Genomic DNA, 115472 nt, shown 5'->3' with positions numbered 1-115472 from the left:
TTTTGAACCATTTTAAAAAGAAGCCATATCTTGATAAAAAGAGCTTTATCGAAAAAATAGAAAGAGGTAAAAAAGTTTTAAAAACACAGTGTTTAACTAATGGTACCGCAGAAATAATTTAATTGGAACGTACCCAAAAGTTTGGGGGGGTTAAAGGGAACAAAACCCCCATAAAATTTTTATGGGGTGCACAAATTTCACTATAATTTTTCTTTAAGATGTTACTGCAATAATATTGCTTCATGTCCATTTTCAATAAAAAATCTTTAATAGTTTTCGATATATTCGAAAAAATCGAATTTTCATTTTGTATCTTCAAAGGGCTGTAACTTTTTTTGTGTGCATATTTGTACTAAGGTAAGTTAGGTTCATTCAAATTATTTTTGGTCCCAGAATATGTGATTTAATTTACGACCAATCTTTTCGGGACACCCTGTATAATAAATGGGATTAGCTGGCTTAAAAATTCATAATCTACGTTCTGTAGAAAATATACAGTTTTTGGTTTCTTTTTAACTAGATCTTAATATCTAACCAAGCATTTTAAGACCTTTTTATTATTTTTTCGATGATATATTCATGTTTTTAGTTTGTTCAAAATATTCTAGATGATTGTACACTATAATAGATAGCCAACTAAATAAACACAAAAATTTTATTTTTGTTACAGCCTGTATATAAGTTTACCTATATATACAGTGCATTACGCACCACCTTAAAAATTGGGCATTTTTGATGTCTCGAATTTCCTAAACCTGTTGTCCCATCTAAGTGATTTTTTTATAATAATATAGCCTGAGGCTATAGGTTACTGCCTTATGCTTGTCATGCACGGGGAGCTATACTGTAATATATATTATATCACGTCGCTCTCTATAGTAATGAGTGAGCCTGCACATACGGAACCATTAGTTCCCTGTCTGGAGGCTCACTCATTAATATAGAGAGCGATATGATATAATATACATATATTACAGTATAGCTACCAGTGCATGACAAGCTTAAGGATGTAACCTATAGCCTAGGCTATATTATAAAAAAATCACTCAGATGAGACAACAGGTTTAGAAAATTCGAGACATCAAAAATGCCCTATTTTTAAGGTGGTGCGTTAATTTCTTGGAGAAGTGTATTGTAATTTAATGTAAATAATGTAATATCCAATAATTGTAATTTAATATAAGATGTAATATAAGTTCCTTAAAAATATATTTTTTATTTCCCACCATACATTCTCCACAGGTCTAAATATCGATGCTAGACGTCCACCGGAGGTCCTCTCAGGACGTTAGATGGACGTTCGGCAGCAAGACATTGGACCAAACTGGGACATCCTATGAAGGTCCAATTGACATTCACTGAACGTCCCCTCGGACGTTAGGTGGACGTCCATTGGACGTTTGGCAACGTGGCATTTGGACCAAAATAGGACGTCCTGTTAAGGTCCAATTTACGTCCCCTAGGACGTCCGATTAAGGTCCAATGTACGTCCCTTCGGACCTTAAGTGGATGTCCAACAGACATTCGGTAGCGCGACATTTGGACCAAAATAGGACGTTCCTTGGACGAAAACGGACCTCCCTAAAGTCTGTGAAGGACATCCTTGTGCTATTAGGGATGTAGGTATATAGTATCTTTATTCTATTATATTCTACTCTATTTCAAACCTATTCTATATAAGTATCTACACATTACACCTATTATCATCATCATCATTCTCTTTGCCTTATCCCTATGCAGTGTCGGCTTCCCTAATTGCATTTCTCCACACAATTCTATCTTGAGTCATATCAATGTTAATCCCCTTTACCAACATGTCCTGCCTTATCGTCTTCTTTGGTCTTCCTCTCCTACTCCTTCCAGGAATCTGCACTTCAGCTATTCTTCGTATTGGGTGATTAACGTCTGGATGTTGAACATGACCAAACCATCTTAACCTATGCTCTCTCATTTTGGCATCAATTGGTGCCACACCTAGACTTCCCCTAATATACTCATATCTAATTTTATCCTTCTTTGTCACTCCACTCATCCATCTAAGCATTCTCATTTCCACCACATGCATTCGTTGTTCCGCTTTCTTTTTCACTGCCCAACATTCAGTTCCGCGCATCATAGCCGGTCTTGTGGCTGTTTTATAGAATTTTCCCTTCAGCTTCATTGGAATTTTTCTGTCACAACACACCACTCGCTTCTTTCCACTTCATCCATCCAGCCCTAATTCTACTGCATGCATCTCCATCTATTTCTCCATTACTCTGTAATACCGATCCTAGGTACTTAAAACTATTGCTTTTCACAATCATTTCACCTATTATATTATATTTTACTTTATTCTATACTATATATCTATTCTAATCTATCTATATATTTCATTTAATCTGTTACATTCTACTCTATTCTGTTTTAAATCAAATACTTTATTAGTAAGTATCTACATATATATTACATCTATTCTATTATATTCTACTCTATTCTATTTCAGTTTATTTTATACTATATATCTATTCTAATCTATCTCTCTATTTTATTTATTTTATTAATCTGTTCTATTCTATTCTGTTTCAAATCAAACACTTTACTCAAACAAAGAAACAAACGACATTCAAAAGCTTCTAATAAAAAAATCATTGCATTGGTACTACTGAAAATATTGACATTTTTACAACATTTATTCCAAGTTCCTTCAATTTTTTTGAGGACAAGAAAATTTTGCTTTCAAGAAATTCACGAATTTATTGGCGTCAAGTTAATAACGAACAAACTTGGATGTCAAATTGTGCTTTGAGAACACGGCCCCTGATTCTAAATCAAATTTCGACCAAAAACAAGTCGCTTTCAATATGGCGACTGTCGAAATTATTTGACACGGAGATGAATGAATGGCCAAAAGCGAGGTTAGGTTTAGTTTAGATGTGTTTTGTTTATTTCTTGCAAGGAAAACTAAATCAAAAGGTATTATAATATAGCTGGGTTTAATTGAAATTTGCTTGTTTTGAGGAATTAGATAGAATAGTATTAAATTAGAAATATAATAATTGAGAATGTCCACAACATGAATCATCAACTCAATGAAAGATGTGAGGTAATAATCTGGGAAAATTAGTAAAAAACAAGGAAAATTAATTACCAGCTATTTTATTGCTGGACATGCTTAAATCAAATCTTAAGATTTCCTATATTAGTAATATAGCTGTGCAAAGTCCACAGAAAGTGTGCTATTTTGTTTATAAACAAATTAGCGCTCCGAAATATTTTTTTTTATTATTGCTCTATAACTCCGAAAATTTTAACTTTAAACCAAAACACTCACATAAAAATTGACAGTAATTTAATTCTGCACATTGATAATTTATTCCAATTTCCTTCGACGGAAATTTTCTTCGGAAAATTCGGGTTTTCCAAACAAAATCTTTAATTTTCAACTAAAATTTGAGGGAAGTAATTATTTATCAATAATTAAATAATTTGGTGACAGTGACATAAATCTTTTTTGTTATGAGTGTCTTGAAGATATGAAAATTTGTATGTACAAAGAGGACCGGAATTAAAAGGTATCTAATGGTTCAAAGATTAAAATCCTGTTGTTTATAACTCTGTCGCAAATGCCGGTCAAATTTGACCGGTTATACCTGGAATCACTCCTCGCAATTCAATTTGTTTTTCTTCGAAAAGGACACAGAAGCCGTGCTCTTTTCAACAGCGTTAACTTAATTTAATTTAATCTAATATTTTCTGAGGGGTTCTATTTGTTTATAAGCCAAAAAATTGTTTCTTTATAACATTCCTGAGACCGCTCAAATGGTCCAATTTCAATCCTGTAAGGTACGTTGAATAGGTATAGTGCTTTTTTATATGAAAATCATAGTTATTCTGGTGTATCATAATCTTTCTGGTTATTATTTCGACCGAAATTTTTTAATTAATATTTTAATTATTGCTAAACTATTGGTTAGATTGTCGCCGGTCTCCTGATATACAGAGAGGGGCTAAATTATGGAATAAATTCATTTTCTCTAAAATGGACGATTTTAGAGAAAAATCCCGAAACAGGTCGATTTTTATTTTTAAATTAAATTTCTTGGCATATATTTCAAACTAGTGACGTCATCCATCCGAGCGTGATGACGTACTTATTTTTTTAAATAGGAATATGGGTTCGTGTTGTAGCTCATTTACAAAGGCGTTCAATTCTCTATTCAGTATTATAAACATTAATATCAATATTTATACAGGGAGGCCAAAAAAAATTTTGAATTAAATTAATTGACGCAAGAAGAAGAATGCATGTAATTTATTTAACTCAAAATACATTCTATTGCTGTCAGAAAATAGAAAAAAATGTTTATTTTGCAAATAAACATTGCTTTTAGCTTAAATTAAAAGTTCAAACTGCCAATAGGTAGGAGGGAGGCTGTTTGTGATTTAATTTAAGCGAAAAGAAATGTTTATTTGTGAAATAAACCTTTTTTTCTATTTTCTGACAGCAGTACAATGTATTTTGAGTTAAATAAATTACATACATTCTTCTTTTTGCGCCAATTAATTTAATTCAAAATTTTTTTTTGGCAACCCTGTATAAACGCCTAATGATATTAATGTTTATATTACTGAATAGAGAATTAAACGCCCTTTCAAATGACCTACCACACGACCCCTATTCCCATTAACAAAATTATCGATTACGTCATCACGCTCAGATGGATGACGTCACTAGTATGAAATATATGCCAAAAAATTGTAATTTAAAAATAAAAATCGACCTGTTTCGGGATTTTGCTCCAAAATCGTCCGTTTTAAAGAAATGAATTTATTCCATAATTTAGCCCCTCTGTATAATCTACTATAATAAATCTTTCATGTCTTCAGTTATTTAATTATTGATAAATAATTAGGTACTTCCCTAAAATGTTAATTGAAAATGGCAGATTTTTTGGGAAAACTCGGATTTTCTGAGTAAAATTTTTGTTGAAGGAAATCGGAAAAAAAATAACTTTGTGCAGAACTAAATTACGGTGAATTTTTATTTGAGTGTTTTTGGCTCAAAGGAAAAATTATAGGAGTTACAGACCACTAATTGAAAAAAAAAGAAGATTTAGGAGTGCTAATTTGTTTATAAATAAAATAACACACTTTCTGCGGACTTGTCATACCCCATATTACTAATATATGCAATCTTAAGATTCGATTTTAGCAATAAAATAGCTGGTAAATAATTTTTCCCAAAAATGGTATTATTTCGATAATTTTCCCAGACTATCAACAAAATCCAAGAAACTGAAGCGCCAACCCAAATTCTGAGCAGTCTCAACATGATAAGGTTAATATCCCCAGTTGCTGTCATGTCGAAATGAAATTGCGACTGTCGAAATGAATTAGAATCAGGCCCCACGTCAAATTTGGCCTTGAATAACTTGGTCAATTTATTGTTCAATTTATTGTTGATGTAAAGTGCACTTAACATATGACATATAATAATATATTCTTTTTCTCATGATCATCTTTCAGTGCGTCACAGTTTTTCGATTTCTTTCTAACGCATTAAATTGTATGTGACAGAAAAAAAGGCACGTCGGTGATTATTCGCGAACTCAATCGACTATAGGTGGCAGTGCAGTTGCATGCAAATGGCCGATGTAATTGGGATATCGTATTTTTCTATAATTAGGCAATCCAAACCACGTGATTTTTAATGACAGGACGTATGGCAGGCAATTCAGCGTTGCCAGAGTTGTTAAAATTGTACCAATTTGATACAATTAACAACCAAACTTTTGATACTAAAGTCTCCTAAAGTAAAAACCTAAAATTTTGTGACATAAGAAATTTGCTTCAAATAATATTAAACGACGTTTTTTTAAGTTTTTGTACAAAATGTGTTGGTTTAGTACTTTGTGTCACTATTCCAGTCATTCCGGTGCATTTACAAAAATTTCTCTGGCAACACTGCACACAAGGGATTTTATTGGATACTTTATTTAAATTAAAATTTCAAATTTAAGATACAATGTGGTATTACTAAGTACCTAAAATAATAAAATATATATTACCCCGATGATTTTACCTAAAATCTATTTTAGGGATGCTCAATATTATTTTTTATTAAACTTATAAATAATAAAATTTGTTAACCTAGCTTTCTTCAATCTTCCAAATTACTTAGTTAAAACTTTTTAACTACTTATTAAAGTTTATTGACCTAAGCAATATTTGTTACTATGTCACAGAAGTATTTAGCAATACTTACATGGACATAAAATACGAAAATTACTTTAAAATACTAAAATAACACTATACTATCATATGCCTTCAATGTATTGCATGCCAATCGCCAGACATATTGGAATAGTTTGACAGATCGTTGGATTCCCTAATTAATATTGTTATTGATGTAATTCATTAATATAAATAAATTACTTATTAAATGAACACATCCGACAAGCTTTCAAACGACGTCCATACATAGGTTAACGGATGATTGGTTTATATTTTCATCCCAATTTCTCTAGTTCCAAATAAGCGGCAGCACCCTCGCTTGAGCTCGCGAATATTTCGTCGGTGACATTTTTATAACATTTATTCTAGTTGTAGATAGATGGCGCCATAATAAAAAAATATTTTTTTTAATTAGATAATTAAACCCCCCATTGGGGGCTATGCTGTATCCTTTACGGGCTTTACGTAAAGTGATTACGTACATGTGTAAAGTTCAGAATTACGTACATCAGATTACAGTCGTCAAAACATAAGTGTATAAAGTGGTATCATGTATCAAAAAAATTACTATCATGTTATTTAGGGTTCTGTCATGTCCTGACTTTCAGTTAATTCATGTTAACCCAACTTTTTGCTTGTTTTTAAGTTTAATGTTTATATTTTGAAAAGATGAATTTTGTAAATCGGTTATTTATGTACTTAAATGCTGTGGCAGAAAGACATAATTTAAATCTAGAGTGACTTCAGTTACGAGATGGATTACGAGACAACCAGTAATCCGTTTTTATGAGATATTTCAGTGCCAAAAACTATTACTGTGATATAAAATTAAATAAAACATTGTAATTACTACTAGATTAACAATCTTATATTTTTTATGTTTAGTGATAATGTTTAAAATTTAATGGACTAAGCTCATGTTGTAAGTTTTTATGCTTCTTTAATACAATGCTTTTTTGTCTTAATTTCATTGTATTTACTGAGAAAAGAATTATAAATTTATTTTAGACTTGATGAAACAAATAAATTTTGCGAAAGCTTGATATTAATACATTCACTGACACAACTGCATATGAAGTCACTCCTTAAGAAGATGTGACTACATGTGAAGTGTGTCCGTTAATGTGTCTACAGAGTTTTTTTGTATTCTGCCCCTTAACTTAATGACTGCAACATCAAAATACAGATAACAGACACTAAGAATTCAGCTTTTTCACCCATTTAGTGAAGATGTTTTGTTTACAAATCAACATTATCAGTTTATCTACATTTCTGTATGCTATACCGCTATATTTACTAGAGGTGTATGCTAGCTTGGGAAAAGATCACTACAGAAGCAATGCAACCAATTTGTGACAATAATGTTAGAAGATCCTAACGATTCCAGAGCAACAACTAACACATCCAAGGAGGAAGCTACAGCTACCGAGGAAAGGAATGTTTCAAACAATCAATGTTTAGAGTTTTTCAAACAAGGAAAGGTTAACGCAGACCTATTCTAACTTGGCTATACTGTACTGATGATAGCTAATGAGTCAGAGACATGTGTCTGTCTTCACATAGTATATCTTAAACATACTGTATTTTTTCCATCCTTGTTGCGAGACGTGCTGATATATACTTCCTACTTGATTTTACTGTCAACTCACACTGACCATGAGGAAGTGGTTCAAGCACTTCAAAAAATAAAGGAATCGGAGGATATTCCTGGGGAAATGTGGAAGCCATTAGGAGAGGCAGGAATAAGTTGGCTAATACGTTTATTTAATAGAATTATGGAAGTTGGACAAATGCTAAACGAATGGAGAAGCAGTATATTTGTACCCGTTTATAAAAACAAAAAAAAAATACAATAATGAACAAACTACAGAGTCATAAAACTACTTAGACACTTCATGAAAATATGGGAGAGGCACAGTAAGTACTCAGTTCTTATTTATACTCATTAGTTTTGGATCAGTAAACAAGGGAGCTGCATAGACCTGGATAATGCGTACCAAAAAAAAGTTGTTTAATAGCTAGCTGAAAATTATTTGTTAATAAATTAACAGTGTCTAGTCAGACAGACTTTGATGTATGGGAACAGGGGAAGTATTAATTGTGGAATAAGTTAAAAATTTGGAACGTCAGACTTTGAAAACGTTCCATGTATTTTGTCGGACAGAACTTCCAATTGATTTATTTCCATTTCATTACTCTCATGCAAAAATCGGACTGGTGTTTATCACCAACTGGGCATTTTAATGAGTGGAACAAGAAGAACATGTCAAATGACAGGAATCATGTTGGTTAGTAATATCAGTCTGATTTTTGCATGAGAGTTTAATGAAAGGGTAACAAATCAATTGGATGTTCTGTCTGACAAAATACACGGGAGTTTTAGTAATCTACGTTGCAAATTTTTAAACTGTTCCACAATTAAAACTTCCAGTGTTTGCGTACATCAAAGTTTGTTAAGCTATAGGGCTTTTCATTCACAGTCATTTGTTTCGAGCTTCTGTCATATGCCGTATAATCTGTGTATAGGGCTTTTCATCGATTGTCATTTGTTTCGAGCTTCTGTCATGTGTCATTATATTAATATATCTAGGTCTTTGTATCATTGGTATATGCCAATAACGTATGACATAGATATATTAATATTATGTGACACATGACAGAAGCTCGAAACAAATGACTGAATGAAAAGCCCTATATTAATATTATATAACATATGACAGGAACTCGAAACAAATGACAATTGATGAAAAGCCCTATTAGCAAATTTTCAGCTTGCTATTAATCAACTTTTTTTTTGGTACGTGGGATCCAGGCCTAGCAGGGTAAGGGTGCACTCACTAAGGAGACCAAAGGATGGTATCCTCGCCTAGAACAGAGTATTCTACTACTCTTCATTTTCGTGAACGATCTCATCGCATTTAACATAATGCATCGGGCGATCCATGATATGGTATGAGGGATACCAGGGAGCGAGGGCCGGCGCCTCGTTGTGAGCACAACTTTACATTCCCTGGTACTTACTGTATCCTGATGATGTAGTGTTAGTAGGAAAGAGTCAAAGCTACTTAGAACAAAAACAAAAATTAATTTTATGATATAATATATTGAAGTACTAAACAACTATAAAATCACTTAAAAATTAAACACTAAACCAATTAAACTAAATATCAAATACAAGTCTATCACACAAACAACTTTGTTTCACAAATAAAAATAACAATATTTATTAATATAACATAAACATTTTCACATAACCAAACTAAACAGCAAGTAATTTTTGTTTAGAAAAGTGAAAAGTTTAAAATTACGTTTACGCGTGCGTTTATAAAAGAAATTACATACGAAGGTAGGCAACCCCTTGGATATCATTGATACAGCATACCGATTTTACACACAAGATGTGCCCCAATGGGGGCTATGCTGTATCATTTACGTAAACCGATTACGTACGGTAAACTCGAATTACAATTCTGTAATCTTGTGTGTAAAATCGGTATGCTGTATCAATGATATCCAAGGGGTTGCCTACCTTCGTATGTAATTTCTTTTAGGTAAACGCACGCGTAAACGTAATTTTAAACTTTTCTAAACAAAAATTACTTGCCGTTTAGTTTGGTTATGTGAAAATGTTTATGTTATATTAATAAATAGTGTTATTTTTATTTGTGAAACAAAGTTGTTTGTGTGATAGACTTGTATTTGATATTTAGTTTAATTGGTTTAGTGTTTTTATAGTTGTTTAGTACTTCAATATATTATATCATAAAATTAATTTTTGTTCTAAGTAGCTTTGACTATTTCCTACTAACACTACATCATCAGGATACAGTAAGTACCAGGGAATGTAAAGTTGTGCTCACAACGAGGCGCCGACCCTCGCTCCCTGGTATCCCTCATACCATATCATGGATCGCCCGATGCATTATGTTAAATGCGATGAGATCGTTCACGAAAATGAAGAGTAGTAGAATACTCTGTTCTAGGCGAGGATACCATCCTTTGGTCTCCTTAGTGAGTGCACCCTTACCCTGCTAGGCCTGGATCCCACGTACCAAAAAAAAGTTGATTAATAGCAAGCTGAAAATTTGCTAATAGGGCTTTTCATCAATTGTCATTTGTTTCGAGTTCCTGTCATATGTTATATAATATTAATATAGGGCTTTTCATTCAGTCATTTGTTTCGAGCTTCTGTCATATGTCACATAATATATCTATGTCATACGTTATTGGCATATACCAATGATACAAAGACGTAGATATATTAATATAATATGACACATGACAGAAGCTCGAAACAAATGACAATCGATGAAAAGCCCTATACACGGATTATACGGCATATGACAGAAGCTCGAAACAAATGACTGTGAATGAAAAGCCCTATAGCTTAACAAACTTTGATGTACGCAAACACTGGAAGTTTTAATTGTGGAACAGTTTATAAATTTGGAACGTAGATTACTAAAACTCCTGTGTATTTTGTCAGACAGAACATCCAATTGATTTGTTACCCTTTCATTAAACTCTCATGCAAAAATCAGACTGATATTACTAACCAACATGATTCCTGTCATTTGACATGTTCTTCTTGTTCCACTCATTAAAATGCCCAGTTGGTGATAAACACCAGTCTGATTTTTGCATGAGAGTAATGAAATGGAAATAAATCAATTGGAAGTTCTGTCCGACAAAATACATGGAACGTTTTCAAAGTCTGACGTTCCAAATTTTTAACTTATTCCACAATTAATACTTCCCCTGTTCCCATACATCAAAGTTTGTCTGACTAGACACTGTTAATCTATTAACAAATAATTTTCAGCTAGCTATTAATCAACTTTTTTTTGGTACGCATTATCCAGGTCTATGAAGTTCCCTTGTTTACTGATCCAAAACTAATGAGTATAAATAAGAACTGAGTACTTACTGTGCCTCTCCCATATTTTCATGAAGTGTCTAAGTAGTTTTATGACTCTGTAGTTTGTTCATTATTGTATTTTTTTTTGTTTTTATAAACGGGTACAAATATACTGCTTCTCCATTCGTTTAGCATTTGTCCAACTTCCATAATTCTATTAAATAAACGTATTAGCCAACTTATTCCTGCCTCTCCTAATGGCTTCCACATTTCCCCAGGAATATCCTCTGATTCCTTTATTTTTTGAAGTGCTTGAACCACTTCCTCATGGTCAGTGCGAGTTGACAGTAAAATCAAGTAGGAAGTATATATCAGCACGTCTCGCAACAAGGATGGAAAAAATACAGTATGTTTAAGATATACTATGTGAAGACAGACACATGTCTCTGACTCATTAGCTATCATCAGTACAGTATAGCCAAGTTAGAATAGGTCTGCGTTAACCTTTCCTTGTTTGAAAAACTCTAAACATTGATTGTTTGAAACATTCCGCATTCCTTTCCTCGGGTAGCTGTAGCTTCCTCCTTGGATGTGTTAGTTGTTGCTCTGGAATCGTTAGGACCTTCTAACATTATTGTCACAAATTGGTTGCATTGCTTCTGTAGTGATCTTTTCCCAAGCTAGCATACACCTCTAGTAAATATAGCGGTATAGCATACAGAAATGTAGATAAACTGATAATGTTGATTTGTAAACAAAACATCTTCACTAAATGGGTGAAAAAGCTGAATTCTTAGTGTCTGTTATCTGTATTTTGATGTTGCAGTCATTAAGTTAAGGGGCAGAATAAAAAAAAAACTCTGAAGACACATTAACGGACACACTTCACATGTAGTCACATCTTCTTAAGGAGTGACTTCATATGCAGTTGTGTCAGTGAATGTATTAATATCAAGCTTTCGCAAAATTTATTTGTTTCATCAAGTCTAAAATAAATTTATAATTCTTTTCTCAGTAAATACAATGAAATTAAGACAAAAAAGCATTGTATTAAAGAAGCATAAAAACTTACAACATGAGCTTAGTCCATTAAATTTTAAACATTATCACTGAACATAAAAAATATAAGATTGTTAATCTAGTAGTAATTACAATGTTTTATTTAATTTTATATCACAGTAATAGTTTTTGGCACTGAAATATCTCATAAAAACGGATTACTGGTTGTCTCGTAATCCATCTCGCAACTGAAGTCACTCTAGATTTAAATTATGTCTTTCTGCCACAGCATTTAAGTACATAAATAACCGATTTACAAAATTCATCTTTTCAAAATATAAACATTAAACTTAAAAACAAACAAAAAGTTGGGTTAACACAATGAACTGTCAACACCGATGGAATAGGACTTTTCATTCACAGTCATTTGTTTCGAGCTCCTGTCATATGTCGTATAATCCGTGTATATTAATATTATACACAGATTATACAACATATGACACAAGCTCGAAACAAATGACAATCGATGAAAAGCCCTATGGGCAAGAAGTGAATTTAATGACGCCAGGATGAGATAGCGCTAGACAGGGAAGGAGGGAAGATAATGGGCCATCTTTCGTAAACAAAAAATTTATAGTGGTAGTCAGCGTTGCCAGCTTGGGGTATTTTTCCATAATTTTGGAGTAATTTGAAAGCGTCTATAGAGGAATTTTTCTAAGCAGAAATGGTTGGGGAGGGACAATTATGAGATATTTTAAGGGGTCATGATAAATTAAATTTGCGTATATACGTAGAACTGATTGGCTCCGTGCGTCTCCCCTCTACTTACAGTCACGTGACACGCTGTCAGATTTTGTAAGGACGTTTTAACATTGAGTCTTATGGGATTATTTTGTTAAACTTGAATATTTCATTTTGTAGTGATAATAACCGAAAAAAATTGTTAGAATTCATTAGTTATTAATTTATACTGTAATTTATAGTGCAACAAAAATATTTTCTTTTGCGTTAATAAAGATTTATTGACATAAACTGCGATAGTGAGGTTATGTATACAAAATCGAACTGATAATCAATATTGGAAAGTGAAGAATTTATATCAGATTAAGTGCGTTTTTATTTTCTGTTTATATTAATACATAATATCACTAGCGTGACACGGCATTTTTTTTAAATGTCTCATTTAAACATACACAAAGCGTCCTTATAAAATTTCAAAAATCCGCCACCATGAGCAGGTCGGTCGATTTTGCTTTGACACTTTGTTAACGCTCGGGGCGAATAATTATACTCTCATATAATCGAAGACGATAGGACCTATGAATTATTTCCAGGGCCTTCTGTTGCAAGAAGTATAATTTTGGTTTACTGTTCTCTACATTTTTGACTACTAATTTATTAAAATGCGGCAAAAATTTAAATTTAAGGAGTTTGAGCTTCAATTTGAGGGAATTTCAATTTCTAAGTGGGGGATTTATAAAATCACATCTGGCAACTCTGGTCATTATGATAATATCCAACCAATGAAGAAGTCAAATTTTCCCTGACAAGCTCTGTCTCTCTCTAAGACCTCTCACTTGTATGTTGGCCGCAATCTCGCTTCACTGTTTGAATGGGATGGGGCAATTCCATCCGTGTTGACAGTTCATTGGGTTAACATGAATTAACTGACAGTCAGGACAGAACCCTAAATAACATGATACGTAATTTTTTTGATACATCATACCACTTTATACACTTATGTTTTGACGACTGTAATCTGATGTACGTAATTCTGAACTTTACACATGTACGTAATCACTTTACGTAAAGGATACAGCATACAAGAATCTACAGGTCGAGCAAGTCTCGTAAATTTCACGATTGCGAGCCACGCTTCACGCAACCGTGTTTGCGTACTTGTGTTTCGAGTTGCGTGGTCGTGCGGAGTTATATTGACCAATTCGCGCAATCGTACTTGAGACGCTGTGTCAGGTGAGGTGTTTGAAAATTTGTGTAACTTGATTCTGTGGTGTGAAGGTGGTTAAACTTTTGGTTTATTTTTTTTTTTCGCAGAAAATTTTTAGATGAAGTAATTGTATGATGAAGATAACACAGAAAATACAAGAGGGCAGCATACTTTGCAAAACAACTGTTACAATTTGAAATCAACAAGTTGTTGTCTTGCAGGTAAAAAAAGTGACTTTTTAAAAAAATTATATCTTGGAAACTAAAAATTATTTTTATTTATAATTGAAACATGTAAAAGTATAGTACTCTCAAAAAAATTTCAGCGAAAAATATTCATTTTTGTAGAGTTGACTGCCATTTTTCGACAACAGCCCTTTTTTGCGGTGAGCAACATAACAAGTCCAGTCTCATCTGAAATCAAAGTTTCTTGTAGTTTATACCTCTGGCTAGTGAATGAACAAAGGATTTTTTATTAGATGAGGTCATTTTTGTTTTATAAAAAAAAACTACTTTAAAAATGAGAAAAATTGGGGTCAAAAATGTGTTTAAACTTATGTAAAATCTTCAAATTTCATTTTTTTTTAATTCCTTCGTTCATATTCTAGCCAGAGGTATAAACTACAAGAAACTTTTTGATTTCAGATGAGACTGGACTTAGTTATGCTGCCAACGCAAAAAAAACTTAAACTCTACAAAAATGAATATTTTTGGCTGAAACTTTTTTTGAGACTACCTTAAGTACTATACTTTTACATGTTCCAATTATAAATAAAAATAAATTTTAGTTTTCGAGATATAATTTTTTTAAAAAGTCACTTTTTTACCCACAAGACCTATGTAACCCCTTAAAAAAATGTTTCGAAGAATATGTTTGATGGCCAAGATGCATACATATATTTAGAAGGAAAGTTCCTGATTTCTGTAGTATAATACATAATACCAAAGAGGAAGTAGCCCTAAGCGCCGGACTCCACTTGCGATTTGTAGTTGTGAAGATTGAACACATTCTTTCAAATAGAAGTCAATCCATGATTATTTAGTCACAAATGGATTGACTTGTATTTGAAACAATGTGTTCAATCTTCCTGATTACAAATCGCAAGTGGAGTGTGGCGGTAATAACACCAAAATATTCCATATAGGTCCATAGAAGGTACACAGACATTGAAAAATTCCTGGAATATCCCCGAAAACATGTTCCCTGAACATCCCAGGAAAATCCTGTGTCAGCATTTTCAACATTACCTGAATGTCTTATTGGAACATTCCATGAATGTCCACGAATGTTCTCTGTACATTCAAAATATATTTTGTAGACATTCCCTGGATATACCAGAAATACAGTGATGAGCGCTCTAATAACCGGCAAAATAGCACAAAAGATGTATTAAGTAGTGAGATAAAAAGACATGAAACTAGTCGAGCTGGGAAATTTAGCGATATTAACTTATACATTTAGATTGTATTGATTGTGTACCACCTTCACACGTATCAGACGAGTTTGGAAACTACCACTGTCACAGTGACAGTTTTAGTTGACATACTCCTCCGATATGTGTAAAGGTGGGATCAATATAACGTAAATTTAAAGGTTAATTTCGCTAAATTTCCCAGCTCGACTAGTTTCATTTCTTTTTATCTCACAACTAAATATGTTGCCCATATTTTGCCGGTTATTATAATACCCTATAATTAATAATAAGTTATTATAATGCCCTATAGGGCACTCATCACTGTACATCCTTGCTGATGTGACAATACCTCCTATCTGTTTTTTCATGAGTTTTGTATGAGAGATGGAAAAACATGTTTTAAGGTCACCTCCTGTGTTCATATGTAAGTTTTGACTTGTTTTGTAGTTCATAGATAGTTTAAATTTACTACAAAACAAGTCAAAAAATATCATATGAAAACAGGAGGTGACCCTAAGACAAGTTTTTAGTCTCTCTTACAAAACTCATGAAAAAAAAAAACAGATAGGATGTATTATTACATCACTGACGATATGTGGCCATACCAAATAATACATCCTTGATAAATATAAACATTTTTATTGAACAAAATCTTTTCATACATTTTTTTAATGCAATTTACTGATATTCCTAAATATTTAAAAAAAAATGTGTCACATTTGCTTTGTAAACCTTTCTTTTGCCTTTCGTAGCCACATAGTCCGTTTCCTTCCTGGTTTTTTGTAGACCACTTCTCTCAGCTGATTCTAAAAAAAAAAAAAATAAATGGTAATTTTTCTATCCTTTACAATTAACAATCAGAAGAAATATTATTTACAGATAATGATATGCATAATAATAATAGGTTTGTTCTAGCATCAGTTTCAAACAGTTTATTGAAACCATCAGCGAATAGTGGACCAGCGCGAGTAGAGGGGATCGCACTGGTGACTGTATTATGTTCTTTTACTGACCAACTGTTTGCTGACGGTTTTTTACTAGTTTGACTGTTTGCTAGAATAAACCTAATAATAATGAATATTTTGTATTTTGACAATGACATCTGATGTGGAAGTCAAAACATTAATAAAATTATTTTTTCAAGTTAACTTTCACATGCGCGTCTTAAAATTGTACTTTTAATACTTATATCATAAATAACTATTAAAACTATCTTAAGAGGAAACAGTATCGATCAACAGGTAGCGAAAATGTGTTCCAAGATTGCGGCTGTAATTTTGAATATTTTTTCGAGATATTTGGCACACATATTCTTAATATAATAAAGAATGGCGGTACAGAGCCCAATTTGAAAAATATATTAATATGTGGAAATTACTCTGTAATTAAATACAATATAAAAAAAACGAGCTTGTACCGCCATTAAGAAGAACAAAAAAATACACTTTCTTCAAATACAACTTTTTTATCCGATTTTGTGTTATTTTGGAACTACTAAAATTTTTTATTTCATTAGTAGTTCCAAAATTACACAAAATCTAGGCATCGGATAAAAAAGTTTATTTGAAGAAAGTGTATTTTTTTGTTCTTCTTAATGGCGGTACAGGCTCGTTTTTTAAATATTGTATAATTACAGAGTAATTTCTACATATTAATATATTTTTCAAATTGGGCTCTGTACCGCCATTCTTTATTATTTTACGAATACGTGTGCCAAATACCTCGAAAAAATATTCAAAATTACAGTGGCAATCTTGGAACACGTTTTGGCTACCTGTTGATCGCTACTGTATTAACTTAAAACATTGTAATTTGCTAAACCAGTATATTTTACTCTACTACTACTCTACTAGCTACCTCATTTTCCACTGTTTCTAAAGACTTGTTTACATGGGTAGAGTTTTGAGGAGAGTAGAGTAGCGGTAGTACTCTACCAAAAATGGCTTGAAACCATTCACATGAGGAGAGTACAAGTATAGTACTGATGCTAGTATAGTGAAACCGATTTTTGTATTTTTAAACACTCTTGATTATAAGTGCACCTTAAATTCTTAATTTTTTGCTTAAGCTCGTTTACTCCAAAGCCCCCTTTGCCATTCTTTCGACGATTTCATCCTCCGCAGCTTGCTGCAAACTTTTATTTCTGTAGTATATACTACCTAAATTCCATAAACACTGGTATTCGCCGTATTATAGCTCTACAAGTTTTAAAGTTTCATCTTCGGTGAACTTCATTTTCACTATTTACACAAAACACAATTCCAGCCAGAATGACAGCGCCCCCATGTACTCTCCTACCTACTCTATTCTGCCATAATTGAGCGTGTTCCATGGGTAGAGTGTGCAGCCGAGTAGACATTTTGGCAGTAGTGGTGGTCATAGAGTAGTTACTTTGCCATAGATTGCTAGTCACTCTACTTTAACTCCAACTATACACTCTACCAGCTATTCTACTGTGCTGAGCATTTTTACAGGTAGAGTTACTCTACTCTATCAAGTACTTGCATCATTACTCTACCCGTGTAAACAAGTCTTAAATCTACTGAATGAAAATCTACTTAATCTTAATCTACTCTTAATGAAAAATGTCTAAAATCATTTACCCACCTAGTATTATTGTAGAATTTAAGACAGTCCAGTGCCTTATAAATAATTTCAATATGAATATTTTTTCCTTTAATTCTCCTTTGATACCACTCCATTTTAGATTTTGGGGAACTTATTTCATTGTGTTTATAGCCCATATTTATTGAAGGAACCCAATCTGGAGATTGTTATTATCGATTAAGTCGGCTGGTGTTCCTATTTTCCTATAAGATTAAAATGTTAACATCTTCAAAAATCGTTACTGTTGTAATTGTAACTTACCAGATATAAAATGATTACAGCAGACAGGACAGGAAAATTTTCATTTCGCTAGTAAAACCTGTAGATTGTATTGCATTTAACCATTGTTGTCTCTCACATACCTTATTTAGTTCAGTTTAAAAGTGAACTTTATCTTGACTTTATCACAATTACTTTGCATTTCACACTTCAAAACACAACACCAATGAAGCATAATTATCTTTCTAAATTAATACTTCCAGAGAAAATGTTTAATCTTTGTACAACACAAAATTACAAAGAAATACAACTAAAATTATCTAAAACTCATGAAGAACAGATAGAATAAGATTTATCTTTTACACCCAGTAGCCATATTGAGAATAGTATACCTAAATATTACATATTATTATGAATCAGTAGAAACGATTATACAGTGGAACCCCGTTAACTCGGATTAATTGGGACCGCGGCCGATCCGGGTTATCGAAAATCCGGGTTAGCCGGAGAAAATGGTAAAAATTAATAGAATATGGTATGCTTACAGATAAACTCCGTTATAATTGTCACACAGACACTGGTAAACCACGTTCGCATTCCACACAAAACCACACATACAAAGCGTCGTCAAAAGTCTCATTCTTAGCTTTATTAGCTTTGCACCGATTAAACTGTCTTTTGTTATCATTTTGAAAAAAAAAATTCTTCGATTTTAGTTCTATTTTTCTTCCAATCCGATACTATAGATGTACCGACACCATAATATAATGCTGCAAGATTCACCTTTATCAATTCTACTTAATGCTTCTAGTTTCTTTTCCATTGTCACTACAACATTTTTACGTTTTGTTGCCCTTATAGACAAAAGACACGCAAACACAAAATCTGAATAAATTTACGAACGATTACAAAATGGAAGCGAACAATAATACGACTTTACTACACACAATACCGTCTCTGATGTTATGTTATTTAATAAAAGTGATGACTAAGACCATTGTTAAAAAAAGAATTTTAATAGTCTTTTCTAAGCAATGCTAACACAGACAGTTTCAAAAAAATAAAGGATAATACAGGTGCATGTTGTTTTCGACAATGAATGTGGTGTACCATGAGTCATTTTTACTATGTTATATGTAGTTCAATCCGGTTCCATTATCTCTCAAATATTATATTACATAGAGTTGGTACAAAACCTCGTGAACCTTGAAAATGCGTATGTATAACCGAAATAAAATGAAGCCAAAAACATACGACTATTTTATTTGCTGCGAATTGCGCGACATCAGGGTCCCATCTGCACCCTGATATTTTCAGTAATGTCGGATTCATCAATCGTTTCGTTCGTATATTGACGTCACCAAATGAATGAATTAGGTTCACGAGATTTTGTAACAGCAATACATTTTTATTGTTGAACTGTTTGTCTGATAAAAATCGGTCCGGGTTAGCCGGAGTTCCGGGTTATCGGGGGCCGACTTATCGGGGTTCCACTGTATTTAAATTTGGTAAATATAACTCCGCACGACCACGCAACTCCAAACACAAGTACGCAAACACGGTTGCGTGAAGCGTGGCTCGCAATCGTGAAATTTACGAGACTTGCTCGACCTGTAGATTCTTGTATACAGCATAGCCCCCAATAATATTACAAATATAATCTGTATAATTTATAAGACTATACAAATCAAAGAAAATACCATTTTATAAATGCAAGAAACACATTTGATTTGTTTTTATTCCAAATTGAAAATAAAATGTGACAACTGTCAGATTTAACTAAAATGTCATGTTAGAATAAATGTCATAAATGTGTATTATCACGGACTTACCCTTTTTCCTATCATTTGTTACGCACTGAAAAATGATCATGAAAAGGACAATATTAATATTAGACACAGGGTTGCCATATTACACGAATTATCGTGCAATTACACGATTTGTTCCTATTTTACACGATTACACGATGCAGGATGCAGGATGTGATGGGATAATTATTGTTATACAGTCGAACCCGCTTATTAGAGTACCGCTTATAGGAATATCCCGGTTTAAGGAATAGAATTTTGAAATCCCGGAACATTTCCATTTACTCCTTAATAAATTTAACCGTTTATAGTGATACGTTTTAGTAAAAGAATCCCCCGCTTTATCTAATAATCCTAAGTTACCAAAAACTTTTTAGGTACAATTTCCCACAAATTTTTATGTTTTCTAGTTTTATAGGACCTGTCGATAATATTTTATTTCTTACTTTATTACGGGTACCAATTCTACCTTCCGCCAAACATTTACCGATCGTAAAGTAGGTACCTAATTTTTCAATTGTGTAAACATTCTTATTGCTCACTTACCGCCAAGTCTGTTTAGATTTTTAACAGTTAAAAGTCATAAATAACCCCTTGTAATATAATAACCGCTGAAATTTTCTGGAGGGTACAACCAATGTCAATTTTTTATTTATTATAATTTTAGAGCAACAAGTGACTAATATCGTTGATTGAGGTATTGGACCCATATTAATATTTCAATCAACGCTAATAGCTTATGTAACAAAACAAATAGTCTCAGATTACCGATTATTTTTCCAGAAAAAAAAAGTAAGTCTGTTGGATATATGTTAATAAGAAAATATATATGTATACGTATATCTACATATTGCATACATTTCATACTTAATTACGTATTTTTTATGGGAAATAAGCCACAATTTTACTAAAAAATGAATTTATTAACGTTTCGAAGCAATTTATTAACAATAGTATTTTGTATTTTGACAACGAAACCCGATTTGGGCTTCGAAACGTTAATAAATTCATTTTTTAGTAGAATTGTGGCTTATTTCCCATAAAAAATACGTAATTATAAAAATGCCACAAGGAAATAGCTTCAGAACAACATTTCATACTTATTTGTGTAGGTATGCATGCACAGATAATGTAGTTTGGTGTTTTAATAAAATAAGTAATAGTTACACTAGGTATTGTATTATTGACATAAAAAGAAATAGAACCATATACATACATAATATATGTACATAACGTATGTATGTACATGTAAATACATACTATGTACATGTACATACAGTATGTACCTCTACAAAGTGTGTTGTACTATTACGACGTATATTCGGTACATATATTTCTGCTAGCCACCACTGATCGGTTATTAGAATATCCCGGTTATAGGAATATTTTTGCTTGGCACGAAGGCTATTCTAATAAGCGGGTTCGACTGTATATCCAGGCGGAGGCGATTTGAATTTGATACAGTACAACCAGAGTTTCCAGAAACCTCAGATGCACAGAAAGAAATCGAAGGTGAATAAAGTCATTCTAGCCTCAGCCGCATAGTTTCCTCGTGCAGCGAGAATATAGTGGTGTTGGAGGTCAATAGACTTTCAAAGAAATTTCTCAAAAGGAAACAAAAAAGTTATCAACCTAAAACAAAGTTAATAGAAAATTTGAAAGTATAATTCTGTACTAAGTAAAAAGGTCTTGGGTGAAAAATATCTATTTTGACAAGTTTTTTAGTACGAAAACAAGTAATAGAAATCGATTTTTAGTTCATTTTCATATTTTATTTTATTTAATCGAGAAATTTTAATCTCTATTTTGAAATTAACTATTAAATTCAACTAAGCATTAAAAATCCATCACGTTTACATAAGTTTACAAAACTTAGTCAAAATCGATATTTTTAATTTAAAACCTTTTTACTTATCAGCACAAAATTGATATATGGGTTATATTAAATTTTACAAAAAAAATACAATTCATATTAAATAGATCAACTTAAAAACACTATAGTTTTAATTATTACTTTGTTTCTCAGTGTACTCAAATTTCCTACTGTTTTGCCGGGTCGTGAGGCGTCACACATCTTTGTCGGTCACATGCGCGGGGCGCGGGGTCGCTTGGTTAAAAGCGATAGATAGACCACCGATCGACTGTTTCCGTGCTGTTTCCGCGTTACGCTTTTTTGGTGAGTATGCCGAGTCTAGGCAATATGTCAATGTTTTTTAACCAAGAGGAGTAAACTAAAAAGACAGATTCACACCCAAGAAAGTTACTAGAAAAGTCACCAAATTCATCTTCTTTTTCGTTGATCATATCAGCTTTCGATGATAATCCATACATATTATATTATACTAACACATCGCTAAAGGTTCTAAAAACAACTGTTTTTATATAAAAGTAGACTAAAATCTAAAAATTAAAGGAATAATGCAGAAAACACAAAAAATCGCCGATATACTTAATTAACCTATAAAATGACAGAAGTGCCAAAATTTCATAAATGTCATTAGTGTCAAAATTTAATAACAGTGGAGTAAACTTGCCTGCAGTTGGAGCAATTAGAAACCAAGATAATTTGATCAAACTTGACAGTTAGTGACACAAAGTGACAGTTAGTGACGTCACATCCTGAGTGTTCATTGTGGATAATAATGAAAAATTTTAATTTTAAATAAAGCACAAACAAGTTAGACAATTCAATACAAAAAATTTGATCAAACTAGACTGATAGTGATAGCACATATTTTTAGAATTTCAAAAAAACTGCAATTGTGACGTCACTTTGACGTACTTCCTCAAGTACGTCAAGTTTGCTCAAACTGTTTGATCAAATTATTTGATGGTGAGACGCGGCCTTTACGGCGCGGTAAATTTGAATCATTCCTCTTGGTTAAAAAACAAACAACAGCAGAAAAAAGGTCATTATGGCGCCCTGTAAACAACGGCGCCCGCCTGCAGTGCATCTCTTGCAGGCCCGTTATGGCCGGCCTGCTTATAATCAAAAAACGCAGAAAAAAAATCGAATTTTTCCTTCATTTTTTAACATTTTTATTATTTAAACAAAGCTCCGGACCTTTTTGAGTAGGAGGATAACTCAAATATTATTACATATATGAGTTATTTTCAAGTACTTTCTGCAAAATAATATGAGTCACCTCTCAACATCCAAATGTACTAAAATTTTAACAGATGCTCCCTGGTCTAATTCGATTTGTCACAAAAATGTAATTATAATCAATGTTGCCGATATTTTTTTATCTGACTACTTATTACAGAATAATTTTTATATAATCTACTGGAGTTTCTGTTTTACCGTTTAATTTTAAAAATTTTCGTTTATAGCCCAGATAACAATATAAACTTGTTTCAAACTTGCAACAAGTTTGATACATCAAACATGAAAGCTTGCTGCAGGTTTGCCATGGCAACTTTGTAAACTTGCAGCAAGGTTAAATCAAACTTGCTAGTTGGTGTGTGACAAACTTGCATGAAGTTTGTTTTTTCAAACTTGATACAAACTTGATATAACAAACTTTCTGAAAGTTTGTTTTTGTTTTGTTGCATGAAGTTTGTTTTTTCAAACTTGCTTAAGGTTTGTTTTGAGATACTAGCCACAATTTGAATAAAACAATGTGAATAAAAAATACAATACCATTTTATATAACTATTTATTAATCACTCCACTAAAATACAATCTATTGTATAAAATTATTCATTTGAACTTACATTAAACACCCTAGCTTCAGATTCCGATGCTTGGTTTTGTCTATCAGCTCTGAAACAAATAGAAATTGTTAAAAACTCTTGCTGTGTGAACAGAATTAATCTATGTTATTAAAAGAGGTAAAAAGATGTTAAAGTAACAATTTTACAATAAAACCTAAAATTTATTTATTATATCTATTTTATAAAATATAATTTATTTTAAATAGTATATGAGTACAGTTAGAAGCTACAAAAAAACATAAAAACTTACCTCAATATGCCACCAGAGTTGACCAGAGCAAAATGAGTAGGTACTAATCTGTAATGCAGTAAGCATGCAGTTTGGTCTATTAACAATTAAGAAAATATATAGGCTTCAGCTTAGTAATAATAATTAAGGTAATAGTCTCGGAGAATTGTACGGAAAATTTAAGTTGTAAAAAACTTGAAGAAAAATATCAACATAACCACATGACCACAACAAACTATCACCGAATCACCGCGTACGCGTAGCAAGCAGATTATTTTTCCCGTGTTGCCAGCCATCGAGTAAGCTTTTTCCCTCAACTTACCTTAAAAATTCTCACTTTTATGAAAAAATTCGCTCCTATTTACAAAATCTGCGAAAATATGTTGAATTATTTTCAAATATTTTGATTTTTTTAAATATTGTGCAATTTGGACTGGAGCTAAAATTCCCTTTTGAGATAACTTTTTCAATTGTATGTTGAAAATTCTCGCAAACACAGAAATTTCCCTCCGGGTGGCAACACTTTCGTTGTCGTCATCAGTCGGGGCGCCGAACGAAAACCGAATCGAAGCGGGCTGTGCAATTGTGCAAAGCTAAGCTTGAAGCAAAGTTGCTACAAACTTGAATAATCATCTTTGTCATAACAATATTGCAGCAAACTTGTCACAAACTTGCCTCGTCATATTTGACACAGCAATGAAAAATCAAAGAAGAATCAAACTTGCCACAAGTTTACATGCTATCTGGGAGAGCTGATTAAATTCATGTAGGTATTTACCTATTATAATAATTATTATATTATACGTATACGTATTTTGTATGATTGTAAGTGTTAAATTATCTAAATATTTCATGATTTGGATCTTTTTATTTCTTATATTTAAGTAAAAAAATACACTTTTGAATATTATTTTATTAACCAATTTATTAAAAAGTTCAAGAGAACTGAAATTAAACTTAAGAGTTATATAGGCGGGCAAGGTGTTATATTTTCTCGACTCCCAAACAGCACACTGGCGTCTTTAAGTCGTCTATAAGATGTCGCAATCCGGCAAACTAGACGTCTTAAAGATGTCTGTTGTCTCCTGAATGGCGTCTTTAAGACGTCTTAAAGACATCGAATGTTACAAAGTAAGATGTCTTAAAGACATCATCTTTAAGATGTCTTAAAGACATCATCTTTAAGATGTCGTAAAGATGTAGATTTTAGAACGTCTTAAAGATATCTATCAAAGGACGTCTTACAAATATCTTGCTTAGGCCATTTTAAGCCATACTTATTCATTCCCTTTGACACAAAAGTAAAAATAATACAAAAATTTCTTATATTTTTATGTATATTTTAACTACAAACCAATGTGTACCTGCTTAATCTACTACAAATATAAATAAAAAATATAAGTAAAATATAAAATAAAAATTTGTTGTATATTTCACAAACGTTGAACTGTATTCTCAATCATAGAGTTTATAAGTGACGGGTAACATTAAAAAAAAATATATTATTTTATAACTTTAAACAAAAATCAATTAACTCTTATAAAATGTTATAAATTAAAAACTTTGTTATAATACCCAGAAAACCCAAGGGAAAACTTTAACTTTTTTCCTATTTTTTAAAAAGTTTTATTTAACACTGTTGCCTTCCTGTCACTTGCCCTTCTCAACCAAGTTTGGATTGCACATTCACTTGTTTTTTGAGAATCTGCTAGTCCTGTAACATCTGCGGCTCCTAAAATGTAAAAATATTTATACAAATATAAATATATAAATAAGAAACTCGAAATAAAACAAATACATTTAAGTGACTCACGTAACAACAGCGTTGCTAAACGGGTATCATTAAATTTTCTGTTTCCTTTCATGCCCTTCCAACTATATTTTAGAGCTTGGTCATTTGATAGGATAACTTGAAAAGCCCTTTTAATAAAATCATATGCATTGCGTCCACTCAGCTTAGATATCTCTTGGAGCTAAAATTAAATATAAATAAATAAATTAAAATATATAAATTAACTATAAATTTAAAAAAAAACAAGTTTACAGTTCTGAAACACCCCCGTTTTGCAAAACTATTGACTTTTCATATATTAGGCAATATTTTGTAACATAATAAAAAAAAAATTTACCCCTAACTGCTACTACGGTCATTCATTATTGTTATTTATGTTATTTATATTCGATAATGAGTCACTTTACTGACTTAGTACATAAATAACTATTTTTTGAACCTTTTATTGTAGGTAAGTAATTGATATTTATTCAATGTAGGTAATTGATAGGTGTACTATTTCTATTCATACTAATAATTTCTAAAGAACAATAGATAAGCAAAAAAGTATTACAATTGGTAGAAAACACAAAGACATTTTCTATTATAAATTACATTATTAATTACCTGCATAAGATCAATAGTGGGCACAGCATTATCTCTTAATCTAACAAGAGATCTGGAGGTTCGGTCAATGTATTTTTCGGAGAAATGCTTAGAGCATAACACACTATATGTTGTAGGTACCCAAGCTCCTCTATTTACAAAAGTAATCCATTTTTTTCTATGTTCTGGATCCTTTGGAAATCTAAAATTAAAATATGGGACTAATTATTTACCTACTAGGTACAAAGCAAGCCTAAAACAACATTTTATCTAGTTATTATTTAAGTTTTAGATTATTTAACTTAATCTTTAAACGCCCAAGGTAAAAAATATGCACCTATGCATATTCCCTAGTAACATATTTATTATGTGTTCCAAAATTTTTCAAAAATTATTTATTGTTATAAAGATGGCACTTTATCAAATGTTAATTTGATTCTACGGATATTTTTGAAAATAAAAGTGATCTCGTAAGTTGGGTTATCTTAAAGATGAGTTTGCACAAAATGTCCAGCCTTGGTAAAACTTTATAACTCTATAACTAAAGGTTTTTATACAGGGTGTCCCGAAAAGATTGGTCATAAATTATACCACACATTCTGGGGTCAAAAATATTTCGGTTGAACCTAACTTACCTTAGTACAAATGTGCTCATAAAAAAAGTTACAGCCCTTAGAAGTTACAAAATGAAAATCGATTTTTTTCAATATATCGAAAACTCTCAAAGATTTTTTATTGAAAACGGGCATGTATCATTCTTATGACAGGCCCACCTTAAAACCAAATTATAGTGAAATTTGTCCACCCCACAAAAACTTGATGGGGATTTTGTTCCCTTGAACCCCCCCAAGCTTTTGTGTACGTTCCAATTAATTCATTATTGTGGTACCATTAGTTGAACACAACGTTTTTTAAACTTTTTTGCCTCTTAGTATTTTTTCGGTAAGCCAGTTTTTATCAAGATGCGGCTACTTTTTTACTATATTTACATAAAAAATTTATGGGGGTTTTGTTCCTTTAAACCCCCTAAATGTTTGTATACGTTCCAATTAAACTATTATTGGGGTACCATTAGTTAAACACAGTGTTTTTAAAACTTTTTGGTCTCTTAGTCTTTTTTTGATAAGTCAACTTTTATCGAGATATGGCTTCTTTTTCAAAATATACCAAAAAATTTAAGTTATAAATAAATTTTCAGATTATTAACAGGTGTCTATAATCATACTTAACCATATACAAATAGGTGGTGGATTCGACAAATATTCAAAATATCTCGATAAACACTGGCTTATCAAAAAAGTACTAAGAGGCAAAAAAGTTTTAAAAATATTGTGTTTAGCTAATGTTGCCACAATAATAATTTAATTGGAACGTACATAAAAGTTTGGGGGGGTTTAAGGGAACAAAACCCCCATAAAATTTTTATGGGGTACACAAATTTCACTATATTTTTTTTTAAGATTCATTGCTACGATAAAGATTCCTCATGTCCATTTTCAATAAAAAACCTCTAGGAGTTTTCGATATATTAAAAAAAATCGATTTTCATTTTGTAACTTCAAAGGGCTGTAACTTTTTTTGTGTGCACTATTGTATATAGGTAAGTGAGGTTTAATCAACCTATTTTTGACCCCAGAATCTGTGGTATAATTTATGACCAATCTTTTCGGGACACCCTGTATAATTTATCGTTAGCAGTTACATAATCCACATTATGTTTTTTAGGAACCAGCTGTACAGGGTAATTTTTTTGAAGACTTATACATCCTTTATATTATTAGTTTAGAAAATGCTGTGTTTACTAAGCATAAGATCCTTAAGTTTAATCTATTTCTAACGTTTGTAACAACTATTAAGGTGATACAGTAGCGATCAACAGGTAGCCAAAACGCGTTCCAAGATTGCGGCTGTAATTTTGAATATTTTTTCGAGATATTTGGCACACGTATTCGTAATATAATAAAGAATGGCGGTACAGAGCCCAATTTGAAAAATATATTGATATGTGGAAATTACTCTGTAATTAAATACAATATTAAAAAAACGAGCCTGTACCGCCATTAAGAAGAACAAAAAAATACACTTTCTTCAAATAAACTTTTTTATCCGATGCCTAGATTTTGTGTCATTTTGGAACTACTAATGAAATAAAAAATTTTAGTAGTTCCAAAATGACACAAAATCTAGGCATCGGATAAAAAAGTTTATTTGAAGAAAGTGTATTTTTTTGTTTTTCTTAATGGCGGTACAGGCTCGTTTTTTTAATATTGTATTTAATTACAGAGTAATTTCCACATATTAATATATTTTTCAAATTGGGCTCTGTACCGCCATTCTTTATTATATTACGAATACGTGTGCCAAATATCTCGAAAAAATATTCAAAATTACAGCCGCAATCTTGGAACGCGTTTTGGCTACCTGTTGATCGCTACTGTTTCCTCTTAATAAAATATATTAGCTATTTTCGAGGTGAACATTGTTTACCCACCTTTGAGCATACATGGAACCTACATTGGGCATTTAAGGGTTAAGCCAAAGCCAAAACTATTAATAAAGCAATTGTTTTAATCTTTAATTATAACTTGCCAGGTAGTTCTGTACTTTAAACAATTTGACCCCAGCTTTTATAAGCTGATTTTTATCTATAAAAATTTGAGTGACTAACACTTGGTTTCTAGGCATCCACAACATCAACCCATGTTAACGCACGTGATGGATTTATTTTGTGGACTGTAATTTAGGTCTGCTATTAGTACTTCCATGCACTAACATCCAAATTTGATATCGATAGATAAAAAGATAAAATGTTGTTCCGCCAAACACACAACTGATATAAAAAATTGGGTACTAACCTTTAGTGTCGTGGTTTTCTTCTAATGTGGGGCTCCAGGGCTGCACTCTTAAATGCACCAAACCAGCAACTTTAGATTCGTGTATCACGCCGATGATTGATTTTAGACGAGAATTTTTGTTACACGCGGACGGTGCTTAGATGTTAATTCTTCGCCGGTTTTAGAATGTCTCTCTACTCGTAGTACTTCTAGCACCTATGCGCAGCAATGGTACCCTGCGTAGAACCAGCTGTGTGTTTTTTGAAGCTTTAAATTTAAATATTTAGCGGCAAAGTGTTGCGCTAACATTACCGGCCTCCAAAACACACAAAATTGATGTAGATTTGATAAGATTTCATATTGAATAAAGTTAGATACTGAAGAACTAAAGATTGAATTGATGAGATTTGATATTGAATTGATCGGATTGAATTTAGAACATGTAACTTAAAATAATAAATATTAAACTCAGTTTTAAAAAACCCAAAAAAAAATAATAAAAAATTCTAAAGTATAATCTATTGATTTGTTTAGCTGAAAATCAATAGAGAAGAAGAAAATAATAAAAATTAATTTTCTATAGGTAAGGGACACAGTTTAACTACCGGTCTCTTGTATGTACTTGTAGCTGTTTTTACAGTAGCAACTCGAACGCAGCCATCTTCACCCGGATGCAATTGTAAAACACGACCTAACGGCCATTTAAGTGAATTTTTGATAAGGGTAGTGATACGATTTTTATTTGGAATTAGTAAGGGATGTTTTGCAGTGAAGGATATAAGATCTGATTTTTGTAATCTACCCCCTACCCTAATGAGGCCATCGTTATCTAAAAAAGGGGAAAGCTTGCGATAGATTTTCGGTATTGGTTTGCTGTTAGATAAAGAGGAATATAGATCTGACAATGAAACAAATTGTACTCGTTTGATTAATAGATGAAGGGCGCTTTGCATTTCATCAGGGGTAGGGTTTTCGATAGACTCCAAGGATGTGTTATTTGAAAAATTAGATTTTTGATGAGAATGATTTTTTGTTTTATAAATAAATCTAACTACATAACAAACGATGCGTTGTATTTTTAATAGAGAAGAATATTTCTCCAATAGACAATCCAAGAAATTAGACTCTGTAAGGGTAGTTAGAGACAATTTAGGTTTTTCTTCAAGATCGAAGTCCTCAAATTGCTCCTTTTGTTTCGCTTTATTAAAATCGGGCCATTCATTTTGAGATAACCATAAGAAAGAAGGCGCATTCCACCACATTTCGTGTGAAAGCAATTGCGAAGGAGTTGCACCCCTAGATGCAATGTCTGCTGCATTCAATGCCGATGGAATGTACCGCCAAGAAGTTGAAGGTATGATTTCTTGGATGTGGTTTACTCGATTGGCCACAAACGTTTTCCAACGACTAGGTGGGGATGATAACCAATTTAAAACCACTTGAGAGTCACAGAACGTAATTATCTCGGTGACTGTTAATTGATTTGAATACGTAGATAAGATAAAATCGATAAGATCACTTAAAAGATAAGCGCCGAGGAGCTCTAATCTCGCTAAGGTTTGTGTTTTGATAGGTGCAACTCTCGATTTTGCACAAGTGAGAGAGATAGATATGTGGTTTTCTTCTTCCACTCGAAAATACACAACGCATGCATATCCTCGGTTGGAAGCGTCACAAAAACCGATTAATTGACAAGATTGATTTTTTGATAATTTGATTTGTCTAGGTAGAGTGATATTAGATAATAATGGAAACTCTGAATGAAGATTATTCCAACAATCGATAATAGCTTGGTCTGGAGTGTCATCCCAGCCAATGTTTAAAATCCAAAGCTGGTGGAGAAGAAATTTAGCTAACAAAAGTATTGGACATAAAAAACCCAAAGGATCGAAAATAGTTCCAATGATAGATAAGATAGAGCGTTTTGTAGGAGGCTTGTTTTTCATTTGACAATTATAAGAAAAAATGTCATTTTTGGGGTGCCATTGCAACCCTAGGACCTTGATAAAATGTGGTTCTTCTTTATCAAAGGAAAGAGGCATTTGCCGATCAGATTCTGGCAGGGTAGATAATAATTGTGGGCAGTTACTAGCCCACTTTTTAAGTTCAAACCCCCCAGATTTTAATAAGCCAATAAGTTCCTTTTGAACCGTTAACGCATGCGCAATAGAAGGACTGGTTCCTAATATGTCATCACAATAAACTGATGATTTTAAGACCTCACATGCCAAAGGAAAGCTTTCTTGTTCTTGACAAGCCAGTTCATTCAATGTGCGCATGGCCAGATAAGGTGAACATGTCATGCCAAAAGTGACAGTATTGAGCTCATATTCCAAAATAGGATCGTTGGGCGAAAAGCGCCATAATAACCTTTGAAAAGGACGATGTACAGGATTAACTAAAACTTGCCTGAACATTGCTTTGATGTCTGTAATATAAGCTATTGGATTTAATCGAAAAGTAAGCAATAAAGAACCGATGTCCTTTTGGAGTTTAGGGCCTGATAATAAGGTGTCATTGAGAGAAATGTTTTTGGGGCCTTTCGCTGAACAGTCCCAAACAACACGCAATTTTGTGGATACGCTCTCTGGTTTTAAGACACAATGATGCGGCAAGTAACATGATAAGATAGGTTTTTCCGAATTAGGTAAAACCAAAGACATATGATTTGTGTCTAGATACTCTTTCATGAATTCTGAATATGATGAGTAAAGATCAGGATTTTTGATAAGACGATTTTCGAGAAGAAAAAACCTGCGAAGTGACTGAGAATAGGTATTTCCTAGATCAGGGATAATTTCATTTTTGAAAGGTAAGTCTACCATAAACCGACCTGTCGAAAGACGCTGCACAGTCGATTTAAAAATAGATTCTGCTTGTTGATCCTCAGGTGATAATATTTGTAAAGAAGGGATTTTTTCCACCTCCCAGAATTTGGCAATGATATTTTCTATGGACGGTGAGGAGTTAGTGAGATAACAGTTTGTTTGTGATAAACTACCAAGATTTTCGTCAATTTTACCCATGATTACCCAGCCGAAAATTGTCTCAAGGGCAGAAGGTTGGCCTTCTGGACCTTCCACTTTACCTCCTGTAAGAAAGTTTACAAAATATTCACAGCCAAGGAGGACATCTATAGGTTTAGATTCAAAATAATTAGGATCAGCTAACTTTAAATTTTTTAAAAGTTCCCACGGACCGCAAGTATAAGTAAATGAAGGCGCCCTTGCCGAAATGGTATCTACAACAACGGCCTGAAAATTAAATAAGGGTTTGATTTGATTTTGAGGCTTAATCTGACACTGAACGAGTCCCTTTGATGTAGATGATGACATTTGATTTATGCCGCCAATTTCAGTGGAATAGTTATATCTAGGTAAATTTAGACGATTCAAACATTTCTCAGTGATATAACTTACTTCAGAACAACAGTCCAATAATGCCCTTATTGGTTGAAAATTACCATACTTATCTCTGATATCTATGACAGCTGAACCAAGCAAGAATTTTCCAGTTAAGGTAGAAAAAGTGTGATAAGTAGTAGATGTGTGTGGTTGATTATTTTGCACCACATTTTCTGTGCTTGACATCTGAATGTATGGATTAGTTTCTGAGATATGTAAAAGTGAGTTATGCCATTTTAACGAACAAGTTTTACAAGAATATTTTGATGAACAGGAATCCACTGTATGAGAATGATGAAGACACGCTAAACAAAGCTTTTTTGTTTAACGAATGATAAGCGATTAGTTGGGGATAAATCTAGGAATTTTTTGCATTTTGACAGCACGTGACCCGATTCGCCGCACTGGAAACAGCTGATAGTGTGATTTTTGGTATTTTCAGTGTTAGTCAACGCAGAAAAAGTTTGATTTAATTTGAAAGGTTGTTTTTGAGATTTCTGATAATTGTTTTGATTATTTTGAGAAGAATTTTGATTTGTTGATTTAGATGGTTTGTTAGAATGTAAATGTTGGACTGATTCTAAGGCCTTACATTTATTTTCTAGAAATTTATAGAGTGACTCATAGGTATGAAAGGAAACTGAGGTATGTGCCATTTCAAAATCAGTGCGTGTATTGACATCCAATTTTTCGGCCAAGATAAAGTATTTTATATAATCGTAATAGTCAGGGAGCTGAAGGGAATTTAAGATTTCGATAGATTCTGAATATTTATCTAGCAATGATCGTAATTCTTTGGGCGAATCATTTTTTAAACTACTTTTTAGCATAGTACCAATAGAATTATCAGCAATAAGCCTTTTGTTCTGATATCTGTTTACTAATTTATCATAACAAATTTGATAATTATCTGATGTGATTTGAATACCCGAAAGCAATTTTAAGGGCTCCCCTTCAAGGTAAGATAGTAAATATTGCAATTTTCTGACGTTAGATGTAATGTTTTGATTATTGTGAACAAGATTATTAAAGAGCTCAAAAAATGTAGGCCACAGATTTCTGTCCCCTCTGAAAGTAGGTATTCCCAATTCTTTCAAATGAGGGGCTGATTCAGCACGCACATAATCTGCCTTACTTGAAGAACTGGTATCTGTAAACAGCTTGGAGAACCCAATTTTGCAGGAATAATAGTACTTTTGGACTTCCGACCTTATTTTATCCTGGGCTTTAAATTCGTCCTCCTCCTTTTCGTCTATTTCCATGATGACCTCGTTGTGAGCCTCCCCAAAGCTTTCGTAAATGTTTTCCAAGTCAAGAAATCTTACATGAAACTGTTCCTTTGCTTGTGCATCGGTGGTGGCTTGTTGAGAAAAAACATAACACTCTGTAATCGTGTTTGTGTAATTATCCCGTTTTCTTACGGCTTTTTTCAGAGATATTCTGATACGATTTGATTTTAATAGATTTCAAAGATAATAAAGATAATGATTTTAAAGATAAAGATAATTTTAAAGCTAAAATAACGATAAATATTACACTAGATATTAATGATGGGATAGATAATTGATAATTGTATAATATTTAATCACTATGATCGAAAATTGACTGATTTTATAATTTTAATTAGTTAAATATTACACTAGATGCGATCGATAATTGATATTATAATATTTAACCACTATGATTGAAAATTAATTGATTTTATGTGATTTTAATGGATATTCGATATAAATGGTCTAATTTACAAAAACTTAAAAACATTTAATGATAGGCAAATACGATAGATTATTTTTAGAATATAAACAAATAGGTACTAGTGCGATGCTCGATTTGAGTAGTTTGGGCACCTATGATTTTTACTGACCGGCGTATACTAAATATATCGATGGCTAGCGATGAATGGGAAAATGGCTGATACGAGTTACTTCTGACTGTATAAACACGTTTGAATTTAAAAATTATTTAATTAAAGTAGAGGGTTGAAAATATCCGGCTCGAAGGACCATAAATGTTAACGCACGTAATGGATTTATTTTGTGGACTGTAATTTAGGTCTGCTATTGGTACTTCCATGCACTAACATCCAAATTTGATATCGATAGATAAAAAGATAAAATGTTGTTCCGCCAAACACACAACTGATATAAAAAATTGGGTACTAACCTTTAGTGTCGTGGTTTTCTTCTAATGTGGGGCCCCAGGGCTGCACTCTTAAATGCACCAAACCAGCAACTTTAGATTCGTGTATCACGCCGATGATTGATTTTAGACGAGAATTTTTGTTACACGCGGACGGTGCTTAGATGTTAATTCTTCGCCGGTTTTAGAATGTCTCTCTACTCGTAGTACTTCTAGCGCCTATGCGCAGCAATGGTACCCTGCGTAGAACCAGCTGTGTGTTTTTTGAAGCTTTAAATTTAAATATTTGGCGGCAAAGTGTTGCGCTAACAACCCATTATTCTAAAAAACCATACAAAACCAAATGTTATACCTAAATAAAGGAAGAACTATAAATACTTAAAAAGTTTTTATAATATACAATGTTATTTTAAGAGAAAAAAATTTAGTACAGCTGTTAGTTGTGTATACTAACCTATGAAATGTTATTCCAGACGTTTTCTTTTTATCCACACCAGCTCTATGATTACAACTTTTCTTATAGCGCACGATACCATTGTCTTTTTTAGTTTGTAACACACAAAAAACAATAAAACTTAAATAACACTGCGAAATAAACGAATTCAGTAACCCAAGCACAAACAACAAGTATTTGACGCCTTGACGTGGTATGACTAAAATCACAGATCACTTAACTCTCTTTAGATGTTTCACGCAGGTATCTCAAGGTCATACTAAACTAAATGTCATTTTTAGTAATGATACGTTTTTTGAGATGTCGCCATGCACCTGGAGTGAAGATTTCTTCTATATCACTGAGTCTGAGTGTCATTATAATATGTCAATTATCATCATTGTCAGTAGTCAGTATCTCAGTATCACAGATCACTTAACTCTCTTTAGATGTTTCACGCAGGTATCTCAAGGTCATACTAAACTAAATGTCATTTTTAGTAATGATACGTTTTTGGAGATATTAGGGAGTTTTTGTTGCTACGTAACGTACGCATCTCCGTATTGGCTCCGTGCGTCTCCCCTCTACTTACAGTCACGTGACACGCTGTCAGATTTTGTAAGGACGTTTTAACATTGAGTCTTATGGGATTATTTTGTTAAACTTGAATATTTTATTTTGTAGTGATAATACCCGAAAAAAATTGTTAGAATTCATTAGTTATTAATTTATACTGTAATTTATAGTGCAACAAAAATATTTTCTTTTGCGTTAATAAAGATTTATTGACATAAACTGCGATAGTGAGGTTATGTATACAAAATCGAACTGATAATCAATATTGGAAAGTGAAGAATTTATATCAGATTAAGTGCGTTTTTATTTTCTGTTTATATTAATACATAATATCACTAGCGTGACACGGCATTTTTTTTAAATGTCTCATTTAAAGATACACAAAGCGTCCTTATAAAATTTCAAAAAACCGCCACCATGAGCAGGTCGGTCGATTTTGCTTTGACACTTTGTTAACGCTCGGGGCGAATACGTAAAGCCACTAACGTGTCGTAGAGGACGAACGTTAAAATAGGTAGTTTTTGTGACTGCCTTAACGTAACGTAAAGCAAATCGTAAAGTAATTTTTAAATTCCGTTGACATTAAAAAAATAAAACAATGTTCACACAATATACAATTAATATACAAATGTAAAGAAAGATAAATGAATGATGAAATTGTATGGTTTTTATTGCTTCTATTTAAATATAAAAATATTATTTTTCCTTAGGTTAAAATTTTTTTATTTTTGTTTATACCTACTTTTTAGTTGTAAATTATTGTACCTACATCAGAATTCCAGTATAATGTAAATAGTTTGTTCATATTTATTTGAAAATTGTACAGAAATTAGCTCATTTATTTATCAAGTTATTAATTGTGGTGATCACTGTATTTCTTAAATTAATACAAGATTTGTTTGTTTTGCTTTATTAATAGACAACTTGAAAACAATAAAATTTTAAATCTATTATGAAGTTCCAATTTCCAATTACAAACACAGAATAATTTTACTCAAATAGACTAAACCAATAACCAATATAACCTTAAATATTTATAAACGGGTACTGGTAGTACGCTGATGAAATGTTCATTTGGTAGCCATTGGTAGGTAATCGCCAATCGGGCAAGATCCTCGTGTGCATTCGGTGACTTTCGTCTCGATAGGGATGCGTTCTCACGTACGTATCAGAGCGCTACTTTAGGTAATACGCATCGAGATACGGGAGTTCAATCATTAATGCGCAAGCGTATATGTCAAAAAGATGGGTTACGTTTACGTATTTGTGTGCACAAAAACTCCCTATCGCCATGCACCTGGAGTGAAGATTTCTTCTATATCACTGAGTCTGAGTGTCATTATAATTTGTCAATTGTCATCATTGTCAGTAGTCAGTATCCATGCCCCGGAATCTTATATGAACAAACTGGGGAATTTCCCCCATCACTTTCACTACCGTCAGCTAATAAAGAGAAATGACAGCCTATCTCGCTCACGAAGACTTTAACCAATCATTTATGTTGACGCCATATCTGAATGTCATAAATAAAATAATCAAACGAGGCTTAACTCGGCAATGTCAATTCTGTCAAAAGTAATGACAGTGGAAAAAATTTTCCATTAGTTTACAGTTTTTATTTTTTATTGTATTACCTTTAACGATTTGTTCTTAGTAATTTCAATTTAAGTTGGTTCCTTATCCTTCGTTGATAAAGTGTAGTTTTGTTTTAGTTACGAAACGAAAGAACTTTTGTGTTGTGTTAATAAAAAAACTGAACATGGTTTATTATTGTTGTGTACCGTTGTGTACAAATCATAGAAAAGTTAGAAAAATGCATAGATAGGTAAATAGTAATTAGTTTATAACTGTTTTATCTGAAACAACAAATAAATACACGTACCTATATTTAGAAAAACATTGTCATAACTTTTTTTATATCCCTTTTCCTTAAAGCAGCTTTACATCAAGGCTATGCAAGTCTCATGCTATGCAAGTCCGTCGTGCATGGCATATCTCTTGCCTACCCTGACCTTTTTACATCGGAGCTATTTCTGTGCAATTATAGATACCACTTTCATTGTTGCCAATAGAAGAAATATATCAAAATATTAACTTTAGATATTTCACTTAAAAACTTCAGTCCATAATTAAATATATTCAAATATAAACCACAAATTATTACATCCAATAAATACCATTTAAACTTACACAATAAGGTTAAGTTTTTTTCTAAACTATAAATTTTGTCACATTGGCAACATGAATTTTGACAGGACTTGCATCAAAATAGCATGAAAAATAGAACATGTTTTAATTTTTCGTCTAGCACAGGAATTGCATGGAAATAGCACGTGGGCATGCGCAGTAGCGTGATCTGTCTTGCATAGCTCTTGCCTAGCATGAAAATAGCATAATGTAAAACTGTCTTTACTAAATTTGACAGTAAGAATAACATATTTTTGTAACTTGGGAATTCCGAATAATTTATGAGTATTACTTAGATATTATTTAAATAAAATACTTTAACAAGCTTAGTAAGTTCTGGTATTTTATTTTAATAATATAGGTGAGATTATAAGAAGATATTTTAATTAGTAACGAAAGGGCCCGCAAGAGGCGCTGAACGGATGAAATTAATGCTTGTCCATTTAAATTTCCCGCCAAATGGTGATTAGTTAACACTACGGTCGCAAGTGGCGAAAGGAACCAAATTTTTACAGTGAGTTGCCTATCTATCCGGTAATACTATATTATTAATCTATGGTCAGTATCTCAGTATGCCTTTATCTTTTATCTCGTTGTCAGTAAAAATGTTTATCTGATTGTTAGCAATAATAAAAAATCCTGATTTAGATAAAATGGATTCAAATACAGTTTTTGAAACAAAACGAATGTGATTTGAAGATCCATAGGAAGATCAAATTCCTAGCTTACATTTGCATGGTGAGTTCAACAAGTATTTGTTATTAGAGAACAAGTAACAAAGTTAGTGGTGTAGGGAAGCAAACGAATGTAACACCAAGTAAGTAACCCCTACAGAAAATATATAATTAATACAAATTATTTTACGTGAAATGAATATGGTTATTATTAAATCAATTATATTAATTTTTTGTTTTAGTTGAAAGTCCTCAACAAGTAGAGATGCACACATGTTTCAATCATTTGAGATACCCTTTTGTAGAAGTATTTGGAAGATAACTATTAATAATTTCATTTGTAAAGATACGATTTGTAAAAAAGTATATACAAAGTGGTTTTGCTGGTATTAAATAAATAAATAAAAATACGTTGTCATGTCTTATTTTTTCCCAAATGGTATTTTGTATATTTGAAATTAAAAATAATTTGCATATTTTAAAACCAAATTATTTTTTTTTTCAACTATACAAATATTTTAACTTAACATTTTCTTCCCACCAAAATTACATTTTGAAATTCCCGCTTGAAATTAGTTCCGATACAAGCGGCATGGAGCGCTGTTTTTCATATTTAACCAAAGCGTTATCGTGAAACATCTAGAGGAGGTAGGTGATCTGTGACTAAAATGTAGTAGCAAAATGGCGGAGTGATGATGATGAGTGATCACACTTTTGGTCACGTGAAATCTCCTCCACTCCACTGAGATATTCCAGTTTTCGAATCGAAAAAAAGTGGAGTTTTTATTTAGATTCTATGTTAATTTTTATGTTTTTCTTAAATCGGATTAAAAAAAATATTACACCTTTAAAGAAATACCTTTTCTTAAAAAATTTGATCTTATATAGACTTTCATAAGACGTCTTAACGATGTCGACATTAGATATCTTTACAATGTTTAAAAGAAGACATCTAGAAGATGTCTGCTTTAGGTCTTTAGGCGTCCAGACATTTAACAGACATAAAAAAGACGTCTTTACGATCTTGTGTGCTGTCTGGGCTCTGCTTTACGGGATAGAAGAATGGACACTTAACGCGTCAACTCCTAAAAAGTTGGAAGCATATTTGAACTGTGGGTGTATAGAAGAATCCTGAAGATATCGCATGGACCGAGCATGTAACAAACAACAAAGTCATGCGAAGGGTCAACAAAAGAATGAAAATATTGGAAACCATCAAGACACGAAAGCTGCAACAGCTGGGGCATGTTATGCGAAATGAGAGATACAACATACTTCAATTAATTATACAAAGGAAAATCCAGGACAAGAGAAGTGTAGGAAGGAGAAGAATCTCATGGGTGCGTAACTTGAGGGAATTGTACGGATGCACATCAACCAACTATTCAGAACAGCAACATCTAAGATCAGAATAGGCATGATGATTGCCAACCTCCGTCGCGGAGATGGCACGTAAAGAAGAAGGTATTTTAGTTTAAGTCGAAAACAGGAAAGTTGACAAAATAATGAGAAGTCTTGTGCGGCTCTAACAGCATTTGGGTTATCAGAAACACCAAATAAAAGACATAAAAAAGATCAACCCAAACCAAACTAAATAAAAGACATAGCTAATAACTTATGTGCAATAAGTTCCCTTAATTTTCTTAACTGTCGAGTTAATTGGGTTGAATTTGTCTGTATGTAGTTAAATTCTATGCCAGCTATAGTCTATTTTTAAACCAAGACGAGTGATTCAAATTTTCCGCGCTGTAAAGCTTGTTTGTAATTGGTCCAACCTCAAGGCAAGTTTATTCCACTGTTATCAAATTTTGACAATGATGACATTTATCAAATTTTGACATTAATGACATTTCATTGGTTAATTAAGTTATATCGGCGATTTTTTGTATTTTCTGCGTTATTCCTTTAATTTTTAGATTTTTAGTCTGTTTTTATATAAAAATAGTGGCTTTTAGAACTCTTTAGCGACGTATTAGTATAATATAATATTTATGGATTACCGTCAAAGGCCGATATGATCAACCAAAAGAGATGTATATTATGCTGATATTTCTAGTGACTTTCTTGGGTGTGAATTTGTCTTTTTAGTTGACTCCTCTTGGTTTAAAAACAAAGCTTAATATATTTTTATGTTTCAACAATTTTTTCGTTAATACTGGTGCGTGTTAGATCCACCACTTTTCAGTGGATTTCTAAAGACAAGGCGGAACTGCAACGATGCTGGTATTTGCTAAGTGTAAAGCGTTCATGAAAACATGATAATTCTTGATCACTTAGGACCTGAATTTGCCTTGAAACTTTTAAACACATTAAGATAGTACACAAAATTTCATTAAAATCGATTTAATATCTAATTTTTTTTATATTAAAATTTTTTAAAATCTATTATAACAAAAACTAGACCAGATAACAGTTTGCCAATTTTAATAACGTACTTTATAGAATTAAAATCGGACTATTTTGGCAGCCTCAGGAATGTTTTAACCCCTTAATGTAACTACACATAAATTTTGAAGTTTTTGCAATAACTATGAGATCTATTTGATTTAAAATGGATTCAGGATTTTTTTATACTTTGGCAACTATGTCAACATAGATCTCTGGCGTGCAACGGCACAGAATAGGAAACAAGCAGAAGGCCCACTCTCGGATGCCGCCTTTGATGTTTGCAAGTACGCGCCCGCCATTTGTATTGAGGAAAAGCACAGGTTCGGATTGAGAAATTTGTGACAAGCTACGACAGAACCGTAATTTAAATATTCAGACGTTAATTTAGTAAATTTGAAATAATTTCATGTGCATTCTTCAAGTAAAAGTAGGACATGAAATATTGTATATTATTATGTTTACAGTAGGAAAAATGAAAGAATACCCATGAACGAACATATAAAACACGCTGTATTTTCCTGTCACCGTGTCACACAAAAAATAATTGGCCAGCGCAAGTACATGTAATAGTTATTATTACATGTACTTGCGCTGGGCAATTTTCTTTGTGACACGGTGACAGGAAAATACAGCGTGTTTGATATGTTCGTTCATGGGTATTCTTTCATTTTTCCGACTGTATGGTTGCCGTAAATAAATTTAATTTGAATCAATTTTAATTATTTTTCCATTCCTGGATAAACATATAATTGAAATGTACTGAATTAAAATATAATAAATAATACAATAAAACATTTTGTTACCCCGTTAATAAACAACTGATAATTGAATTTATTAATTGAGTGGAAAATTAGTATAAAAAAAAACAAATGACATTCATAAATTGTTTGTTTTAATTTTAAATTTTCACATAATTAGGTAATAAATAAATACAAAGAATAAGATACACGGATTATACGACACTTGACAAAAGCTCGAAACAAATGAGAATCGTTGAAAAGCCCTACTGCAAGTTTTTTTGACTATTTTAGAAGTAAAGTGAATATAAGTGGAAAAAAGGGGTGGACGCATATTATGTGCTGTTAAAAATTGTAAAAAGACCCGTTTGAAATGTAATGAAAGTTTTTTACTTTTCCGATGGATCCAGAAAGGTGAGAAAATTAATAATTATACTAAAATCACAATAAAAATGAACTAGAAATAAACAAACCAAGACACGTTGAATGTTACGAGGAGCACTCCCGAATCATTATTTGGGATTTACAATGTATGTACATTGTAAATCATGTTTTGGGAGTGCTCCTTGTAACATTCAATGTATTTTGGTTTGTTTATTTCTAGTGCATCTTTATTGTGATTTTAGTATAGTATTTATGTATTCAGATCTTCGAATTTGAAATATACATTTAAAACAAATTTAAGAATTACAGCAGTAAACTTGAAAGGGCCGGTTGTTCGAACGCTAATCAAAAATGATCATTATTAAATATTTAATTACTGTCACCAACTGTCAATATCAACTTTGTTTGGGTTGCTGAAAACGTAATTATGGATTACAATTATGAAATTAGTTAATCAATTATGTTAATATCTGTTATGTTAATTGATTAACTAATCTCATAATTATAATCAATTAGGTTTTCAGCAACCCAATCAAAGTTCACATTCACAGTTGGTGACAGTAATTAAATATTTGATAGTGATCATTGTTGATTAGCGTTCGAACAACCGGCCTTCAATCTAATAATATAATTATTTGATAATTCAACTTAAATTGCCATCTGTATTATATTCAGTATTTTTTATCTCTCCTTGTCTTTCGGAAAACCGAAAAAAGACAAATTGCAATTATATGCTTTGCTGTTGCAATTTATTGCTGCACATACTAGATGTGACTTGCCCATCTTGCCTAAAATTAGATAAACCATTTATAATTATTATTAAAAATATAAATATTATTAATAATAATTATATTATTAATAATATATGTATATAATATATTTATTTATGTATAGCACACGATAACTCCACAATAACAACACAACGTGACACAACACAATTTAATGACAGTGAATACACAATACACGCTACCACTGAACTTTCTAATGCACACGAGGTGAAATTCCACTGAACAGCACTGCTTCCTCTCAACAAATGGCCGATTCCTCAGACGCAAACGAGTTGCGCGTACTTCTCCCGCCAAAGAGAGTGGGCCTTCTGCTTGTTCCTTATTTTGTGGCAACGGTAAGTATATTTGACGGACTGTATTTATGTACCGCTATTTAGTCCACTACACTTCAAATAAAAACAGATGTTTAACAATTAATGTATCACTTGTCAATGCTTCCTACTGCAATTTATTAGATAAATAAATAAAATAATCATTTCATAATGACAACACTGGCTTGGCAATAAAAAAGGTAGGTATAGATGTAAAAGAAGAAGAAATGTACAAGATTATACCACTATTTAGATATTTATAGGCTTTTAAACAAATGCCAGCTTCGCAGCTGCTTGAAAAATTAAAAGATTAAAATTTAAGAGCAAACAGTAGCGATCAACAGGTAGCAACTTCGGGAGATAGTATCATACCTTTTTTCGTAAGGTCTGCGAAACTTTGGCAGCAGTGGTAATCTTTGACATGAGGTTTGTTCCAACACGACCAAGAACCGTCAGATTACCGTTTAGTTACTAGACAATTAACGTTCCATGGGTTCCATGGGAACGAAATAATACGTTCCATGGTACTGCGCAGGACGGTGATCGTTAGATGTACACGGTTCTCAGTCGTGTTGGAACCTAAAGTTTATTTTATATTCTAAGGTTGGAACAAACCTATTATCTAAGATTAATATTTTGACAATTTAACTCATAGGCACGCTAAATGGAAGTACATAATAGAAAACAATTTTGTTATTAGTAAATAAATATTTATAAAAATAAACCAAAATGGGTGAAAATTTCATGTTAACATAGATATTTGCACGAAATAATAATAATAAATAATAATTTCGTTGTGAAGCGAAACGAGAGCCGTCTTATTTTATTTAATTCATAGAGCGACAAAGGCACTCTATATGAATATATCTGAATAAATGAGGCCGTTGTACCCTCTGGCGACAGGACTATGAATATCTACCTAAAAAAATTGGCATTTGTACCGTAGTCAGGATTTCTGTACCTAATTAAACATAGATTTACATATTACGAATTTCATTTTCATGGGAAACAACTCACACTTTTTTTTATTTATGACAACAGTAGTAGATTACTTCTCATAGGTACTTACGTTATTAAAATTTGTGGTGGCTCCAATTTCGATGTTCTCATAATTTTGGCACGGTTTTTAATGGACTTTTTCTTGGAAGGATTCACTTTATTTTTCGTTTGATTAACTTTTCCCATTTTGTTAAACTATTGATAATATTTTTAGAATAAAAAATCCTCCTAAAACTTTATATATACTCGCATTAGAATTCGAAATATTTTTACGTAAAATATACTTACCTACCTACCTACATATACCTAAAACTCACAATTAACAACAGTATATTCTTTCAAAGAGGCCAACAACTTATACAACAACAACAAAAATATAATAAATTAACTATCAATAAACACTACTTTCCTATGAAACAACAATAACGAATTCTTAAATTAACATACTACTGCACTGAACAGATTAGAGAAAATCTGATGCAGGTTTGTCAAAATGACAGTGATTATTTCACTCATAGGAGATTGTGACCAATAGAAAGCTACATAAATCTAAATTAAATCGATAATTTTTGATAATCTCCCGTCGTCAAGTATATTACGTCAGATGCCCTTCGTTGCTACGAAAAAATACATTCAGTGACATTAAATACAATGAATGTTTTAAAAATTATAAAAGTGATGACTTTCAACCGTCAAATTAATATTTATAACAACTGTGTGTTTAATTGTACTAATTTGTACTTACATAAATCAATCAGGGCACCCGTAACCAGGCGTGCAACGCGTGCGGCGCACGCGGGCGTAATCCCAAAGGGGCGCCAAACCGAAGGTTTGGGCAATAATAAATATTTATTTTAAATGAAATAATCATTTTTTATATACCTATAATTTTAAATTATTTCATAAACAGCTAGAGAAATCTCAAAAGTCAAATATTGTGTTATTACTGAAAAAACAATTATTTCCGTCCTGAAATGTTGAACTTACTCCGTCAAAAATATATTATATTTTGTTGTTCCTTCCTAATTTTTATCTTTGAAGTAGATTGAATTACGCTTGGCATACTCCTTGACGAGTAGAAACATAAATAATTAACACCCATAAAACGCAACTTAGCAGTTTTACTCCAACAAAAACACAACTTGCTAGATCAAGCAGTTTTACTCGTATAAAGTGAATCTTTTACTCGAATTTATGATAATTACCCTTAAGTAAACAAATACTCTATGAATTATGATTATGTATTTGACTTGAATATATTTTCCTTCCCGTCTATGCGTTTATTAGGCACAAACATTATTTACTGTTACTGGTGAAGGGGTGGTTTCCTGCAGTGAAAGGTTTAAAATTTTATTTTATATTTGTTTAATAATTACCTACGACTATTATTGCCAATATCCGTTGGGTTTGTTCTGCACTGATTTTAAACTCTTGTTTTCGTGTAAAAAATATTGGACCATCTTTTTTATTTGTTGTTATTTTAAGTGGTGTGAAAATTAAGTTAATTGTGAAAATGGTAAGTATCATAATCATTGCATAGAATAATAATAATTCAATTTAAATAATTATAATCGGGTTTCCTCTAATAAAATCAACAATTTACAATTTATTTTGAAAAAAAAAGAAAATAATTAAGACATTGTGTCTGCGTAACTTGGAACCATATGGGAAACTTTTTTATTATTAATTTTACGGAAAAAATTTATTCTTCATGAAATGCTTTGCATAGTCTAAAAACTAAAAGCAACCAAATATAAAGTTGTGTCAATCTTATGAGTATCAAAAATATGAATTTCGATCAAGATACGATCATATTTCACAATATCGAAAATAATTAGTATGGAATTTTTTTTTTCAATTAATTAAAAACTATGTTTGAATATGCAATTACATCCTTTTAATTGAAATTTTTTTTCTCAAATTACAGATACCCAACGCCCTTTTCATTTATTACGAATAATGCGATAACTCTTCTATTATTGTTGATTAATTAATTAATAATAATAAAAGAGTTATCACATTATTTGTAATAACTGAAAAGGGCTAATTATTAATAATAAAAGACTTATCACATTATTTCTAATAAATGAAAAGGGCGTTGTTGAAAAGTACAATTATTAATATACGATAAAAAGTTCTTTCTAAAAAGCTTTGCATGGTCTAAAATCTAAGATGCAACCATCAAATCCTATCAATTTTTTTCAATTTTATACATCGATCAAAAGTAAAGTGCCTTTCTAGATCACAATATATTTCAATTAGAAGGATGTAATTGCATATAGAAACATAGTTTTTAATGCTGAACAACTTTTCATAACAACTTTTCAATATTGTGAAAACTAAACGTATATGTACTTTGCTCTTGACCGAAATTCATATTTTTTGACATACCTCATATAAGATTCATAAAATTTGATATTTGATGGTTGCATTCTGAGTTCTAGACAATGCAGAACTTTTTATGAAAAATAACTTTTTCTCGTAAAATTAATAATAAAACAGTTTCCCATATGGTTCCTAGTTATGTAGACACCCTGTATAAAATTTTTTTGGAAACTTTGAAATGACAAAATATTATTCTGTATTTACTTAAATGTATATTTTTAATTTAATGTGCAGGGTGCACGTAGCAAAAAATTTAAGGGGAAATGCGCAAAATGTCGCCTGTCAAAATTTTCAATGTGTTTTAAATGTATTCATTTTTTTCGAATCCTGAGAAAACTAATAAGTATTATAAAAAAATTTAAACGCAGAATGAACGATAACGCTATTTGCGAGGACCGACAGTCCCTTAAAATAAATAAAAAGTTTCTTTTAAATTAAATGTTTGCAATTATTAAAAATCACACTAAATTTTTTTAGGGGAAGGAACACACCAAAGTTTAAGACTGTATATATAATATTAATAATATACGTAAAAATAATCAAAAATAACTCATATGTTGTTATTCGATTTTCATTTGTTTCGGAGATACGGGGTGTTAAAATTTTTCTTACAAACTGATGATTTATTTATTGCTCTAAAACCGCTTGAGGTGTGCAAATGACATTTGGTGGGATTTAAGACATAGTTATTGCGCATGTTTTGACATACAATTAAGAATTTTATATTCACCATTGGCGCGCGTACGGGTAATAGTCTTAAATTTTTTAAAGATAAAAATGAGAAAAAATTATAAATTAAAAATCTTTCTTGAATTCCTCGTTTAATTTGTGACAAAAAAATCTATCTTCCATTTTTCTCATGCAACACTTTGTTTTCATGCAAAAAATAAAATATCTTAACGCTTACAAAGTTTTCGACAAAGTTTCTATATGAACGTGTAGAAACTTATTTCGAATACTTTGTAAGCGTTAAGATATTTTATTTATTGCATGAAAATGAAGCGTCGCGTCGTATGAACAAACATGAAGATAGATTGTTTGTCAGAAATTGAACAGGTACTGTACAGAAATTGTACTATTTTTTTTGTTTCAAAAATTTTAGACTATTACCCGTACGGGCGCCAATGGTGAATATAAAATTCTTAATTGTGTGTCAAAACCTGTGCACCAACTATGTCTTAAAACCCACCAAATTTCATTTGCACACCTCAACCGGTTTTAGAGCAATAAATAAATCGTCACTTTGTAAGAAAAATTTTAACACCCCGTATCTCGGAAACAAATGAAAATCGAATAACAACATATGAGGTATTTTTGATTATTTTTAGGTATATTATACAGTCTTAAAGTTTGGTGGGTTCCTCCCCACTCACCCTGTATAGTAAATTTAAAGGGCGCTAAAATATGTCCCGCACGCGGGCGCCAATCAGCCTTGCGGGGCCCTGAAATAAATTACAATAAAATTTTGGTGTTGAACAGTTTTATTCATGAAATAATCGCAACAAATTGCACTCGATCTCTAAAATTAATATAGAATTTTAGAGCTCTTGTGCAATTACTACTGATAATTTTTCTATGTTGCCTAAATACTTATTAGTTATATGTTCTATTTCTTGTTAGAAATAAAAAAATTTAGTAGTTCCAAGATTACACGAAATTTAGGCATGGGATAAAAAAGTTTATTTGAAGAAAGTTTATTTTTTTGTTCTTCTTAATGGCGGTACAGGCTCGTTTTTTTAATATTGTATTTAATTACAGAGTAATTTCCACATACTAATATATTTCTCAATTTGGGCTCTGTACCGTCATTCTTTATTATATTATGAATATGTGTGCCAAATATCTCGACAAAATATTCAATATTACAGCCGCAATCTTGGAACGCGTTTGTTGCTACCTGTTGATCGCTACTGTAGCCTCTTAATGGTCGCTCATGTCACGAGTCGAGTGAGTACAAAATTGCCAGTACGGCTCGCTCATGTCAGTCGAGCACATACATTACGGGGATAAAGGGTTAAAGTTATAAAAACAATTTTTTGGCTTATAAACAAATAGAATATCTCGGTAACTATTAGATTAACAGAGAAGGACGTTGGTACAGACTCGGTGAGATGCTTTTTTTTTAGGAAAAAAGTTGAATTGTAAAGAGATACAATCCTGAGATAAAATCGGTCAACGTTGTATACTTGTAATTAAGACTTTAATTTTACTCTAGTTCGTAAGAAATTATAGAGATTGATTTTTATACTGTATATGTTAGCATATATTGTTTTGTAATGGGTAATCTCGTATATAAATAAATATTTCGCTCCTCGCTATACTCCTTCTCACTTTTCAGTCTACTAAAAAGAACTGTGGTTGTTGTATTCACTTTGTGTTTTGTTAAAAGGGCAAAATGGAACTAATCATCCTCAGTGACGGTTTAAGGCATCATGGGGCCCTAGGCGGCCATAAGAAGTAGGCCCCTTTATATCGACCATTTATTAAAACAAATTTACAGATACATATTTATGTTGTTTTGGGAAGTAGTTACTCCAAAAATAAATTACGACAATGTAAAAAAGATCATTTTTCTTCTTTTTTACATTTCGCAACAACTTCTCATTAATATTCCACAGCTAATATGCCAAAGAAGAAAAGGGATATTGTGTCGATATGTGATTTTGCCCTGGGTATGAGTGCCACCGTCGGGGGTGAAAAAACATACATTTAAAATAATGGATAACTGGTTATATCTAAGTAACTTTTGTTCTATCGAGTTTTTTCACTAAATCAATACTTTTTGAGTTATTTGAGAGTGAATAATATGTTCATTTTTCAACAAAAAACACCTTTTTAGACGGTTTTTCGCAAATACCTCCAAAATTAAGTATTTTATCGAAAAAATATTCTTAGAAAAAATATAGCGTATACAAAATTAAAAAAAAAATGTGTATGTATGAAATATGTAGACACAGTATAAGCAGAAATGGGGCTAATGAAAAGTAGATTCTTATACTTAAGTAGACAAATTCCAAATCAAATATTTCAACGTAAATTACCAAAAAATGTAGTACTTTTCGGTGAAAAATCATCACAACTTTTTTAAAGTGTCAAAAAAAGTTTTATTTTTGTTTTTTTTTTAACAAGTTTCAAGTATTAAAATTAAGCAAGTAAAGCTTAAAATATAGTTTCTATCCTTGTGGGATCGGTACTCACCGAAGGGACCGCAGACGTTCGGATACAATTAGCGTCTCTTTGCACAAACAATGACGACTTTGCTAAGTAACAAGACATTTACTCAACACACAAACTACCCACTACACTAGGTTCCTGATTGGAAAAATCCACTGTACCATACCAATGGCCATAGTTGTCGAGGCATTAAGCCAAACAAAAAAATTTGCACACTCGTGATTAGTGACTTGTTCAAGCCCTTTCTACTACAGCCCTTTTATAAGTATATAAGCACTTTATACCGATAAAACTTACAGAGCATACAAACAATACATAAGTAAAGTAGCTTGTGAAGCGGTAAGGATTAATTTCATTTGGGATGCTAATTAGAGGGTTATTTTCACCAATTTTTTTTACCCAAAAAATGGGATCAACTTTATTCTGAGCGTATCTTGCTTACTTTTTATGATAGAATTTTTTTTTAAACAAGAATGATCCTTTTTTAAAACATTTAAACAAGTTATGAAGAGTTTGCCATGAAAATTGCTTCATTTTTTGATTATTTCACGTTGAAATATTCGATTTGCAATTTGACGAATAAGAACCTACTTTTCATTAGCTACAACTCTGCTTCTACTGGGTCTACAGACTACACACATACACCATTTTTTTCAATTTTTTAAAACCTATATTTTGCTAAGAATATTTTTTCGATAAAATACTTACTTTTTGAGTTATTTGCGAAAAACCGTCTAAAAGATTCAAATGACTTGATGAAAAAACTCTATTGAACAAAAGTTGCTTAGAATTAGTCAGTTTATCCACTTCCGGGCGTATTTTGACGGTATATTTTTTCACCCCCGAGAAGGGGTGGACTTAACCGTAGAGCAAAAACACACATTGGCACAATATCACTTTTTTATTTGACATATGAGCTATGCTTATACCAAATTTCATGTCAATCCAAGCTCTGGTTTCAAATCCAAAGGTTCTTTAAAATCCGGAGATTTTGCAATATTTTACCGTGAATGAATGGACTATAAGGCCCATCGGTGCGTAGAAATTGAAAAAAAAACGTACCACACCAAAATAATTACCAGCTTTTATCAAAATTTGCTTGCAAAAGTGATTACCAAATTGAGGGAATGATTAGAATATTAGAACATAAACTTTAAAAATGCCTTTGAAGATAACTGCTTAATTTGTCTTGAAGTCGGTTGTATTTTTCTGATATTTGAAAAAAAAAACAAAGCAAAAAACTGAGTTTGATTGGAAATCATAAATTAACAATTTTCTTTTTTTTTTTTTTTGTCTGTTAGCCCTATTTGATTTTTTTAACATTTTAATTTTTTTTTAAATAACTGCTTAAATAACTAAATATTAATTAATGCATTTGTGTGGGATGCGGGCCCCATCCAGTGCCCGGGCCCTAGGCGGCCGCCTAGTCCGCCTAATGGTTAATCCGGCACTGATCATCCTCAGATGAACTCTCAATAAAATCTAACAAGAAATTAACACTACTTGCCACCATTGTATATATGTTTTCGAGATACAGTAATACCTCGACTTACGCTATCCCAATTTACACGAACCCAGAGTTACGCAATTTTCAAATCTTGTCAATTAGTCATTTGAGTGCCACACAATCGCTCGGTTATCGATGAAATAGAATTACCGCCCACATATTATTGCTCATCCAATGTAGATATTTGGACTTTTCGCACGAAATCAGCACATCACTAGAATTTATTTTGTATTAGGTATTTCTTATCTACAGTTTTGTCTGCGAGTGGGTGTTTGTTATTTTTATGAAATTAGTAATGCGATTTAAGATGTTGATAGTGATGACACTGGAAGAACTGTTGAATTCGCACAATCGGGAGCTAACTATTGATGACCTCATAGAAATGCATGAGGAAGAACAAGACATTGAAGAGCTTGATTGTTTGGATCCTGTTTAAACTGAAGATCAAATAACGGTTGGAAACTTGACTGAAGATCTCAGTTTAATTTAAAAGGGCTTGCAAATTTTAGAAAATATAAACTATAACAAAGATCGCATTTCTTCTACCAAACAAGTGATAAAAAAATTATTAGCCTGCTATGAAGAAATTTTGCGGGAGGGAACAAATCTTTGAGTTGTCTCTTTATTAGATTTGATGCAGCCTTCTACATCAAAATAAATTAAATTGACAATTTTATATTTGTATATGCCATTTTTCTTAGCTTCTGGTCCCAATCAAAAATAATTTATATACATACATATGCAAAATTACACCCTGACTTACGCGAATTTGACTTACATGGTTATCGCTCGGTCCCACCTATCGCAAGTGCAGGGTATTACTGTACTAAAAATATAATAAATATTCTGAAATACATCTGGTATCGGTATCTCCTGTGGGTGTATTTATTATATCTCATATATATTATATTGCTTTAATATATATGTTATTCGCTCCGAGCGTTAACAAAGTGTCAAAGCATAATCGACCGACCTGCTCATGGTGGCGGTTTTTTGAAATTTTATAAGGACGCTTTGTGTATGTTTAAATGAGATATTTAAAAAAAATGCTGTGTCACGCTAGTGATACTATGTATTAATATAAACAGAAAATAAAAACGCACTTAATCTGATATAAATTCTTCACTTTCCAATATTGATTATCAGTTTGATTTTGTATACATAACCTCACTATCGCAGTTTATGTCAATAAATCTTTATTAACGAAAAAGAAAATATTTTTGTTGCACTATAAATTACAGTATAAATTAATAACTAATGAATTCTAACAATTGTATTCGGTTATTATCACTACAAAATAAAATATTCAAGTTTAACGGTTCAAGTTTAAAGACGGCCATCATTATTCCTCTTCATAAGGGTGGTGAAAAATCTATTGCCTGCAATTATAGACCTATTGCATTACTACCGGTACTCTCCAAAATTATTGAAAGACTCCTAAAAGCCCGACTTATGTCCTTTCTCGTTGATAACAAGATTTTATCACAAAATCAGTTTGGATTTTTAAATAATAAATGTACCACCGATGCCATGTTTTCTGTACTACATGAGGTTTATCAAGCATTAAACAATAATCTCCACACTGCCACTGTTTTTTGTGATTATGCCAAAGCTTTTGATTGTGTAAATCACGACATTTTGATAAAAAAACTAGATTTCTATGGAATTCGAGGTATTTCTTTGAACTGGTTTCAATCTTACTTGGAAAATAGGAAACAACTGGTTAGAGCAAATAATACAGACTCTAGTCTCAAAAATGTATGTGGGGTAACGCAAGGTTCAGTATTGGGTCCTCTACTTTTCCTTATCTTTATTAATGACATCACTAGTTTAAAAATCGATGGAAAAGTTTTTCTTTTTGCTGACGATACCAGTATCACTTGGAGCAACTCAAATATCGCAACTCTTCATGCTACTATAACTTCTGATCTACTCACAATAAAATCCTGGTCAGATTCTAATTTACTCTCTTTTAACGTAGATAAAACAGTAGCATTACCCTATAAAGGAACTCTTCAACCCTTGCCTCTTCATAACAGCCAGATCAGTATCATTGATTCTGTAAAGTTTCTTGGTATTTTTGTAGATAGCAACCTTAAATGGTCCCTTCATATCGATGTGTTAAGCAAGAAACTATCCTCAGCTTGCTTTGCAATAAGATCTGTCTCTAAGGAAATGGATTTAGCCTCTTCCAAAATAACATACTTTTCATTGTTCGAGTCCCATCTTCGATATGGTCTGCCCTTTTGGGGTTTTGGTACAGCTGCTCAATCCGATGTTATTTTTAAATTGCAAAAAAGAGCAATCAGATATCTGTTTGGCCTCAGAAGAACAACACATTGCAGAAGCTACTTCAAAGATCACAAAATTCTAACACTACCTTCTTTATATATTTTAGAAACTGTTTGCTTAATTCGTAAACATCTACATGTTTTTCCAGAAAGACCTAGACATGACTATTCCACCAGAAATTCTACTTTTGACATCTATTTACCGATCCCGTCCAGTGAGTTAGTAAAGAAATCTATATTATATTCTGCAAAAAAACTATACAACCATCTCCCTCTACAACTTAAATCTGCAACATCTTTCCCCAAGTTCCGTAAAATGACTAAAGCCTATTTATCTGAAAGACCATATTATTCAATAGCAGAGTTTCTTAACCAATAACTAAGAAATTACAGTATTGTTATGTATAAGTAGAATCTTAATCTATATTTGAGTGTCATATGCAGCAGCATAACTTATTAAATTACTTATTAAATTTCTTAAGGTAGATTACGCAATTTGCAATTTTTTTTAATTTTGCAATAGATTGTTACTGATTTTTATTTGACTTTATTATGTTTTATTTATATTGACGATTTGTATAATTTTAGTAAATTGTATTTGTTATTGTTTTTATTTATGATTCTTGTAAGCTTTGTCTATAAAATTGTTAAATTTTTCATGACAATAAAGCATATTTCTATTTCTATTAACAAAATAATCCCATAAGACTCAATGTTAAAACGTCCTTACAAAATCTGACAGCGTGTCATGTGACTGTAAGTAGAGGGGAGATGCACGGAGCCAATAGTAGGTATAGGTCCCCATCCTTTAAACTATTTAGAAATAGGTACATATTTCAACAGATAAATTATTTTACTAAAAATATTTTATTGTTCTTAAAACATATATTTATTATATTATCCAGTCCCATGTGCAAATTGTATACCTTCATCATATTTTTTCTTCTGTTTTGATAAATCTTTGTAAGCCTGTAATCCCAATTCTAATGCTGCTTTTTTATTGGAATATCTTTTAATATAGTCTTCAACAGCTGAAAATTCTGTTCCCTGTTCAAGTGTAATATCATGTATTTTTGTGTACAATTTTAAGAGTATATTTGCTTCTTCAATCTGAGAAGTCTCTATAAGTTCTAATAACAAATTATCTATATTTTTATTCCACACAAGAAAAAATGTGAGGGCTCCAAAATGTCTAGTAGATCTCAATAAATCAAACTTTTCATGGTCATTTACATGTTGATATGTAACTGAGACTACTCTTTGGTATTCAGGATCATTAGGTTCAAACTGCACACAAGCTCGATCAAGAATAAACTTGTATTCATAGTGTTCCAATAAATTATTAAGTAATTCTCCAAAAAACATTCTAGGGGGTTTAATATGTCTCTCCTTTTGAGGAAAATACAGTTGATTCATTCTATTTCTCAACTCCCAATCTGCTTCTCGTAATGTTCCATCTGGTTCCCTTACTACAATTATACGCTCAATATTCTTAAGTCCAAAAGTAATATCTGTAAAAACTAGTTTTGATTCTTCCAAACCTTGTAAAGCAGGATCCTCTGATAAAACATGTGTCATAGGTTTTCTAACTGCAACGACGGGAGGTATTTGTAACAACTCGTGGGACTTCTGTTTAGCTTCTTCAATAGCTTCTTTTAGCTCATCATCAGTCATAAACTTATAAATGGGATCTTCCAATCCTTTGCCTCCCAGTTTTATCTTCTGATTTACTTTAGTTAAATCGACTCTTGTAATTTCTCTAAGCAATAATTGTATATCTTTATTAAAGAATTTTGGAGCTGGATCATGTTTGATATCTGCAAATAATATACTTGTTATAACCCTAACCTGCTTCATTTTTGTATTATACCTTACCATATTCAATAGATGAATAATTTAAGAGCCTGCTATAAATTAAACAAATTTCCGTATTTGCCTTTAGTTCCGATCGAAATATATGTTTAAACAAATTCTTGGAAATATATCTTAATGCAGCCATTTCTATCTGAATTTGAATTTAGATTTTTCATAAACTCTTTTTCATAGATTTTTCATTTTTGGTTTGGTTGCTTTTTATGGTTTGGGTTTGAATCTACTTCTCTTTCTTTAATTTGACTCTTAGATAATCAAAACAGTCAATATTTCATTTCAGAAATGGGAAAGCCACAAAAAGAAGAATATTGATATTGAACTTAACCTTAACAAAATACAAAATTTATTAACAGAAAGACAGAATTTAATAAGTTTGTTTTTTTGTGAATTTCAGAATTATTGGTTTCACATTCACAATTTTGTAGATACACACAACACACATACATATATTTATATTGAACTGGACTTACAAATTACTAACATACTTTTTAAATATGTCTTTATATGATGATTATGATGTAAAAACCACAGCAACAGAAAAAGTACAAGGTTGGTCATCTGGCATTAAATTACTTCAATCACAATTACAACTTAAAAAAGCTACTGTAACTCAACCTAAAAGAGATCAACTTCGTAAGTCTGTAAGTTTAGCTCCAGTGATAGATTTAAAATCCAAACGAGATGATGATGAACTTAAATCCCTAGCAAAACCTAAGTCAGATCCTTGGCCGCCAATTTTAAGTTCAGCTGGCGATGACTTAAATATAGTAAATGAATATAATCCATCCTGGCCAAATGAGTTTGAGAAAAAAGTTAAAGAATTAAGAGAACATAGTAGAGACCGTGAAAATAGAGAACCTAGGGACAGAGATAGAACTGATAAAGAAGAAAAAAAGAAGGAGAAAAAACGTAAAAGTAGATTTGGTGATCCAGAAGAAAGTATGTCGCCACCATCAATAGTTAACTCGACACCTCAGATGAGTCAGCCACAAATTGGTAGTGGCTTTTCAGGTACTTTTAATTTATACATGGCATGCTTAATCCTTTGAATGCTGATGACGCCTAAAAATGTCATACCAGGTGTGCATGACGGCTTCAGGTATCATTTGTACAACATTCGTTTCCAATGAAAAATCAAGTTAGCACCCAGGTCACGGTAGGCATATTTTGTCAACATTGAAAGGGTTTGTTGTTGTTTCTTTGGGTTTATATGACTGCAGACACTAAATCCATTCGCCAAAATGGAAGGGATAAATATATATTTAAATTTGAATTCAGAAGTGAATAAGTCAGGTCAATGTATGAGTAGTATGGTAGAGATAATTCAGTCCTATTAGGTACCTCATATCTGTAAATATACATTTTTCCATGTGCTTAACTGGGTGTACTTTCCAATAGGTTGTTTTTAAACTAAGAGAAGTAAACTCAAAAGACAGATTCACACCCAATAATGTCACTAGAAAAATCACCAGATTCATCTTTTTTGGTTGATCATGTTGGCCTTTGACAACATTATAGGGACCTGGTAATAATATTCTGAAAATAATATTCTATAATCTTACTTAACCATTTACAAATATGTGGTGGATTTTACATTCTTTCTTTTTTTCCCTTGTTTTTATATCGATGGCTTAGTTGTGAAAACCTTGTATCTCATTTTTTTTTTTCAAAAATGACATTTTTGTGGTTTTAGTTTGAAAACCTTGTATCTCACGATTTACAAATGTTAAAAAAATTCCAAATACACTAGACTATTTTCTACAGCCGAAAAAAGAAACCACGTATATCAATAATTGCTCTCTTGATTTAGTGTGAATACCACATATATTTATAACCAAGAATTTGGTACTTAATTTGGACTGTTTATTTGAGAGATTCGACTTGCAGAAATGTTTTTTGTGAACAACAAAAGGTAGTCCAGCATATAGGCAGGGACGTATTTAGGGGTTGGCGAAAGAGGCGCCCGCCAAGTGCGCAAGAGTGAGGGGGCGCAAAATTAGCGGAAGAAAAACTTTTAGGAAATCCAATATTTTAATTTTATAAACTAAGCATTTTTCCTGCTTTCGATGAAAAAATATGATGCCGTATTCTAGCAAAATTAAAAAGATAAGAGAATACATAAATGCTGGTACGGTGTCAGTAACATTACTACTTAAATGGTCAAACCACATTTCTAATTTGAAATCCAGATTAAGTAGCGCATGTTATGCATTGAGAATTCTTTCACGTCTCTTTAATACATCAATATTAAAAACAGTATACTTTGCCCATTTTTACTCAATAGCCAAATATGGCATTGAAGTCGGGGGTTGTACCTCTGAATTAGAGCAGATATTCATACTTCAGAAAAGAGCTATTAGGATAATATATAAAATGAAATTTAGAGATTCTTATAGAGGCATCTTTAGACAAAATAATATTCTTACAATTCCTGGTCTGTATATATTTTTGTGTATAATGTATTTACGTTGCAAAATTTATGAATTCAATAAATTTCAATTTAACCATGTTTATTCAACAAGATTCAGAGACAATCACTTTATGCTTCCACAACATCGTTCAGTTTTGTTGGAAGGTAGCACACATTATGCAGCCATAAGTTTCTTTAACAAATTGCCAATAGATATACGAATGAATTTACATCAGCCAAACTTTCGGAGGTGTGTACACCAATACATTTGTGAGCTAGAGCCATGGTCTAAAAATAACTTTTAAGTATGTTTTGTCATATTTATTAATTTACATACTTTTAAGATGTACATTATATGTCTGTAACTTTGACTTGTCTCATACATGTACAATAAATTTGACTTGACTTTGACTTTGACATTATAAAAATAATTGTAATATATAAATGATTTTAAGTTTTGTTAACTGGATGGTTTGCAGCGTTGCAAGCTAATACAGGTGGCACAAGAAGCGCAGTGCGTCGAGCGGCAGAAGATAGAACTGATCATGCTCTTAGTGCGCTAGCAGCGAAGCGAAGCTGCACACAACGTCAAGTTCAGTTCAGGCTATGAATCACGGCTTGTCAGAGGAGGCAAGGGAGGCTTAGCCTCCCCATAAATTTTTTACACACGCTACACTGTTTTGTTTATTATGAATCGCGAAAACAACAAGCACTCTCACTATTATACAACGTGTAAATTCCATATTATCACTAAATATCCATACGCACGGAGCATTAGCATTATAACGCATGATTTTGTCTCAGTTTTTTTTATTATTATTGTAGGCAGGACCCTGGGTTATCCCGAGATGCATGAACGGAGCCGAGAAGTGGAGCAGCCTCCATAGCTGATGCACCGCGCAGCGCAGCAGGCGTTTAAGGAGACGCGGTCTCCTAACAGTGGCATCTACAGTGCCGTCAAACGCTGCCCGGAGATATACCAAGGGAGGCTAAGTAGCTTCTCGGCTCCGTTGCGTGCATCTCTGGACAACGAGTTTTAGGGTCCTGAACTTAGTTCTACTCCTAAAGCCTGAGAAACCCCCCGATTCAGCAGCCTCTTATCGGCCAGTATGCCTTCTGGACTGCCTTGGTAAGTTCTACGAAGGGCTTATCAAGAAGAGGCTGGAGGGCGTGTTGGAAGATCAGAGAGTGTTATCAAATCAACAATATGGATTTCGAAAAGGTAAATCGACAGTCAATGCCGCGACCTGGATAAGGGACGCGGCTAAAGCAAGTAAAAAAAGGTGGGTGGTCCTTGTTCTGTTAGACATAAAAAATGCTTTTAATTCAGCAAACTGGGGTCACATAGTAGACCGAATAGTCGAATTTGGGGCTCCAGAGTATGTGTCCAACATAATAAAGGACTACCTATCTGAAAGAACCGTATGCATATCGAAGAAAAAGAAGAAAGAAATGACCGCAGGTGTACCCCAGGGGTCAGTCCTGGGACCCTTACTTTGGAATATACTATACAACGGGGTACTAGAAGTAAACAGGCAGAGAGGAGTGAGAGCGATTGCATACGCGGACGACCTAGCCTTACTGATCGAAGACGACATGAATAGGGGAATAATACAAAAAGTAAACGAAGCAATACAGAAGACCGCAGATTGGATAGAGAGAAATGATCTAAAGTTAGCAGTAGAGAAGACAGAATCCATTATCTTGAGGGGACCAAGAAAGAGAGATGACATAATATTTGGATATAAAGGCTCTTAATAAGACCCCAAAAGACGGTTAAGTACCTCGGAATTATTTTTGACGACAAGCTTAAATTTGGACAACATGTACAAGAAGCATGTCGGAAGGCAGAAGAAAGGACCTCTATACTAAATAAATTTATGCCAAATATAGGGGGTCCTGGATCCCAGAAGAGAATAGTGATGGCACAATCCATCTTATCCATAGTTTTATACGGAGCCCCAGTGTGGCACGAGGTCCTTCGAATGAAAAAGTATAAAGACGTGCTTCTTAGGACACAAAGGAAACCTCTGATCAGGGTGTGCAGCGCGTACAGAACCGTATCAACCATTGCCTTACAGGTGGTGGCTGGGTCTGTACCGGTGCACATCCTGGCCAGAGAAAGAGTCCGAATGTACCAGAGGGGCAACGGGGCAATAGGTTCAGGTCCACAAGAAAGGAAAAGAAGTCTAGAGATGTGGCAGAGGGAATGGGCAGCCGAAGTCGAGAAGGCGGCCTGGACGAGATCCCTGATTCCAGATGTGGTGAGGTGGTACGAGTGCCGGCATCGGCGCGTCAGCTATTATTTCACACAATTTTTGACGGGACATGGATCGTTCAGGAAGTTTACTCATCATATAGGGAAAACCGTGGACGATCTATGCCCTGAGTGTGGAGTAGTGGATGACGCGCAGCATGTCGTCTTCGTGTGCCCTGCATACCAGGCGGGACGTACCGAGCTGCAGCTGGGACTGGGATCCCCTCTAGGCGAGCCTCACGAGCTAATTGATAAAGCTATCAATAGCAAGAGAGACTTCGACCTGATCATTGCTTTTGTCACGAAGACAATGAAGCACAAAGAGGAGAAAGAGAGGCGACTGCAAGCGGGATGACCGTCTATTTATTTATTTTTTAACGTTTTTATTTTTGTGTCGCAGATGGCAGCCAGTGGGGGGAGGATCCTTTACATCCAACCTGCGCTGTCTGTCTTATTTTAACTAGTTTTACTTATTTATTTATTTTATCTTGTTTTATCTCCTTATTTACTTCTTCAATCTTATTTATACAATATTTATCATTTTAAATCAATTTTATTACTCAAATGTGTTGCGTGTTGTAAGCGGTAGTCAGCAGGGGGAGGACCTTTTACATCTAACCCATGCTGACCGCCTTTTTATTGTTTTGTTTACTTTCTGTTTTGTCTTGTTTTTTTAGTCTGTTTTTTGTTTTGTATCAGGTAGTGGGGGAGGATTTTTACACCCAACCTCACTGACTGCTTCCTTTTTAACTGTAGAATGAATGGGTATGAGTGTGAGTGCGAATTGATGAAAGCACGAATGTTTGGAGTTGCTCGTAACTGTCGACTGGTATCCTTTTGCTAGTTCATGTTTGATTGGGGGCACCCCGGTCGCCCCACCCGCACATGGGCTGCACGGGACGGTCGTCTTCACCGACCGGTCTTTGTGCGGGGTGTGTACGGGACGAGGCGGCTGGGTGGCCGCTTAATCTACGGAGTGCACGCAGAGGGTGCCCGGGGGGAGTTATGAGTAAGGTCGACGGGTCAGACATGCTCGCCAAGAGCGGTTCCAGACCTGTCGGCTGGAGGAAGAGGAGGTGAGTTTAGTCGGTAGGCGGTTCGGCACGGTGAAGCGTGACGGATCGAATCCGACACACCTGGGACACCTTCCCAGACGGTCTTTTGAAGATTCTCACCTCCCAAAAAAAAGGGTCCTGACTAAAAATAATGAAAAAGCTAAAAGTGCGAATTTTGTTATGAAATTTGGTATGTGGGGTTAGACTAATATTTGGAACAACTTGTTCAAATAACTTTTTCCGATATCTGTAACGCACAGCAAAATATCGGTAATTTATCGTGTTTTTGAAGTCGCAGTAGGCCGCGTTTAGAATTAAAAACATTCAGTTGAGTATCTTAAAAAATGTAAAGCTTCATCCTGTATGGACTGCAAAACTTCAAATCTGTATTTATTTTGATATGCATATCTACTTACAAAGATGGGATTGTTAACAAATAAACGACACAAACTTTGGTATTAAACTTTTACAATTAGACTAACTATTTTTAAAATATGATATCATGAAATTATGAATTATGATGATATTATGAAATGTAAATAAAAAATGGGGCCCTAAATTACAATTTTTAACGCATGTTTTTGCTAGTGCAAATTTGTCTAAATATTTTACAGGTAGGTATAGCCTCCCCTATTGTAAAAATCACGAGCCGCCACTGCGGCTCGTGAGTTGTGAAGAAGACGTAGACTTGCGACTGATAGTTCTCTTGCTCGAAATATTTGTGAGATATTTAGAAGAAGTCGCTATTGTATTAGTACTCTATTTGTGCTATCTTTGACTGTAGGTACTCCAGACGTTTCGCATTCTGAACAAACGAGTCAAGTCATAAAAGATACATTGATTTCTCTAGTGGTCAGGCTCAAATCGTGGAGAGTTTTGTTGATTTTATTATTAGCCACAGCCACAAGAAAACTGGTGAAGGAATCTCAAATGAAATTCTAACAAAATTGAAAGAAGATGGATTGGACGTAAATGATTGTCGTGGCCAAGGCTTCGATAACGGATCGAACATGGCAGGAATTTACAACAGCGTACAAGCTCACATTGACAACATCAATGACTTAGCTAGATTTATGCCATGTGCCGCGCACAGCTTGAATTTGGTTGGTGTTCATGCAGCAGAAGTATCCCCAATTGATGATCACTTTTTTGGTATTGTACAGAGTATATTCTGTTTTGCCAGTGGTTCAACGATGCGATGGGAATGTTTTAACAAGTATTTGGGTAGCACTCTGAAGGTACATAGTTACACACGATGGTCATCAAAAAGACAAACCATCACTTCTATTGAGAAAAACATTAAGGGATTATACACTGCTCTAAAGGAGATGACCAACAATCATGAATGGAATAATGAAACTGTTTTTGGGGCTTCAAGCATAATCAAAAACATTGATTTTAAGTTGATCTGCCTCCTCTATTTGTAGTCTGAAATATTAATATCAATTTATTGTACAAACAAGTCATTACAAGCTAAAGACACGTCTCTTGACATTGCATCAAAACTGTTGAATGGCCTGTCCAAGAAGATTAAGAAACAGCGTGATGATGATGTGGATGATATAATTTCCAAAGCTGTATCAACATGTGATGAAATTAGCATTGAGAGTTCATTTCCAAATACACTAACTTAAGAGAGTTAAAGCCTTATCATCAGAAATGACCATGGATGAGAGCTGCCTCATACCTCAAAGACAAAGAATTCCAACGAGAATGTTTTTTGGTTTATGACAAATTAATAACCGAAATGAGTAAAAGATCATAGGCCTACACAAAAGTTTCAAATGATTTTGGATTCTTATCAGGGTCTTTTTTTTTGTTTGTTTTATGGCATAGACTTGGGTGTCAATTAGCCAGTCACAACTTTTTGTTTTCTATTCATACATAGAGAAGGCAATGAGGTCCTTAGAGTTGGATAGCAAACTCTTCCACAGCTCTCTACTCAGTTCAAAAGCGGGGTGTAGCGATGGATCGCCTCCATGTGGTGCACCCTGGGTAACGCCAAATGATCCATCCTCCCAATCCTAAGGTGTAACACCATCGTGCCGACGGGATGCATGGTACAGGGAGTAAAGTGTATCTAAAGCGATGCCCTAGAGAGATGGCGAACTCTGGGGGATTATAGCCTTAGCACGGTAAGGCCGCACTGCCGTGCCTGACAGCAATTCGTCCCAACTCGTGGGAACAAATATGGAGAACGAGATTGAAAAAACAAACACAAAAACGGGAACGGACACAGAGGTGACTTCAGTCGTGGATTCTGTATCTGTCCCAAATACTGAGCCAGAAGTTGTTCCAAGCGGAACAGACTCTGCACAAAGTAGCAAAAAACGCCTTTCTGGAGCTCAAAAAAGAAAGATGACGAAAAAGGCAAAAATGGCTGCTGGAACATGGACCACAGCAAATCCCCATAAAAACAAAACGGGAGTACTGGTAAAACCCGAGGGTAAAAAGAGACCGCGGGAGAATACCATTACCCCCCCGCAACAAAGGGTTGCTAAGAGACCAAGGAGCTCTCATGAGCAGACTAGGTCATACAGCAATGTCACAAAAGTATTCAGGATAGCGGTGGCACACAGGCACCATCCGGATACTCAACTAGATCAGGCTCACGCAGACCTGATCATCAACAAACTAAAGCTAGCAGTGGATGAGGCTCCTGTTGAAAGTCAAAATCAACTGCTACAGTTCCATAAAACATCGTTTAGCGCAGGTACTCTGTGGGTAAACTGTGCTAACGAACATACCAAAAAATGGACCACTGAGGTGGTAAGGACTATGGAGGGCCTGTGGGAAGGAGTCGACTTAAATGTGGTCGATCCCAGCCACATGCCAAAACGCCCTATGGTCCTCGCCCGCATCCCCGAGAAAGAGGCTGAAGAATCAACAGTCAGAACCCGTTTAGAGAGGCAAAATAAAGACCTTAAGACGGAAGACTGGTTGTTGAAAAATCGGAAGGTCGGAGAGGACATGCAAATCCTCGTATACACGATCGACGAGGTCTCCTATAAAACATTGAAGGCTGCAAATTTCAAGGCGTATTACAGACTTGAAAAGATATCCTTCAAAACCATCAGAGGCATTGATGGCTCCAATCAGAATCCTGCAAGCGAATCTCCAGCATAGTAAGTCAGCTTCGGCAGAACTTACTGTCGCCATGAGAAGGTTTGATGTAGCCTTGATACAAGAACCCTGGGTTTACAAGGGCAAAATAAGAGGTCTATCGGGTATTGGTGGAGAGCTTATATATAGCCGATCTGCCGATGTCCCGAGAACTTGCATAATAGTCAAACGAAACATCAAAACACTGCCGTTGATAAATCACTGTTCCAGGGATTTAACCACGGTAAAGATGAAGATCATAGATGGAGGAGGGGTGAAGCAGATAGTTTTCGGATCAGCATACCTCCCATATGATGATCCCGAACAACCACCATCAAGGGAATTGGAGCAGCTAGTGAGAGATTGCAGGAAAAATGGATTGCAATTGATCATTGGCTGTGATGCGAATGCGCACCATCTGACTTGGGGCAGTACAAACACCAATGCAAGAGGTGAGTCAGTACTACAGTTTATAATGCAACATAATTTAGACATATTAAACGTAGGAAACAAACCAACCTTCGTGACTTCACGACGGAAGGAGGTGATTGATATAACAGTTGCCACGACTAACGTGGCTAGAACTGTGAAAAACTGGCATGTGTCAGATGAGGTGTCCTTTTCAGACCATCGACACATTTGTTTTGAAATGACAGGCAATGAGCTTATCAAGGAAACTTATCGTAATCCTCGTAAAACAAACTGGGAAGCATATCAAGCAGACATAGAATATAGCTTAGGCAGGATTAACGGGAAGATAAGGCATACATTGGACCTAGACATGGCTGCCGAACAATTTCAAGAGATTGTCACGTCAGCGTTCGAAGACAACTGTCCGGAGATAGTCAGGAATTCCAACAGGAAAGTTCCCTGGTGGAATCATAATCTTGCAAATCAAAGGACAGAGGTTAGACGAAAATTTAATTTCGCCAAAAGGTCAGGCGAGTGGGGCGATTATCGCAAAGCTCTGACTGACTACAATAAGGAACTGAGAAGGGCAAAAAGAGAATCGTGGAGAAGGCATTGTGAAGAGATAGAAGGGACTTCAGAAATGGCAAGGCTCCATAAAGTTCTCTCAAAGGACCCTCAGATAAGTATTCCCTCGCTCCAAAAAGAGTCAGGTGAATACACTCAGAATGGTGAAGACACCCTGAAAGAGCTTTTCAGGGTGCACTTTCCTGAGTCTGAGACAAAACTGATACCACTAGACACATGGCAAACCGGACTGGATATCATGAATTATGGTTCTAGGGAAAACTGGCATGTGGCAAAAGAAGTTATAAACCAGGACAAAATCAAATGGGCAATAAACTCATTCGAGCCATATAAATCACCGGGTCCGGACGGGATTTATCCAATACTTCTACAGAAGGGAAACGACCTTCTTTTCAAAAAATTGTGTAAGATACTGCAGGCTAGTTTAGGGCTGGGGTACATACCAAAAGCATGGAGGCTGATAAGGGTGGCTTGTATACCCAAACCTGGCAAAATCGGACAGGAAAGGGCCAAGTCTCTGCGGCCATTAAGTCTGATGTCATTCGTACTGAAGACCTTAGAAAAACTGCTCGATAGGCATATCAGGGATGGTGTATTGGTTGAAAGTCCGATACATCGGGGACAATATGCATATCGAGTGGGAGTCTCCACAGAAACGGCACTGCACCATCTTGTACAGAGAGTGGAGTACGTTCTAGAAAACCAAGAGGTGATGTTGGGTGCATTTCTCGATATTGAGGGAGCATTTGACAACACCTCTTACGAAGCGATCACAAGGGCGATCCGTCTAAAAGGAATAGACGAAACAAGCTGTAGATGGATAGACTGCATGCTGAGAAACCGTGTGATATATGCTACGTTGCTAGGGGATACAGTGTCAGCTCAGGTAGCCAGAGGCTGCCCACAGGGGGGAGTCTTATCTCCTCTATTGTGGAATCTGGTCATGGATGGCCTGATAGCTAGACTCGACAACGATAGGCATCACGTCCTGGGCTATGCGGATGACCTAGTCATCTTAGCCCACGGAAAATTTAATGGTACAGTCAGAGATCGAATGCAACACGCTCTGACAGTAGTTACAGAATGGACTTCAAATGTAGGGCTTAACATCAGTCCTCTAAAGTCCAAAATCATGAAATTTACTAAAAGAAGGAATTCAGAGGAATTGGGTCCTCTAAGTCTAAATGGTATACATTTAAATCTGGTGAGTGAAGTAAAGTATCTCGGGATAATATTAGACTCAAGACTTACTTGGAATCAGCAGATAGAAAGAATAACGAAGAGAGCGGTATCTACGTTAATGGTAGCCAGACGTACTCATGGAAAAATGTGGGGTTTGAGACCAGACATGGTATATTGGACTTATAACATGGTAGTAAAACCCACAATTACATATGCATCAGTGGTATGGTGGCCAAAAGTGCAGCAAAAAAAGTGCCATCATCAAATTAAGCAAGGTGCAAAGACTTGCTTGTCTCGGGATCACGGGGGCTATGAGGGGCACACCTACGGCAGCTATGGAGGCACTACTGGATCTCCCTCCTTTACATATAACAATAAGAGGTGGGGCGAGAATGGGCTATTATAGACTGCGAGAAAACCTGAGCAACGTACCAGTTAAATCAGGACATAGTAAAATAACGAATGAAATTAATGATGCCGAATGGATGATGATTTCTGACCATATGACATCAAGATATATGCCTGAAGTACCTTTTCAAGTGGACATTTGCCCACGAGACGAATGGGACAGAGGAAACTCTCGACCCAGACTGCAGGGTTGCACCTGGTATACGGACGGGTCTAAAACTGCAGACGGTTCGGGCGCAGGAATATTCTATAGTGGTGGAAATTTCAACATTTCTATTCCACTGGGAGAATGTACCTCCGTATTTCAGACAGAGATTTTTGCAATCTTGCAGTGTGCAAGAGAAAACAACCTGAGGGCATTCGAACTGCAGCGGGTTAACATATGCACAGATAGCCAAGCAGCCATTGGGGCTCTTATAAGCCCTAAGGTGAACTCTAGGCTGGTGTGGGAATGTCGACAAGAACTTGATAGACTGGCACAACATAACAGTGTTATACTGGTATGGGTTCCAGGTCATCGGGGCATATACGGCAATGAAAGAGCTGATGCACTTGCCAAGAGAGCATCAGCTACAAAATACCTGGGTCCAGAGCCGGCCGTGGGAGTGCCAAAAAGCACCGTCCGCGAACGAAAAAAAGCCTGGATCCGAAGCCAACACAACTCACACTGGGAGAGTGTACCCGGTCAAACACATGGCAAGATGTATATCGGACGGACATGCGCTAGTAGAGCTGAGTTACTGCTGAAAACAAGCAGGAATCAGCTCAGAGTCATAACAGGTTTCCTCACTGGACATGCGCCAGTTAAGGGTCACCTGCATACAATGGGGCTGTTTCATGGAGACTTGAGCTGCAGACTCTGTAACAGAGAACCTGAAACAGTCAACCATATTTTGCATGACTGTGAGGCATTGGATCGGAGGCGGCAAACACTTTTCGGAGACATCGAAATGACTCCAAAATTATATGGCACCCACCCACTAGACCTGTACAAGCTGGTACAGGGTTCCAGAATTCTGGAATGGGTTTCATAAACAATGGAAGATGTACAATAAGCCAAGTGGCTGCAGTACAACCGGTTCGCAACAGACGGCTTCCAGGAAAAAAAAAAAAAAAAAGGTCGACGGGTCAGACATGCTCGCCAAGAGCGGTTCCAGACCTGTCGGCTGGAGGAAGAGGAGGTGAGTTTAGTCGGTAGGCGGTTCGGCACGGTGAAGCGTGACGGATCGAATCCGACACACCTGGGACACCTTCCCAGACGGTCTTTTGAAGATTCTCACCTCCCAAAAAAAAAAGGGTCCTGACTAAAAATAATGAAAAAGCTAAAAGTGCGAATTTTGTTATGAAATTTGGTATGTGGGGTTAGACTAATATTTGGAACAACTTGTTCAAATAACTTTTTCCGATATCTGTAACGCACAGCAAAATATCGGTAATTTATCGTGTTTTTGAAGTCGCAGTAGGCCGCGTTTAGAATTAAAAACATTCAGTTGAGTATCTTAAAAAATGTAAAGCTTCATCCTGTATGGACTGCAAAACTTCAAATCTGTATTTATTTTGATATGCATATCTACTTACAAAGATGGGATTGTTAACAAATAAACGACACAAACTTTGGTATTAAACTTTTACAATTAGACTAACTATTTTTAAAATATGATATCATGAAATTATGAATTATGATGATATTATGAAATGTAAATAAAAAATGGGGCCCTAAATTACATTTTTTAGCGCATGTTTTTGCTAGTGCAAATTTGTCTAAATATTTTACAGGTAGGTATAGCCTCCCCTATTGTAAAAATCACGAGCCGCCACTGCGGCTCGTGAGTTGTGAAGAAGACGTAGACTTGCGACTGATAGTTCTCTTGCTCGAAATATTTGTGAGATATTTAGAAGAAGTCGCTATTGTATTAGTACTCTATTTGTGCTATCTTTGACTGTAGGTACTCCAGACGTTTCGCATTCTGAACAAACGAGTCAAGTCATAAAAGATACATTGATTTCTCTAGTGGTCAGGCTCAAATCGTGGAGAGTTTTGTTGATTTTATTATTAGCCACAGCCACAAGAAAACTGGTGAAGGAATCTCAAATGAAATTCTAACAAAATTGAAAGAAGATGGATTGGACGTAAATGATTGTCGTGGCCAAGGCTTCGATAACGGATCGAACATAGCAGGAATTTACAACAGCGTACAAGCTCACATTGACAACATCAATGACTTAGCTAGATTTATGCCATGTGCCGCGCACAGCTTGAATTTGGTTGGTGTTCATGCAGCAGAAGTATCCCCAATTGATGATCACTTTTTTGGTATTGTACAGAGTATATTCTGTTTTGCCAGTGGTTCAACGATGCGATGGGAATGTTTTAACAAGTATTTGGGTAGCACTCTGAAGGTACATAGTTACACACGATGGTCATCAAAAAGACAAACCATCACTTCTATTGAGAAAAACATTAAGGGATTATACACTGCTCTAAAGGAGATGACCAACAATCATGAATGGAATAATGAAACTGTTTTTGGGGCTTCAAGCATAATCAAAAACATTGATTTTAAGTTTATCTGCCTCCTCTATTTGTAGTCTGAAATATTAATATCAATTTATTGTACAAACAAGTCATTACAAGCTAAAGACACGTCTCTTGACATTGCATCAAAACTGTTGAATGGCCTGTCCAAGAAGATTAAGAAACAGCGTGATGATGATGTGGATGATATAATTTCCAAAGCTGTATCAACATGTGATGAAATTAGCATTGAGAGTTCATTTCCAAATACACTAACTTAAGAGAGTTAAAGCCTTATCATCAGAAATGACCATGGATGAGAGCTGCCTCATACCTCAAAGACAAAGAATTCCAACGAGAATGTTTTTTGGTTTATGACAAATTAATAACCGAAATGAGTAAAAGATCATAGGCCTACACAAAAGTTTCAAATGATTTTGGATTCTTATCAGGGTCTTTTTTTTTTGTTTGTTTTATAGCATAGACTTGGGTGTCAATTAGCCAGTCACAACTTTTTGTTTTCTATTCATACATAGAGAAGGCAATGAGGTCCTTAGAGTTGGATAGCAAACTCTTCCACAGCTCTCTACTCAGTTCAAAAGCTGCAGCTGGCCGCTATGGACTGTCCAAGTTGCTCACCACATTTTTCCATTATACATCTTCTTCTTTTTTCATATGAACATAATATATCAAATTATCAGGATTAAAAGTTTAGAGGTTAATTTTAGTTTCACAGATAAATTTCATCAAACAATCATATATATTTTTGCTATTCAGAGACAATAGATGGGATACATTGAAAGGTAGAAAAACATTCCATCCCATCCAATGGCACTACAGCCCAAATCGAGCCTTGGCCTCCTTCAATAAGCTTCTCCAATCATTTCGATTTACCGCTGTTCTTTTCCATGAACGCGTTCCCAGAAAGTTCCTGGCATCCTCATCGACTTCGTCTTCCCATCTCTTTTTAGGTCTTCCAACAGGTCTTCTTCCCTGCATTCTTGCATTCAGCAATTTTCTGGGGATTCTACTCTCCTGCATGCGGACCACGTGCCCTGCCCACCGTAATCTCTGCAGTTTAGTGTGTTGTGCTAGAGTTGGTTCGCTATATTGCTCGTATATTTCTCTATTATACCTAATTCGCCAGTTGTTATTTTCACTTATTGGGCCCAATATCCTACGTAATACTTTTCTTTCAAACACATCTAATGCATTGGCAGATTTTTGTGTCACCACCCATGTTTCGCAGCCATAACTTACTATGGGCCTGATTATTGTTTTATATACCCGGAGTTTTGTTTTCCGGTGTACGTCTCGCGATTTGAATATGTGGCCCATCGCAAAATAGGCTTTATTTGCCAGCACAAGCCTTCTATTTATTTCCGGTTCTTCTTCATTGCTTGCAACCAGATCCATTCCTAGGTACGTAAATCTATTCACATGTTCTATATCGTCAATAAAGTGTTGTTGCGCCGGTCTATTTGATCTGGTTTGTATGAGTAGTTTTGTTTTATTTGTGTTTATTGCTAGCCCTACTGCTTCTGCACTCTGTTTCAACTCAACGTAGGTTTCTTCCGCTGCATTCATTGTTCTGCTCATTATGTTTATATCATCCGCGTATGCTGCTAATTGGGTAGATTTGTTTGTAAGTATGTTATTTCCGCTTACCGTCAACCGTCTAATTACATATTCAAGAACAAGATTAAAAAGCGTTGGAGCCAGTCCGTCGCCTTGTTTCAGTCCTTGCGTTATCGTAAACGCATCAGTGATCTGTCCTTGAATACATACTTGTGCTTCTGTTTCTGTCATTGTCATTTGCACTAGTCGTATTAATTTTGATGGTATGCCAAATTCTTCCAATATATTAGGTAGAATTGTTCTATCTATTGAATCATAGGCTTGTTTAAAATCTACAAAGAGATTGTAAACGTCCATGTCATATTCCCATGCTTTGGCTAGTATTTGTTTAACTGTAAATAGTTGGTCAATGGTAGATCTATTTTGCCTAAACCCTGCTTGATATTCCCCGATGATTTTTTCCGTGAGAGGTTGAAGTCTTCGATTAAGGATGTTTGTGAATATTTTGTATCCCGAACAAAGCAAAGAGATGCCTCTATAATTCTGACACAACAGTTTGTCTCCTTTTTTATGAATAGGGCAGATTATACTTTTCTTCAATTGTTGGGGGATTTTTTCTTCTATCCATATCTCTCGTATTAGCTGATACATCTGTTGTGTCAAATTCCTTCCTCCTTGCTTGAGTAGTTCTGCCGGTATTTTATCTATTCCCGGTGCTTTATGGCTTTTTTGTATGTGGATTGCCGTTTGGACCTCCTCTAGCGTTGGGGGTCTAGTTAATTCATTTTCTTCTCCATCTTCCCCCAGCTCTTGTTGTTGCACCTCCTGCCGTGCCTGCTGCTGCCTCTGTTGTTGTAATGGTGGTTGTGCCCCTTTGTTTAATACTTCCTTAAAATATGTCATCCAGGTTATCTTAATTTCGTCCATATCGCTAATGATTTCACCCTTCTTATTTTTGCAGAGGCTAGTCTTCGGTTTGTATCCCTGTCTTAAATGTTTAATAAGTTGGTATGCACTACGTGTTTCGTTTTCCTTAAACTCCCTCTCTATGTTTAGTATCCGTTGGTTTTCGTACTTTCTCTTTTTCTGCCTGCACAGTTTATCTGCTCTTCGTCTTTTGTTCTCAAATTCTGTTTTTCTCTCTCTAGTACGTCTGAGTATGTAATTCTTATGTGCTTCATTTCTTTCCTGTATAGCTTGTTTGCATTCTTCATCGAACCATGTTTCTTCTCTCCGTTGTGTCTTTGTTCCTATGACTTCTTTCGCTGTGTTTAGTATGATACTGCTTATGGTGTTCCATTGATTTTCTATTGTGGAGTCTGCTCTGTTTTCTTCTAGTAATTTTTCATCAACTGTTCTCTCAAATGTTTCTTGTACCTCAGGGACTTTTAGGTTATCTAAGTTTAGTTTTTCTTGTTTTGGATATTGTTCCTTTACCTGTCGACTGATTTTGCATCTAAACCGTGTCTGCACTAGTAGATGGTCTGAGTCACAGCTTGCGCCACGTCTGCTTTTTACATCTAATATACTCGTCGCCATTCTTTTTTCAGTCAGTATATGGTCTATTTGATTTATTGTGTTTCCGTCAGGTGATATCCAAGTGCCCTTATGTATGTCCCGATGTGGGAAGCATGTCGAACTGATAATCATATTCTTTCCAGCTGCGAAATCTATTAGAAACTGACCATTCTCATTTGTGTATCTATGCAAACTATGTTTCCCTATTACCCCTATGTACTCTTCTTCTTTTCCGATCTTGGCGTTTGTGTCGCCTATCACCATTTTAATGTCGTTTCTTGGTATTGAGTCATAGATTCGTTCTAGATCTTGATAAAAGGCTACCTTAGTGTCTTCTTCCTGTTCATTTGTGGGACAGTGTACATTTATAAGGGTTATGTTAAAGAAATGCGTTTTTATCCTAAGCTTACAGATTCTTTCATTGATGGCTTGAAAATCTGTTATCAGGTGCTTCATTTTATTATCTACGATAAAGGCTACTCCAAATTCTTTATTTCCTTCATCTTTACCGCTATACAGTATAGTGTCTGTTTTAGTGTCTCGGATACCTTTTCCCAACCATTTAGTTTCTTGTACTGCAGTGATTCCTATTTTATATCTTTTCAGTTCGTGTAGAAGGACCCTCTGTGCTCCTGGTAGAAAAACATTACATTTTATTAAATCTTCGATTAAATTATAGGTGTATGGAATGTATTTTGTGCACTCAAAGAAAGTGTGATTCAAATCACCCACCTTCTGACATTCAGTACAAAGATTTGAATCAAAAACTTTAATTCTTGATAGATGTAGAGGGAAACAAGCATGTCCAAACTTCATTCTAATTAATGTTGTTATATATCTTCGAGGTACTACATAATTTTTAAACCAATATATATTTGGAACAAAAGGTTGAATCAGTGAATACTGAGATTTGGATTGTTTACAAAGATCTCGCCATGATTGACTCCACTGATTTTTAACTCGATGCTTAATAGTGTTAACTAAATCAGATATGCAAAACTTACGATTATTTGAAGTACCATATTCAATAGCTTTTTTTAGCCAAACTATCAACATATTCATTATGCGTTAGTCCTATACTCTGGGCTAATTAGCAAAATACAAGGAAAAGTTATTTACCAGCAATTTTATTGCTGGAATCGAATCTTATTATTGTATGTATTAATAATATAGGTATGCAAAGTCTGCAGATAGTGTGCTACTTTTTTTATAAACAAAATGGCGCCCGAAAATCGTGTTTTTTTTTCAATTTTTGTTCTATAACTCCAAAGATTTTAACTTTACACCAAAAACACCCAAATAAAGATTCACCGCAATTAAATTCTGCATAGAGACGTGTTTTCCCCGATTCACTTCGACGAAAACTTTCCCCGGAAAAAGCGGGTTTTTCCAACAAAATCTTTAATTTTCAACTAAAATTTTAGATAAGTAATTGTTAATCAATAATTAAATTACTTGATAATGTAAAATCACTTTTCGTACAGATTATAATTCCAGAAGCCGATGGAAATTGAATGAACAGTTTAGCAACAATTGAATTGTGAATTAAAAATTTACGGTCGCTATAATAACGATAATAATTATGGTTTATAAGAATAACTATAATTTTTTCATAAAAAGGCACTATACCTATCTCATGTAATTTACAGAATTGAAATTGGACTATTTAAGCGGCCTCAGGAATATTTTATATTTATAAACAATTTTTTGGCTTATAAACAAATAGAATATCTCGGTAAGTATTAAACTAAATTAAATTGTGAAAACGGTATTCGAAAAACAGCAGCAGGACGCTTCTTTTAAAGAAAAAACGTTTAACTATAACGAGTGGTTCCTGAGATACAGCCGGTCAAAGTTGACCGGAATTTACGGCAAAGATATAAACAATAGGATCATAATTTTCAAACCATCACCTTTCTATTTTTGTCCTCTTTCTCCACACCAATTTTCGTATCTTTAAAATACTTATAATATATATTATTATAATAAAAACTATCAATAATACGTGCGAAAATTGCCAAAAATAGCAAAATTCCAATCAAAAATTAGGTTGGAGAAAATATAACCCTCAAAGTTCAAAATCGGTAAACGTTAAAAAAATGCATTTTCTAGGCTTTCCATGGAGCAATTTCCTTCATTCTTTTTTTGTTCCCTAATAACTCGAGTAGAGCCATCGATCTAATGCATTATTAAATGTCAAACTTGCTTTTGTTTTTTATAATGGATTAATTTATTTACAAGAAGAGAAAACTACATATTTTTTCCAGTTGTAGGTTTTTTTTTAGATAAACTTACTACAAGTGTACCTTTTAAAGTTAAAAACATAAATATTCTCATTTGAAAGTTGTATAATTATTTAAACAATTTTTATTTAAACAAATTAAAATTTTGTGTTATAATAAAAAAATTAATTTATTATAACAAAACAAAAGCAAGTTTGGCATTTAATGATGCATTAGTTCGATGGCTCTACTCTGAGTTACTTGGGAACAAAAAAAGAATGAAGAAAATTGCTCCATGGAAAGCCGAGACAATGCATTTTTTAACGTATACCGATTTTGAACTTTAAGGGTCACATTTTCTCCAACCTAATTTTTGATTGGAATTTTGCTATTTTTGGCAATTTTCACACGTATTATCGATAGTTTTTATTATAATAATATATGTTATGAGTATTTTAAGGTTATGAAAATTGGTGTGGAGAAAGAGGACAAAAATAAAAAGGTGATGGTTTAAAAATTATGATCCTATTGTTTATATCTTTGCCTTAAATTCCGGTCAAATTTGACCGGTTGTATCTCAGGAACTGCTCATCATAATTAAACATTTTTTCTTTTAAAAGAAGCGTTTTGCCACTGTTTTTCGAATACCGTTTTTACAATTTAATTTGGTTTAATATTTCCCGAGATATTCTATTTGTTTATAAGCCAAAAAATTCTTTATAATTTTAAAATATTCCTGAGGCCGCTTAAATTGTCCAATTTCAATTCTGTAAAGTACATTAGATAGGTATAGTGTCTTTATATAAAAAAATTATAGTTATTCTTATACATCATAATTATTGTCGTTATTATAGCGACCGTAAATTTTTAATTAACAATTCAATTGTTGCTAAACTGTTAATTCAATTTCCATCGAATTCTGGAATTACAATCTATACGAAAAGGGCTTTTGTATTACCAAGTTATTTAATTATTGATTAACAATTACTTATCTAAAACTTTAGTTGAAAATTAAAGATTTTGTTGGAAAAACCCGCATTTTCCGGGGAAAGTTTTCGCCTAAGTAAATCGGAAAAAACACGTCTCTATGCAGAATTTAATTGCGGTGAATTTTTATTTGAGTATTTTTGGTGTAAAGTTAAAATCTTTGGAGTTATAGAGCAAAAATTGAAAAAAAAACACGATTTTCGGGCGCCATTTTGTTTATAAAAAAGTAGCACACTATCTGCGGACTTTGCATACCTATATTATTAATATATACAATCTTAAGATTCGATTCCAGCAATAAAATTGCTGGGAAATAACTTTTCCCAAAAATGGTCTATTCTCCGATAATCAGCCCAGACTACTATATGAGCCTTAACCCACTCTACTTTTATTTTTATGAATTTCAAAAAGGATTTTCTTAATTAGTAGGATATAAATATTTGAATTGTTATTGGGAAAATCTATAGTTTGAATACCAAGAAGAACAGAGAGTGAATCGGAAATAATTGTTGTAGATATATCTTCTGATTCTTTAAAATATTGCAGCGCCTCATAAATTGCTATGGCTTCAGCACTCAAGATAGAAAAATCATGGCCTAACTTAAACATTTTTTTCTGTTTTAGTAGCAGGTATGTAAAAGGCACATCCAGTGCCAACTAACGTCTTAGATGCATCTGTATATATATTTACAGAGTCTGGCCAATTCTCTAAAAATGTTCTTATAAAGACCGATATTTAGGTAACGAATTTTCATTAAAGATTTCTGGCTGAGATATTTCCTTCTATAATTGAGTGGAATTTCTAAAGCTTCTACATGTAAAGCTTTATTTGGAGTTGATTTCATAGCTCCTAAACAGATACGGAGTCCTAAGTTCTGTACAACGTCTACTTTGTTTAAAATATGTTTAGAAGCTGAGCCATATAGAATACATCCATAATCAATTATAGATCTAATATATGATCGATAGAAAAGTAAGGAAGTTTCAACATCAGCTCCCCACCAAGTCCTTGAAATTGCTTTAAGAAAATTTAGACCCTTATTACATCGATTTATCATAAAGTCAATATGTAATTTCCAAGTCAATTTACGATCCAAAATCATTCCTAAATATTTAATGGAAGAAGAAAATGCGTAGTCGTAGCCATTAGGTTTTAAATTCTCTATTTTTGGAATATTATGTCGAGTGAAAATACATACAGTAGATTTGTTTTGAGCTATTTCGAATCCGTTTTGATTGAACCATGAATTAACACAACATTGAATTCGTCCTAAGGTTTGAACCGAGTTATCATAAGTTTTGGCCTGTGAATACAGAAGAAAATCATCAGCATATTGTATTATTTGAAATTTAAAGATGTCAGTAGGAACTTTATGCAAATCCGCAGTATACATATTAAACAAAAGAGGACTCAATACTGATCCCTGTGGAAGTCCTAAATTATTATATCTAGGACCTATCAGTTTATTATTATTAGTTCTTAGATATATCTTTCTGCAGGAATAAAAATGAGGCGGTATATGAAAATGTTTTATTAATTTTTCCCTTAAAATGTCAAGACTGACATTGTCATATGCACTTTCAATGTCTAAGCATATTGTAGGTAAATAAGTGTTGTTGGAAAATGTGTTTTGAATATCTGTTACTAGTGTAGAAAGTGCGTCTAAAGTACCACATCCTTTTTTATAACCAAACTGAAAATCTGGAAGAAGTTTATTTTTTTCTACCCACCATTCCAACCAGTGTTTTATCATTCGTTCTAGAGTTTTCAACATGCAGGACATAAGAGAAATCGGTCTATATGACTGAGCCAAATTGGAGTTTTTACCTGGTTTTAATATTGGTAAAACAATTACATCGTGAAATTGATCAATAACTGATTTATTACTGATTACATCATTAAAAATATCCAACATTAGAAGTTTGGCAATTTAGGGAGATGTTGAATCATTGGATATTTAATATTATCAAATCCTGGACTCGTGTTATTTCGATTTTTTAGAACAGTTTAGAACAGTTCTAGTTCTGTAAGATTAAAAGGTTCTAGTAAAAAATGGCTTTGCTTATCTTGAATATAATTATAGTACTAGGTGGTTTAACAGATGGCGGAGCAATTTTATCAAAGATTTCATCCTCTAAGGTGTTATCTAAATTGTATGCATTTGGAATTGATTTTCTATTTAGTTTCTGGCTTGCTTCCACAACGTTGTAGTAGGAGTATTTCTGTTTAGAGAAGACACAAAATCTTTCCAACTCTTTTTAGCTATCAATTTTAGATTCTTCTTAGTTTTAGCTATGCTAGCTTGACACTTTATATAACTTTCAAAATTAGTATTTTTAGTATATACTTCCAGTGCTTCTTGCCTTTCTTTAATCATTGTATCACATTCTGTATTCCACCAAGGTGGAGACCAACGAATTTTATTTTTAAAAGTTTTGTATTGCGGGATTGAAATGTGCGCAGCATAATTCATACTATCTATTAGAAAGCTATATTTATCAGATATACTGTCCATTTCGTAAACGCTATTGAAAAAATTTTTAACTGAGGTTGTGTATACAGTCCAATTGGCTTTTCTAATATTCCACTTACTTCTCGGTATAAACTCTTCATTTGTAGTACTATCTAATATTTCCATATTGATAATAAAATGATTAGAGCCTAGTGTGTCTGAATGTATGTACCAGTGGATTTTATTAGCTATGTCAGGAGTAACAAAGGTTACATCAATTGCTGAACTGTTTTGATCTGGTCGAGTTAGAACAGTAGGCTCACCGTTATTTATTACGATAAGGTTGAGATCATCTGCAGTATTAATAAGTTATGTTCCAACAGTGTCATTGTAACTAGATCCCCAAATAGTATGGTGAGCATTAAAATCTCCTCCTATAATTGCTGAATTATTAACTTGCGAGAAGATGTTTGTCCAATCATTTACTGAACTTTTACTTTTAGGAGGTCTATATATAGATAAAATATTAAGATCATTTGTTTTATATTTAATTGTTACACCACAAACTTCTATTTCCGTATTAAAATTAGAGTTTAAATTTAGTTCACTAAAAATAATTAAATTGTGGATGAGAATAGCTACACCACCGAAGCCATCATTTCTGCCTTTTCTAACCAAATTATAATTTTTAAAATGATAGCTAATATCTTTTTTGAACCATGTTTCACTAATTAGAAGGATGTCTATACTTTTATTATTTAAATAATGCATTAAACTACCTTTGTTTGATATAGCAGATCTGGAATTCCACTGACTTATTTTTAAATTATGTTGTATTGACATTATGAATTAGTTATGAACTGTTCTACTTCTTTAATAATTAATTTGTTGTCCAAGGTTGTCCATCGCTAGTTCAGTTTTATTTCCGATATTAGTATTCGGGGTATAAGAATTAGTTGGCAAGGGTTGAGACGGTCCAAAAGTGAAGGGGAACATCGGTTTATGAGATGTTGATTCTGAAATAGGTGAATTAGCTTTTCTTTTCTTTCCTGGCTGCTCATTTGAATTATTTATATTAGAGTTTGATTGAGTCAAAAATTGAGATCTTTTTATTTCTACAGCTGGTCGAGTCGGACCAATATTTTTATTATTATTATTAGTTGGTCGAGACGGAAAATCTTTTTCATTATTATTTAAACCAGAGAAAGAGTTGGGCCTGATGAGTGCCGAAAAGGAGTTTTCACATATTAATCTAGCTTCCACAAAAGTAGTTTTTTGTTCTATCATAATACTTTTAATTTTCTGTTGTTTTTCGTAAAATGGACATTTTTTTGATATTGTCACATGTTCGTTATTTTTGCAATGTATACAGAACATACTTTTCTCACAATGATGATCTTTACTTTTAATTTCACCGCACTGTATACATAGTTCCTGTGTATTACGGCATTGGTTTGAAACATGTCCAAATTTTAAACACTTATAACATTGTACAACTCGGCCAAAAAAACTGTTCAACAGGAAAATATACTCTATTAAAGGCAACATAATTCGGTAAAATATTGCCTTCAAAAGTTATAATTATAGTTTTTTTGTCCACATACTCAATTTTGTCTTCTTTTTGTACCCTACGTTTAGTCCTATATGTACTTAAAACATTAGAAGGAGTTTCGATGTTATCCATAAGATATTTAACATCATATCTAGTGTCAACGTCTTTCACCACACCTTTTATTTCTAATAAATGAGTAGGAATATATGCTTTCAAATTTTGTTCTTTAAGTGAGCTGTTATTGACTAGGTTATTTGCCTCTAACCGAGAAGTAAGCAAAACTTTTACACGATTCCTACCTATACTTTTAATTTCTCGAACATTCGTAAGTTTTAATTTCTTAAAAGTAAAGTGACCAATTCTCATTGCATGTAATTTTCCCAAATTAAGATCATCACCAATCCTTTCAATATAAACCCAAATATTATCAAGATTATACTTATCTGAAAGCAAATTGAATTGTTTAATGTTCGATCTCGCGTTTTGACCATCATCTTGCATGTTAAATTCCATTTCACTAATAATATCACCATTGTCCGCAGTCACTCGCGTCAAAAGAGACGTTCCTGACTCACTTTTATCCCCCATTTAGGGGGAAATCAGTTTTAAACCACTATATACGTAAATGTTTTTGTTTATAAACACTAAATTAATTATTAATCACTAGTTTATCCTCCAAAAAACACCAAAACTTTTATTTTTTACAGGAGCAGATCAAAATATCAACATCAACTTTGACAGTTATTTTGACAATGAATATCAGGGTCATCACTGCAAAAAACAACAGACTCTGATTTGGAAAACTGTGCAAAAGATACTGGCCTCAAATACAGCAGAGACGTGGACGCTGTTGAAATAGTAAGAGAAATTGGAAGTTTCAAATTCCATATGAACGAGCTGTTTGAACAGTTGGGCTCGGCATTCCACTTAGAAATTTTGCATGCAATTCATAAGTACCAGCTAAGAGATGCTTACCGAAATATTGAAATTGCTCTTACAGAATTTACCTTACAATGCCCGTTAGCGTTGCATCATGTGAAAGGACATTTAGTAAACTTAAACTTATTAAGAACTATTTACGGTCGAGAACTGGCCAAACACTCATGAGCAATCTGGCAATCTTATCAATTGAATACGAAACAGCTTCAAAACTTAAGGGGGCGGTAGCATTGAATTTCGCCAAGGGCGCAGGAATGGCAAGATACGTCCCTGCATATAGGAACATTTTATGAACCTTAAATCAAAAGATTTGTATTGTATCGACCTAGTATTTGGAGGTGTGCAATAAGCTATGAAAAATGAAAACCTCGTAAATAATAATAAACACAACCTCATTTGAGATGAAAAACACGTATATCAAGATATACGAGGTTATCATAGTTACTTGGGCAAAGGCTCTATATACTGCAAGGATATTTACGTGTTTTTCATAGTTAACATTTGTATTTCCAATTTAATTGCAACATTTAACACTTTTAGCTCTGTGCCAATATCAGATATTTGTCTCAATGTCTCGAATTAAAAATACGTAACGTAATTTTTGTTTTTAGGTTATATTATGCAGAAAATCAGTTTTTTGCCTCTCCGGAAAATTGTAATTTCATGAGATACGAGGTTTTCACACTAAGCCATCGATATGTGATTCAAAGTTCAAAATATCTCGATAAAAACTGGCTTATCGAAAAAGTACTAATAAGAGGCCCACAAATTGCATTATTGCTCAATAGTTTTATTTGACGAACATGACTGTTCACACAAAAATGATCCACAACATAAGTGTGCAGGTTGAAAATTGTTGTTGTTGGCATGCAAAAATGATGTAGTAATCAGGTTCAGCTTGGTTATGTCTGTGGAACTTATTCAATAAGCACTTCAATTCCAGCAAATGTGAAGTGTGTGGATACCTACAACACTTTTAAAAGATGACTGTTTATCATAAAGTGTCGCGTTCATTTATTTTTTTAAAATATCTATTTTAAATTAAAAGTCTATATTTCTCAATGAATTGTTTCAATATGATGGACTTAGTCAGATGAATAGAATGCTGTTATTAGAATTTATAGAAATGTATCCTAGTTTTCGGTGTGTATGGATGATTAAAAGTCGCAAGTACAGTGATCAACTTAAGAAAGACAAAGCATATTGTCGACCTAATCTGTAAACTGCGTAACTCCATTTATCAAAATTTTACAGGAGAGCAAAAAACTATCTCTCCAAAGATTAATGCGAATACTATGTATCCCATTTTAAAAGATATGTTTGTAAAACGGAAATATTTTATAGATACACATATTACTAACATCTTGTATATTGTTTAATAAGTATTTAGTATTACTTACTACCACCAACTTTTTCTTGTCGTGTGGGATGAAAACTGGGGAGTTACGAATTTTTCGTACTAAATTTGGCGACAAGGGAGATACGGTGTATAAAAGAGGTCGCTATTTACTCATCTGGTAAAAATATGCATGCGCTACCTTTTTTAAACGATAAGTAAGGACTTTTTAAAACAGATGGCAGTAATAACTCATTTTCAGAAAATTATGGAGTTACGCAGTTTACAGATTAGGACAACGATATGAGAGTCTATTGGCAAAGTTAAAAGAAGTTGATGCTGATGCAACAAAAGAGACAGTAAAGAAAAATATTGACTCATGAAGAATAGGCTACAGAAGAAAATTAAAAAAAGTTAGATCAAAACATTGCAGCAAAGAATATATCGATGGGTTCGAGCGAAAACCTGATACTAAAAATAACATTGTTTCGAGATAATCGCGATTAAAGATTTTAGGAAGTTTGAAGAAGTTTTCAAATCGTCATAGAAAGTTTAATGACGATTTGATTGAACTTCCTATGACGATTTGAAATCTTCTTCAAACTTCCTAAAATCTTTAATCGTGATTATTTCGAAACAATGTTATTTTTAGTTATCGGGTTTTCGCTCGAACCCCTCGATATACTCGCCTAGAAGAAGCTTTTATATGGAACAGATGACAGGGGTGTTGCGGCCGCGGTGTAGGCGGTGGTGAGATTGCATAAGCTCCATAGTCATTGTCAGGTGTATGCACCTACTCAGTGGGAACACAAAATCCTATGCTAAAACGTTACAAGGCAGTACCCTTCTACTCATATATATATATATATATATATATATATATATATATATATATATATATATATATATATATATATATATATATATATATATATATATATATATATATTCTTTGATTGCAGCTCTGGAAGTTATGATGTATAAATACCAAATCTCTGGTATTATGATGATCTGCCATTTTTGAAGGATAACGAAACCACACATTCTAATGACTAGTGTATCAAATGTAGAGAATAGCGATGATTCTTATTATGGTAATGGCAATATACCCAGGAATGTTTGATTTTATGGCAAACACTGCCGCTACTACACACAAATAAATTCGTTTCATATTCTGACAAACTACTAAACATAACTGAAGTATGTGTAACTTGTGTTCGTCACTTTTGTTCGAACAGACTTGCTTGTCAAACAATAACGCAATTTGTGGGCCCCTTAAGAGGCTTAAGTGTTTTAAAAACATTGTGTTTAACTAATGGTACCACAATAATAATTTAATTGGAACATACACAAATATTTGGGGTGTTTTAAGGAAACAAAACTACCATAAAATTTTTATGGGGGGCACAAATTACACAGATATTTTTTTAAGATGTTCCTGCCATAAGAAAGCCACATGTCCATTTTCAGTATAAAGTCTAACAGTTTCCGACATATTACAAAAAAATCGATTTTTATTTTGTAACTTTATACTCAATATTTCGATATTGACATTTAGTCTGTATATCATTGCACATTGATCTTTAAAAATATATTAATGTTTGAATGTTACCTGTAGGTAGATGGAATGAAGAAGATGAAGAAGAAATTGCTCCAAAACAGCCTCGTCCTTCTGGAGGTGCTGCCATAGCACCTCCACCAAGTCTTCAAGAACCATCAGATCCAGTTCCTATTATTCCTACTAAACCTCAACCAGCTTCTAGTTATGGTGGTTCAGTTGCTGCAAAAATTATGGCAAGATACGGATTTAAAGAGGGACAAGGTCTGGGTAGAATGGAACAAGGCATGGCCAGTGCATTACAAGTAGAAAAAACTTCCAAGAGAGGAGGAAGGATTATACATGAAAAAGAAATTTTGGCCCCTCCTACAATAGATCAAGTAACACAACCTCCTACTATCACAGAAATAATGAAAAATCCTAGTAAGGTAAATATATTTTTATACGACCGTTTAATAATATGCCCATTATTCACTAGTTTTGAATAGATAATAACACCCATTACTTTACCCGTAAGTATGCTTCTTTTCATGAGCATTTTTCAGTGCGTCATAAATGATAGCATAAGTCCATGATAATATACATTTTAGTGACATGACATTTTAGTTAAATCTGACAGTTGCCACATTTTATTTGCAATATGGCATAAAATCAAATCAATTGTGTTTATTGCATTTATAAAATGGTATTTTCTTTGATTTATATAGTCTTATAAATTGTTCAGATTATATTCGTAGATATATTATATAATTCGCAAATTATTTCATTTTCGATTATGGCGCCATCTATTGACAACTAGAATAAATGTTATAAATGTCACCGACGAAATGTAATCACCGACGTGCGTTTTTCTGTCACATACAATTTAATGCGTTAGAAAGAAATCGAAAAACTGTGACGCACTGAAAGATCCTCACGAGAAAAAGCATAATATTCTTGTTCTCATGATCATTTTTCAGTGCGTAACAGTTTTTCGATTTCTCTCTAATGCATTAAGTTAGATGAGACTTCATTACAATGCATCATTACAATGGTTATATACATAAGATGTCTATTCCTAACCTACCTTTGATTCGTTGATATTTAGAATGCGCGTTTTTTCTAGCCAATCAAATACACGTATTACGAACATTTGACAAAAACTTCGTCCATTTTGGCCATTTTTTAGAAGTGTCAAAGAGTCATGTGACGGTTATTATTCAGGTCAGTATTTTGTGTACCTGTCATTTTGAAATTTCGAATTCGACTTCACTTGTGTTTCACAACGTCTTTGTGCATTATTTTGTGTTTTGGTTTAGAATTTAGTTCGTTAAAAGTTAGTCATTGGCGTGAGGAGACTAGAGACATTCGATTTGTACCGAAGAGTGCTAAATATCTCATGAGTAGATAGAATAGCCAACGTGGAGGTAATGAGACTTACGCATAAGGAACGAGAACTAACAAATAAGAAGAAAACTGAGATATATGGGACATGTGATGAGAGATGTATATCTAATACTCCAGGTCATTATGCAAGAAAAAGATCCATAGTAAGGAGACGTAACTCATGGCTGAAGAACCTTAGGAACTGGTTTGGATGTAATAACAATGAATTATTTAGAGCCGCTGTTTCAGAAATAAAGATCTCTCTGATGATTGCTAACTTTTGAAGCGGAGACAGCACCTAGAGAAGAAGATAAAAACACAGTTTATGGACAGTTTTGTGTCATTTTTTAATGTTTCCATATTTATAAATTTAATTAACAATATTGTTTACTTTTTAATTTTATTCCCCTTTATAAAAAATACCTACATGTTAACATATTGTGTAAAAATCAAATCTACTAACTTACTAATTAGTTTAATTCCACAAGCTTTTCACCTATGGCTAAGTACGATTGTGGCATCTGTCAGATTCGTCAATAATTACATGAAATAAGTCTCGACACACCCAATACAGTATATGACGTCATAATTAATGACGCACTGAAAAATGATCATGAGAACAAGAATATACTCATTATTAGCAAATAAAATTACTTAAACTTGTTTGTTTAATAAAATATTCATTGTAATTTATATCAACAATGAAGTTTGAAAAATGTTTAAAGGATTTTTAACTGTAACAATGGGTTAGTATAATATATATTTTTCGTTTAAACTTCAACATTTGACATTTTAAGATTGATGTTATTAAAGGTATGCATAAACAATGCGTACTAATTCCGTAAAAGGGTTAACGGATATGACATTTATATCAATGAATTCTGTTTCACTTACTGTTGATTGTACAATAGATTTTTATTGGGAGCAAACGTTCTTTTTCATACCCGTGTTGAGCTGCCCCCCCCCCCCCACTTGCAAAACTTAAAAAACAAATAGCCCTGATTTATGAGCTTTCATATTCCGCAAACTAAAAATTTTGAGCTCGTTCCACTGAGCAGGAATTTAATACTTTAGTGGGGGGGGGGCTGAGTCAGCCCCCCCCCCCACTACTTAAAAATAGGAATATTGAATCGGTTTTTGCGGCAGAATTACGAGCTATTTATGAGCTCTTGAAATTATAGTTTCGATTTTTGAGCTCACCCCCTTCACCCCCCAAACAACCCTTTAATTGATTTAACTTAAGAGAAAAATGCTGAGAAAACTTAAAATATATCGTATTGCGGATATAATTCCTATAGCTTATATACTCTAAGAATAAACTATTAAATCACGTGCATTTCGATTATTGAGCTACAACCCCTTCGCAAGAAAACCACCCTATCTTCCCAGCTTAAGAGAAAGTTGTACGTAAAATGCATTAAATTAATTATTTGGCGACTACATATCATTTAATAATTTAAAAGTTCCCAAATTACGCGCATTTAGATCAGTAAATTGCAATTTATTTTGTATAGTGCAGTCACTGAAGGTAAAAATCAACGATTACCTTCAATTTCGGTGAACCTTCATCAATTTTCACGAAAATTGGTCAGTGGTTAGAGGATACCTCAAGAAAAGAAAGTGACATGGTACCTACCACCTTGCGCCTTTACCCTGAGGGTGGATACCGCCTCTTCTCGGGGGTGAAAATTATTTTATAAAAAATAACTGCACAAATCAATAAAAGAACAAATTAAAAGCAAAATTTATTATATAAAGTTATTAAAATAAGTCAATACTTTTTAAGTTATTAATGATCAAAGATTTTAATTATTCGTGAAAAAAATGCATGTTTTGAAGCGGTTTTTCGTAAATCACTGAAAAACTAAGTTTTTACAAAAAAGTTTTTTTATGGCTTTGGCAGTTTGCCATACAGCCAGTTACATGATCTTTTAATTTCATTAGGAGCAGTGAAAAGTTTATGAATTTTTGCAATTGAATAGACTAGAATAGATAAATTTAAAGTTGGAAATCAATACAACAATTAGTGAAAAGAAGAGAAAATATATATACATACACATTAACATGGGTCACACGCTTCACGTCCAGGGGCCCATCAGGACATTATAATATAAAACATACACAGGAAAACTAGGCCACGGTAAATAGGATTAAACATATAAAGGAGAGAAAACAAAGGTAAACAGTAAAAACAAATTATTATTATTTTCTTTCCAACTAAAGAAAAATATTACATTTGGCCAAAAAATCGATTATCCAGTCGTAAATTAATCTATTTTGAGTCGCTAGAGCAGATAAAACGTTAAACGGAGATTTACCGGTAATATGAACTATATTATTATATAATAAGGTGGATTCTAGATTATATTTGGCACAACCAAAAATTACATGATCTAGGTCGCCTTCTACTCCACATTCCACACAGTTTTTACTCTCAACCACATGAATTCTTGCAAGATGAGCAGGAAAGCAAGCATGTCCAAATTTTAGCCTAGTATAACGCCTTGGGACATTATAAGTTCTATGCCAATATGAAACAGGGACAGTTGTGTGTAAAGAAGTGTATCTATTTGGGTTGGTAAAGCAAAACTCAGACCATAGGTCACTCCATTTATGTTTCAAGACTGCCTTACGTGTGGCAACCAAATCAGAAATACTTGGTAGATATTCTGTGGTATCCCCTGAATAAATACTTAATTTGGCTAATTGGTCCACATGCTCATTATGTTTAATCCCAATGTGTGCTTTGGCCCATATAAATATCACATTTTTTTTATTTTCTTTAAATTGTTTCACCAATTTTTTAATTAATATTATATAGGGATTGGAGTATGTGGTTGGAAAAATAGGTTGGTTAATATCTGTGAGAACTGACATCGCATCTGTAACAATAATAACGGAGGATTCCCTGTTAGAAACAAAAACTAGGGCTTGATATATGGCAATTGCTTCCGCACTAAATATGGAAATATTTGCTTTTAATTTGAACATTTTTTCTACCTTTTCCATGGGGATGTAAAAGGCACATCCTGTACCGTCTTCTGATTTGGAGGCATCCGTGTAGATAGTACTGTAGTAATCCCAATTGGATAAGATGCTTGTTATAATGTTGTTATTTGCTCTTCCAGTGTTTACATAATTTGGTTTAATAAATTTAACGTCATAAAAAAATGTTTCAAAATCATTTATATCTGTGTGTGATTTTAAGTTAATAGCTTCATCAGCAGAAACTGTGTTTTCTCTAAGAGCTTCACATAGGGTTGGAGAGTTTTTCTTTACCCAATATTTATTCGTTAAATCATAATTGTTTAAATTTATAAATTCGGTATAAAGGAAAGTGTTCTGGTGTTTAATTTTCAGTAAAAATTTTTCGGCCAGGAAATGTCTTCTAAGAGAAATTGGAGGCTCAAGTGCTTCAACATAAAGGGGCTCAATAGGAGTTGTCTTCATGGCACCAATACAGATCCGCAGACACTGGTTTATAAATATGTTTAATTTGTTTAGTAAGTTCTTGCTGGCAGATCCATATAACCAATATCCATAATCTACGATAGAGCGAATGTACGTCCTATAAAAAAGTAAGGAAGGAACATCTGTTCCCCACCAAGTTTTAGTTGTCATTTTCAGAAAGTTTAGGCCTTTTTCACATCTATTTAACATATATTCTATGTGAAATTTCCATGTGAGTTTGTCATCCAGTATAATGCCCAAATATTTAACTACCTTTTTAAAAGGAATTTCTCGCTGTTTTACTATAAATGTTTCTATATTGGGAATATTATGTCTACTGAAAATGATCATTGCTGATTTTGTGGTCGACAGTTGAAGGTGGTTTTCTTCCAACCATATTTCTACAACATTGTAAGTATCCATTAAAAATCCAAAAGCTTCATCTCTCTTCTTTGTTTCGCAGTATATGCTGAAGTCATCTGCATATTGGATAATCTTAAAAGGATATTTTTCCAACTTTAATTTATGTAGGTCAGCTGTGTATAAATTGAAAAGAAAAGGACTTAAGACAGCTCCTTGTGGAATTCCTGTAAAAACATATCTTGGGCCTAATAAATGGTTGTTAAAATCCCTGACATAAACATGTCTTTTATAATCCGATAATAGCATATACTATTGCCTTAGGAATTTTAAAATCAATAATCATTTTTTTACTCAAAATATTTAAGCTTAAGGTGTCATATGCTTTCTCAATATCAATAAAAATTGTTGAAAGATAGTTATTTCTAGAGAAATTATTTTGAATATTTGTTACTAAGGTTGTAAGTGCATCTAGCATACCCACTCCTCTTTTGTATGCAAATTGATAGGGCGTAAGCAGGTCTTTTTTATGTAGCCACCATTCTAGCCTATGTTTTATCATACGTTCGAAAGTATTTTGCACACGTGATAGCAGAGAAATCGGTCTATACGAATGGGCCAAATTAGGGTCTTTACCTTGTTTAGGAATCGGTGTGATTATAATTTTTCTAAAGTCTTCAATGCAAGCATCTCATCAAAAATTTGTAGAAGAAACCTTTTTGCTATAATTGGTAGGTTCTCTAACATTGGAGACTTTATTTGATCAAAACCTGGGGCAGTACATTTTTTATTTATTAAAGCATAATTTAGTTCATTAATGTGAAAATTATTTGCCAAAAAGTGATTTTTATCTAAGAACGTTTGTTCGATATTTACAGTGGAAGGAACAGTCTGGGGAGCTACATGATTAAAAAATTCATCTATTAAATCATCATTATGTGGCTTACCCAGGTTTATTGTTTTACGATTCATTTTTTTTTGCTTGTTTCCATATCATGCTCGCTGGAGTATTTTTGTTGAGATTGGAACACCATTCAATCCAACTTTTTTTAGCTTTTTCTTTTAATGTTCGTTTAGTAAGTGCCATACATTTTTGGTATGCAAGAAAATTATCTTTTGTGGGGGTTTCTTTGTATACTTGTAGTACATGTTTTCTTTCAGAAATTATGTTGTCACATTCTGCATCCCACCAAGGTGAAGGTGTTCGATTTTTGCACTTAAATGGTCTGTATTCTTTTAAAGTTCTTTGTGCTGCATTATTTATACAATTGATTAAGAATGCATATTTTTCTTTGGTGGTTGGATATTCTGCATCAGTAAAATTATAAAAGTAGTCTTCCACAATCTCTTTATATTGCTCCCAATTAGCTCCTTTTAGGTTCCATCTATATCGCGGAATTGTGATATCCTGCGGAATTTCTTGCATTGCAAGAGTTATTTTTATCATAAAATGATTCGATCCTAGTGTGTCAGAGTAAACTGCCCAATCTATATCACTAGCTACATCCGAGGAGCAAAAGGTAACATCTATCATAGAATCATTGCAGCCTGGCCGGGTAATGCACGTAGGTTCGCCCGTATTCATAACTACAAAATCACAATTATTGCTTGCTTCAATGAGTTGTTTACCAATAGAATCGTTTTTATGCGATCCCCAGGTAGAATGATGCGCGTTAAAATCCCCACCAATAATACATGGAGTTGGAAACTGCGAAAAGATATTTACCCAATCAGTCGTTTTGGTTTTAATGTCCGGTGCCCTATAAACGGAAATTATACTTAAAGTTTTATTGTTGAATTTAATATTAATACCACAAACAAGAAGGTCGACATTAAAATTGGAAACTATGCTGAATTCTAGGTGTGAAATCGATTTTTTGACCAAAATGCAAACTCCAGAAAAACCATCTTGTCTATCCTTACGAATTACATTATAACCTACAAAACTATATACTTTGTTGGGTTTAAACCATGTTTCACTTATTATTGCCACATAAATATTATTATTTACAAGATAATGCATTAAACTATTTTATTGGAAACAGCAGAACGTGCGTTCCACTGACAAATATTTAATGTCTTTAGTAACGGAGTGAAGGTTACTTTTTACATGTGTCCTCCAACACTTTATTTATTCCTGTTTGAATTAAATCATTATTTAAATTTTTTATATCTTCAATAGTATGAATACTTTTTAAAAACTCAATTATGAAATCTGCAATTGACTTTACAATGTTTTTATTATTTAAATCTTGATAAGTTGGTGGATTTTATTATTTCGAGGCAGTGGTTGATTAGGGCCAAACTGAAAAGGGAACATCGGTTGTGGAGGAGTGTCATTAGAAATTCGACGTTTTTTATTGCTGTTGCCGGTAGGACTACGTGTAGGATGTGTGGGCAAAACATAATGGCTATTTTTCTTAAAATTGGAGTGTAAACAGGAGTTAGAATTTCCAGACCTGGATTCAACTGCTGGTAAAGGCGGAAAATTTTCGTTGGACAAAATAGAAAAACTATTGTTAACAGATATTCCCGAATAAGACATTTCATATTTTTCTCTTGCTTCAATAAAGGAAATATTCTCCACAACCATAATATTCTTAATTTTACGTTGTTTCTCATAATGCGGACATTTTCTTGAAATGGAAACATGGTCATTAGTTTTGCAATATATACAGCGAATTTCTGAATCGTTACAAACGTGATTTTCGCCTTTTACGTTACTACATTTAATGCACAATTCCTCAACCTTTTTACAGTTCCCGGAAATGTGTCCAAAGAGCAGACACCGGAAGCATTGCGTAATTCTGCTGAGAAACCGCTCTACCGAAAAATAAACACTATTTATTGAAATATAATTGGGTAAAGTATTCCCTTCAAAGGTTACAATAACGGTTTTTTGGGGACATACTGTATATCACCATCCTTTTCTATTCTACGATGTGTACGTTTAACATCAACTACTGTTGCGGGAGATGTTATGTTATCTAAAATATATTTCGTATCGTATTGAGTATCGATATGTATCCCGAATGAAGTACGTGCCTCCTAGTGGCGGGATACGGGCAACAATACATTGGCTTATAGGGCAGTCCTTACAGTAGGGATCCTGGCCTATACAGAAAAATGCAGGCGGGTGTGGGGTAATACTGCACTTTGGTTGCATTGGTGGTGTATTGGCTAAACGTGCAGGACAGGGCAGGGTATGGTGCTGATAGAAAAGGCATTCAGGCATCAAATATCCAAAAATCTTTTCAGGCCATAATAATGAAAAGACCTTCTCCAAACGAAATAAAAACTTATACTGAAATGATGGCATCTCCTGAGGTAAAATGTTCCGGAAGTAAAATGAGCCTCCATTCGGATCTCCGGGTGAGGACTATCTCAGGGGGAACACCATTGCAGGTTAGAAAAATCAGGATAGGGTCTTGGAATCTTGGTAGTCTTACAGGTAAGAGTCTGGAGTTAGTGGATGCGCTCAAACGAAGAAGAGTTCAAATTGCTTGTATTCAAGAAACTAGGTGGAAAGGACAAAGGGCGAAAGAACTAGGTGATGGATATAAATTGTGGTATGTAGGGAGTAGTAACACTAGAAATGGAGTTGGTATAATTGCTGATAGTGAAATGAAAGATAACGTAGTAGATGTTGTAAGAACGAGTGATAGAATGATGTCAGTGAAATTTGTAATTGATAAAGAGGTATTGAATGTTGTGTGTGTGTATGCTCCTCAAACAGGTCTGGGTGAGAATGAAAGAAGAGCTTTCTATGATCAATTGGGAGACATACTGAGTGATATTCCAGCGGAGGAGAAAGTTATAATAGGAGGTGATTTCAATGCACATGTGGGCCAAGCCAAGACAGGATATGAAACAATACATGGGGGATTAGGCTTTGGAACTAGAAATGAAGCTGGAGATGACATGCTAGAATTAGCAACAGCATTGGATATGGCGATTGTTAACACATTCTTTAAAAAGAGAGAAACTCAACTTATTACCTACAAAAGTGGACAACATCAATCCCAAATAGACTACTTCATGATAAGGAAAGAAGACATACGTGAATGCAAGGACTGCAAGGTAATAGTTAGTGAGACAGTAAGCCAACAACATAAGCTGCTTGTTCTGGACATCGAAGTAAAAAGCGAAACTAAACAAAAATATCGGAGAGGACCACAAAAAATCAAGTGGTGGATGCTAAAAGATGAGAAGGAAGGTCTATTCAGGGAAAGAATAGTAGAAAAAATATGTTGGAACATGAAAGGAAGCCCTAACACAATTTGGAGAAAAATGGCCAATATTATTAGAGAGACGGCTATTGAAATACTTGGGAAAACGTCAGGAAAGAAGTTTGAAGATAAAGAGACTTGGTGGTGGTCAAATGAAGTACAAGGAAACATAAAAGAGAAGAGAAAATTATATAAAAAGTGGCAAGAAACCAGATCGGACATAGATCTTCAAAACTATATGGTCGCCAAAAAGAAAGCGAAAGTAGCAGTAGCAAAAGCTAAAGCAGAAGCGTATTCAAACCTATACGATCAACTTGATACCAGGGAAGGCGAAACGAAGATATATAAAATAGCCAAACAGAGAGCAAAGAAAGCAAAAGATTTTAATCAGATTAGATGTATCCGAGATGAAAATAATAAAATACTAGTTCACGAAAGGGATGTCAAAAAGAGATGGAGAAAGTACTTTGACAGCTTATTAAATGAAGAATTTGACAGACAGCCTGTAGAGTCAACGGAGACAGTAGCAGCAATGGTCACCAAAATAACCAACGAGGAAGTGGCTCAAGCGCTTCAAAAAATAAAGAAAGGAAAAGCGGTAGGACCAGATGATATTCCTGGGGAAGTATGGAGAGCATTGGGAGAGACAGGAACAAGGTGGCTAGCAGGTCTATTTAATAGAATTATGGAAGTTGGACAAATGCCAGACGAATGGAGAAGCAGTATACTGGTACCTGTTTACAAAAACAAGGGAGATATACAACAATGTACAAACTACAGGGCTATAAAACTGCTTAGCCACACCATGAAAATATGGGAAAGAGTAATTGATAGACGGATACGTGAAGAAACCGAAATATCCGAGAATCAATTTGGCTTTATGCAGGGTAGATCAACAACAGATGCAATTTTCATTATAAGGCAGTTGATGGAAAAATACAGGAGTAAAGAAACAAACGCTCATATGGTATTCATTGATCTTGAGAAAGCATATGATAGAGTTCCTCGAGAGATTCTGTGGTGGGCACTCAATAAGAAAGGAGTCCCTGGTGAATATGTAAAGATTGTGAGGGATATGTATGAGGGAGTAACGACTAGTGTTAGGACAGGTGTGGGAGAGACTGATAAATTTCATGTGAAAGTAGGATTGCATCAAGGTTCTGTGCTTAGTCCGTATTTATTCTCATTAGTTTTGGACCAGATAACAGCGAAAATACAGGGTAACATTCCATGGTGCTTAATGTATGCTGATGATGTCGTGTTAGTAGGAAATAGTGAAAGAGACTTAGAACAAAAACTGGAACAGTGGAGACAAGCTCTGGAGGAAAAAGGTTTAAAACTTAGTAGGACAAAAACAGAGTATTTGGAATGTTCATTTAAAGATGGAGCTACTACAAATAAAATGGTATCTTTGGATGGTGAAATGATTGTAAAAAGCAATAGTTTTAAGTACCTAGGATCGGTATTACAGAGTAATGGAGAAATAGATGGAGATGCATGCAGTAGAATTAGGGCTGGATGGATGAAGTGGAAAGAAGCGAGTGGTGTGTTGTGTGACAGAAAAATTCCAATGAAGCTGAAGGGAAAATTCTATAAAACAGCCATAAGACCAGCTATGATGTACGGAACTGAATGTTGGGCAGTGAAAAAGAAAGAGGAACAGCGAATGCATGTGGCGGAAATGAGAATGCTTAGATGGATGAGTGGAGTGACAAAGAAGGATAAAATTAGAAATGAGTATATTAGGGGAAGTCTAGGCGTGGCACCAATTGATGCCAAAATGAGAGAGCATAGGTTAAGATGGTTTGGTCATGTTCAACGTCGAGACGTTAACCACCCAATACGAAGAATAGCTGAAGTGCAGATTCCTGGAAGGAGTAGGAGAGGAAGACCAAAGAAGAGCTGGGGGGAGACGATAAGGCAGGACATGTTGGTAAAGGGGATTAACATTGATATGGCCCAAGATAGAATTGTGTGGAGAAATGCAATTAGGGAAGCCGACCCCGCATAGGGATAAGGCAAAGAGAATGATGATGATTGAGTATCGATATCTTTTATCAAACCCTTAATTTCCAATAAATGATTTGGTATAAACGCTACAAGATCATTTTCTGATAAAAGAGGATTGTTTACTAAAGCATTGGCATCAGAACACGTTTTTAGACAAACTTTTATTCTATTTTTTCCAACGCTTCGAATTTGAATAATATTCTTAACGTTCAATTTCTTATGTAATAAATCTCCAATAAATAATGGATGTAAACGACCTGCATTTTGAATATTTTTTCGTTCGATATAAACACAAATATTATTTAAATTATACTTATCTCCATTTCTTAGGTTAAAAAGTTTAGGTATTTTGTTTTGTTTATGAATATCCTTTTCCTTATCACTAATGAGCTGACGACTGGTTCCAGCTGTTGCTCCAGAACAAGAAGTGGTATCCATCTCTTGTACGGAGACCGATTCATAATTCGCATCACTTTTAGAGTTATTTACACTCACTGTCTCGTTAATCGTTACACCTAACGGCGTCTTTATTTTTACAGCTTCCCCCATTTAGGGGGAGCTATTTACACTCCGTACACTTTATCACAAATAGAGTTTAAACTAGTTTACAAAGTAAAAATTAAATATAAATAGCCGATATCGGTAATTATCACTGGTTTGGTTGATAGAAATACGTCCGATACCTAGCAAGTCTATCACGATACTGTTGTACAAAAAAAGTTAATAGTAGTTTAATTCGTATAGCTTATATTCCAAGAATAAACTCTTAAATCACGCGCCTTTCGATTATTGAGCTACAACCCCTTCGCAAGAAAACCATCCCATATTCCCGACTTAAGAGAGAGTTGTACTTAAAATAATTTAAATTAATTATTTGGCGACTACATATCGTTTAATAATTTATGAGCTTGCAAAATATACTCATCTCAATTATTGAATTGCCATTTTCTTTCTATATTGCAGTCACTGAAGGTAAAAATCAACTATGACCTTCGATTTCGGTAAATCTCCATTCATTTTCACGAAAATTGGTGAGCGGATAGAGGATACCTCAAGAAACAAAATTAACAATAACAACTTAGCCGGGGGTATATGTCACCCCTTCTCGGGGGTGAAAATTACTTTATTAAAAATAACCCCACAAATCAAGAGAGGGACAAATTCTAAGCAAAATTTGTTATATAATGTTATTAAAATAAATCAATACTCTTTGAGTTATTAAAGATCAAATATTTTAATTTTTGTGAAAGAAAATGCATGCTTTAAAGCGATTTTTTATAAATAACTTAAAAACTGTAAGTTTTTACAAAAAAGTTTTCATCACTAAAATTGAAGCTAATAAAAAATAGAATAAATTGCTGACTTGAAAAACCCTTTAATGTAAATTTAAAGTAAGTTATTATTTATAGTATTAATTATTTAAAGTAAGGTAATTAAATGTATAGAAGAGAAGAAGAAGAATTAAATGTATAGTTTTTTCTGCGACTATTCAAATCTAAGGATTCAAGCTTAAATAACGGGAAAGAGATGCATTTTATAACACTTACTAAATACTTGTCAAAGTACTTAGAAATACCTATCAAATGAGCTCCAGAAAAAGTTGATAGCATCAAAATTTACACTCCAAAAATTTTTACAAAAAAAATGAATTGTTTTTTGAATCACTCTGTTAATTTTTATGATATCAGGCACATCCAACTATTTGAAAGGTAATTTCAAGAGCTATAAAAATATATTACATTTAGGCTATTTACTTTATGACTCGATTAACAGCCGGTTAGTTCACCGGGAATTAATCATGACCTCTTTAGGGTCTCTTGCGTTGTAATAAATGCAATTATAAGTATTATTATTATTTTTATTTATAATCATAATAATACTTGTAATTGCGTTTATTACAACGCAAGAGACCCTAAAGAGGTCCCGATTAAACTCCGGTTAACTAACCGGCTGTCAACCGATACATAAAGTACCGGCTTAATCTTTCAAATACTTTATTTTTTAGGATAATAGGTTAAAGGGCTCCAGTTACATTGTTCTCGTAGTAAAATTTAAGCTTAAACGTTTCTATCTTCGTTATTTTGATTCATACATAAATCACAAGACAAGTAAAATCTTTGCTAATAAAAAAACTCAAATTTCGTTATCTATCATTTTTTACGTCAATCGAGTATTGTTGGAGTTATTATTTTAAATATGATCTAAAAAAAATAAAGTATTTGAAAGATTAAATGTAATACAGTTTTATAGCTGTATACTTTAAGTATAAATTTTGATGCTATCAACTTTTTCTGAAGCTCATTTTTGATAGGTATTTCTAAGTACTTTGACAAGTATTTAGTACCTAAGTGTTATAAAATGCATCTCTTTCCCGTTATTTAAGCTTGAATCCTTAGATTTGAACAGTCTCAGAAAAAATATACATTTAATTACCAATAACTTACTTTAAATTAACATTAAAGGGTTTTTCAAGTAAGCAATTTATTATATTTTTATTAGCTTCAATTTTAGTGATGAAGCCTTTTTTGTAAAAACTTAGAGTTTTTGAGTTATTTATGAAAAATCGTTTTAAAGCATGCATTTTCTTTCACAAAAATTAAAATATTTGATCTTTAATAACTCAAAAAGTATTGATTTATTTTAATAACATTATATAACAAATTTTGCTTAGAATTTGTCCCTCTCTCGATTTGTGGGGTTATTTTTAATAAAGTAATTTTCACCCCCGAGAAGGGGTGACATATACCCCAGGCTAAAACCGCAAGTTGTTATTGTCAATTTTACCGAAATCGAATTTACCGAATTTATCGAGATTTACCGAAATCGAAGGTCATAGTTGATTTTTACCTTCAGTGACTGCACTATAGAAAGTAAATGGCAATTCAATAATTGAGATGCGTATATTTTGCGAGCTCATAAATTATTAAATGGTATGTAGTCGCCAAATAATTAATTTAAATTATTTTAAGTACAACTCTCTCTTAAGCCGGGAATATGGGATGGTTTTCTTGCGAAGGGGTTGTAGCTCTATAATCGAAAGGCGCGTGATTTAAGAGTTTATTCTTAGAATATGAGCTATACAAATTAAACTACTATTAACTTTTTTGTAAAAACTTACAGTTTTTCAGTGATTTACGAAAAACCGCTTCAAAACATGCATTTTTTTCACGAATAATTAAAATCTTTGATCTTTAATAACTTAAAAAGTATTGACTTATTTTAATAACTTTATATAATAAATTTTGCTTTTAATTTGTTCTTTTATTGATTTGTGCAGTTATTTTTTATAAAATAATTTTCACCCCCGAGAAGGGGCGGTATCCACCCTCAGGGTAAAGGCGCAAGGTGGTAGGTACCATGTCACTTTCGTTTCTTGAGGTATCCTCTAACCACTGACCAATTTTCGTAAAAATCGATGAAGGTTCACCGAAGTTGAAGGTAATCGTTGATTTTTACCTTCAGTGACTGCACTATACAAAATAAATTGCAATTTACTGATCTAAATGCGCCTAATTTGGGAGCTTATAAATTATTAAATGATATGTAGTCGCCAAATAATTAATTTAATGCATTTTAAGTACAACTTTCTCTTAAGCCGGGAAGATAGGGTGGTTTTCTTGCGAAGGGGTTGTAGCTCAATAATCGAAATGCACGTGATTTAATAGTTTATTCCTAGAGTATATAAGCTATAGGAATTATATCCGCAATACGATATATTTTAAGTTTTCTCAGCATTTTTCTCTTAAGTTAAATCAATTAAAGGGTTGTTTGGTGGTGAAGGGGTGAGCTCAAAAATCGAAACTATATAATTTCAAGAGCTCATAAATAGCTCGTAATTCCGCCGCAAAAAACCGATTCAATATTCCTATTTTTAAGTAGCCCCCCCCCCCACCCAGCCTGACTCAGCCCCCCATTAAAGTATTAAATTCCTGCTCAGTGGAACGAGCTCAAAATTTTTAGTTTGCGGAATATGAGAGCTCATAAATCAGGGCTATTTGTTTTTTAATTTCTCCAAGTGGGGGGGGGGAAGGGGCATTTTCTTATTTTGAAAAGCCACCGCCATTATATACCATGGCACTAATGACAACTACTGTTTCATAGTTTCATAAACTCACGAAGCATAATTCTAACAATGTTGCCATTGTTATATAAAATATGTTTTCTTATGAAAAATAAAATCTTTTAATATTAAATAATGTTAGTAGTTGATAATTATATGTTTCTACTAATCCAAATAAAAAAGATTGTAGAAAAAGTATAGTATCCTTCTCGCATGTAATGGCTATTACTTACTCTGATAATTATAAACTTCTTTATCATGAGTAATAGCCATCATTGCATGCTCGTTGAATAATATACTATTATGTTGTATTAGATTAGATTTAGTCACTTTATTACTGTTAACAAGATGGCGTTGCGCATTAGCTGGATGGCAAAGTACAAGTACAAGTTTTTGTCAACTCACAGTAAGAACCATTAGTCATAATGTAGCAAAAATACATTTTATCCCCATGTGGCTTCCCTAATTACATTTCTCTATAATTTTTTATCTTGGGTACTAACATAAATCAACAAATATAAATCTTCCTGTTCGTCCATCCAGGAACTTGCAAATAAATCAGCAATTCTTTGTATTGAGTGATTAGAATCTAGATGATGAATATGTCCAAACCATCTCTATGCTCTCTCAATGTGGCATTAATTTGTGCCTTCCCTAAACGTCACTCAATTGCCACTTTCGCAGTGACGGTTTAAGGCATCATGGGGCCCTAGGCGGCCATAAGAAGTAGGCCCCTTGATAGCGACCATTTACTTAAAACAAATTTACAGATATCTATGTTGTTTTGGAAGTAGTTAATCCAAAAATAAATTACGACAATGTAAAATAGCTCATTTTTCATTTTTACTTTGCCAAAGATTTAAGTAAAATAACTGTATCTGACAAATTTATAGTTGCATCTTTTAATGTTTACTAGCAGCACTAAAATGTTCTCAAATGTTGTACCACATAATAAGAGCTATTTTACTTATTCATTTTCCTATACGCTGTGAGCTCGTAGGTAGAGGGGATAATTACAAATTCGCGAGCGCCAGTAGTGACAAGTTTGTAAACCTTTACTGGAAATTTGCCTTTTGACGTTCTGCATTAAGAGTTGCATATTATAGCTTTTAAATGTCTCACGAAAGTTATTGTATTAAAGAGTGTCGAAATACTGGTTACAATAGTAACTGTGTATTCTACAACTTTCCTGTCGCTAAGCATAAGGTGATTCAACGACAAAAATGGATTGATGCAATTAGAAAAAAGTAAGTAAACACAATTTTAATTTTAAAACGGTAGAAAAATTTTAGCTAAAGGATCAGTTAGCACACTCTCGAATTTTGACGGTTTAAATTTTACAATCCAATCCTGAAACAAAATTTGAATGCGTGAAGATAACGACCAATCACAGCAAACGTAGGATGCCGTTAACTGTCATTCATAAGTTAATATTTAAGAAGTATTAAACTATAATTATATTAAGTTATTATAATTTTTTGCAGAATAAAATTAGTTGTCAACATAAACGTCAAAACGATAAGCAAAATCTTAAAAATAATCATAATGAATAATAAATTCTGTACTTACTGCTATTAATTATCGATTACAATCCAATTACTTCTTTACGTTGTAAATATTACACGATAAGAATTAAATAATAAGTTTGAAACAACTATTATTGGCTTTTCTACTGTCCTCTTTAACCCATTTTCTACCAGAATATCAATAAATATATTTTTTCATAAATATAACTGCAGATGACAATGGAATGAAACTAAATAAACGTAAAAATCTGTTTTTATTAATTTTTTTTATAAACATAAGAAAAAAACGCTGTGACCATATGGTCACACAGGGAGGTTCCCTATATACAGCGTGTCTACTTAAGTTGGAAACATATGGGAAACTTTTTTGTTATTCATTTTACGAAAAAAAGTTATTCTTTATAAAAAGTTCTGCATGCTCTAAAACCTAAGATTCAATCATCAGATAGCAAATTTTGTCAATATTATACGAGGTATGTCAAAAAATATGAACTTCGTTCAAGAGTAAAGTACCTTTATTTCTCAATATCGAAAATTCTTATTATGAAAAGTTGTTTGGAAATAAAAACTAAGATCAAATATGCAATTACATGCTTCTAATTGGAAAAAAATATTTTCCAAATTTTTCTCAAATTTATTGATACAACTTCGTTTTTATTTATTACACATACGATAACTCTTTTATTATTACTTATACGAAAAAAAGGTATTCTTTATAAAAAGCTCTGTATGTCCTAAGACTGAAGATGCAACCATCAAATATCACATTTTATTAATTTTATACGAGTTATGTCAAAAAATATGAATTTCACTCGAGAGTAAAGTACCTTTATTTTTCACAATATTGAAAACGGGTATTAAAAAAGTTGTTTAGAATTAAAAACTATGTTTCAATATGCAATTACATCCTTCTAATTGAAATATTGTGAAATATAAAGGTACTATAATCTTGAGCTAATTTCATATTTTTTGACACACCTCGTATAAAATTAATAAAAGTTGATATATCATGGTTGTGTCTTAGATTTTAGACCATGCAAAGCTTTTTATGAAGAATAACTTTTTTTCGTAAATGACTAATAAACGAGTTATCATATTTGGTAATAATTAAAAACGATGTTGGGTAGGTATGGGCCATTCCACGAACATACGCCTGTTTTGGATTACTTCGAAAACGAATATTTTACTGTGCAACATAAGAAGTACGAAAGTAAATGGCGCTAATAATTATTCCAATAAACAACAATGTAATTTGCAATTTACTTTCGTTCTTCTTATTTTGAACATTAAAATATTCGTTGTCGAAGTAATCCAAAACAGGCGTATGTTGGTAGAATAGGGTATATCCATAAATTTGAGAAAAAATTTTTATTTTTTTTTTTTTTCAATTAGAAGCATGTAATTGCATATTTGATCTTAGTTTTTAATTCTAAACAACTTTTTATCATAAGAATTTTCGATATTGAGAGAAATAAAGGTACTTTACCCTTGACCGAAATTCATATTTTTTTACATACCTCGTATAATATTGAGAAAATTTAATATCTGATGATTGAATCTTAGGTTTTGGGGCATGCAGAACTTTTTATAAAGAATAACTTTTTTTCGTAAAGTTAATAATAAAAAAGTTTCCCATATGTTTCCAACTTAAGTAGACACGCTGTATACATTATGTATTTACTACTGTGTATGAAAAATTTCAAAACACTCAATGCAAAATCCTAGATTACATTTTTCACATTGTGTACGTATCACAGAAGAACATCCTTCTCCTGCACACCTACGTCTTTTGCCGTTAGAAACTGGAACAACAAGATGGTCAATTTTGTCATATCGTAGATTGTCGGACACTCTATTCATGTACAGACAATTCTTGCTGACTGAAGGCTTACCAGGACGTCTAGGCGGTACTCCATATTTCCGCATATACATCTGTGCAATTTCTCGGCGGAAAACTATATTAGGTGTTTTTTTTCTTTCCTTTGAGGACTTTTATAAAGCACCCACGCGTTATGTAGGCATACGTCAACAAGCCAAGTAAAAAGAGACCAATACCACTTTTTACTTCTGATGCCAATTCTGTATCGTGCCACATCTTCATCCATTCTATCCGTGCCACCCATGAATGTATCATATTTTGCAATAATCAAAGGCCTTTGTACTTTAATAATTTTCTTCTGTTGCTTAGAGTATCTCTTGACGTAACTTTGAGGATTGATGCCGTAGCAAGTGGATGCAGCCGTAACTACAGCATTATCCATCCACTTGACCAATATAAATCCGTCATTTTTAGATATAACATAATCAACAGACCCTCTAGTTTTAGTAGCCATTACTTTGTTGTCCGGCAAAGGGCAACACTTAGGAACTCTATTTTGTCTTATTGTTCCAGTACAGTCATATCCCCTTAGTTTTAAAAATTGAAACTCGTAAATAGATTTTCGTTATAAATATGGTAATTTGGCATCTTATTTGGTAGATCGTTAAGCATTTGAAGTAAAGGAGCTGTTGCACTTCCAAATTTTTCTACATAACTGTTATCAGTGTTATCAGTTGAAATCTGTTTACCTTGATATAACTGACAATGAATCAAATAACTGTCTTCAGAATTATCCTGATGAACATCTGGAGGACAAATAATCACCGATGTTTCATCATTTTCTATATTTTCGTCATCATATAACATGGTCAATGCTTCTTGTAATGTAAAACTACGTCTAAAAAGAAAAAACCTATTAATTATCACATATTATCCCTGTGTGACGTTATGGTCACAAACAAATAGAAGCTCTACCTCATTTGATACAATACTTTTGTGAAAAATTATATAAACATGTCTTAAACACATGTCTCTACATCCTATTTGTTCAAAAATATTTTTGGTTTCTTTAACAATAAGATTAAAAAATATTACTTACTCAAAGCGAACGTCCATTTTGATGCTTTCTCGGTGTAACACCAACAAACATTAACTATAACACGACTTTGCCAGCGAATAGATCAGGTACCGGGTATGTCATTCGTTACATAGATATCTAGTCCGCGTGGTCGTATTACTAGTTGCATATATCGCTGTATGTGTTTAATATTGTATATTTAAAAGGCGCCATTTAGTGTGACCATACGGTTACGCTAGCAGAAAACGGGTTAAAATTCCGGCCGAAATAGGAACACTAGTCAACCGTTAGATGGCGATAGCAGCCATACCAGCGAAACTCACAGAGTATAGGCAACACTTTTTTCTTTCCAGAAAATTTCCGGTAAAAGTTATACTAGTAATCCTGTAGGTAGGTGGCGATACCAGCGAAGCTCGGAGCGGATATAACATTTGTACTGCTTTAACAGCATCAAATCTAGCTGACCACCTTAGTATACAAGTCTTTTAACCGACTTTTCGCAACAACTTCTCACTAATAGTCCATAGTTGCCAAAGAAGAAAAGGGATATTGTTGATATTGTGAAGATATGTGCTTTTGCCCTAGGTATGAGTGCCACCTCTTCGACTTCGTGGGTGAAAAAACATACATTCAAAATAAGTGCGGAAATGGATAAACTGATTAATTCTAAGTAACTTTTGTTCTATAGAGTTTTTTTACTAAATCAAAATTTTTTTAGTTATTTGCGAGTGAATATGTTCATTTTTCACCATTTATAGAATTTACAAAAGAAAATGTATCTTTTGTATTAAAACTTGGCTCATGTTCAAATGTTTGTTTAAGTATGTCTCCCAAAAATTTGGATAGGTTATACGTTGTGGAGTTTATAGTACTGACAATTGGACGTAATGGTATATCCATTTTATGTATCTTTGGTAAGCCATATAATTTGGATTGGGTATGTCAGAGTTGTAAATTGTTAGTTCTTTGGCTTGTTGTTCTGTAAACTTCTTTTGATTTTTTAAAGATTTTATTAATTTATTATATGTAGTTTGGATAGAGGTAGTTGGATCATTGTTGATTTGTGTGTATGTTGTATTATCTTGGAGAAGAGTATTTGCTTTTTGAATATAGTCTAATTTGTCCATTGCAACAGTACATCCTCCTTTATCTGCTGGTAGACGGTTTTTCGCAAATAACTCCAAAATTAAGTATTTTATCGAAAAAATATTCTTAGGAAAAAATATAGCGTATATAAAAGTAAAAAAGTGGTGTATGTATGAAGTATGTAGACCCAGTATGAGCAGAGCCACACCAAAAAATAAAGCACTCTTCGGTGAAAACTCATCACAACTTTTTTAAAGTGTTAAAAAAGCTTTATTTTTGTTTTTTTTTTAACAAGTTTCTAGTATCAAAATTAAGCAAGTAAAGCTCAAAATAATGTTGATTCCTTTTTTTGACAAAAAAATCTTGAAAATCACACCCTAGATTGTACCTACTTATATATTATTTATATGATCTGTAAGTTTCACCGGTACTTATATAACAGTATTTACTTATATTTCAAAATACTGGGATTTAAAGTAAAATAAATTTTTTGAAATTTTGAAAAAATGTCTTTCTTTTCAAAATAACTTAAAAATTATTAGTGATACCAAAAATCTTAAAGAGTAAAAAAATGTAGATTTTGCTTTTCTGAATATTTTAGATTTTTGCTTTTTTGAAAGATAAAAATTAATTAAGATATGACTGTTCAAAATTTGCGGGTATATAATTTTTCATTTATCAAAAATTAATAATAGTTTCTATCCTTGTGGGATCGGTACTCACCGGAGGGACCGCAGACGTTCGGATACAATTAGCGTCTCTTTGCAAAAACAATGACGTCGACTTTGCTAAGTAACAAGACATTTACTAAACACATACACTACACATTACACTAGGTACCTGATTTAAAAAATCCACTGTACTATGCCAATGGCCATTAGTTGTCGAGGCATTAAGCTAAATAAAAAAAATGCATACACTCGTGATTAGTGACTTGTTCAAGGCCTTTCTCCTGCAGCCCTTTTATAAATAAGCACTTTATACCGATAAAACTTACCGAGAATATAAACAATACATAAGTAAAGTAGCTTGTGATGCGGTGTAAGGATTAATTTCATGTGGGATGCTAATTAAGGGGTTATTTTCACCAGTTTTTTTACCCAAAAAAGGGCTCAATTTTATTTTGAGCGTATCTTACTTACTTTTTATGCTAGAAACTTCTTTAAAAACAAGAATAATGCCTTTTTTAAACATTTAAAAAAGTTATGATGAGTTTTTCATGAAAAGTGCTTCATTGTTTGATTATTTCACGTTGAAATATTCGATTTGGAATTTGACGAATAAGAACCTACTTTTCATAAGCTACAACTCTGCTTCTACTGGGTCTACAGACTGCCCACATACACCCCCTTTTCAATTTTTTAAAAGCTATATTTTTGGTAAGAATATTTTTTTCGATAAAATACTTACTTACATTTAGATTTATTTGCGAAAAATCGTCTAAAACGTGTTTTTTTGTTGAAAAATGAACATATTTACTTGCAAATAACTCGAAATGTATTGACTTGATAAGAAACTCTATTAAACAAAAGTTGCTTAGAATTAGTGTGTTTATCCACTTCCGGACGTATTTTGACGGCATATTTTTTCACCTCCGAGAAGGGGTGGACTCAACCTTGGAGCAAAAACACACATCGGCACAATATCACTTTTTTCTTTGATATGTTAGCTATGCGTATGCCAAATTTCATGTCAATCCAAGCTCTTCTTTCAAATCCAAAGGTCTTTTAAAATCCGGAGGTTTTGCAATATTTTACCGTGAGTGAATGGACTATAAGTCATCGGTGGGTAGAAATTAAAAAAAAACGTACCATACCAAAATAATGACCAGCTTCTAAGCGAAATTTGCTTGCAAAATTGATTACTAAATTGAGGGAATGATTAGAACATGGAATATGAACATTGCTTTGAAGATAACTGTTTAATTTGCCTTGAAGTCGGTTTTATTTTCCTGATATTTGACAGAAGACAAAGCAAAAACTGAGTTAGATTGGAAATCATAACTCAGTTAACCCTATTTGATTTATTTAACATTTTACATTTTTTTAATTACTGCTTAAATATCCATTTGAGACCGAGATGCGGGCCCCATCAAGTGCCCGGGCCCTAGGCGGCCGCCTAGTCCGCCTAATGGTTAATCCGGCGCTGCACTTTCGCCACATGCATTTGTTGTTCCTCTTTCTTTTTAACTCCCAACACTCAATTCCGTACTGGTCTTATTATTATTCCACTACTAGTTCTTATAACTTCAACTACGTTGTCTTTTTGACAAAGACGTGAAGAATGGGAAAACATTGAAATTGTCATTAATTTGTATACATATTTGCTACCGGTTTATATTATAATGACATAAACTAACCAATGCCAACTCACACATTTTGTTAATTTAACACGTTACCTACAGGACGAGGTCTATTTGGCCCCATCAAAGTTCTTCATGTTTGACAAATTTTTATAAGACTTCACATATGGCGGTACGAGGTCTAACAGACCTCGTCAAAAACTTTCCCATCTGGCAGTTCGGGGCATATATGACCCGAAGAGGTTGTAATGTATTTTGGAAAATGTTTTGTTATAAGAAATGAAAACTGAATATTTTTATAGAAATTTGTTGTAAAACTGTCAAACAATATTCCTTTCTCGCAGTTCCTAGATAGTAATAAAAAATTCATAATTAAGTTCCATGAAACTTTTATAAGATTTTTATTGAAATAAAACTTAAAAATACAAACATTTGTAAAAAAATTAAATTCATGAATTATACATTGTCCATTTTTGGCAACTATCAGCTGACTGTCTTCTGTTGACGTCACAATGAGAGTGACCGCTGTTGTAATACACAAGTTTATAATGGGATTTTTATCAATTTTTTAGCTTTTGTCGAGATTTTTGTGGGATTAAAGTAGATTAGTAGGCTTTCTAGTGTAATAGAATTATTATTATTAACCCCTTAATGTTTTGACTTTAGTTTATTAGTTTATTTAAAAAACAACTGAAGGATATCTTAAAATAACTTTGTTTATACTTTTGTTTGATAGTTTAAACATTTACTGTCGTTGAGGTGTAGTTTTCTTAAAACTTTTTTAAATGGATGCCGTTAAGACAATCAGATGGCGACGCCGTGAAAACATGAGACTTATTCGACCTCGTAGTTGTCAAATGAGTAAAAATCGTACCTTATGGCGGTAAGGAGTTAACTCAACCTCGTACATTTTTTTACAATAATTCAACTAGAATACTCTATAAGGATTCAAACAGTACCAATAACATTAAAAATGGTTCAAAAATAAACATTTTACAGCCTTAGCAGTTGGGGAAGTTTTAATAATTTTTTGTTTTAAAAAAAGTTTTATGAAGTCTTAAGACCTCGTTCTGTCAAATAGAAAGTTATTTAAAAACTGTTCCTACAGGTAACGTGTTAACGTTTGTATTAAACGTGGTATTTTTCAATGTTTAAGCGACTCCAAAATTAAATAAATAATTAAAATGCAGTATATATTATGTGCACAGAATGTACATTGCTATGCAAAATATTCCGACCACCTCATAATTTCCAACACACAATCATCAACGAAATTTACTACTTAGTTTGCAGTTTTTATTTAATTAAAAGTTGTTATCTGCTAGTGTAAAATAAATTGTAGTGTATTACATGGGTGATTATCGGACTCCAGATTTTTTTGGTAGACTGGGTATATCGAGCACAATAAAAGGTAATGGCAACTTTAGTTTAATAAAACTTTTTTCTGTATGTATAAAAAAATTGAGTAAACATATCGATGGTTTAATAAGAAAGCATTGTAAGAGTTCCTTACATTAAACTATGATTATTGCAGATGTAAGGATTTGAATTATTCATAGTTTCTGGTTAATGAAAAAAAGATAAAAACAAATCAGTATATTAAGGAATGCATACAGATGAAACATAGTTTTTAGTCGTCTTTAACTTATAAGACATCTTAGTGGTCTTTTTGGCAAACCACACGTGTAAATAATTAATACTCAACGTTTTACGGCTTCGAGATCAAATGCCAAATTAATTGTTTTCCCGCAGGTATCTTTGAGATTGTGAGCGCCCTTCGTCGGAATTTTTGCGAATACCAAATCCATTTCTAGTGTTACTTTTCCCTACATACCACAATTTGTATGTCTTTATTGCGGCATTATTATTAAGGATTGTATGATCCATCAAAATGTTTCCGTTTTTGGAATAAAATTTAGTTTCGTCTTTCTCATGTGCTTAAAGATCTTTTATGTCGGTTGGCAGTTGAGTGCTTTCCTACCATCCGTGTTTTTCATAGTCACTTTGTCTAGTCAGTCACTGACTTTGATATACACTTTGCAAAACGAAACTACAGCCGAACCATATTCCAGTCCAATCAGAGAGCGCAGCAAGCACTTCTACCGGTTTCTAAACTTATTAGTCTCTCATCAGGAGGCACATATGCTGCTCTCTCTGATCCTTCTTAAACAAACCCCAGCGTGCAGTCCCGGATTGTAACGAACGAAATGGCATAGATGCCCTAGCGGCAACTGCTAGCAAAAAGACTAAGTTTTCACTCTAATGGCATATAAAACAACATAATGCTATTCTACATTCCACCAGAATGAAAACAATGGGAACCTTCTCTGGTTACACCTCCGAGGCTTCTACAATTTGCAAGCCATACGGATGCTGAGACTAAGGAAGATGAGGGAATTCTACAATTTACAATTCACGTCCCATCTGCTCAGCGCGGTAAAGTTCCAACGAGAATGGTTCCCTTCATACTCCACACAGAGTAAATGTAAATCAAAAATGAATAACCATTTTCAATTTCGTTGCAAAACGAAACTACAGCAGAACCATATTTCAGTCCAATCAGAGAGTGCAGCAAGCACCTCTACCGGTTTCGAAACTTATTAGTCTCTCATAAGGAGGCACATATGCTGCTCTCTCTGATCCAACTAAAACCCCAGCGTGCAGTCCCGGATTGCAACGAACGAAATGGCATAGATGCCCTAGCGGCAACTGCTAGCAAAAAGACTAAGTTTTCACTCTAATGGCATGTAAAACAACATAATGCTATTCTACATTCCACCAGAATGAAAACAATGGGAACCTTCTCTGGTTACACCTCCGAGGCTTCTACAATTTGCAAACCATACGAAAATTGAAAATGGTTATTCATTTTTGATTTACATTTACTCTGATTGGAGTACGAAGGAACCATTCTCGTTGGAACTTTACCGCGCTGAGCAGATGGGGCGTGAATTGTAAATTGTAGAATTCCTCCATCTTCCTTAGTCTCACCATCCGTATGGCTTGCAAATTGTAGAAGCCTCGGAGGTGTAACCAGAGAAGGTTCCCATTGTTTTCATTCTGGTGGAATGTAGAATATCATTATGTTGTTTTATATGCCATTAGAGTGAAAACTTAGTCTTTTTGCTAGCAGTTGCAGCTAGGGAATCTATTCCATTTCGTTCGTTGCAATCCGGGACTGCACGCTAAAGGTTTGTTTTAGTTGGATCAGAGAGAGCAGCATATGTGCCTCCTGATGAGAGACTAATAAGTTTCGAAACCGGTAGAGGTGCTTGCTGCACTCTCTGATTCGACTGGAATATGGATCGGCTGTAGTTTCGTTTTGCAACTAAATTGAAAATGGTTATTCATTTTTTATTTACATTTACTCTGATTGGAGTACGAAGGAACTATTCTCGTTGGAACTTTACCGCGCTGAGCAGATGGGACGTGAATTGTAAATTGTAGAATTCCCTCATCTTTCTTAGTCTCAGCATCCGTATGGCTTGCAAATTGTAGAAGCCTCGGAGGTGTAACCAGAGAAGGTTCCGTTGTTTTCATTCTGGTGGAATATGTTGTTTTATATGCCATTATAGTGAAAACTTAGTCTTTTTAGTTGATCTTTTATTTAAAATTATTTTTTAATCTATCATAGTCAACAAAAGTCAATGGTTGCAACATATTAAAAAGTAAACACAACGATCAACTTTAACAATGAAATATAATTAAAATAGTATAGTCATGCTATATCTTCTTCTTTTGGCATCATAATCCTGGAAGGCTCTTTGCCTGTCTGGCTATGTCCTTCCATTCAGATCTCTCTTGTGCCCTTCTCCATTGTCTTATGTTCATGGTTTTCAGGTCGTCTTCCACGTCATCCAACCATCTCATTCTGTGTCTTCCTGTCGGCTGCCATTTTATTTTTTCATCTTCTTGTCTCTGGACATATCCCAGCCATGACAGTCTTTGACTTTTCACAAATCTTATGGGGCTAGTACACGTTGGGCCAATCAGTTGGGCCAACGTGTACAGGACCACTTGGCATGAGTTTGCGATTGGCGGTCAGCGTTGGTCTTCAAACCGAATCTTGTCGGTATTTGGTGCACAAATCAAAGGATTTTTGGGACTTGCGCGATCTGCCAAACAGCTGCTTGGTTATGAACACTGAACACGTTGTTGTCGTTGAGTTTAAAATATTTGTTTTCTCTTCTCACAATACTGATACTGTTTATAAGTATTAATTTTAAGGTTGTGTTTTAATATGAATACTTTTTTCGGTGTAAAAGCACCGTCGTTTGCGCCATTGTTTTTTAATCACTCTTGTTTGGTACACTTTTCTATAAGCATTGAACGCATTGTACAAATTAATTGCGGCAGCTGCTACAGTCTCCACATCCATATCCATAATCAGAGTTTGTTTTTTGTTTATTCACTAAGAAAGGTTAACGCAGACTGATAACTCCACCAACGTGTAATCACCATGTATTCACTGTTCTTACTTGGCCCAACTTATTGGCCCAACTCATTGGCCAACTGGTTGGCCCAACGTGTACTGGAGCCATTACAGTCATGCAATAGTCAGTCCATAATAATTGTCCTGTAGTCATGCTGTATAATTTGTTATAATTCAGTAAATCAACATACAGAATCTTGTCAGTAATAAGGAAATCATTGAAGACTTATTGTTATTGAAATTGTAATTTATTTTTGGCGCGAATTTGTAGGTCTTGTAGAATACCACAATACAATGTCATGATTTCGATAAAATTTGCATTAAATATTACAAATTTTAGGTTGTGCTACTAAAGAATATGGTCGGTCCTGGGGAAGTAGATGACGACCTAGAACCAGAAGTAAAAGATGAATGCAATACAAAATACGGTCCGGTTGCCAGCGTCATTATACATGAAATTTCCAGTGATAATCCGGAAGAATGCGTACGGATATTCGTAGAATTTTTAAGAATCGAAAGTGCTATTAAAGCTGTTGTTGATTTAAATGGACGATTTTTTGGAGGAAGGCAAGTTAAAGCAGCCTTTTACGATACTGAAAAGTTCGACAATTTACAATTACTAGATTAATTGTTGTAAACTAACTAATTTATTTGTAATTTTAATTTGTGCGTTAAATATATTTTTAATTTTTTATGTAAGTTTGAATTTCTGCTTTAGGTGTATTACAAAAAATTGTTATGAATTTGTGGCTAATAGTAGGGGAGGCCAGCATGCTAAATTTACAGTTATGGTTCATTCCACGAATATACGACTGTTTTGGATTATCGCGACAACGAATATTTCAGTGTGCCACATAAGAAGTACGAAAGTAAATGGCCCTAATAATTATTCCAATAAACAACAATGTAATTTGCAATTTATTTTCGTTCTTCATATTTTGCACAATAAAATATTCGTTGTCGAGATAACGCAACACAGCCGTATATTCGTAGAATAGGGTATACTCGAACGTTATGGGGATCTATTGGGCTGTGAAGATTAGATCCCAAAACCAACAAAAGTTAAGTTTTTAATTCAAGTTTCCATTTCCAACAATCGTTTTTTCCGATTATAGCGCCATCTATCCATAATTCGAAAAAATGTCTCGAATAAAAGTTACTTATTTTTACGTAAGGAAGCCAAATCTGCAATAAAAATGGGGGCTCCTATTTAAGATTTTAAATTAACCCCAGGTTAGTGGGTGGTCATGTTTGATGCCATTCAATAGATTTTTAAAAAAATATTGAACACGTATTTTTCTGTTTTTTGATCTGATCATTTCGCGAAATATCGCGAGATTCCTATTTACAATTTTAAAGTTACCCCCACCTCTGCCCGTAAGGAGTCGTGTTTGGTATCATTCGATAGATTTTTGAAAAATATTAATAGGTATTGTATGTATTTTTCAGTTTATTGATCTGACGTTCACTTCGCGAAATATTCGCTTTTATTTTGTGAAACTTTGTTGACTCGCCCATTTCCTTACGCCCCGGTCAAATCCAGTGGCAGAGCGTCCTTAGGGGCCAGAGGGGCAGGACCCCACCAAAAAATATGTAATACATATATGTAGATTTTTAGTTACGACTTTGTTAACTATATAATATTTTATATAAATATGCATTAAATAATTTATTTGCTCGTATACAGTGAGCACGTTTGAGTTTGCATAAATTCATTCTCAGACAGGTCGATTTTTATTTTTAAATTAGGACTTTTTGGCATATATAATATAATACTAGTGACGTCATCCATCTGGGCGTGATGACGTAATCGATGATTTTTTTAAATGAGAGTAGGGGTTGTGTGATAGCTCATTTGAAAGGTAACTCAATTCTCTATCCAGCAATATAAACAATAGGGTGGTGCGAAAAAAGTCAAGTTGATAATCCAATATCGCTATAGTGCGGAAAAGTTGCGATTGGTAATTACAAGAAAAACAAAACAAAAATTATTTAAATCGGACTTTATCTTCCGATCCCGCAACGGGCCTAAAGATTATGAAAAAAATGAAATTTTACCTTTTTTTCGGAAATTTTTATTTATTCCCCCTGTACATTTTATTTATCGCTATAGTAAAATTTATTTACAGTTTGCATGATTGAGTAATAAAAACAATAGTTTTACGCACTTTACGAATATCATCTAATCCCGCAAGGTCAATCAAAATCTATAAAAATTTGAAATTGTTGATGATTTTGATAAATTAAAAAACATTTAGTTATCTCATTTTTCTCTTGCATTGTGAAGCTCTTCGCTTGTTTAGATATTGTATAATAATATTTAAACGACCCAGAACTCACAACAAGAAAGTGGTTGCACTTTTTACTCCACCCACACCCTTCTCTCCATAAACCAATGAGTGTGTGTTTTTTACATAATTTACATAGTACATTTGTTTTTCATTTGTTTGTGTCCAGCTTTTAAACGTCAACTTTGAATTTTGATTTGGTGGTAAAATCTGGCAGCGTGGACCTTGATTTAAGGGTTGCCTTGATGAATCCATCTCTTGATTGGGTCCCACATACATTAGACGATACTTCCGTGACCAACTCTACGTACCGCTAGACAGCTTGCGTATGGCAGGGATGGCTTTGTACATTACAGTCTGGTGTGTTGCCTGATATAATGTAGCAACATAGATCTTCATTTGAAACGCTTTGAAGAACTGGTGGAGAAGATAGTTTTGTAACATTCCAATCTAATATTTCTGTAGTCCTGTGCTTCAAAATTTAAAGTAGGAGGGATGAAATTTCTAATACGTTTGTCCTTGGCTTTAATCTATCCGGCTTTTAACACTCTCCTTAGCCCTAGCTCTCTAATGTGTTTCCTTTCTCCCTAGTACTTGAAATTTTGAAGCACGGTACTAAACTGAAATAATAGACTGGAATATAATGTTGCAAAACTATTGCAGACTGTTGCAAAACTATCTTCTCCACCACTTCTTCGAAGTGTCAAATGAAGATATAAGTTCTTGCATTACATCGGGCGACATACCAGACTGGAATGTACAAAACTATCCCTGACACACGCAAGCTGATGAGAGGTGCCTAAAGTTGGTCACGGAAGCATCGTCTAATGCAGGGGAGCAAACCCGTCGATCGCGACCCCTAGGTCAGTCGATCGATGGCAAGAAAAAATTATCTACCTACCTACCTATTCCCGTCCTAAATATTACGAAAATTCCTAGTCGGTAGATCGCAGAGAATTAGAAAGGCAGACAGTAGATCTCGTGTCCGATTAAGTTGGTTACCCCTGGTCTAATGTATGTGGGCCCCAATCAAGAGATGGATTCATAAGGGTAACACTTAAATCAAGGTCCATGCTGCCAGATTCTACCACCAAATCACAATACAAAGTTGACGTTTAAGAGCTGGATACAAACATGAAAAGAAAATTTACTATGTAAATAATGTAAAAATCACACTTATTGGTTGGTTGGAGAGAAGGGAGTGTGTGGAGCTAGAAGTGCAACCACCTCCTCGTTGTGAGTTCTGGGTTGTTTAAGTATTCTCATACAATATATAAACAAGCGAAAAACTTCACAATGTAGGAGAAAAATGAGATAACTAAATGTTTTTAAATTGGTCAAAATCATCGAAAATTTCAAATTTTTATAGATTTTGATGGACCTTGCGGGATCGGAAGATATTCGTTAGATGCGTAAAACTGTTGTTTTTATTACTCAACCATGCAAACTGTAAATAAATTTTACTATAGCGATAAATAAAACGTACATGGAGGATTAATAAAAATTTCCGAAAAAAAGGTAAAATTTCATTTTTTTCATAATCTTTAGGCCCGTTGCGGGATCCGAAGATAAAGTCCGATTTTAATAATTTTTGTTTTGTTTTTCTTGTAATTACCAATCGCAACTTTTCCGCACTATAGCGATACGGGATTATCAATTTGACTTTTTTTCGCACCACCCTAATAAACAATAACCTAATTATTTATACGGGTTGGCCAAAAAAAATTTTTTTTAATTAAAATAATTAAGACACAAAGAAGAATGTATGTAATTTATTTAATGCAAAATACATTTTACTACTGTCAGTAAACAGAAAAAAATGTTAATTTGGAAAATAAACATTGGTTTTCGCTTAAATTAAATGTTCAAACTGCTAAGAGGCAGGTGGGTGGTAGCTTTAATATTGAATTTAAGAGGATCGGAA

At 33.5% G+C, this 115472-nt stretch overlaps 2 protein-coding genes and 1 long non-coding RNA gene across 3 annotated transcripts; 2 read left to right on the top strand and 1 right to left on the bottom strand.

Annotated features, from left to right (window-relative positions):
- The first annotated feature begins 37694 nt into the window (after positions 1–37694).
- LOC126888051 (uncharacterized) lies at positions 37695–39050 on the top strand. The gene is made up of 2 exons (XR_007699367.1): positions 37695–38782; positions 38882–39050. It is a non-coding gene; the product is annotated as an uncharacterized LOC126888051 (long non-coding RNA).
- A 15401-nt stretch (positions 39051–54451) lies between these two features.
- On the bottom strand, positions 54452–55718 carry LOC114337782 (28S ribosomal protein S22, mitochondrial). Its single transcript, XM_028288316.2, has 2 exons — positions 55479–55718; positions 54452–55420 (listed from the first exon to the last, which is right to left on the bottom strand). Exons 1-2 carry the CDS (start codon positions 55600–55602, stop codon positions 54501–54503), a joined length of 1044 nt encoding a protein of 347 aa, XP_028144117.1. The 5' UTR covers positions 55603–55718; the 3' UTR covers positions 54452–54500.
- A 55-nt stretch (positions 55719–55773) lies between these two features.
- LOC114337780 (splicing factor 45) lies at positions 55774–111952 on the top strand. Its single transcript, XM_028288315.2, has 3 exons — positions 55774–56486; positions 83604–83971; positions 111601–111952. The coding sequence occupies exons 1-3, from the start codon at positions 55970–55972 to the stop codon at positions 111886–111888; spliced, it is 1173 nt and encodes a 390-aa protein (XP_028144116.1). The 5' UTR covers positions 55774–55969; the 3' UTR covers positions 111889–111952.
- Positions 111953–115472: the final 3520 nt, after the last annotated feature.

Source organism: Diabrotica virgifera, chromosome 7 (assembly GCF_917563875.1).
Source record: "Diabrotica virgifera virgifera chromosome 7, PGI_DIABVI_V3a".
Taxonomy (NCBI): domain Eukaryota; kingdom Metazoa; phylum Arthropoda; class Insecta; order Coleoptera; family Chrysomelidae; genus Diabrotica; species Diabrotica virgifera.
Note: the sequence above shows the minus strand (reverse complement) of the source record. Positions and strands in the feature narration are given on the sequence as shown.

What these genes read in the sequence shown, in the direction of transcription:
- LOC114337782 (XM_028288316.2), bottom strand. Translation starts at nt 55,602, where the DNA reads ATGGCTGCATTAAGATATATTTCCAAGAATTTGTTTAAACATATATTT. An exon ending in TTATTCATCTATTGAATATG is followed by an intron (nt 55,421 to 55,478) that starts GTAAGGTATAAT and finishes TATTATTTGCAG; the next exon opens with ATATCAAACATGATCCAGCT.
- LOC114337780 (XM_028288315.2), top strand. Translation starts at nt 55,970, where the DNA reads ATGTCTTTATATGATGATTATGATGTAAAAACCACAGCAACAGAAAAA. An exon ending in AATTGGTAGTGGCTTTTCAG is followed by an intron (nt 56,487 to 83,603) that starts GTACTTTTAATT and finishes TGTTACCTGTAG; the next exon opens with GTAGATGGAATGAAGAAGAT. An exon ending in TAATGAAAAATCCTAGTAAG is followed by an intron (nt 83,972 to 111,600) that starts GTAAATATATTT and finishes TACAAATTTTAG; the next exon opens with GTTGTGCTACTAAAGAATAT.